The sequence below is a fragment of the Dama dama genome, chromosome 22 (genome assembly GCF_033118175.1).
Source record: "Dama dama isolate Ldn47 chromosome 22, ASM3311817v1, whole genome shotgun sequence".
NCBI classification, from domain to species: Eukaryota; Metazoa; Chordata; class Mammalia; order Artiodactyla; family Cervidae; genus Dama; species Dama dama.
This window is the reverse complement of record NC_083702.1, coordinates 30,501,783-30,645,961: the sequence shown is the minus strand read 5'-3', so window position 1 is coordinate 30,645,961 and position 144,179 is coordinate 30,501,783. Positions and strand designations below refer to the sequence as shown.

Sequence of the window (144,179 nt, the reverse complement as noted above, 5' to 3'; positions counted from 1 at the left end):
GCCTGGTGGGCTACAGTCCATGAGATCTCAGAGAGTCGGACATGACTGAGGGTTAACACTAGTGCTAATTGAATCACATTTAATTCTTTCCAAATCCTTAGCTTTAAACATTGCATTTTGTCCCAGTTAAGACAATTGTTTAAAAACTTCTTTCAAGGCTGGAAACACATTTTGTAACAAATCCTTGAGGCGTGATGATAAAACCTGCACAGTATCACAGTGTTTATAAGGAAACACAGAATTCCCCAGGGTAGGGATTTTCTCTTACCAACTCCAACTTTTATGCCTCTGCAGCAATATGGGGAAAATGGGCATCTAGAATAGTCATGATTTTAGCCACCAAGATGCAAGAGTACAACTTTGATGCCAAGAGGAAAAGTTCTCTTCCTCTTATTGTTAAGTTGGGTGGTTATATTGAGCTCTAATACTTTGAAATATAAGCAAGCAAGTGTGGGGAAAAAAGGGAAAAAAAGCATAGGAGAGAGGGATTTAGAAATGGATGAGAAGGAAAAAATGAGGGCAGGTAAGAAGTTTATGATAAAACCAGATAAGGACTGTGTGTGCTCAGTCGCTCAGTCTGACTCTTTGAGACCCCTTGGACTATAGCCCGCCAGTCTCCTCTGTCCATGGGATTCTCCAGGCAAGAATACTGGCGTGAGTGGGTTGCCATTTCCTTCTCCAGGATCTTCCCAATCCAGGATAGAGCCTGGGTCTCTTGCATCTCCTGCATTGCATCCACATAGATGAAGACCAAAGAAGAAGAGTTCCCAGTCTTTTGATAAATCATCCCTGTCTATGGGTTTTTCTAAAGCTAGTGTCATGTACTTGCACTGTACTTAAGGTGATTTGGAATTTTATGGGAGGGATTTCAGTGTGAATTCATTTGTATTGTCATTTAGAATTGCTAAGGTTGGTCTCTAATACTTTTCACTTGTGACCTATGAATTTTTTTTACCACTCACATACCAAACATTTTGTATTTGATCACACACTGTCCAGTTCTATTCCAATATGTTTTACTGAAGAGTTTTACCTTTCCCAAGAGAAATATAAGTTCCTTGGGATCTGGGTTCAAGTACCATCCACAGAACCTTATTCTTCTCTAGTGATATATATTTATTGTCTTTAGGGCAACTTATCTGTCCTGTTCACAGCTGGAATCCTATGCTTAACACAATGATTGGCATAGAGTAGGCTTTTGATACATATTTGTTGTTTTCATAAATGAAGGACTAAAGATAATTAAATTCATATATAATTTTTCAGTGGCTATTGCCTTAATGTGTGTAGGGAATTAGATTCAGGTTTTTAAAAATTAAGGCCAGTCTGGATATTGTTAAATGGATATGTTTCAGAAGATTTTAGTCAATTAATCCTGGGGATACTGTTATGATAGCATCTGACAACTTGAAGTAAATTTACTAGAATAAATATTGTCAGAGTGAAATAGTTTGGTTTTGGTACAAAATATTGCCCTGGTTTCAAGAAAGGAAATAGGCAAAATCTTTGACAATGCATTAGTAGAATTTAAAAGACTATGCCATCTTTTAATTTTACATGTAAAAGCATGTATCTATATACTGTGTATATATACTTAGACACACATATATCTGTATTTAATGTATATGTATATGTATAGATCACCACCTTTGTTTGGTCTTCTCCTAGACCTCACTTCTTAACTGGCAGCTGTAAGATTCCTTTCCAGATCAAAGAATTATTTGTTGTTTTTACTTAGGCTATTTCCATGATTAAAATTCCATGTCTCCCCAGGTTTCCTTGAATCAGCAGTGCCCCAGAAAGTGTTTCCCGTCTTGAGACTCCAGGGAAGTCTTGGAATCCAAAGAACTTGAAGAGGGAGCCAAACGAGATTTTTGAGTCTTTATAGGCTTGCTAAACCAGATACTTAGCACACAAATCAAAGTCCGTGTGTTCCGAAAAGCAGCATTTTCATGTAAGTCCAGGGAGCTCATTGTGGTTTTATTTATTTTGGCTAAAGAAGTGAAAAGTTTTGTTTTAACCATGTGATTATTATTTTACAAGGAGAACATAACAAATTATTTTAATCTTTAATCTCACTAAAGAGTAACTGAAATGATTTGATGTAACTTTTTCAATGGAAAACTAACAACTAAATCTTCTCTAAGGTCATTACTTTCTGGATCTGAATCAGAAGCTTCCTAGGTATTTTTGTTACACAATGGATTCTTAATTCTGTTACTCAGATTCACTGTTTTCTTCACAAGAATGATGCTTTATGACTGTCAGTAATTTAATAGATTTTTGTCTTCTTAAAAGACTAGAATTAAGAAATATCAAGATTTAGAACATAAATATCTTGGACTATTCAAAAGAACAACATGGGAGAAACTGAGGAAAGAATGGAAACTCATAGAATAAGATGTCTTTCCAAGTTGAAGGTATGGACTTGCTTTGTGTGGATATATGTATATGTACTGTATTTTCTTTTTAAACCTAGACCTTGTAAAGTTGTTTATATCTTCATGCACTAATCTGAGAGTAACATCATACTACCTGATATATTGATAATTTCTTGCTTTAATGAAATTGGTTTGTAACTGAGAGTGTGTCTAAATAGGATTATTGATTCAGGAAATTTAATCAGAATAGCTTTGAAGGATTTAAATGAGGATCTTAAACATTTTCAAGCACACATAATACAGTACGATTTACTTTCCTGGCTACTGCTGCTAAGTCACTTCAGTCGTGTCTGACTCTGTGAGACCCCATAGACGGCAGCTACCAGGCTCCGCCGTCCCTGGGATTCTCCAGGCAAGAATACTGGAGTGGGTTGCCATTTCCTTCTCCAATGCAAGAAAGTGAAAAGTGAAAGTGAAGTCACTCAATCGTGTTGGACTCGGAGTGACCCCATGGACTGCAGCCTACCAGGCTCCTCAGTCCATGGGATTTTCCAGGCAAGAGTACTGGAGTGGGGTGCCATTGCCTTCTCCGAACTTTCCTGGATCAAAGGCCTATTTAACGTTCACCCTTCTGGTGAGAGAAGTATGGAGCTCTCTCCTGGAAAATGGTACATTGGACAGAAAAGCTTTTTTAATCTCTATTCAGTGATGACTTCACAATGACCCACTAAAACAAATGCTTACTTCAAGCTTTGGCAACATACCAGTCATTCTCTATAAGAAAAATGCTCATTTTGCTAGCTGTTTTGGGTATTCTTAACTATTTCAGAGCAATCCTTTTTGCATAATCATAAAACCATTTTGCCTTCAAGCAAAATTTGAATTTATTTTAAACTAGAAGATCTGGATACTTGTCCTGATTCTACAGCTAGTGCCTGTAAGTGGTTATCAAACTATGACACTGCCACCAATTTTCTTCCTATTGAAAGTTTGTTTTCTCTTTATATGTGTGTAGGAAAAATCTACATATGTACAGGAAAGTTGAGAATCATGATATAGAGCTAGAAAACTACTTTTGCCTGAAATGCTACATTAATTATGTATTTTAAAAATCCCCTTAAATTTTTCCTTAATTCTGATGCCCATCTCCTAAAACCGAGGGTTTAAAAATAAAGCTTGAGGACCAGGCTTCCTAGATTTGTGCTGAGTTCAACTGCTGGTTTGCAATGTGCCCTTGGATAAGTTGCTTCACCTCTTTGTGGTCCAGTTTTCTCCTCTGAAAGAGATAATGGTAATTTACTCTTATCTCATAGAATTTTTTTTTCTTTTTACATGCTCTGAACAATGACTGGAATATTGTAAGCTTTCAATAAATACTAGTTATTATTAATAGCATTTGTGGATAAGAGTCAAGAATTATATATTAACAATTGGCTTTTAATTTTTTGTAATGTTGGAGTTTGGCAGGATTAGATATTGTTCTGAATGTGACAGCCACGTAGTGCAAGTACAAGTTTATCAGGTAAAAGACAGTTGTTTAATAAGTCGAGCATTTGTGGATAAAAGTCAAGAATTATATATTAACATTTGGCTTTTAATTTTTTGTAACGTTGGAGTTTGGCAGGATTAGATATTGATCTGAATGTGACAACCACGTATTGCAAGCACAAGTTTATCAGGTGAAAGACAGTTGCTTCATAAGTCGTCTGGGTTGCTCTGATTCTCTGACCTTAGAAATCTGCTCACTAAGCAAGCATTTTTCGAAAGTAATAAAGGACTCTCTTCAACAAGTTTGCTTCAAAGGCTGGGACATTATTGAAAGCTGATAGGACTAGCTTTATAAATATCAAGGTTATTTTGTACTAGACACGGGTAGGAATAGCCACTAGTTAGACAGCCTACCTAGATGTTTCAGGAAAAGGAAAGTGGGATCATGATTTATCGAGTTTCCTTCCTTAAAATGTTAAATAAAAGAAATTATTCTTTAAAATATGATTTGTACTGTGCTTGGTTGGCTTTGCTTGTTTTTAAATACAAAATCTGAATTATAAAATCATATGAAAGTATTTACAGTGTGCTCTGCAAAGATTTACAAGGAGATGCCAGACATGGTTTTTATAAATGGGATTTATTATAAAAGGATAAATAGCTAGAGATATAACTATGCTATCTAGTCAGTCATATGACAATATGCATTTTGACTTATATTGAACTTGATATTTAAATTTCCCAAGTCTTTTCCACATATATTTATATTCAGATTTCCCCAAATTAATTGGTGAGGTAACTTTTGGCTTAGATATAGTTAATCCTATTGAATTTCATCTATAGTCAGCTTACTTTCAGATCTGACTACTTTTTCAAGATGTTTTTGAATTCTGATTCTGTCATTTATTCAATAAATTGCACTGAGAACCTATTGTCTGTGAGACTGAAGATACAAAGGTAAATAATATAAGGCTCCTATCATTGAGATGCTCGCAGGATAGTGAAATAAGAGGTTATAGGCATCCAAACACATAAGTCAAGTGTACTGTGGGGAATTCCCTGGAAGTTAAGTGGTTAAGACTCTGGCTTCCATTGCAGGGGACTAAGATCTTTGTGCCGTGTGGCATGGCCAATAAAAAAATAAAGTCCCTTAAAAATAATAAAGTGCACTGTGCTGAGGGCTGTAATAGAGGCAGGAACACAGCAGAGTGGGAAGATAAGGAGGATACCTGGGAAGTAGAAAGACAAGGAAGACTACACAATAGAAATAATGGTATAGTGAATTTTAAATATTGAGCATACATTTATCAGATGCACAAAGTGAAGAAAACACTACAAGTGGAGGACCACCTGTAAAAGTCACTGAGATTTAAAGTAGCATGATGAATTAAAAGAACTATAAGTAGAATATTATGCTTGGGTTCAAGGGGCAGGAGATGATAGTGAGATAGAAATGAGGCTTTGTTTGCATGTAAAAAGTAGGGGTTTTTGTTAATTGGAATCCACTGAAAAGTTTTAGGAAGTGGAATCACATGCTAATTATGAATTTTATTCATTAATTGGATGAATAATTATCATGCTCCAAGTTAGTGGTGGTGGCAGGTAGAAGGGAGATTGGAAGTCGAAAAGAGTAGAGGAGACAAAAAAAAAATGATTGCAGTTGTCTAAGCTAAACTGTGTATCAATTTGAGAGATTTCAGCATCTGGGTGGCAGTTAAAGCTATAGAAATATGAGAATTACTAGAAAGAAGATATCAGGCGAAAACTAGAGGGTATGAGACAAATGCCTGAAGAAGTTGGCCAAAGAAGAGATGACTGAATACAGAGTCTAGCAGGTAGGCAGAGACATAAATATGCATTGGGAGAGGAAATTTTAGGAAGGAAAGAGAGATTGATGATGCTAAATGACTCTGAGACATCAAGTTAGCTGAGGACCGAGAAATGTCTGTTGGAATGGGAAATCAGGAAGTTGTTAATGACCTTTTACAGAGTAGCTTCAGGAGGAGCTAGATTGTAGTAGACTGAAGGGCGAGGGGAAGGTTTGTGTAGGCAATGAATCTAGACTGTTCTTCCAAACAGCTTGATAGTACCTGCACCAGGGCAGAAAGAAGATTTTTTAGGACAGAAATATCTTGCATATATTTCTAAGTTAGTAGAGAGGGAAGTAGTAAAGAGTATGAGGTTGAAAATAGAGGAGGGGGTTAGTAATTGATGAATTAGGATTTCAGCAATGGAAAGAATGGGTTCCAGAGCATGGGTGGAGAGATTTTCTTATATAAGGGGAGGGATCCATCCTTTTAAAAGTGGAAGGAAAATTAGAGTGGCAGGGAGAGGTAAATTTGAAGGTGAAGATGCTGAGACCATTTTCTGATCAAGAGGAGCACATGGCTGAGTTCGAGCCCTCCCTCTTGAAAGGAGTGTGTAAATTATGGGGTTGGTTCAAGATTGAGAACTTGGAGGGGTAAGGATTTTAGTGTATGAGTGTACTAGCTGGACAGTGAATTGAATGGTCTTTCAGGATGGAAGTGTCATCAGGAAATACTTTTAAGGAGGTCAAGGAAAAAGCCCCGTGGTATAAGATTGGAGACCACCATTCAGGTTGACATAAACCTATTTATCCATAATTTGTTGATTTTGAAGCAGTAATTAATCTACCTAACTTATGATTACCCAGTATACAATGCTCCTTTTTCAAATCCCTTTCTAAGATCTAAATCTTTTCCCTTCTGATTTAGTAAAACTATCAAAATGTTAACCTTTCATATTTAACCATTCTTGTTCCTACTGATCACAATGATTCTATCTGTTAAGTTGTCCTTGATTTTTGTTATGGATTATGTCAGCCTGACAGCTGTCTGAAGTTATACTAATACATAGGAAATGTGATTCAATATGTGGAATATTGTATTCATATTTGTTTATCTTAGAAAGTATCTGTTCAGTTTAGAAATATTTCTGTTATTGTTCATAATTAAAATATTGCTTTAAATAAATTAACTGGCAGTAAATAGCAAATACTGCTGTATACATTGCATATAGCTTTGCATAAAGGAGAACTTAAGCAAATTTGCTACAGAAATAATGCCTTTGTGTAATGTTACATTCTTTTAAAAAAATTAACATGCATGTATTCTTTTGTTCTACGATAGCATTTAATGCTGAAAATCTATTTAAATCATTTGCTATGTCTTATTTAGAATGATAACTTGTTTCTATGTATGTATAAGACATTTCCATAAAATAATGAGGCTACCAATGACCTACAAAATTCAATATATCACTAATCAATTAGTTCAACTTTGAATTTTTAAAGTGAGAACATAGCATAGAAAACAAGAAGAGTTCACTTTAAAAGGTTCTCTCAAACATAAGAGTTACTTGAACTGGAAACAACCAGTATTTTGGTAGAAGATATTTTATCAACAAGTGGCAAATATACAATTTAAAAATAAAATTTTCATGTTTTCTTGTACTTTTTTTCTTCCTAGATGTTTCTGTTGGCAATAACATGTGCATTTGTATCCAAAACACTATCCGGATCTTATATGAATACCATGCTCACACAAATAGAAAGACAATTCAACATCCCAACATCTCTAGTTGGATTTATTAATGGAAGTTTTGAGATTGGTAATGAATTGTTTTTGCATTGCTTCTTTGTATGTATTGTCTATGGAGCTAGTCTGAATTTTACTTTCCTTATTTTCTGCTTTACGTCATTCAATCTGACTGCATGTATTTTCTAAAGTGGCTTAAATAACCTGGCTCACTTTGGAATATATTTAGAAAGAATTCATTTAAATATTATCCCCAAATAACACTTAAACATTGCCACATATCCAATCACAGGGCTTTTTATTCTAATGGTTAAATTTTAAAAAATCTAACAGTCTTTTGGTCAGCTAGCATGAGCAGCAGAGTGTTTAGAGTACTAATATTTAATCTATCATTTAATGACATTTAGGGCTTTATCTTCATGTTTAGAAGATATCAAGGGGAAAAAGGGAATTCATTTTTTTTTTAAAGCAAATATTTTTCTTCTCCTGTTGTTTCTGGGAAGTTGACAATTCTCTTTTCTAAGTGGAAAGAAGAAACTGTTTTCGTGTCTCACTGACTTTATTTTAGAAACAGCCTGTAGGGAAGCATAAAGTCTATTCTTGGGCTCTGATATTTGTGGCTGATTGCGAAGATGTGAGGCCAGAGAGAAAGAATGAGGAAGGGAAAGATTTCTCCTGTGAACAAAGTGGCAGGGAACTACAAATGCTACTCCTGTAGTTTTAGAGTAGATTTTACTTCCTTTAAGAGGAAAGTTGCCTTTAATACTTTTAATCAGTATCTGACAGAAAAGTTAGAATTGGAGAGAGGCAAAACTGAAACCAGTGATGCTTGATCTTGTCTCCTAGTCTTCTGTCCAGTCAGACCTCATTCAGCATCACACATGTGACAGATCCTGGCCGCGGAGCCAGAAGTCACTCCTTCTATAGGCCCTTTGAAAACCCAGCTCACAGTCTAATGAAGGGCATAGATGCAAAATAATTTAATTGAATGCAGTAAGTTTGGTGACATAGGTATATGACAATTCCTATAGGAACACAGAGAAGGGACACAACCTCCCTTAAGGAAGATAGGCTCTTGACGTAAAGGTTTTCCAGATGAAGAAACAGGGTTGATAAGTTTGAAGAGAATTCCCGTAGAAGAAGAAGCATAAGGATGAAGCAGTATAGTAGCTCATGTGTGGAGCAACATTAAGCCCAATATTATCAACTGGCCAAGCTTCAGGTGGGAATTACTAGATTATAAATCTGGAGAAATGGGCAGGAGTGAGAAATAAGCTACTGGAGAGCTTTGTATGCTCACTACAAAACTTATCTTTTATCCTCTAGGTAACAGAGAGTCACTAAGAAATTGGCCAGGGTTATTAATATTTCTGTGTCAAGGACCTTTTTGGCAATCTGATGCCAAATGTTCTCAGAATAATGTTTTAATTGAATAAATTAAAAATTACAAGAGTACAAAGGAAGCCAATTATATTGAAATAAAATTATCAAAATATTAAAAGTAAAATATATTTGCATTTTTTACCAACACATTAGATAACAATATCTACACCAGTTTTGAAGTAATCATCAGTGTCAATAATATTTTGAGGCATCTGCATCAACTGTAATGTCATATGCAAATACCTGTAGCTTCTGTTGGTGATAGTTGGTGACAAAATTGTACATGCTTCCAATACTACTGTAGTTTGCATCTGCTTTCATTGTCAAAGGAAATACTAATGTTTAGTTAATTTAGTGAAAATAAAGATGCAATTTTATTTTTCTCACTCAAGTTCATGGAACACCTGATTTCTATTCATGGACTATTTCAGGGTTTATAGATTGTAGGTCAAGAACCTCTGTTGAAACACATTGTAAAACAGAGCCCTCCTTCATGGCAGGAGTTGTGTTTTAATCACTTATTATTTTGTGCACCTCTAGCACCAGTCCCAGTATTTGAGATATTTATTATACAATGAATGCTAGATAGTTAATGATTGGGTGAGGCTGTTAATTCAGACTTTGTTGATAATTATTGAAATATTCATTTCTCACATCAATTTTTTTTCTAGGAAATCTTTTGTTGATTATATTCGTGAGTTATTTTGGACCAAAACTGCATAGACCAATAATGATTGGTGTTGGATGTGTGGTTATGGGCCTAGGGTGTTTCTTACAATCACTACCTCACTTCCTCATGGGCCGGTAAGTATTGCAGCTTGCGACGATTTTTTAGGTGCAATTTTCAGCTGCAGGAAATAAGCTTGGATTTCCTTTCTAGGAATAATGCTTCCTAAAGGCACAGAGAACTGTCATAAGAACTGCAAGAAGAACTGTAGGTGCAGATTCTGTCCTACTTGCCTCTTCTATGCTCTTGGCTGTCTGACTTCCATTTAACATGTCAATTTATGAAACAGAGATTTGGGACAGAGTTGAGTCTGATGAAGATTCTTTTTTTAATTTTAATTTTTTAAAATTATCAAACTATGATAACACATTTATCGGAGACTTGGAAAATACAGAATGAGGTTACTATATATTACAATTATTTTTTTAAGTAGATAAATTGAGATTTTTGTTGGAGTTTCAATATCAAAGTCTCAAAAATTAATAGAATGAATATACAGAGAAGTAGAAGGATATAGTGAACCAATTCAACATAATTAAATTTATACAATTTTCACACAATCAGTTCAGTTCAGTCACTCAGTCGGGTCCGACTCTTTGCGACCCCATGAATCGCAGCATGCCAGGCCTTCCTGTCCATCACCAACTCCCAGAGTTTACTCAAACTCATGCCCATCAAGTCAGTGATGCCATCCAGCCATCTCATCCTCTGTCGTCCCCTTCTCCTCCTGCCCCCAATCCCTCCCAGCAGCAGGGTCTTTTCCAATGAGTCAACTCTTCGCATAAGGTGGCCAAAGTATTGGAGTTTCAGCTTCAACATCAGTCCTTCCAACGAACACCCAGGACTGATCTCCTTTAGTATGGGCTGGTTGGATCTCCTTGCAGTCCAAGGGACTCTCAAGAGTCTTCTCCAACACCACAGTTCAAAAGCATCAATTCTTCAGTGCTCAGCTTTCTTTGCAGTCCAACTCTCACATCCATACATGACCACTGGAAAAACCATAGCCTTGACTAGATGGACCTTTGTTGGCAAAGTAATGTCTCTGCTTTTTAAAATGCTGTCTAGGTTGGTCATAACTTTCTTTCCAAGGAGTAAGTGTCTTTTAATTTCAAGGCTGCAATCACCATCTGCAGTGATTTTGGAGCCCAGAAAAATAAAGTCTGACACTGTTTCCACACAATAGTAGGAAACAAATTCTATTCAAATTTCCATAGGCTGTAAACTGGGGGACACTGGAATGTAGCCAGAGACATCAAACAAGGTGCAAAAATTTCATGGCCTCAGATCACACAGTCTGTTCCCTTATTGTGGAATAATGTTAGAAATTGATGAAATTTCTTGGGACCTGGAAAAATTTTCGATTACTCCTTACCAGGGACAATTTTTTTTCCCAGTAATTTCTGTTTAATTATAAGTTATTCTGTATAGTTATAGTTTTTGTTTAATTATAGGTCACCAAGAGATAGACTAGTCTTCAGGTTGATTTTTTTTTTTTTTCAGGTTGATTTTTATTTTAACTTTTACCACATTAATGAGTACAAAGTTGCAAAAAGTAAAATTATTTTGAAAAAGTGTTGTCCTCCACTCCTTCAACATTGCTCATGTTACTGCTCCTCAGAGGTGGCCACTCCCACCTCGTTTTGCTCTTTTGCTCTTTGCGTCTATATTTCTAAGTAAATGTTTATCCTTTTAGTTTTTGATACTTTAGTGTTATGTAATAAACATATTGCCTTCCTACTGTAAAATCATAGTCACTATTCCTGTGACTATGTAAATATTTTTTATATTTCAGCTGAACCATGCTATTTTTCCTTTTTTATATCACTTTTAATTTTTCCTAGATTAAATAATTGCCTCATTTTATGTATATTAAAAAATATTAATTGATTTATTTTTGGTTGCATCAGGTCTTAGTTGCAGTGCATGGGTTCAGTAGTTGTGGCCCATGGGCTTAGTTGCCTTGCAGCATGTGGGATCTTAGTTCCCTGACCAGGGATTGAACCTGTGTCCCCTGCATTAGAAGGTGGAATCTTAACCACTGGACCAACAGGGAAATCCCCCTCATTCTATATTTGATTCGTTTTCATTTCCCTTGAATCATCACCAAATTCTCTACCAGTAGGGTGATGTCTTCTGAATATACTCAGACACATCAGAGGGTCTCATTTTTGCCTTTGAGCTGTGTCCCCTGTCACCATTGATTCTCCACCTGCAATCTGAACTAGGAACTCTCCATGTCTGCTGCATGGCTGCTTCCTTGAAATTTTCACTCACTATTCTCCTTGGGAACTTGTTTTGCTTCTTTCTTCCACTCAATTACTTACTTCCTGGGTATCATATCTCCCACTTTCCTTTTCATTCTTACTCTTTGTGGAAAACATTATCTAATAAGTTGCTGAGAAAGTGTAAGGGATGTAACAATTTTAAGACCTTGGACATCTGAAAGTATTCCTATTTTCCTTTCATACCTGGTTGACAGTTTACCTGGTATAAAATCCTGGTTTGAGCTTTTCTCCCTAGGGATGTTGAAAACATCATTTTCAATGTTTTTCTCGAGAATCCTGTACCATTTTAAACCCTGTGACCAGTTTCTTCTCTCTGGAGTTATTGGGATTTTCCTTTAAACTCCAGAGTTTGAATTCATGGTAATTGCCTTGGTATAAGTGTTTTTCCTTTATTGTTATAGGTGCCTTCAATCTGGACATATATAAAAATTATTTGCATTATTTCTTGGATAACATCCCCTCCCCCCACTTTCATTCCCCTATGGAATGGTGTGTGTGCTCGGTTGTGTCTGACTCTGCGACCCCACGGACTGCAGCCCACCAGGCTCCTCCGTCCATGGGATTTTCCAGGCAAAAATACAAGAGTAGATCACCATTTCCTTCTCCAGGGGATCTTCCTGACCCAGGGATTCCAACCCAGGTCTCCTGCCTGACAGGCAGATTCTTTACCAACTGAGGAATGGCGACCGACTCCAGTATTCTTGCAACACAGCTGAGCACACGTGCTCTGGAACTTCCACTCCTCCACTTCTCTTTATAAAACGTCCATTCATTCCTGAATATTGTTACACTCTGAGTTAACCTACAGTTTTCTCATCTTTTCTCTCCAATTTTCTATCTCTTTGTCTTCTCATTACTTTCAGGGGAGATTTCTTTTGTCTTCTAAACCTTTGAATGCATTTCTAACTTTTGTTCTCATATTTTAAAATTTCAAGGTATTGTGTGTTGTTCTTTGAAGGTATCTTTTTAAGAAACATCTTGCTCTTATTTTAAGCATGCAATGTCTTTTTCCATCTACATTTTCTTCATCTGTCTTCTTGTCTCTGTCTCCTTCAAGAGTACAGTTTTTTATTTGCTTTGTCTCTGTTCTTATGTTACAGGTCTCCATACACCTGGTGGTCCTTGGTTAGCTACTCATACTTAAGAAACAGGGATAACAACAACAAACTAACCGGAAGTTCTGTGTCCATGTGTACCACGTGGTGGTGGGAGGACTGCTTCACAGCACAGGGACTAGATGGTTCAGAGCTGGCTCAGAACTGCCCATAACCTGTCAGTTAATCTAGGCAGGGGTTCTCCGGTCTGCTGTCTGAGACATGGTGCAACTTGGCTACCAGCCAGGTGCGAGTGGGAGTCTCACTCTTCAGTACATAGATTCTTCTTTTACTTAATATCCCTAGTTTTTAGTGTGGCCTCTTATACGACTTAAGGACTAAATAATAACCACAAGCTATCCTCAAAGTGCCTGTTCGGACTGTCTGCAGTCAAAGGCCATTTTTTTGGGGCTGGTGGACAATGCCTATAAAGGTTTAACTGCTCTTTATACACATTTTAAATCAGTCCTCTGATTTTGGGGATCATATCCACTCCCACCTTGATCTGGTATCCTGCCTGAAATTTCTAAGGATGCGTGGCTCATGTTTGGTTGCTCCCCTGCAGGAACTTCCTCAGGCCTGTGCTTCTCATATTTTTTAGTTCAGTGACCACCCACTTATTGATTTTCCTATTTTCCAAATCTTATCTTCTTGTCAAAATTTCAAATTTTCTTTCTTCTTGTCAATCTTCCATTCTCTTTACCTTTGTGACATTACATTTCCTTTGCCATTTTATAATCCATCAGCTGTTATTTTGCTGAAGTTTTTGGGATGAACAGACTTGGGATGAATTATTTTGATGAGTTTCATGGATCAGATAAATGAAGATGATATGACATCTTCTCAGGCATTTCTGAAGGGATCAAGAGTTTTCAGGCAAAAAGTTTTTATCATCCTTTTATTTTCTGTCCTGTCCAAGACAACATCAAGTAATATTCAGCTATTATTTACATTTCTTTCTACCCTCTGCTAAAGGTGTTAGTTTTTTGTCAGAAGCTGGCATGTCTCATGGGATCATGGGTGTCGTGACAAAAGCCTTTGTCCACAGTTCACAGCCAAGCTCTGTGGCCATGACTGGACAATTGTTCTAAGGGGAAGGTATATTGACCTTTTTTATTATGTTCAATAGCATAGAAACTAGACTTATCAGTACTTCCTAGTATAAAATTCTTTAGCTTATTTGTTATTCAGAAGGGCAAGTCTATTTATATATTTATTTTGGCTTTTTCTTATCTAGTAGAAATATAGAAACTAATCCAGCAAAAAATTCTAACAAAGAGAGACTTAGCTGGAGATATTTTCTTCCATTATTGCAGCTTATCATTTACTTTCAGAGAAAAGGCATGGGGATCTTGACATATACACACTATGATATTTAAAATAGATAACTAATAAGAACTTGATGTATGGCACAGGGAAATCTACTCAATGCTCCATAAGGACTGATAAGGGAAAAGAATCTAAAAAAGACTGGATATATGTATCAGTCTCAGTTCAGTCACTCAGCAGTGTCCAACTCTCTGCTGCCCCATGAACCACAGCACGCCAGGCCTCCCTGTCCATCACCAACTCCTGGAGTCCACCCAAACCCATGTCCACTGAGTCGGTATGCCAACCAACCAACTCGTCCTCTGTTGTCCCCTTCTCCTACTGCCCTCAATCATTCCCATTGTCAGGGTATTTTCAAATGAGTCAGCTCTTCGCATTAGGTGGCCAAAGTATTGGAGTTTCAGCTTCAGCGTCAGTCCTTCCAATGAACACCCAGGACTGATTTCTTTAGGATGGACCGGTTGGATCTCCTTGCAGTCCAAGGGACTCTCAAGAGTCTTCTTCAACACCACAGTTCAAAAGCATCAATTCTTTGGCACTCAGCTTTCTTTATAGTCCAACTCTCACATCCATACATGACTACTGGAAAAATGATAGACTTGACTAGATGGATCTTTGTTGGCAAAGTAATGTCTCTGCTTTTTAACATGCTGTCTAGGTTGGTCATACCTTTTCTTCTAAGGAGTAAGTGTCTTTTAATTTCAAGGCTGCAATCACCATCTGCAGTGATTTGGGAGCCCAGAAAGATGAAGTCAGCCACTGTTTCCACTGTTTCCCCATCTATTTCCCATGAAGTGATGGGACTGGATACCATGGTCTTAAGTTTTCTGAATGTTGAGCTTTAAGCCAATGTTTTCACTCTCCTCTTACACTTTCATCAAGAGGCTCTTTAGTTCTTCTTCACTTTCTGCAATAAGGGTGGTGTCATCTGCATATCTGAGGTTAATGATATTTCTCCCAGCAATCTTGATTCCAGCTTGTGCTTCTTCCAGCCCAGCGTTTCTCATGATGTACTCTGCATATAAGTTAAATAAACACGGTGACAACATACAGCCTTGATGTACTCCTTTTCCTATTTGGAACCAGTCTGTTGTTCTATGTCCAGTTCTAACTGTTGCTTCCTGACCTGCATAGAGGTTTCTTAAGAGGCAGGTCAGATAGTCTGGCATTCCCATCTCTTGAGGAATTTTCCACAGTTTGTTGTGATCCACACATCCAAAGGCTTTGGCATAGTTAATAAAGCAGAAATAGATGATTTTTTGGAACTCTCTTGCTTTTTCGATGATCCAGCAGTTGTTGGCAATTTGATCTCTGGTTCCTCTGCCTTTTCTAAAACCACCTTGAACATCTGGAAGCTCACGGTTCACGTACTGTTGAATCCTGGCTTGGAGAATTTTAAGCATCGCTTTACTAGAGTGTAAGATGAGTGCAATTGTGTGGTAGTTTGAGCATTCTTTGGGATTGCCTTTCTTTGGGATTGGAATGAAAACTGACTTTTTCCAGTCCTGTGGCCACTGCTGAGTTTTCCAAATTTGCTGGCATATTGAGTGCAGCACTTTCACAGAATCATCTTTCAGGATTTGATAGTTCAACTGGAATTCCATCACTTCCACTAGCTTTGTTCATAGTGATGCTTCCTAAGGCCCACTTGACTTCATATTCCAGGCTGTCTATCTCGAGGTGAGTGATCACACCATCATGATTATCTGGGTCATGGGGATCTTTTTTGTACAGTTCTTCTGTGTATTCTTGCCACCTCTTCTTAATATCTTCTGCTTCTGTTAGGTCCATACCATTTCTGTCCTTTATTGAGCCCATCTTTGCCTGAAATATTCCCTTGGTATCTCTAATTTTCTTGGAGAGATTTCTAGTCTTTCCCATTATATTGTTTTCCTCTATTTCTTTGCATTGATCACTGAGGAAGGCTTTCTTATCTCTCCTTGCTATTCTTTGGAACTCTGCATTCAAATGGATATATCTTTCCTTTTCTCCTTTGCTTTTTGCTTCCCTTCTTTTCACAGCTATTTGTAAGACCTTCTCAGACAGCCATTTTGATTTTTTGCATTTCTTTTTCTTGGGGATGATCTTGATTCCTGTCTCCTGTACAATGTCATGAACCTCCACCCATAGTTCTCAGGCACTCTGTTTATCAGATCTAGTCCCTTAAATCTATTTCTCACTTCCACTGTATAATCATAAGGGGTTTGATTTAGGTCATACCTGAATGGTCTAGTGGTTTTCTCCACTTTCTTCAATTTCAGTCTGAATTTGGCAATAAGGAGTTCATGATCTGAGCCACAGTCAGCTCCTGGTCTTGTTTTTGCTGACTGTATAGAGCTTCTCCATCTTTGGCTGCAAAGAATATAATCAATCTGATTTTGGTGTCGACCATCTGGTGATGTCCATGTTTAGAGTCTTCTCTTGTGTTGGTGAAGAGGGTGTTTGCTATGACCAGTGCATTCTCTTGGCAGAACTCTACTAGCCTTTGCCCTGTTTCATTCTGTACTCCAAGGCCAAATTTGCCTGTTATTCCATGTGTTTCTTGACTTCCTACTTTTGCATTCCAGTCCCCTATAATGAAAAGGACATCCTTTTTGAGTGTTAGTTCTAGAAGGTCTTGTAGGTCTTCATAGAACTGTTCAACTTCAGCTTCTTCAGTGTCACTGGTCGGGGCATAGACTTGAATTACCGTGATATTGAATGGTTTGCCTTGGAAACGAACAGAGATCATTCTGTTGTTTATGAGATTGCATCCAAGTACTGCATTTCAGACTCTTTTGTTGGTTATGATGGCTACACCATTTCTTCTAAGGGATTCCTGCCCACAGTAGTAGATATATGTGTATGTGTGACTGATTCATCTTGCTGTACAACAGAAACTAACATAACATTATAAATCAACTATACTCCAAGAAAAATTAATTAAAAAATAATTTAGTTTTTGAGAAAGGGCCTAGGATTCTTGTGGTAATTTGCCTATGGTACATAAGATATACGTTCACGATCTATTAACCATTATGTGCTTATGAGAAGAGAAAATGTCATTACACTGCACTGTCACAGTGTTTGAATATCCAAAGGTCTTTCATTATGATGGGCAAATGTGTTGTTTTTCTTGGAACTTGGTGAATGCATGAAAAGATTATTGTTTGAATTCTCAGAAAGTGGGAATATGTATTTTATGAGCAAACCTTAGAGAAAACAACGTGGGAGACTTGTTTCATTATGTTGTTCCTCTCCCCCCACAAGCCTTTATTTTCCTAATTATACTTTGTAGAGTCTATTATTTTTCTTAGTTTTTGTTCCTTATCCCACAGTAATATTTCCAGGGAATGATCACCTAAAAAAATCACAAAAGGTTGATGTTAGGTAATCTAAAGTGTAGAGATGCAGATAATCAAAAGCTAACTGTGAGTGAATCGCACATTTACAAGAGTGGCAAGTTCTTTTTGACAACATCAATCCAGGATGACTAGGTGTCAAAGGTAAAAGGACACCTCATTTCCTGGGTTTGGATGTTGTCTCTTAAATGAAGCGTGAACATCTTCACAATGCTCACATTGTCCTCATCGACTCCATAACACAAGCATGTTTTGTGTTCATACAGATATGAATATGAATCTACAGTTTCAATTTCCGGCAATTTGTCCTCAAACAGTTTCTTGTGTATGGAAAATGGAACCCAGATTTTCAAACCAACAGAAGACCCATCAGGTTATAAATTTCATTACTTTGGTTAATTTGTAACTGAACACTTTCTATGGAGGGGCTTTGAATGAGTTATTGGATTTGGTTAAGTAAGGTAAATGAACAAAAAGTTATTTCCCTCCAGGATTTTTGAGAGGATCACAGAGAATAGGAATGGAGAACAGAGAATGTTAGTCCTCTTATATTTGCATATACTTACTAAGCCTGTCTTGTCTATTCTTTAAAATGGTTATTTAAAAAAAAGTCAGGGACTTCCCTGGTAATCTAGTGGCTAAGACTGCATTCCCAATGCAGGGGCCCTGGGTTCAATCCCTGGTCAGGGAGCTAGATCCCATATACCACAACTAAGGGTTCGCATGCTGCAACTAAAAAGATCCCACCTGCCACAACTAAGAACTGTTGCAGCCAAATAAATAAACAGATATTAAAAAAAAAAAAGTCAAATATACCCTCCCAAGGGCCGCTGTAGAGTTAATTCCATTGTGGAAAGCATCTTAGAAGGATAGGTTTATACTGACGATTTGGTCTATACAATTTTCTAAATAGGAAACAGAGGTAGAAAGAAAAATCTTAAGATTTGTGTTATATTATTGGCCACCTTATGCAAAGAACTGACTCACTGAAAAGGACCCTGATGCTGAGAAAGATTGAGGGAAGGAGGAGAAGGGGATGATAGAGGATGAGATGGTTGGATGGCATCACTGACTCAATGGACATGAGTTTGAGCAAACTCCAGGTGATAGTGAAGGGACAGGAAAGCCTGATGTGCTGCAGTCCATGGGGTCACAAAGAGTCAGACATGACTGAGCGACTGAATAACAAACAATTGATATTCTATAGCAAAGAGGTGACCCTACAGACTTGCCTCAGACCAGAACTTCTTTTCCTCTGATGGGGACATTTTCATGCTGGATTCATATTAGTGAAAGTTATGGTGGTCCCCTAGGTTGGAAATTTCACTACCAGCATGGAATAAGAGGGAAGCAAAATAGTTTATTTTTCTTTAAATTTTCATTGATGTATACTTGATTTAAAATGTTGTGTTAGTTTCAGATGTACAGCAGAGTGAATGTTATACATACACATATATCCATTCTTTTTTAGATTCTTTTCCCATATAGGCCATTATTAAGTATTGAGTAGAGTTTCCTGTGCTATTATCTAGTGGGTCCTTATTCAAGATAGTTCAAAGGAGTTTAAGAATAGCTGTCTCAGAAACTCTAAGCTAAAGGAACCCCCTGGGGAAACAAAGGGAAACAGTGACATCAGCAGTAGCCTGTGTTCCCCTTCAGCTGGTTTTTACCAAAGAATGATTCAGGTCCTATTTCCTATTTTTCTTCATGTGCTTTGTAGTAGATAAACAAAGCCTTCCCAATATGGTGTGCCTCCAGGAGAGTGTGTTGATTCCTCGATTCCTTGGTATATTCATTTTTGCCTCAGAGGAAACCTAGAGTTTGCTTAATACCTATAGACATAAACCTTTATGCTCGTCAAAGATAAAATATGAATACCAAGAAATGGAGATTATGATTTTCTGGACTGGACATGCCTGACAGATAGCCTCACAAGAAATTTCAAGATCCAGCTATGTTCAGGACCCTCACTTCTGCAGGTGGCACAGTTTACTAATCATTGGGAAAATGCAAATCAAAAACCACAATGAGATACCATCTTACACCTGCCAGAATAAAGTGAGTGAAGTCACTCAGTCGCGTCTGACTCTTTGTGACTCCATGGACTGTAGCCCACCAGACTTCTCCATCCATGGGGTTTTCCAGGCAAGAATACTGGAGTGTGTTGCCATTTCCTTCTCCAGGGGATCTTCCCTACCCAGGGGTCAAACCCAAGTCTCCTGCATTGAAGGCAGACGCTTTACCCTCTGAGCCACCAGGGAAGTCCCTACACCTGCCAGAATAGCTGTCCTCAAAAAGATGACAAGTAACAAATGTTGGTGATGATATGGAGAAAAGGGAACTCTTGTAGGCCCCTGATGGGAATGTAAATTTGTGTAGCCACTATGAAAAACAGTATGGAAGTCCCCCAGAAGATTAAAAATAGAGCTAACATATTGTTGTTCAGTTGCTATGTCGTGTTTGAGTCTTTGTGACCCCACGGACTACAGCCTGCCAGGCTCTTCTGTCCATGGGATTTCCCAGGCAAGAATACTGGAGTGGGTAGCAATTTCCTGAGGATTCAGCAATTCTACTCCTGTATATATATAAGAAAAATATTAATTCATAGAGATACAGGCATCTCAATGTTCACAGTTACATTATTTACAATAGCCGAGATATGGAAGCAAGCTAAGTATCCATCAACAGATGAATGAATAAAGAAGATGTGGTGTATGCACAATGGAATATGTTAGCCACAAAGAACAATGAAATTTTGCTATTTACAACAACATGGAGGGTATGCTTGGTGAAATAAGTCAGAAAAAGAGAAACACTGTCTGTTTTGACTTATATGTGGAATCTAAAAAATAAAACAAATGAATGAATATATCAAATCCAAAACAGGCTCATAAGTACAGAGAACAAACTAGTGATTACCAGTGGGGAGAAGGATAGGAGAGAGGAAAACAGGAGAAGGGAATTAAGAGATACAAATTACTAGGTATAAAATAAATCAGACAAAAGGATATATTGTACAACTCAGGGAAAGTAGCCAATATTTTATAGTAGCCTTATATAGAGTATAATCTATAAAAATATTGAATTACTATGTTGTACACCTGAAACTAATATACTATTATAAGTCACTGTACTTCAATTTTAAAAAAAAGTTATTTGGGGGTCAAGTACATAGTGGACTCTATATTACTACCCAGTTAAATATTTTTAGTTTCTATAAAATAATTATAACTGTAGAGAAGTTAAACTCTTAAATCTTATAAATACAGTAACAATTCTAGAAAGAGATACTTGTGTTTTTTCCTCTCCCCAAAGTTAGTATATAAATTGGGTAGCAGTTATAGCAGTTAGCTAAGTTTAGTAATTGCTAGTAAATTAAGTCTCTGGAGGGGAAAAAAAAGCTATGACTTTTAGTGTTTGTAAATTTCTGTGGTGTAAATACTCTCACCAAACTGTTGCTAAATACTGAATTGGGAAGAGATGTGTATACTCATGTCTCCTAACCCAGTGGGAACCAGCTCCAGGATACCACTTATTGTTGGCCATACCGAAGGATCTGTTAGAAAATGCAAAAAAGATGGCCCAATGAGTCTTTGCTGGCACAGTAAATTTTTTTCACTTTATGCAATATTGCTTTGAATTCAATATATATATTTTTAAATAACTTTTTGTTTTATATTGGAGTCAGAGAGATCGCCTGGAGAAGGAAATGAACCTGCTCCAGTACTCTTGCCTAGAAAATCCCATGGAAAGAAGAGCCTGGTGGGCTACAGTCCAGGGGGTCTCAGAGGATCGAACACAACTTAGCAACTAAACAGCAGCAATGAAAGAGTTGATTAATGGGCTTCCCTGGGGGTGGCTCAGTGCTAAAGAATCTGCCTGAAATGCAGGAGATATGAGTTTGATCCCTGGGTTGGGATGATCCCCTGGAGAAGGAAATGGCAACCCACTCCAGTATTCTTGCCTGGAGAATCCCGTGGACAGAGAAGCCTGGCTGGCTACAGTCCCTGGGGTCACAAAGAATCAGATATGATGCAGCAATGAAATGACAACAACAAAATAGCTGATTAACAGTGTTGAGATACTTTTAGGTGGACAGCAAAGGGACTCAGTCATACATGTACATGTGTCCATTTCCCCCAAACTCCTCTCCCATACAACTCTGGCATAGTAAACTGTTGGCAAGTGATGGGGTCACAGAAAAACTGTGACATGCTTACCAAAAACTCAGAGTTAAATATTGCTAATATTTCACTACTCAAACACTAATGTAATGCCTTTTTTCTTTTAATGCAGAGTGTGTGAAGGAAGTTAAATCATTAATGTGGGTGTATGTACTGGTTGGAAATATTATACGTGGAATTGGTGAAACTCCCATCATGCCTTTGGGTATTTCCTACATAGAAGATTTTGCCAAATCTGAAAACTCTCCTTTGTATATTGGTGAGTTGGAAAATCTACCTTAGCCTCTTCTCAGGACAGTAATTTCCTTGAGCATGGATATGAGTTATTTATTTAGATGCTTAGGCATTTCCAGAATGTTGAACAGAGTGCTTTGGCGCAATAGGCCATCAATTAAAGTTTGTTGAATAGAGCAATTATAAGCTATCTCCAAGTAAGCCACTTTGCTAAAACTGCTTTTTACTATTGAAAATACCAATAATCTAGTTCCCCTGGAATTCTATTTGCCTTCTCCATTTTCTTGGCACCACTATATACCCAATCTGTGAAGAAATTTAGCAATGTTTTCCCTAAAATGTCATTTATTCAAAATCTTTCTCACTATTTTCATTACTTCTATTTTTGTTCAGGTCTTTGTTAGCTTTGATATTGTTCACTTGATCTGTAGTAGTTAAAATCAGTTTCTTATAAAAATTTTTGCAGTATAATTTTTCTCAAATATATTAAATGTCTTCTCTCTCATGTTGATGAAGCATGCTCTTTATTAGATATGAGCCCTCCGCTTATTCCTAGCTCTGCCCTCAATTTATCTATTTAGTTTCTTATGTGGTTTCTCTTTATTACAATCTCTCTATGATATCACAACCTCTCTACAATATTTTTCATAAATATGTGTCTTCAGACCTTTGGTTATGTTTCCTGAAATTTCCTTTTCTAAATTCTATCAGTACTTCCCACAATAGGCAACTTAACATCCACCTTTGTATGTTGCCTTACAATCTTCTAAAGAGTCTTTATTTATTGTGCATAATTTGTTTATATTCCTTAGTTACTCCATCTGTTGTTAGTTGTAAAATCATAACTTTGAATACTGGGATATTTTGCTATTAATGTTGAAATAGCTTCTTAAAACCAGAGAAATCAAAGAGGGTGAGAGAAAGTAGGAACAGAGCTACATATAATGAGGAGTTAAAATATTTAGGAACCATTATTTGAAGCAACTTTGGGAGATTTTTGATGACTTATTGATTTTGCAATAATCTTTTTCAGTGTCTTTCTATTCAATCCTTTCAAATCCCTCTACATACTTATATTGGAAGAATACAAAATGCTCACCTGCAATAAATTAACAAATGTCTTGTTACAATATGTATTTCTTTCTTCAACAAATATTAGAGTATATAATACATAGAAACAACTGATAATCTCTAGATGTATTAAGATGAGTAAGACATTGTCCATGTAAAATTTAGTATATAAATAACTGCATGTGCTCAGTTGCTAAGTTGTGTCTAGCTCTTTGTGACCCTCTGGACTGTTGCCCACTGGTCTCCTCTGTCCACAAGATTTTCTAGGCAAGAATACTGGAGTGGGTTGCCATGCTCTCCTCAAGGGACTCTTCCTGACCCAGGGATTGAACCCTCATCTGCTGTGTCTCCTGCAGTTAGATTCTTTATCACTGAGCCACCTGGGAAACCAAATAACTACATAATTATAAATAAATGAAATTTGATAAATATGTATATAATTAAATTTGAAAAATTACATTGAACTTAGGGGAAAGTGAAATAAATATGGCCAGGTATAATTTAACTAGCTACATACCAAGAAAAAAATTTCCATGTGTGTCTCTGGAGTTTAGGAAAGAATATAAAAGCTAGACATAAAATTTGAGAATCATCTATACAGAGACAAAAATAAAATCAAGAGGGAGAAATAAGATTGTGATAGGATGACTCATGCTATATAGTGAAAGGTCCCAGGATAATACACTAAGCAACATTCTTATTTGTAGAGTAGAAGGAAGGAAGGAAGGAAGTAAAAGGAAGGAAGGAAGTAAAAGGAAGAAAATTTAAAAAAGGGGTAGTCATAAGGGAAAAAGTAGAACAATAGATGAATGTATAGATTTCTGAGTCTTAAGAAGAAGAGCGCCAAAAGAAAGCTGGCGAATGAGAAGATGTAGACCATAAAAAGGACACTAGGTAAGTGGCTGAGCAACTAACATAGATAAGTGGTAAAGAGATCACTGAGAGTGTTTTGAGTAGAAAGTGATAGCATTTGAGTAGAGTGAATGGTGAGGAAGTAGATGCAGAGTGTAATGACAGGAAAGAAATCAGTGTGAATTTGATATATTGCAGAAATCAGTGGATGAGGGAGATTGAACAGATGCACAAGAGAGAGTGTTTGGTTGAACAAGACATCAGAGAAGACAGACAGGGTTAGCATCAGGAAGTCAGGTGTGCACAGGGTGGACTAACCCATAGAACTATGGAGAAGGCATAGGCAATAAGTGAAGATCTATTTTGAAGTAAAGAGGAAGAAAGTTGAAGAAGCTCATGCCTTGATTTTTGATGGAAGCAGGGAAGGATCACTATAGACTCAGAATTATAGACAAGTCATGAGATAGCTGATGATAACAATCCAGATGGGTAAAAAGTCAAGTGAGGATGAAGGGGGATGTTGAGGATAAGAAAGGATATGACAGTAAGACGGAAGAGAAGTGTCATTAAAAGTGAGGATAGAACCAGAAAAAGTTCAAGTGTTCTAACTTGAGAGTATTCCCCAAATTGATCTACATATTCAGTGCGAATTTATAATTCGCACTGAAAATTATAATACCAGTTGCTTTTTATTTTTGGAGAAATGGACAAGCTGATCTTAAAATGCAAATGGAAATGCAAGGGGCACTGGGCAGCCAAAACATCCTTAAAAAATAACAATGGACTTCCCTGGTGGTCTAGTGGTTGGGAATTCATCTGCCAGTGCAGGGGACACAGATTTGATCTCTGGTCCAGGAAGATCCCACATGCCTGTGGCAACTAAACCCATGTACCACCGCTGCTGAGCCTGTGTGCCCTAGAGCCTGTGCTCTGCAACAAGAGTAGGCTCCATTCACCACAACTCGAGAAAAGCCCATGTAGCAACGAAGACCCAGCACAGTCAAAAATAAATGAATAAATAAAATAAAAAAAAAAAACCCACAAAACAACAGACTCACACTTCTGATTTCAAGATTTGCTACAAAATTATAATAATAACATTGTGATTCTGGCACAAGGGTAGATATATAGGTCAATAGAAGAGAAGTGCTAGTCTAGGAATCAACCCATACCTCTATGGTTAATTGACTTTAAGGTAGATGTTAAGATCATTCAATGAGAGAAGATTATTTTCAAAAAATGGTGAAAGGACAACTGGCTATCCAGGTCCCAAAGTATGAATTTGGATTCCTACCTGGTGCCATGTACAAAAATATAACTCAAGATAGATAAAAGACCTAAATGTAAGAGGTAAACTGATGAAACTCGTAGATGGAAACACAGGTGTAAATCATCATGACTTTGAATTAGACAACAGTTTTTAAATATGAAACCAAAAGCACAAGCAACAAGAGAAAAAAATAGATAATTAGACTTTATCAAAATTTAAAAGTTTGTGCATTTAAGGACATTATCAAGTTGTTGATTTGGGAATGAAATTTTTCTGAAAATATGCCACAAGAAATTTATCATAACCTGATATTGCTTTAAAATTCATTCAAAAATATGACTGTGGAAAACATCAAAAGGGTTTTGCTCTACATTGTGACTTTTTCAATAGCAAGATCTCAGCTGTAATCAAACTATCCACCCATGATACAGTATTGTATCCCAATATTGTCCCAATATGGGACACAGTAATGGTTTACTCACAAAACACAACGGAATTCGCCATAAAAGGCCATCACTTTAACCAACCTACAAGAGAAACAACCACAAGAGAAAATGGTTTTGAATCATAATATGGACAGTCTATAATCTAATCTTTGTCTTATCAACTTACCAGGTCAATTTGAGATTGTGGAATCTGATGCCATAGAATTTAAAGATTCGCATTTCCTTAGTTTCATTTCAAAATTATTATTAAGGAATGGAGTCATACAAACACTCTGATCATTTTAAGTAAGTTAGTCTTTCATAACTGAAAAGGGATATTTTCATCTTGGAGAAGGGAGTTTGCATACAGTATCCTCATCCTTCTGCAGCCAGTCACTTCTAACCACAAATCTTTACTTGTAACCTGGCATGAAAGAGAATTTGGAGGCATAGAGAAAGTGGCGTCAAATTATGAGATTCCTTTTTCAACATTTAAAGAAACAACTGTGCTACTTATTGTAAACCAAGTTTAAGTTTCCAACAGATTGACTACGTAAGGCAAAAATATCTAAGGTAAAAACAATTCAATCCTCAGACTCTTCATTGGATTAGACCTCTTTATGTGGGTGTAGTACTTTACCATAACTTTACGTTTACCTTCATTTTTAGGGTTAATCGAAACAGGAGCTATCATTGGTCCTTTGATTGGTCTTTCATTAGCGTCATTCTGTGCAAATGTTTATGTTGACAGTGAATCGGTGAACACAGGTAATTCCATAAAATCTATACAATGTCTATAATACACAAAGTATCATCAAGTATGTCATCACATTTAAATTTTGCTTACTTGACCTTCAGATAGAATCTCCACTTTTCAGGTGACCAAGTTGAGGTTGAGGAGTTTAAATAATTTTTCAAGTATTTCAAACCAGTGAACAGGAGAGCATGATAAAATGCTGATGTTCTAACACAGAATCCAATGCTCATTCTATCGCATGAGTCATATTTCTTTTTTTCAGGAGATTTAAGCACATAGGTTTGAATTTTTTAAAATCAAGCAATCATTTGTGGATAACAAAGTAGAAAGTGAAAGTGAAAGTCACTCAGTTGTGTCTGACTCTTTGCGACCCCATGGATTATACAGTCCACGGAATTCTCCAGGCCAGAATACTGGAGTGGGTAGCCTTTCCCTTCTTCAGGGGATCTTCCCAACCCAGAGATCAAACCCAGGTCTCCCGCATTGCAGGTGGACTCTTTACCAGCTGAGCCACAAGGGAAGCCCAAGTATACTGGGGTTGGTAATCTATCCCTTCTCCAGTGGATCTTAGTGACCCAGGAATCAAACCGGAATGCAGACAGATTCTTTACCAACTGAGCTATAAGGGAAGTCCCCTTATAGCTAATTAATATGTACATATTTGTATATATATATTTTGTGTGCTCAGTTGTGTCTGACTCTTTGCAACCCCGTGGACTGTAGCCCACTAGTCTTCTATCCATGGGATTTCCCAAGCAAGAATATTGGAGTGGGCTGCCATTTCCTACTCCAGGGAATTTTCCTGACCCAGGGATCAAACCCGAGTCTCTGGCATCTCCTGCATTGGCAGGGGAATTCTTTACCACCTGAGAAGCCCTTGTACCTATTTATTAATTCCTTACCTGGTAGGACAAATAGTCAAACTAGTTTACTGCTAGGCAATATTGTAATACCATATGTTTTCAGACAAGTTTTATCAGTGTCTGAATTTTATGCGAATTCTATACTTGGCTAGAACTTGACAGTTGTAATGGTAATAATTTTCTATAGCTTGTACAGGAAATGATGACTTAAGCTAATAAAAAAATGTGTATATCTCTTTACAGACGATCTGACCATAACTCCCACTGATACGCGTTGGGTTGGTGCATGGTGGATTGGCTTTTTGATTTGTGCAGGAGTGAATGTGCTCACTGCCATTCCTTTTTTCTTTTTGCCCAAAATGCTTCCAAAGGAAGGACTAGAGGATAATGCTGAGACCATTAAAAATGACAAAGAGAAACAAGCAGACATCAAGAAGGAAAGGGATGGAATCACTAAAGGCAAATATAAACATTTCAAGTCTATATAATTTCCTTTTATTTTTTATAATTGTGTCTGTATTTTAGTCTAACATGACAGTGTGCTAGGCTACATGAAGACAATTTGATGTTAACAGACAGCAGTCAATTTCTAGCTAGTCTGATTCTTCACATGCTACTACATGAAAATAAGCGATATTATTTAGAAGCTGAATTATCTCAGATCAGCATTTATATAAAATTTTATGTCAACCTGGGCATTCAAATAAGTAAGTAAATAAATCTGTCCCCATTTGCCTTAAAAAACTATTTTATATAGAGCATGCTGCTGCTGCTGCTGCTAAGTCGCTTCAGTCATGTCTGACTGTGCGACCCCGTAGACAGCAGCCCACCAGGCTCCCCCATCCCTGGGTTTCTCCAGGCAACAACACTGGAGTGGGTTGCCATTTCCTTTTCCAATGCATGAAAGTGAAAAGTGAAAGTGAAATCGCTCAGTCGTGTATGACTCTTAGCGACCCAATGGACTGCAGCCTATCCGGCTCCTCCGTCCATGAGATTTTCCAGGCAAGAGTACTGGAGTGGGTTTACCATTGCCTTCTCTGATAGAGAGCATAGATCTAATTAAAAAAGAAATTCAAACCAAGGATAAAATGATGAAAGATACATGCTAATCAAAATAAGTACTATATAGTTCTGAGATAAAAGTACTAGCTTATCTGTGAGCTTCTTGGAAACTAAGGCAGAAAAAGAAAAATGACAGGTCATGTAATTCTCTATATTTGATAGAGGAAAGGATAACAAGGACTTAACTCAGTATAAGAAATCTAGAAAATAAATAGAAACTACTGAGACTCATCTATTATAGCAGAATGTCAAACATGTGTAACTTAAGAAGCTTCAAAGAGCTCTGACACAAGCTTCTCCCCGGCCATGACTTTATTCATAAAGATGGATCCTACAACTAGATTCATTTCTTTCCTTCTCTTCCAGTTTATTTATTGATCCTTTGTTCTAGAATGGTTATTAGGCAGTTTATGAAGCAAACTAAGATAGTATATGATAAGCAAGGAAATCAAGATGAAGAACATGAAGATAGGAGAAGTAAAAAGAAACCATAAGTGACACTTTGACCCCAAATGCAGGCAGCATGACCCAGAATCTTTGCCAGGGCTAGGCCACAAATTTGACTCTGAGCTTTCTTAGTGCATACAAACAGGAAAATGTTTTGGTTAAAGCATTTACACATAAATAAAGAGTATCTTTATTATATACCAAATGATTTGCATGGTACATTCTTAGTCTATACCAAATGAATCAGGATCTCAGGCATGAGACCTATTTTAAGAGATTATTTGTGAATCATAAGCAGAACCACCAAAATTGTACTGCAGAAGCAGAGAACCTAGTACTCGAGAAAATTTTTATGTTGTGAATTTCCACATATGTCTTTATTTTAAATGCTCAGGAATGATAATATCAAATGTGAACTTCTCTATCAAATTAATTTCCTTCCTGACTTCAGAGAACAGAACAAGAGAACAAGTATCTCTCATGCTAGACGATATCTAGAGAAGAGAGGATAGTAGTAGAGGAAAAAAGAAGGATAAAAAAGGAAATGGTGTGAACTCGAACAATATTTTACTCATGTTACGCTTTTTCCTGAAGGCACAATAGTAACTTAGTGAAGGTAAATGTTCGTGTTCTGATCCCTGTCCAGTCAGCAGTCTCACTGACTTGCAGAAGCTACCAAAACAATGATACAACTTTACGTTTCAAAGGGTAAAAAGAATCAAAATCAATCATTTTGTAATGCACATTAGTGTGCATTACAAAACAGGAAAACAGAATTTAGAGGGGAGGTTGATATTTCAGAAAAAGTCAGTCATAAAATGCAAAGCCAAGTGAGTTTGACACCTTTGTCATTCTTTCCTTTCAGATTTTTTACCCTTCATGAAAAGTCTTTTATTCAACCCAATTTACATGCTTTTCATACTGATAAGTGTGCTGCAGTTCAACGCATTTGTCAGTATGATTTCCTTCATGCCTAAATATATGGAACAGCACTATGGAAAATCAACTTCAGAGGCAATCTTTCTCATGGGTATGTTTGTTCTTCTCTGTATTCGTAGCTCACTTTTTTTCCCCATGAAATGCTGAACAGTGTGATAATGAATCTAGGAAACTCCTCAATTGAAATCTGTTGGGATATTTTTGCCTCTGGTACTCTCCCTCTTCTGCTTCCAGGGAAATCGTGAGAGGGTAGGGATGGGGAGAAGGCAGAGAATCCTGATTTTCTTTTTCTCTTTGGGTCTTTCTCTGGGCTTCCCTGGTGGCTCAGAAGGTAAAGAATCTGCCCACAGTGCAGGAGATCTAGGTTCAGTCTCTAGGTTGAGAAGACCCCCTGGAAAAAGAAATAGCAACCCACTCCAGTATTCTTGCCTGGAGAATTCTGTGGACAGTGGAGCCTGGTGGGCTACAGTCCATGAGATCACAGAATTGGACATAACTGAGTGACTAACACACTTAGTTCTTTCTCTAGTCAGAATGCAAATTTGAAATGTTTGTAGAAATCTTGGGGAATGCACGTGTGATAAAATTTTCACATTGGTAATTTGTTCATGTAAAAAGTAAGACCGTTAACTCATCAGGAGTTGTATTTCACTTCCAGATTTTGCTTTTCTGGCTCCAATCCATTAATTCCATGGTTTCTCACTTAGCTCCTCAGCTCCTCTGATTTTATTTATTTATTTATGCATTTTTGGCTGTGCTGGATCTTTGTGGCTATGTCCTAGCTTTATTCTAGTTGTGGTGAGTAGGGGCTACTTTCTAGTTGAGGAGCAGGGGCTCTTGAGTGTGTGGGCTTCAGTTAGTTGAAAAGCATGTGGGCTCAGTAGTTGCAGCTCCCATGCTCTAGAGCACAAGCTATTTGTGGCACCAGAGTTAAGTTTCCCCATGGCATGTGGGATCCTCCAGGATATAACCCATGTCTCCTGCATCAGCAGGCATATTCTTTACCACTGAGCCACCAGGGAAGCCCCTCTTCTGGTATTTTGAGATATCTCTGCTGTGCATATATTCTGATTTTCCTGCTACCACACTAATCTCTGTGGACTTAAAAAATATTCACAACCTAAAAGCTGAATTATGGCTTATTCAGGAGAAATTTTTAGGACTTTTAGCCTGGGAAATAGCATCTCAAGTAACCCCCTGAGAGAACTGTTTCTAAGAGGTAAGGGAGTGAGGAGCTAGGTTATAAAGTTTTTCAACAAAGGGCAGGTAGTCAGAACATCAAAAGATTATTGCTAATTAAAGGAAACCAGATATGGCAAGTTAAGGAATTTAGCACTTTTCTATGTATGGAAAGATACAAGAGTCTGGGCTCACTGAAATCATTCTTTTGAAATGCATCTCAGCTATCCGGGGCCGGTTCTGGGTATTTTTAACATCCTGAGTTTCACATCCTCAGGGCTCACCACAGGGAGTGGCTGCAGTCTGATGGCTGCTAGATGTCACGTATTCTTTCTTTCCTGAGCTCCTTCAGGGCTCACCAGATCGCCATCTGTGGTGGCTGCAATTGCTGATGACTGTGCTGTCCTTTATTTACTGTTATGGCAGGAAGCAGTCTATTTCTCAACTCCATTGTTCTACTCCACCTTGAGTTTTTCCTGAGATCTTTTTACTGTTTTGAAAGGAGAATTTCCAGATTACATGTATCCACATCACCTAGAGTGTTAAAAGTCCATATACCTAGGACCCATCTCAAACATACTAAATTGGACTCTCTGGTATGGGACTCAAGAATGGATATTAAGCTCTTCCAAGAATGTGATTCAGTAGACAGACCTTGGTATTGTAGGGATGTAACCTAGGGCTGTCTTTCTCCCCCTTTTTTCTTTCCTTTATTAGGGGATTAGGGGAGGGAGAATGCTAGTCAGTAGCAGTAAGGCATGGAATGTAAAGACACTTGACAATTACAGGCTCAGCAAAATACCTTTAAAATACCTTGAGCTGAGCCAAATTCTTAACAATCAGAGTGGGAATAAACAGCTGTAGAATCATACAAATCATACTATTTATGATTTACTATTACTATTTATGATTTAACAATATACATTAAATACAAATCATTATATATATAATCCCACCCAAAGAACAGAAAGTAATAAATGGCTAGTTGACTTTGATTTGTCACTTCTACCTGCATCCTAAGAAAAGAGATATAGAACATAACCCTTTCAGACAAGAAATTTACATACTTCTTCTATTAATTAAATACATGATAATAATAACAGTCTTCCAATATTACTTTGATGTTGTGGGGCATTTAAAAATCTCCCTGTATGTAATATGTAACTAAGTGGGAATAAGTTTAAATTAAACTTCTTCACTATAAGTTGGACCTAAATGATTTTTTATGTAAGACATAGTAGATCAATGTGTTATAATATTTGTTCCTTCGCTATGTCACTTTGTATATAATATTCTAATTGCATTTATAGGTATTTATAACTTCCCTCCAATATGCATTGGATATATAGTTGGCGGTTTAATTATGAAGAAGTTCAAGATTACTGTCATACAAGCTGCCCACATAGGATGTTGGTTATCTTTTATTGAGTATCTTTTCTATTTTTTGTGTTTTTTCATGATCTGTGATAGTTCTTCAGTTGCTGGCATCACCATGTCTTATGAAGGGTATGTTGTTTTCTAAAGAATATTATACTCTTTCAACTGTTAATATTTTCTGCAATGACTATCCATGACCAGATTAGTTGCCTATTGGAGTTAATTTATGATCTTTCTCCATCTTATTAAAAAGGTTGGGAATATATCACAGAGTGATTGAGCTTATGGTTGTGTTTGTGTGTCTTTGTGATATCCTAGTAGACAGTAAAATGAAGATCATAGAAACTACCTATGGTTTTAGGTTGTATTAGGATGCGTTATGCATACATTTTATACAACCATAAATAGGTAAAATTAAGAGTTGACTCTCTCTCTCTCTCTATATATATATATATATAGTCTCAATCACCTTTATATCTTTCCTTGATGGGCTTAAATTTAGCTTAACTGAATCCTAACACATGTATAGCAATGCTTTTATACATTTATATATTTTATTTGAATATATGTATCTATATCATTGAATGGTTTTAGATTCACGTTTTGAAGGTTACCTGGGTTCACAGGAAGATTTTGCATATTGATGTGAATTTTTAAAATTCATTTATAGGACATATCTAGATAAAGGAGTAATTAAGATGAAATTAAGAGAATCATAAAATGGTTCCTTTAAAATGATCAAGGACTATATGATTAGAATCATGTCAAATACATAATATGAGTATTTATTAGATTACATCACACAAATGTAATCAGAGTATATCATGCAAAATGCCGGGATGGACGAAGCACAAGCTAGAATTAAGATTGGGAGAAATATCAATAACCTCAGATATGCAGATGACACCACCCTTATGGCAGAAAGTGAAGAAGAATTAAAGAGTCTCTTGATGAAAGTGAAAGAGGAGAGTGAAAAAGTTGGCTTAAAACTCAACTTTCAGAAAACTAAGATCATGGCATCCAGTCCCATCACTTCATGCCAAATAGATGGGGAAACAATGGACACAGTGACAGACTTTATTTTTGGGGGCTCCAAAATCACTGCAGATGGTGGGTGACTGCAGTCATGAAATTAAAAGATGTTTGTTCCTTGGAAGAAAAGCTATGACCAACTTAGCATATTGAAAAGCAGAGACATTACTTTGTCAACAAAGGTCTGTATAGTCAAAGCTATGGTTTTTCCAGTGGTCATGTATGGAAGTGAGAGATGGACTATAGAGAAAGCTGAATGCTGAAGAATTGATGCTTTTGAACTGTGGTGTTGGGGAAGACTCTTGAGAGTCCCTTGGACTGCAAGGAGATCCAACCAGTCCATTCTAAAGGAAATCAGTCCTGAATATTCATTGGAAGGGCTGATGCTGAAGCTGAAACTCTAATACTTTGGCCACCTGTAGTGAAGAACTGACTCAGTGGAAAAGACCCTGATGCTAGGAAAGATTGAAGGCAGGAGGAGAAGGGATGACAGAGGATGAGATGGTTGGATGGCATCACTGACTCAATGGACATGAGCTTGAGTAAACTCTGGGAGTTGGTGATGGACAGGGAGCTCTAATGTGCTGCAGTCCATGGCATCGCAGAGCCTTGGACACGACTGAGCGACTTAACTGAACTGAACTGAAAATCTTAAAGATTATCTCTATGTCCAATTATCCTGATTCCCAGAGCAAATGTATAAAAAGGCATAATCTAATCATGAGCCAGGACTTTAATTCAGTTTCTAGACTCCCATGCTAGGGTTCTTTTTTTTTTTTTTTTTATCATATTACATTAAGCACAAGAAAACTATTGTAATTAGACTTTTAGATCTCTTTTTAAATTGAAAGAAAGTGAAAGTCATTCAGTCGGGTCTGACTCTTTGTGACCACATGGACTATATAGTCCATGGAATTCTCCAGGCCAGAATACTGGAGTGGGTAGTTGTTCCCTTCTCCAGGGGGTCTTCACAACCTGGAGATTGAACCGAAGTCTCCCACATTGCAGATAGATTCTTTACCAGCTGAGTTACCAGGGAAGCCCAAGAACACTGGAGTGGGTAGCCTATTCCTTCTCCAGTGGGTCTTCCTGACCCAGGAATTGAACCGGGGTCTCCTGCATTGAAGGTGGATTCTTTACCAGCTGAGCTACCAGGGAAGCCCTCTTTTTAAATTGAAATATAGTTGATGTACAATGTGTTAGTTTCAGCTGTACAGTAAAGTGATTCAGTTACACACACACACACACACACACACACACATTCTTTTTCAGATTCTTTTCCATTATAGGTTATTACAAGATATTGAATATAGTTCCCTATGATATATAGTAGGTTCTTATTTATTTTACATAAACTATTTTTTATGCAATTCCATTTATTTTCATAGTGTATATCAGTTAACCCCAAACTTCTAGTTTTATCCCTTCTCTCCTTCCACTTTGGTAACCATAAATTTGTTTCCTATGTCTGTGAGTCTCTGTTTTTGTAAATAAGTTCATTTGTATCATTTTTTTTAGATTCCACATATAAGTTATATCATATAATGTTTGTCTTTCTCTGTGTCATGCCCTTTTCCCCCTGATTTTATTAAGACATAAATGACAAAAACCATCAGGTATAATCTGATGATTTGATACATTATATATTCTCAGGGTCAGACTCTGCAGATTCCCCCAGTGATCCGTCAGTGGGCTTTTTGGGAAGCTTCCCACAATCTGGGGGCACTGGGCTCTCTTTTCGCACCGGAGAAACCATAAGCGGAGGGGAGCTCTCTTGACGTGGTGCTGTGCTAACCTGAGGGAGGAGCCATCCAGTCAGAGTTTCACTGCTCCTGTTATCCTTCTGAGGTCACCATTCTTGGTCTCTGTGATTCAGGGGGTGCTTTGGTCTCACTGCTGGGTTCTGGGATTTTCACAGCAGTGTCTGTTTAAGGGTTGCTGCGAATTGGTCTTCTTGATCATCACTGAACAGCTTTTCTTACTAGAAGACTGTATTTGTTTACTCAAATAGTTACATTTCTGGAGCTAAATATATTATCTGCATTATAAATTGCACTTACAGATTTTGAGCCTTTGGGATCACTTTTATAAGGCAATAATCTCTCTTGTTATTTTGCCACCATATGGAGGTGGCTCCAGTGGTAAAGAACCCACCTGCCAATGCAGGAGATGTTAGAGACATGGGTTTGATCCCTGGAGGAGGGCATGGCAACCCGCTCCAGTATTCCTGCCTAGAGAATCCCAGGGACAGAGAGGAGCCTTGGGAGCTATATTCCATAGAGTCACACAGGTTCAAACGTGACTGAAGCAACTTAGCATGCATGCATGGACCAAACACAGGGATTTATTTATCTTCATTTTTGAGTTCTGATTAATACCTGGAAAAGTACTTTCTGTATAGTAGGTTTTGAGTTAATGCTTGTTTACTGGCTTTTATTTACTTGAAAGAAATCATTGAAAAAGTGGCTACAGTCACCAAAGCAAGGTATCTGTTAGGCCAGAGTTATAATATCCAGGCCATATATTGACAGTTGAAAGATTTCTGTTTCTGACATTTCTCCAAAGAAGACATACTGATGGATAATGAACACATGAAACATCACTCATTATTAGAGAAATGCAAATCAAAACCACAATGAGGTACCATTACACGCCAGTCAGGATGGCTGCTATCCAAAAGTCTACAAGCAATAAATGCTGGAGAGGGTGTGGAGAAAAGGGAACCCTCTTACACTGTTGGTGGGAATGCAAACTAGTACAGCCACTGTGGAGAACAGTGTGCAGATTTCTTAAAAAACTGGAAATAGAACTGCCATATGACCCAGCAATCCCACTTCTGGGCATACACACTGAGGAAACCAGATCTGAAAGAGACACGTGCACCCCAGTGTTCATCGCAGCACTGTTTATAATAGCTAGGACACGGAAACAACCTAGATGCCCATCAGCAGATGAATGGATAAGGAAGCTGTGGTACATATACACCATGGAATATTACTCAGCCATTAAAAAGAATTCATTTGAATCAGTCCTAATGAGATGGATAAAACTGGAGCCCATTATACAGAGTGAAGTAAGCCAGACAGATAAAGAACATTACAGCATACTAACACATATATATGGAATTTAGAAAGATGGTAACGATAACCCTATATGCAAAACAGAAAAAGAGACACAGAAGTACAGAACAGACTTTTGGACTCTGTGGGAGAAGGTGAGGGTGGGATGTTTCGAGAGAACAGCATGTATATTATCTATGGTGAAACAGATCACCAGCCCAGGTGGGATGCATGAGACAAGTGCTCGGGCCTGGTGCACTGGGAAGACCCAGAGGAATCGGGTGGAGAGGGAGGTGGGAGGGGGGATCGGGATGGGAATACATGTAACTCCATGGCTGATTCATGTCAATGTATGACAAAACCCACTGCAATGTTGTGAAGTAATTAGCCTCCAACTAATAAAAATAAATGAAAAAAAAAAAAAAGAGAGATTTCTGTTTCTATTTTGGGGAGCAGAAGAAATAGACTTGTGAATTGAGATGAAAAGAAAAAGCTTTAATATTCTTTCAATATCTATGGCATTATTTTAAATCATTTCAGAGTGCATCAAGATTTACATGTGGAAAATTTCCTTGCTGACTGCAACATGGATTGTAACTGTCCAACTACAGTGTGGGACCCTGTGTGTGGAGACAATGGCTTGTCATACATGTCAGCTTGTCTTGCTGGTTGTGAGATATCCTCTGGCACAGGAAGAAAAATGGTAAAATATCCTGTTGGCCTTTTTCTTTTTTTTTTTTTTTTAACATAACTTTTGTCTTATGCACTGCATTGGTACATTCCAGCTATGAACTTGGTCCATATTTGACAAAAGTAAAATTAGTCTTTCCTCAAAACCAAATTAGAAACTTTTGTGAAAAAAATGTTACTTTCTATAGTAAGTCTGCTACATACAAATGAGTTCCATTCTGAGAGCAGGTTTGTAAATCCAATTTGTTTGTAAATCCAACAAATTTAGCCTAGATACCCAAGTAACACAATCGGCTCTGTAATACTGTACTGTAATAGGTTTATAATACATTCACACAAATAATACAAAAAAACCAGACACACAAAATAAACATTTTTAATCTTATAGTACAATACCTTGAAAAGCACAGCAGTCCAGTACAAGAGCTGGCATTCAGGGGCTGGCAGTGAGCGAACAATCAAGAAGAGTTACTGATGGGAGGAGGGAGGCGGGGTGGGAGATGGTAGACTGAAGGACCGTCAGCGGTAGGAGACGGAGGGCAAGCTGCGACTTCACTCACACCTGATGCTGGGGGCACAGGCCCCTGTTTCTTGCTGGATTCAATGGAATCTACCCTCTTGAAAAACGGATCCAGTGACGTCTGGATAGTAGCACTTGTTTCCCATCATAGATGCCACAGTAACACTAGATTGTGCAATGTTCTACATTTGTGTTCCGTGCCTCAAAAACTAACAGTGCCTCCTCAAATAAAGAAAATGCCCTTGCCATTTTCGGGGTTGTGAATCTTTTCATTTCCTCAGTTACTTCTTCCTCTTGTCTCTGTCCCTCCTCTGGGCCTCCAGTTCTATCAGGTCTTTATTAGTAAGCTCCTTGCGTTGCACAGAAAGGAGTTCAATATTATAAGAACAAGTGACTTCTACCATCTGTAAACCTCACTCCACTCTCTCAATTATTTTCACTTTTGTTTCCATCGTTATTGCTTGATGCTTCTTAGCAGTACAAGCTACACCATCGCTGCTCTTACGCGTGTTTCCAGACATGCTGTGCTTGAAATAAAGATACTGCGCTATTGTACTCTGTACTGTGCTGTGTGGTATTGGGCTTCCCCTGTGGCTCAGCTGGTAAAGAATCCGCCTGCAATGTGTGAGACATAGGTTCGATTCCTGGGTTGGGAAGATCTCCTGGAGAAGGGAAAGGCTACCCACTCCAGTATTCTTGGGCTTCCCTTGTGGCTCAGCTGGTAAAGAATCCGCCCGCAATGCGTGAGACATGGGTTCGACTCCTGGGTTGGGAAGATCTCCTGGAGAAGGGAAAGGCTACCCACTCGAGTATTCTGGCCTGGAGAATTTCATGGACTGTATAGTCCATGGGGTTGACAAGAGTCGGACACAGTTGAATGACTTTCACTTTCACAGTAAAGGACACAAAAGCACAACCTCCTGTAGGTGATACACACACGAGACAGTGTAAGCCAGACACACAAACTAACTTACATGATCGGATGTGTGAATGCAGGCTGACATCTTTGAAAGTTCAAAACTTGAAGGTTCGTGTGTAGGGGACTTACTGTGTATGTTCACTTGGTTTACATTTTAACTTCCTAGATCTTATTTGAACGCTTTAGCATTCCTGAGCATTGATGTTTAGCTTCATAGCAATTGACATGATTACTCAACTTCATTTAAAACTATCTGGACTGAAAAATAATACTATCGACTGAGATAGAGTTGGCAGTTTTGATCTCAATTATCCAGTCAATTGTTTTGCTATTTTCCCCTTCTTTCTGTGTATATACACATGCGCTTTCTGTGTTTTTTTTACATCCTGACAGCTTTTTAAGAAGATGGAATTGGGCATGTTTTCTTGCTTAAAAAATGTCACTTAAAATCTTGGTTGGTGATCAAAATAAAATATAAATTTTGATTCTTATTAAAACCTGGGAACGTAAGAATTCAAAAAGGGTTGACTTTGTTCTGTTTGTGAAATAAACTTTATTTTAAACAAAGCTTTGTTTATTGGTAAGTATCTAAATATTTCAACTGGGCATTCTGAAGCAAATTTTATTTGTCTTATTTAGCGTATGTCAAAATAGTGTGTGTTTGTAAAAAGCATGACTTTAGGACAGCTGAGTTATTGCAAATTTACTTAACAAATTTCAAAAGAAGTACCATGTTTTGGAAACCACCCTTCTATGTTTTGTCACATGCTATAATCCTGAGACAGATCATAAAGGATATAAGAATAAAGGGAGGAAACAACGTCTATCTTGATCTAACTGGGAAAAGAAAATATTTAAGATTTGTGTTCAGGAGTTTCCTTCCTTACATAAGGTAATATATTATTTTTGACAGGTGTTCCAAAATTGTAGCTGCATACGAACACCAGGAAATTCATCTGCAGTTCTTGGGCTATGTGCCAAAGGAAAGGACTGTTCCATGATGCTACAGTACTTTTTAATCTTGTCCGTGTTCAGTAGTTTCCTATATTCTTTATCTGCCATACCTGGATATATGGTTCTCCTGAGGTACAAGAATTATTTTCTCTATTTGGGTTTATTTCTGGTTATTTAGTATGGAAGCCTTTTCTATGAAATTTCATTTGAAGTTCACAGTATCTAAGAACTTGGTGCTCTAATATATTATACCATTTATTAAGATTTTCCAAATAAGCATTGCTGAATTTTACAAAAATTTTTAAGTTAGCAACTTTAAATGTTCATCTGCTGGTATTTCCCTCCCTATCTTTCCTACCTTATTACTTAGAGTTAAATTAGCAAATGCTTATGGCTTACCAGAAAAAGAGACGCATTTATATTTTAGGGTAAACCATATGAAATGGTCATTTTCCTAGGTAAGAGTGGTTGCCTATAGTTCATTTCCTGTAGTTTGATTATATTAGGACAGTGGAATTAAAAGCTGTTGGAAGTCCCAGTTTTACCAGTTATTATCAGTAGGGCAAAGGCAGGTGAATTGATCTTTCTGAGCTCTTTTTTTTTTGTTTAATAAAAAAATGGATATAATAACAAATGCTCAACTGTTTTAAGAGGCTCTTGTGAGACACAAATGTTGAACGGCTTACTAAAGCTAGGAAATTGGAGAGCTAGATTGTAACCTTAAGTTTATCACACAAGCTTTTTCAATGACAGCATCTTCATGACTCATAAGCAATTTTAAACATAGCTAGTAAACAAAGTCCATAGTTTTCTTCATTTGAAGAAAAGTTAAATTAATTGTAATTCTCAGTTCATAGTTTATCCTAGGTGGGGTAAGGTTTTTCTCTTATTTTATTTTACTTTATTTTTTTTTTCATTCCATTTCCCACTTCCTATCACCATAGGCATCCACATTAATATGATAGACATAGAGTCTTAAATACATGCTTTCCTTTGTAAAATACTGTTTGTTGTGTATTGTGTTTTATATTCACAGAAACAGTACTGTGCTACAAATTTGTTTCGTTTCAAAATGCACATGCAAACATAAATTCACCAAATACTGCTATTATTTATCAGTTATTCTCATACCATCAGCTCATACCTCCTTATTGGGTTTCCCTCATAGCCCAGTTGGTAAAGAATCCGCCTGCGATGCAGGAGATCTTGGTTCAATTCCTGGGTTGGGAGGGTCCCCTGGAGAAGGGATAGGCTACACACTCTAGTATTCTTGAGCTTCCCTTATGGCCCAGCTGGTAAAAAATCCGCCTGCAATGCAGGAGATCTGGTTTTGATCCCTGGGTTGGGAAGATCCCTTGGAGAAGGGAAAGGCTACCCACTCCAGTATTCTGGCCTGGAGGTCTCCATGAACTAGAGTCTCAAAGAGTTGGACATGACTGAGCGACTTTCATTTTCACTTTCATAGCATCACTAATATTTAGAATTACTGAACTTTCTGACTTTTACTATTCCAGTGGGTATTAGATGGTAGCTCACTGATGTTTTAATATGTGATTTCCTAATTCAATGAGTTTAGGAGTTTCCTTAAACTTTTTTCTAGCTACTAGTACTTTTACTTCAAGACGCTTGTACATTATTTTTGTCCATTTTCATGATAATTCCTATACTTTTCTGGTAAATATACATGTTAATCTAATATGTTTACTTGATACAATTATCTTCTCCTGATCTCTCATCTTTTCTTCAAATTTTTTCATAGTTTTTTTTTTGTGTGAAAATCAATCCTAACTTTTGTTGTACTGAAATCTGACAATTTCCTTGCCTTAGAGTTTATGTATTGGGGAGTCACATTTCAAAAAGGTTTTATATTACTAATTTATCAAAATATTCCCCTAAATTTTATCCTACCAGTTATATAGCTTTTACCTAGTTCTTTAAATCATCATAAGTTTATCTTTATGTGTGGTGAAAGGGAGAGAGATATTCAATGTTATTTTTATCCAAACAATTGTTTTCCCAACATCACAGCACAAATAAGAAGTCCTATTTCCATTGATTCATGGTGCTATCTTTATCATATTTAAAGTTTTTATATAACACAGGATGTTTTCATGCTTACAGAGGTTTGTCTGCTCTCAAAGTAGTGACACTGTATAGTTCATATCTCATACTGTAGCTCTTCTTTATCCACTCATCACTTTCACCTTCATTCTTCCTTTTTTCCCCCCAAATTGGTTTCACTATTGATGCATGAATCTTTATACTTACATATGAATTTTGATTGTATGGATTATATATGTTAATTAAAGAAACTCAAATATTTGTGACCATGAAATATTTTTCCATTTATTTTAAATTTCCTGTATAGATACTACACATACACACATATATAAAATATATATATATATACACACACACACAAACACAGAAAATGTACCATGTACAACTATATATGTACCCATTTATATCCAAACACACAAATATGGGCTTATTTGTAATTTAATATGGTACTATTTTCTCTTATCTTTTCTAGTTGGTTATTGTTGGTTTAGAGAAATGCTGTTGATTTTTTAACATTTACTATTTATCCAGCAATTTTTCTTATCCTGATAACTTGCTGACTTTGTTAGGTTTTTTTATAGAAATATGTGCACGCAAGGAGAGTTTTATCTCTTTGCTTCTAAAGCTTATACATCTTAGATTTTTAAAATTTTCTTTTGACATCAACTTGGACCTCCCAAACTGTGTTAAACTGTAATGGTGATAATAAGTATTCTTGTTGTTTTCTACTTTTAATGGAAATCATATAAAATTTTTCCATTAAATATGATGTTTGCTATAGATTTCTAGTATATAATTTTCATCTAGTTTCTGAGTTTTTAATCACAGAATCAGTATCAAACTACTATTTTTCTTCTTCTAGGAAAAAATTTACAAATAATCTTCCAATTCAGTACTTTTAGTGTAGTGAAAAAAGTGATAGATTTTTCTATGTTGAACTGTTTGGACATCTAAGAAAAACCATAGTCAGTCATATTTAAATAATAATTTATTTAAAATTATTGTATATAAATATTATTTTCTATTCTGTTTGTTTGTTTTGGAATCATTCTAGGCCCACAAAATGAATTGATAAATTTTCTATTTTTCAATTTCTGGAACTACTTACATTAAATATCTATTTGTTGAAAGTTTTATGAACTCACTCATAAAACTACTTGTACTACTTGGTCAGTGAAACTTGGTTATTATTTTCATAAATATTTCATTATAACATTTCAATTTAATGTGTTTATTTACATTTTCCATTTACGCTTATATCAGATGTTACTATATAACTGTTTATAATATTCTTTGATCATTCTGATATTCTCTAATGTATCTGAAGGGCTTTCCATTTTTTCTGCATTTTGTTTATTGCATTTTCCTTTTTTTTTCTTGATCATTGTTGCCAGAGGTTGCTTTTAATTTCTTTTTTAAAGAATCAATTTTTAGTTTTTTTGCTCTTTATTTCATCTATTTCTGCTTTTTATTTTACTTATTTAAAATTTTTTTCTTTTGGGGCTTTTTTCTGTTGTTCTATATCTAACTATTTGAGTTTAACACTTACATAATTTGCTCATTTTGATTAATAGATATAAAATGATGCATTTTCTTCCAAGTACTGCTTTAGCTGCTGCTGCTGCTAAGTCGCTTCAGTCGTGTCCGACTCTGTGCGACCCCATGGACTGCAGCCCACCAGGCTCCTCCATCCATGGGATTTTCCAGGCAAGAGTATTGGAGTGGGGTGCCATTGCCTTCTCCATAGCTTTAGCTATACCTCAGCTAATTTTTTCTATGAAGTTTTATTTCTAACTGTTTTGTAACTTCTTAGCTATAAGGATTTCATGCTTTTGTGAGATCATAGGCGGTATGTTAGAGGTAGAGGAGAAAGAAAAACTCTTCAGTAAAATCTAAATACCATATTTTCTATATTAAATGGTAACCATAGGAGCAAGAGGGTCATGTGAGGTCTCCTGACTTTAACTACTTCCTTCTGAGTAAAATCATTGATGTTGCCTAAATAACCGGTGTTAGATAGTGAACTGGTCAACTGTATCTCACTCTATTGTGCTGAAGAGTTTTTTTAAGATAGTAAAACACTTATGCCAAGAAAATGTCCGTCAGTTCAGTTCAGTTCAGTTGCTCAGTCGTGTCCAACTCTTTGCGATGCCATGGACTGCAGCACGCCAGGCCTCCCTGTCCATTACCAACTCCTGGAGTTTACTCAAACTCATGTCCATTGAGTCAGTGATGCCATCCAACCATCTCATCCTCTGTCATCCCCTTCTCCTACCCCCTTCAAATTTCCCAGCACTAGGGTCTTTTCCAATGAGTCAGCTCTTCGATCAGCTACCAAAGTATTGGAGTTTCAGCTTCACCATCAGTCCTTCCAATGAACACTCAGGACTGATCTCCTTTAGGGTGGACTGGTTGGATCTCCATGCAGTCCAAGGGACTCTCAAGAGTCTTCTCCAACACCACAGTTCAAAAGCATCAATTCTTCAGTGCTCAGCTTTCTTTATAGTCCAACTCTCATGTCCATACATGACTACTGGGAAAACCATAGCTTTGACTAGACATAATTTGTTGGCAAAGTAATGTCTCTGCTTCTTAATATGCTGTCTAGGTTGGTCATAGCTTTTCTTGCAAGGAGCAAGTATCTTTGATTTCACAGCTGCAATCACCATCTGCAGTGATTTTGGAGCCCAAAAAAATAAAGTCAGCCACTGTTTCCACTGTTTCCCCATCTATTTCCCTAGAAGTGAAGGGACTGGATGCCATGATCTTAGTTTTCTGAATGTTGAGCTTTAAGCCAACTTTTTCACTCTCCTCTTATACTTTCATCAAGAGATTCTTTAGTTCTTCTTTGCTTTCTTCCATAAGGGTGGTGTCATCTGTGTATCTGAGGTTATTGATATTTGTCCCGGCAATCTTGATTCCAGCTTGTGTTTCATCCAGCCCAGCGTTTCTCATGATGTACTCTGCATAGAAGTTAAACAAGCAGGGTGACAGTGTACAGACTTGATGTACTTCTTTTCCTATTTGGAACCAGTCTGTTGTTCCATGTCCAGTTCTAACTGTTGCTTCCTGACCTGCATACAGATTTCTCAAGAGGCAGGTTGGGTGGTCTGGTATTCCCATCTTTTGAAAAATTTTCCACAGTTTGTTGTGATCCACACATTCAAAGACTTTGGCATAGTCAATAAAGCAGAGGTAGATGTTTTGGTAACTCTCTTGCTTTTTTGATGATCCAGCTGATTTTGGCAATTTGATCTCTGGTTCCTCTGCCTTTTCTAAAACCAGCTTGAACATCTGGAAGTTCACAGTTCACATAGTTGAAGTCTGGCTTGGAGAATTTTGAGCATTGTTAGCATTACTAGCGTGTGAGATGAGTGCAATTGTGCAGTAGTTTAAGCATTCTTTGGCATTGCCTTTCTTAGGGATTGGAATGAAAACTGATCTTTCCCAGTCCTGTGGCCACAGCTGAGTTTACCTAATTTGCTGGCATATTGAGTGCAGCACTTTCACAGCATCGTGTTTTAGGATTTGAAATAGCTCAATTGAAATTCCATCACTTCCACTAGCTCTGTTTGTACTGATGCTTCCTTAGGACCACTTGACTTCACATTCTAGGATGTCTGGCTCTAGGTGAGTGATCACAACATTGTGATTATCTGGGTCATGAAGATCTTTTTTGTATAGTTCTTCTTTGTATTCTTGCCACCTCTTCTCAATATCTTCTGCTTAGGTCCATACCATATCTGTCCTTTACTGAGCCCATCTTTGCATGAAATGTTCCCTTGGTATCTCTAATTTTCTTGGACAGATCTCTAGTCTTTCCCATTCTGTTGTTTTCCTCTATTTCTTTGCACTGATCACTGAGGAAGGCTTTCTTATCTCCCCGTGTTATTCTTTGGAACACTGTATTCAAATGGGTATAACTTTCCTTTTTTCCTTTGCCTTTGGCTTCTCTTCTTTTCACAGCTATTTATAAAGCCTCCTCAGAAAACCATTTTCCTTTTTTGCATTTCTTTTTTTGGAGATGGTCTTGATCTCTGTACATTTTTTGTACAATGGACATTTTCTCCTATACAATGTCACGAACCTCTGTCCATAGTTCATCAGGCACTGTATCAGATCTAATTCCTTGAATCTATTTGTCACTTCAACTGTATAATCATAAGGGATTTGATTTAGGTCATACCTGAACGGTCTATTGGTTTTCCCTACTTTCTTAAATTTAAGTCTGAATTTGGCAATAAGGAGCTCACGATCTGAGCCACAGTCAGCTCTGTCAACTATACATCATCTCTGCTTAGAAAGCAAATTTTAAAAATTACTATCTTTACCTAGTCTGCCAATTGGTGGAATCATATATCCTGCGTGCCCCTGACTCACCATACTTCAAAGTTCCCTAGTGTAAACATGTGGAGTCCACTAAAGCTCCAAAATATTTAGGTGCAGGAATTCCAATTAAATTAAAGGGAGAAATTAAATTTAAATTCCAGTTTAAATTAAAGGGAGAATTTCTCCCTACAATTAAAAGGGAGAAAGAGGAATCCATTAGCAAGGTAAGAAGATAATATGATAATTGGTAAGATAATTGGTAAAAACCAATAATATGATGTTTTGCTAAAAATATATTGTGTCCTTTTGTGTAAAAATTTGCTTACATTTTCTCAGCTTTGGTTAGTCAAAGAAGGGAAGGGAATACAGAGGAAAACTCTAAGTGAATTCATTGAGCAGATAGCCATGCTAATGCTAAAGTGAGTGGAGCATAGAAAATGCCAATGGAAATGATAGTCTTTATTTCTACATATAAGGGCTTCCCAGGTGGCGCAGTGGTAAAGAATCTGCCTGCCTGCAATGCAGGAGACCTGGATTTGATCCCTGAGTTGGTATTCTTACCTGGAGAATCCATGGACAGAGAAGCCTGGCAGGCTACAATCCAAGCGGTTCCAAAGACTTGAACATGACTGAGTGACTTACACACACACACACACACACACACACACACAATGTCTATGTAAGGAATTTCAGGCAATGGTGAAAAGGTGGGGGAATTTTTGGAAAGAACGGATGAATCTGTGCAGCTTTTAAATAGATACCAAAACACTTAAAATATGTTTGCTTTGGATTTGTAAAATCACTTTCCTTGGAAAACTTTTATTCTTGTTTTCTTTTCTGTTTACATTTACTTATGTAAATCCTTGGCTTTTCTGTATTTTGTTAATATGAGTAATTTAAATACACCTAACATTGCATTCTTCTTTGGTTTGAGGTTAAAGGTGTAACCATTAGAATCACAAACTACTTTGAGAAGAGGATGCTGGGGTAGAAATCAATTGATATTAAATGTTTTCTTCTCTGATAACTTTATGGTAGAAATGAGTGAGCAAAAAGTGATGGATAAAATGCCGAAGACCAGAGGTGGGGCTTCTGTGAAACTTATGAATGGAATAATTAGGCCTTGAATAGCCAAGACTTGAGTATGCAAGAAAATTTGCTAATGCTCAATGCGTTACTAGCATACAAACAGTTGTTTTAAGAAACTATGGTAGTTTTTAAATTTATGAATTCATTAATTTTTTAGGTGTGTCAAGCCTGAAGAGAAGTCTCTTGGCGTGGGATTACATGCATTCTGTACACGAATACTTGGTAAAAATAGTTATTTTTCCCAATATCACATTAGACCGCTGTTAAATACCAAGTAAATGAAGTCACTCCCTCAGAGTAACAATTTAGCAAATATCCCTTCTGCTTGTAAATAGCACTTTGTAATTAGTATGAGAATAAAGAACAAGAAGAAATGAAAAACTTCTTCCTTTTACTTGAAAAAGACCTACCTGACATTCTACTTTTCATCAATACACTTGAAAAGCAAAGAGGCAATGCTTTAAAACAAAGTGTGCTTGTGGTTCACCCAAAATATTGCAGAAAAAAGTATAAATAATCATCAATTCAGTGGTTTTCTCTACTGATAATTTTTTATTTTGCCTTTATCCATCTGATTACTTACCTTTTTTAATCTAGAAACTTGACTGTAAAAGTAACTTCTAGTTTCTAAAAGTAAAATTTAAAGCTGTATATTTATATTCTGTTAAACTGTTCTACAAATAGAGAAAATTTTAATACTTTCAAACAAAACAACATATCTTCTTACCTTGCTAATGGATTCTTCTTTCTTCCTTTTAATTGTAGCTGGAATTCCTGCACCTATATATTTTGGAGCTTTGGTGGACTCCACATGTTTACACTGGGGAACTTTGAAGTGTGGTGAGTCAGGGGCATGCAGGATATATGATTCCACCAGCTTCAGGTAAAGATAATAATTTAAAAAAATTGCTTTCTAAGCAGAGATGATGTATAAAATGGTACATGGTACCATGGTACATGTCTAACACTTTCTTTGTCAAGTGACTGGACTACTTTTGGTTTTATTTACGAAATAGGTACTGATACTATATCTCCATTTCTTATTTACATATTCATTTTATTTCCTCAATATTTTCAAAGCACTTGATAAATATAAGCACAGGTAGCTTTCAAAAAGGTTGTTCCTTAAATTCGTTGCAATCAGTGTATTATTGAAGACCATGTCTGTGCAGTAACTACCTATCTAAGTTATATTACTCTCAAGTATCCTCGTTTAATCCTACGTCATTCCAGCATTTTACTAGCTTAAATCCTTACTTCCTTTGGCCATCCACTTCTGATCTCTAAAATATTTTTTCTCCCTTGGTAAATTTCACTGACACAGTATTCTTCATGTTTCTTCAAGTCTTATTTTTTGTAAATATAGATCTGATTTTGAAGAAACTTCATGGAATATCAACCTGTTTTGAACAAAACTCTTCATTTTTCTCTTTATTTTCAGATTCTTTTCCATTTGGAGACCTGAATTTTGTTTAGATTTGTCTTAACTGCTCACTATGGGCAGTAAGAAAACTCTTTTAATTACTAAAAAATGATTTGGTATTGTTTAAAAGAGTCTAAGGTCTTCTCTTGATCAGTAAAAGGATATATACGTCAAGAACTGTGAAGAGAGCAGACAGAATGAGATTCATGTTTTCATCAGTTCCCTTTTCCTCAGTTATATTGACTATAAGGCAAACAGAATTTAAAGTAAAAAAAAATCACAGAGTTAAAAAAGGGTATTACTTAATATAAGAAATACTTTACCAAAAATATATAACAATCATGAACCCTTATAAATCTATTATAACTTCAAATATATAAAACAAAAATTCACAAAATTACAAGCAGAAATCTACAGAGTGGAAAATTGCAACACACTTTTACAACAAGTGAATATAAAATACAGGTGAAAAATTCATGAGGATATAGAAGATTTGAACCATCTGACTATGCTATATATATAGTGATTTTTTTTAACCCAACTATCAGCAAACATAGGAAAATAATAGAAATCTCATTGTAAGACAGATTTAAAAAAATCTTTTGCATATTATTGCTGTGATACTAAGGAGGGAATAAGACACAGATACACCCAAGAACTAGACTAAATGATCTGCTTCCTCTGTGATTATTTCTAGTATCACTATGAAAAAAACTAGGAAAGGCCTAAGAACCTGGGAAGCAGGAAAAGCAAAGGGAAAATGAGCAGATTTGGAGAAGTAAATACAGAGAGACAGAGCAAGCAAAGAAAACCAAAATAGACAAACAACAACAAAATACTCAAAAAAAGCTTGTAAACTAAAACATTAAAATACATGAATAAATCCAATAGTAAAAATGACAAGCACATAAATTACCAGTTGAAACATGACTTCATTCCAGATTAAATTTACTTTAATGTAAGAGTCTGACAAACTTTAAAATAAGATGTTTAACCAGCTCAATAGGATTAAAAATAAGTTGATAGCATAATACCCATTAAAATGAATAAGAAATAACAAAAAAAAATTCTAGCAGAAATAAGAATATGAATAACAACTCTTGGAAATATTAGAGATTAAATGGATAACACTGAAATAATAGGAATTCTAAATAGATAATAAATTTCAAGTCCACATAAGTTAAAATGAGAATTGGTGAACTGAAAGTGGTTATTGTAGAAATTATCTGGAATGAAAATTAATGATTTGAACTCATAAACAAAAAATAACCACCTTAGTAATTTTAAAGATCAATTAGCAATTAAAAGATATATCTCAGAAATTTTCAGAACAGAGAGCAGAAGAAATAGCAGAGATAAACTAATGAATTAATGGCTTAGAATTTCCTGGAATTTAATAGAGACATACATTTTCAGATCAAAAGTGCTCTTTACATGCCTAGTAGGATGAACTAAATAGACATATCAAAGTGAAACTACAAATGTTCAAATTAGCACAACCCAGAGAAATAAACATATGGCTTATAAAGAAATATGATTAGACCAATAGTGATAGATTATCAACAACCATAGATCCTAATATCTTTATGATCCTTATTGCCTTGGGTTTGAGTTGAAACAAAAAAGCAAACTAGAGAATAAGAAATGGGCAAATGTGACTGCTTATAAAACTAAAAACTTGTTTGTAATTAAAGACACTGTAGACAATGAAGACTGATAGAACATAAATCATGAGCATCAGGAACTCTCATACACTGCTGGTGGTGAATAAAAACTACTGAAAAGAACTTTTGGGAAATATTTACTAAGTTGCAGGCATCAAAAGATATCTACTTCCCTTGTGGCTCAGATGGTAAAAAGTCTGTCTACAATGTAAGAGACCTGCGTTCGATCCCTGGCTTAGGAAGATACCCTGGAGAAGGAAATGGCAACCCACTCCAGTACTCTTGCCGAGAAAATCCCATGGACGGAGGAGTCTGGTGCAGGTCGCAAAGAGTCGGACATGACTGAGCGACTTCACTTTCTTTCTTTCTACTAAGTTGCATCCTCTAAAATCCTTAGACATATTTTAGAGAAACTCTTGCTCACATGCACAAGGAGACATGTCAACCAAGGTTTATTGCAGTTTTATTAATATTAGAGAAAAATCTGAACAAAAGTGTCCAATAGGAAAATGGATAGTAAGCTGTGGTGTGTCTATTACCGAACTCAGGTTTGGTTGCTAGGAATTTGAGAGGCAGTGTTGGTAGAGAGGAAAGGTGCTTGAGTCAGAAAAGCTGCCAATCTTGGGAGAAGGTGAACTCATGTCCAGAGACCAACTCCAAGGATTCTGCTCAGTCATGACTGTTTTTAAAGGAAAAATATTGGGGGGAAGGATCTCATTGAATCATCGAGGCAGGAGGGTGGGTTCTGTGTTCTCCACTGAGTGCAGACTGGCTGACTCTCTTCAGGTGTTATCTTGCCTGAATGATCTTCCTGCAGGATTGCTGAAAGGGCTGTTGGGGGGCAGAGAGCTTATCATTTTTTAACTATTTACTTCTTCATTTGTACCTCTTTTTATCTAGGAAAAGAATCAACAGGTTAGGCAACACATGGTGTACATTCAAGAAAGCATAAGTCAGGAATTGGTTTCAATAGTTTAGTGATTTCTTTACTATAATTAGGTTTTTAAAGTTACAGGGGACAGAAATGGGTAACAGAAAAGGGGCAAAACAATTGCTTTTATGTTCATATGCGCAATGTAGTTAAATAGTTAAAAAGCAACAATGTAGAATTACATGTATAAGCCTCGTTTTAAAATGGTGGACTGATAGAAAAAAATTTCAGAATAAAAACATAACATTATGCCAATTATTTAAAATGTAAAATATATGCAATAATTGTATAAAGTATGAGTGGATACATGCATAATTTGTAAAGCTATAGAAATAAAGTAGGAACAAATTCCATAAAATTCAACATAGTGTTACATCTGGAGTGGGTTAGAATATAATAGGATCATAGGAATACACAGAGGAATTAAATGTATTAATATCTTTTAAATTGGTCTGAAACAAAAGTGGCAAAATTTAATCATTTAAAAAACCTGGGTGATGAGTATAAGTATGTTTAGCTCTTTTTTTCCTTCATTCTTAATATGTTTCCTAATAAGAGAAAATTTTAGGACTAGGAAAATAAATACAAGAAGCAGAACTTCATAAATAGACTATAGACTGTAGAAGTAACCAAAAAGCTGTGCTTTTGAAAAGATTAAAATATAATAATAGCAATCTGGAAAGGCAAATAAAGAGAAGAGGCACAAATAAGCACAATTAAAAATGAAAAACGTATAAATACAGATACTTAGGAATTTTAAACATTGTAATTTGGAAGCATATTAAATAGAGAGTTTTTTAGATAAATATGTATTACCAAATATTACTATAACTATATAGAAAACATGAATATTTTCATAGTCATTAAAAAATGTGAATGAGTCACAAATTCTCATCTTCCAAAGACATCTAGTCCAGAGGCTTTGAAGGCAAGTTTTACAAACCTTCAATGAACTGATGATCCCTGCTTTATACAAGTTATTCTTAGACATGGAAGAAGAGGGCAAATTTCCCTGTTCATTTTATAAAGCTAATGCAATCTTGATATTGACGTTAGACAAGTTCAGTACAAGGCAAAAAGTACAAGCTGATTTTAGTTATGCATGCAAAAAGTTAACAAATTGAATCTATTAATGTGTAAAAACTAACAAATAGAGTTTGTTCAAAATAATAATAATAGTCTTGGCTATTCTGCTAACTATATACAGAAAAATGATTTGGTGATATTTTACAAATCCAAAACTGAAACTTTGAGCAAACTCAGAAGAGAAAGCAGTTTCCTTAACCTGATGAAGATCATCTAAAGAAACACAGGAGTAAATATTACAATTAGTGGTGCTTCTTTGGAAGCATTCTTGCTAACATTGAAATAAAACTGCTATCACTGTCAGTATTAAATTTAAGTTGGAAAGTGTATTTAATGTAAAAAGATAAAATAAAAATAGTAACAAAAGATTAAAAAGAGGAAAATAAATTTTGATTTTCCTGGATAAAAAATTTCCCAAATCATTTTTAACAAAAGTTAGAATTCATCAGCTAGCGAATGAAAGCTCATGAGGTTCATTCCTAAGATTCATGAGATTTATTCGTAAGGCTGACATGCAAAACAATTAGCTGCTGTTGTCTTTATGGGGTAAAATATTAATAATTAAAAATATGCAAAGCTAGTTATTATTCACCACAGTATCTTCATAAGTTTTAATATGCTTTAATTTTTTTTTTTAAATAGATACATCTACCTTGGATTACCGGCAGCACTAAGAGGATCAAGCTATATTCCAGCCTTTTTGATCCTCTTTATTTTGAGGAAGTATCGACTACCTGAGGAAAATGCCTCTTCAGAAACTATGCTTGTGGCAAAGTTTACAGGGAAGGAAAATGAGGGCAAAGAAATGGATCAAAATGCCAAAGTTTTGAATGACGGTGAATTGAAAACAAAGCTATAATGCTCTTTTATATCATGCTTTCCAAAATTGGAGAACACAATACAACTTAATCATTTTTAAAATCAATAGAGGTACTGCAGATAACTTTTCCTTATTTTTAAGAACCTCAACGTTTTTTTTTTAACTCAAGGAGAAAAAATATTCATGATAGTATTTCTGAGGCAACAATGGCATTTGAGATTTTCCTCAGAGAGACATTTATAAACAAAACAGGACATTAGAACCAGCTTTATTTTTATGTTAATTGTTAAAACAACAATTTCTCTTTTAACTCATGCAAAATATTTCCCACATATCTTCCAAATGATTTTTTTAAATTTCCTATTATGAAAATCTACTTAATTCTATTGAAATCCTGCTTTGATATCGTGATTATTAGGAGACTGAAATTCCTGTCTTCGTGTGTGAATATCTAAGGATTTTGTTCAAATTTAAGTGAACAGAGTGAAAGAAATGAACAAAGTCAAAGACTTTAAGGGAAAGAAGCCTAGATATTTTTATTTTATTTTGGAATTTTTCTTAAACTCTTCCTATTTATTCCAGACATGATTCTTTTAAAATAGATCATTCACAATAAAGTACAGAAATGGTATGGACCTAACAGAAGCAGAAGATGTTAAGAAGAGGTGGCAAGGATACACAGAAGAACTATACAAAAAAGGTCTTCATGACCCAGATAATCATGATGGTGTGATCACCAACCTAGAGCCAGATATCCTGGAATGTGAAGTCAAGCAGGCCTTATGAAGCATCAGTACAAACAAAGCTAGTGGAGATGATGGAATTCCACTTGAGCTATTTCAAATCCTAAAAGATGGTGCTGTGAAAGTGCTGCACTCAATATGCCAGCAAATTTGGTAAACTCAGCAGTGGCCACAGGACTGGAAAAGATCAGTTTTCATTCCAGTCCCTAAGAAAGGCAATGTCAAAGAATGCTCAAATTACCACACAATTGCACTCATCTCACATGCTATCAAAGTAATGCTCAAAATTTTCCAAGCCAGGCTACGTGAGCCATGAACTTCCAGATGTTCAAGCTGGTTTTAGAAAAGGCAGAGGAACCAGAGATCAAATTGCCAAAATCCACTGATCATCAAAAAAGTAAGAGAGTTCCAGAAAAATATCTAGTCCTGCTTTATTGACTATACCAAAGCCTTTGATTGTGTGGACCACAACAAACTGTGGAAAATTTTTCAAGAGGTGGGAATACCAGACCACCTGACCTGCCACTTGAGAAATCTTTATGCAGGTCGGGAAGCAACAGTTAGAACTGGACATGGAACAACAGACTGGTTCCAAATAGTGAAAGGAATATGTCAAGGCTGTACATTGTCACCCTGCTTATTTAACTTATATGCATAGCATATCATGAGAAATGCTGGGTTGGATGAAGCACAAGCTGGAATCAAGTCTACAGGGAGAAATATCAATAACCTCCGATATGCAGATGACACCACCCTTATGGCAGAAAGCAAAGAAGAACTAAAAAACCTCTTGATGAAAGTGAAAGAGGAGAGTGAAAAAGTTGGCTTAAAGCTCAGCATTCATAAAACTAGGATCATGGCATCTGGTCCCATCACTTTATGGCAAATAGATGAGGAAGCAGACTTTATTTTCTTGGGCTCCATAATCACTGCAGATGGTGACTGCAGCCAAGAAATTAAAAGACACTTGTTCCTTGAAAGAAAAATTATGACCAACCTAGACAGCACGTTTAAAAGCAGAGACATTAATTTGCCAGCAAAGGTCCATCTAGTCAGGCTATGGTTTTTCCAGTAGTCATGTATGGATGTGAGAGTTGGACTACAAAGAGAGCTGAGTGCTGAAGAATTGATGTTTTTGAACTGAGGTGTAGGAGAAGACTCTTGAGAGTCCCTTGGACTGTAAGGAGATCCACCTAGTCCATCCTAAAGGAAATCAGTCCTGGGTGTTCATTGGAAGGACTGATGCTGAAGCTGAAACTCCAGTACTTTGGCCAGTTGATGCAAAGAACTGACTCATTTGAAAAGGCCCTGATCCTGGGAACGATTGAAGGGGGAGGAACAGGGGACAACAGAGGATAAGATGGTTGGATGGCATCACCGACTCAATGGATATGAGTTTGAGTAAACTCCAGGAGTTGGTGATGGACAGGAAAGCCTGGCATGTTGCAGTCCATGGGGTTGCAAAGAGTCAGACACGACTGAGTGACTGAACTGAACTGAACTGACTCACTAATATGCTATCACTTGCTTTCAGTTCATTCCCTCCTTTGTGATTCATCATATATTTTCTCATTTTGTCCAGAGTATTGACAAACTTAATCAAGTAATTAAAAACCATGTAGCAAAGATTGTTGAGGTTTTTTTTTTCTTCACCTATTCAAACTTGGCAACTAAACTTTGCAGACCAATACAATCCCCTGAAAATTGGTTGCATCATTTAAGAAGAAAACAACAGAGAGGACTGAGTAGAACAGGTTTGGGTGGAAGATTAAGTGTTAAATTCTGTGCTCGTGAAATTTGAGATTTCATCTCTGAGTGTATTAAAAAAGAACCATGATTCAAGACAGGAAGTGTTGGCACTGGAGAGAGGAGCTAAAATCATTGCAACTGAGGAGTTCCAACTCAGGGGAGGTGTGGCAACTGCGATGAGGGACCATTGGGTGTTAGGGTCAGGTGAAATGAAACTTGGAGCTGCTGTATTTGGCAAGGGAGGAAATGGGGAGAGTGGTCTGCAAAGTAAAAGAGGAGCAAGGACTCACGTTGTATCCAGAGAGTTGTGAGAAAAACAGCTACCATATGAGAAGCTTTTTGGGGAAGCAGCATCCTCAGGAGAAACTCAGATTTTGGTGAGGCTGAAGCTGTGAAAAAGAATGCTGGTTTATGAGTTTTAGAATATGAACAGTTTTGGAGATGAGGGACTCAGAATTCCAGGGAACACACTGAAAGTGGGAAGATTTCAAAATTTGAGTCTGAGAGAAAAAGTTGATAATTGGAAGTGTGGAAATTGGACAATGAAAATTAGAAGAAAGGGAATGAGGGAGCATCCGGAATTCTGGGAATTTTTAGGTAACTGACATAGAGAGATGAGTCCTGATGGATTTCAAGGCAGATGGTGTTGGCAAGACCATGAGTGTCAAAATCAGGCGGTGTCATGACTGGGTTCCCTCATGACTCCTTGTCATGGAGGCAAAATGAAGAAGCAGAATCTTGCTTGAGTACCTGTGGCTCTTTCTTGACTACTGTTGATGGGTTTAAAGAGATCAGGGAAAGCTGAGTCTTAACTCCATGCACAGTTCACCCACTTGAATACCCTAAATGGAGCAAAGTAGGTCAAGAGAGATATGATTTTGGACCCAGTGTCTTGGGCTCACCCTTATTCCTTGCTGGGAAAGATGGCATTTTGCTGTAGGGTTCTTTTTTGATGCTTCTCGAGTGTTGGAATGCTTTGTGACCACTTCTGACCTCTGTTGTTCAAGTTCATGAAGCCTGGGAAAGTCAGTTATTATTCTGGGCATTTGGCCTCTCTCAGGATTGGTTAGAAGTAAAAGTATAGCAGATGAAAGTAGAGGGGAGAAACAGCAGGAAATAGGTAATGGGAAGCCTAGAGTCATTCATGGTCTTATTTAATATTTTGAGGAGCCTAAGTTCTTAGAATAAGAAATGGTTTAATATATTATTTATAATTGTAAATATAACTAATATTTATGGGAACTTTACAAATAAGTACTTAGAAAAACCATGAAAATTGGGGAAAAGCATAAAGGGAAGGAGAGGAATTTTTCATATTTTATAGCACAGAGTTAAATGTGTTTTAATCATGATAAATTCAGATAAAATTGGCAAACACATCTTATCAGAATCACAGAGAAGTGGTTGCCTCTGCAGCATCAGACCCAGGAAGAGATGCAAAGAGCAATGTATTTGCCTTTCATTTTTGTCTCTTTTATATTCTGATTTTTTTCCCCTGTCATCCACTTCCCTGGTGGCTCAGACTGTAAAGCGTCTGTCTATAATGCAGGAGACCTAGGTTTGATCCCTGGGTTGGGAAGATTCCCTGGAGAAGGAAATTCAACCCACTCCAGTACTCTTGCCTAGAAAATCCCATGGACAAAGGAGCCTGGTGCAGGCTACTGTCCATGGGGTGGCAAAGAATCGGACACGACTGAGCAACTTCACTTTCCCTGTGAATGCAAAATACAATGAAAAAATAATGTTTCACAGAGAATACATCAGCAAAAACAATAATAAAAGAAGTAAGGCATTTTAGAGAAAGGGAAGAAACTGAGTCCTCCAATTGTGAGAGCTTCAAAGGTTCTCCAGTGGGTGTTTATTGAACAATTTTTTTTCTATACTTGGTTCTAGAGGTTTGTGTGTTGGTGCATGTATGTAAGGACATGGTAATAAACTAAGTTGTAGGCTGTAAAATTCAAGTTGGTGCCATTTTATTAGGTGAATACATATACACAGAAAACAATGACAGAATGATAAACAGCACAAAGTAATTTCAAACCCTATGAGTCACTAAGTAATGAGTGACTCATAAGATGAATCACTAAGTAATCAGAATTTTTTTTTTTTCCAAAAGCTTCCCATCCAGTCTTGAGGGTAATGCTGACTCTGGGTTGATAAAAGAAAGATTAACGCTGTGTCTTGATGCACAGAAGGGTAGAAACAAATGTAAGAACATCTCTTTTGCTGCTGGCTACAGTTACAGAGACTAAAAGCTTTGATCAATGAGATACTGGCAGAGGCATAGATGGGAAGGGATTTCTTTCCAAAATAAGAAGATAAAGCTTTCTGGGAAGACATTTTGCCCTTTTTCCTTCTTCCTTTGGGAAGTGAAGATGCTAGACTCAAGGAGTGGCAAGAAGCACTGGGACGAAAGATGATGAAACATGGTGTGGCAGGGAGACAGGAAGAGCCTGGCCATTAGCCGATACAGGGCTGAGTTTTATGGATTTTTAAGCTTACCAAATTTGAGAGAAAGGCCTATAAAAAAATTCAAAATGGGGACTTCCCTGTGACCCAGTGGCTAAGACTCCATTCTATCAATACAGGGGGCTCAGGTTTTATCCCTGATCAGGAAACTACATCCTGCAGTTAAGATCTGGTACAGTCAAATAAATAAATAAATATTTTTACTAAATTCAAGATGATGAATACAAAATAAAGTTAAAAGTGAATATTTATTTAGAATAAGAATCAAAAAAAGTCATAAATTCCATGTGCTATTCTTCAAGAAGATCATGATTTTTTTTTAAATCCCAATACAAACATTAGCATTAAATGGGAAATTTAATTTTAATAAAGGTTTCTTGCTGAGTCCCTTGGGCAGCAAGGAGATCAAACCAATCAGTGCTAAAGGAAATCAACCCTGAATAGGGTTGATTCAACCCTGGAAGGACTGATGCTGAAGTTCCAATACTTTGGCCACCTGATGTGAAGAGCTGACTCATTGGAAAAGACCCTGATGCTGGGAAAGATTTAAGGCAGGAGGAGAAGGGGACGACAGAGGATAAGATGGTTGGATAGCATCACTGACTCAATGGACATGAGTTTGCTCAAACTCTGGGAGATGGTGAAGAACAGGGAAGTCTGGTGTGCTGCAGTCCATGGGATCACAAAGGGTCAGACATAACTGAGCAATTGAACAACAACAACTTCTAAGGAAGAGAAGCTTTTCTCTTCCATGAGGATGAGCAACAAAAACTGTAGCTTGTGGTGCTGGTGAAAATTCCTGTGGCTGGGAAGGGCAACAGGAAGGAAAGCTCCACCACCCAGGGAAGGACAGGTCACCCCCAAGATCTTGATTCACCGAGCCTTCCTGTCTCCATAGCCATGTCCATGTGAGACAAGAGATAGGCTCCAGACTAAGAAGGTGGAATTGGTGCCATGTGGACAGATACTCCAAAACAGCAGGCCTGAGAGAGGATCTGAGTTCTGCTCAGATAAGACATCAAAGACATCATATTCCTCATTCTCAAAGTCAAGGAGACCTTCCTGACTACAAACATACAGAAAGGCTCCTTGGAAATCCAAAGAGAGGGGGCATCACCTCATAGTGATATCAACCTACTCATAGGCCTCTTCACTAGAATTCCTCTTGGCTAAGAAATGCACATGCATACATGGGAGGATCCTATTGTTGATTTCCTTTAGGATTGACTGGTTTGATCTCTTTGGTGTCCAAGGGACTCTCAAAAGTCTTCTCCAGCACCACAGTTCAAAACATCATTTCTTCAGTGCTCAGCTTTCTTTATAGTCCAATTCTCACTTTCATATATGACTACTGGAAAAACCATAGCTTTGACTATATGGACCCTGAGATCAAGCAAATACAGATTCAGAACCAAGCGAAGCAAGATGATTTGCTGAAGAAAAAACCCAGAAGAAATGCCCCATAAAAGGGATCCAAACTACCATGAGGACTTGACTCTCTCTGAGTCTGCCTGTGTGCCTGCTATCCACATGGACTCTTTTTCCTCCTAATAAACAAACACTTTACTTGTTTTACTACTTTCCATCTCTATGTGGAAATTCATTTCTATGGAGTTGATGGGCCAGGGGCCTTGTCTCTGGTCACTGGTGCCTGATGGTCTGCTGCTGCTGCTAAGTCACTTCAGTCGTGTCCAACTCTGTGCGACCTCATAGACGGCAGCCCACCAGGCTCCCCTGTCCCTGGGATTCTCCAGGCAAGAATACTGGAGTGGGTTGCCATTTCCTCCTCCACCCTGATGGTCTAGTGGTTAGGATTCAGTGCTCTCACTGACTTGGCCTGACCTCAGTCTCTGGCTGGGAACCAAAACCTTGCTTCAAGCTGCTGCAGACTGAAGCCACCCGAGATCACATCCATGGTAACAGGATCCAGTAAAAAGAAGAGTGGGGTATACTTGGGTGAGTGGCAAGAGACAGATTTTTCCTGGGTAGCATGGCAAAGAGAACCAAATCCACAAAGGTAATAGATCCTAAATAAAGTTTTCCTAGAGGAATCTGAAGCTCTTGGTGCACTGAGGGTAACCATGCGTGTGTGCACGCATGCTTGGTCACTCTGTGGTGTCCGACTCTTTTGCAACTCCATGTACTCTAGCCTGCCAGGCTCCTCTGTCCATGGAGTTTTCCAGGCAAGAATACTGGAGCTGGTTGCCATTTTTTACTCCAGGGGAATCTTCCTGACTCAGGGATCGAACCTGTGTCTCCTGCATTGGCAGGTGGATTCTTTACCACTGAGCCACCGGAGAAGCTCCTGACAGTAACCAGAGCAACAATACACCTCAAACCCAGCCTCACTCTTGATACAGAGCCCACACTAAAGGTCTAGTAGAAGGAAAGATGTGCTCATCTCCAAGTTTGAAAAATATTTACCTCCATGTCAACTGTCGGCTACTACATTTATAGCCTTCAACAAAAAAATTATAAGACACAAAAAGGTAATACAAAACACAGAATAGACAAGGCAATCATCAACCCCAAGCCCAGATATAAAACAGATTAGTCAAATTATTAGAATTATTAAAAAAATAACTTTAAAAAAGTGAATGTGACTCAAAAGGACATTTTTACAGAGGGTTTAAGTGTATAGCATCATTTATGGTAGGATCAGTCTTAAACATAATGGTGAATAGACAAAAGTTTTAGTGGTTATGATCTCACTTTTCTGTTACTTTTGCTCTTGCTTCCTGAATATCTTCATGTTTTCTACTTCCACTCCTTTAAAAAATATATTGCTTAAAAATGATTTAAATCTCTTGCCCACTGTGATTGGAGTCTCACTCTGGGTAAATATATGATCTCTTCCTACTGAACTAGAGATGAAGTCTTAATTGAAAGGGATAATGTTCCAAGGATAGAAGTTGAAACACCTCAAGTTTAACAGTGGAGATTGGTTGAGACTCAGAGGTGTATCTGTGGGGGTTTTTAGTGATAATTTTAAAATTTTATTGTTGACTTAAAAATGCACAATGTGAGAGTTGTAAGTTAAGTTTTATTTGGGGCAAAATGAGGACCATCACCCAGGAGACAGATTTTGGATAGGTCTGAGAAACTACTTCTAGGAGGCAGAGGGCAAGGTCAGTATATATGTGGTTTTGGTAAAGGGGGAATACATGCAATCAAGCCCATATTTTTTTGCAGAAGATTTCTTCTAGTCATGAGGAGTAGTCATCACCAGGAAGGATTTTAGCACTTTTCTAGGTATGAAGAGGTACAGGTACAAGAACTGGGTTCCTAAAATTGGCTCCTGAAAATATCTGACTATCTGAAGCTCTGTTCTGCCATTTTCCCCAGAGCACAGAGAGCCTCATTTCTGCTGTTCACCAAGAACTCCTCTCAGAGGGTGTTGAAAGTCAGCAGCTGCAGCAGCATATGATTTAATCCTTGTAGAGATAGATGGCAAGTGCCAATGGCAAGTGCCAATGTGTAGTTAACACCACTTTCCATCTATCTCTGAGGACATTCCCTTTACAAAACCTTGTAGTCTTATAAACTACAGGTTTAGAGTTGGTGTTGCTGAAACCACACTGCTTATCTAATCATCTCATCAGGTTGGTTCTTGGTTTCCGAGTGGTGAGCAAGCCTATTTAGGGTTTCCCTGGTGGTGCTAATGGTAAGGAACCTGCCTGTCAATGGGTTCGACCCTTGGGTCGGAAAGATCCCCTGGAAGAGGGTATGGCAATCCACTCCAGTATCCTTGCCTAGAGAACCCCGCAGACAGGGGAACCTGGTGGTCTACAGTCCGTAGGGTTGCAAAGAGTCAGACACCACTGAAGCGACTTAGCACAGTGCATACGTGCATCTTAGCGAAGGGGCACAAGAGGAAAGTGGCAATGGCCACTGCCAAATTTGTTGTGATTAATTCTCAATACTTTTTTCAGGGGGTACAGTCTCCAGAAAGATGAATATTGAAATTGAGACAAAGATTAGCATGGTCCCTGTGAATGAGATATATGAACATCTTTATTCTAATATTTATTACATTGTATATTATCATACATTTGTATTTTTAAGTCTTTAATAAATTTGCTAGAATACTGCTTCTGTTTTGTGTTTTAGTTTTTTAGCCGGAAGTCAAGTGGGATCTTAGCTCCCCAATCAGGGATTGAACTCACACCTCCCACCCTCTAGTTTGGAAGTTGAAGTCTTAACCACTTGACCAAGAGAATATATTATCATACATTTGTGTGCCTATTCTCCACCTCATTTGTGGGCTCCCAAAGGGCCGAGATTCTGTTTCATAAATGTTTTAAATCTCTTGTGCTTAGCATCAGATGGCAGTCAAAAATACTTTTTGGACATTAAAAAATTTACCTTTTCATTTAAAGATACTAAAGAAAGTCTTCAAAAAATCAGAAACCATCATTAATTATCCAATGACTTAATGCAGCTATTTTTGCATGTTGTTTTTAGTTCTTATTTATAACATTCATATTTCATGTGATTGGCACTTTTGGAGTTCATTTGCTCATTCATTCTTTCAAGAATAATTCTTTCAAGAATAATTGATAAAGCACCTATTTGTCAGACACCAACTAGATATTGGGGGCTTCCCTGGTGGCTCAGATGGTAAAGAGTCTGTCTGCAACTCAGGAGACCTGGGTTCGATCCCTGGGTGGTGAAGATCCCTTGCAGAAGGAAATGGCAACCCACTCCTGTGTGGGGTCGCAAAGAATTGGACATGACTGAGTGACTTTCACTTTCAACCAGATAGTGGGAATAAAATAAGTAGGTAAAGTAAGTTTCTACCCTCCTAGAGCTTGTGACTAGTGGGGTACACAGATAGTTATCAAATAACCATATTAAGTGTAAAATTACCATTTTGATAAATGCTATACTGCTACAAATATATTGAAAGTTTTTTTTTTTTTAAACCAATGAGGAAGTCAGAGACATAGAAGGAATATTGACTGAACTTAGATTTGAAAGCTGAGAAGCAGTTACATGGAGAAAAAGAGCATTTCAGGAAAAGACATCATAATCAAAGACCCCATTTCATGAAGGTGAAAGAGAGTGTGAAGACAGTGAAAACAAGGAGACCTCAGTCTGGATACTCAAGTCTTTCTTCAGAGCAGGAAGGCGTTCTACCAGCAAATCTCTGACTAATACTTCTTTCCCACCTCCATTTCTTCCTCGAAAATAGATTCCTTAGCTTGGTGCTTTGTTTGTCCTCTCAATCACTTACCTTTGTTTCACAAATGGCTTCTTTATCTTTTTATTCTACATTTTCACTGATGTTTAAAATATCTACTCTTCTTTAGATTCTATTCCCACATAGGTCATTACAGAATACTGAGAAGAGTTCCCTGTACTGTACAAGAGGTTCTCATTCGTTATGTATTTTATATAAGGTAGGTGTGTATTTGTCAATCCCAGTCTTCTTTGTCAATCCCAGTCTTCCATCCCTCACCCTCCCATGCCCCTTTCCCCTTGCTAATCATGTTTGTTTTCTATGTCTATGACTCTATTTCTGTCTTATAAAAAGGTTCATTTGTACTTTTTCTTTTTAGGATTCCACATATAAGTAGTATCATATGATATTTGTCTTTCTCTGTCTGATTTACTTCACTCAGTGCGATAATCTCTAGGTCCATCCATATTGCTGCAAATGGCATTATTTGTTTTTTTCTAAATGTATCTTCATCATGGATTTAGGTTTTGGGCCATTGACTTCTTTCAATTTTATCCAGTGTATGGTTTAAATAGAGTCTTGCATTATTTTGCTTCCTTAAAGACTTTTCTTATCATATTTTTATCTCTGTTGAATATTTCTCCTAATAAATGCAATTGAATTAAAGATTAATATTTATTCTGGATACTTGGATTCTGAAGTAGATCAAATAATCTGTTGTATATGTGTTAATGTTCCTTTCCTTCACTGTACATGTCACATATAAATATAAAATTATCTTTTAATTTATATAATTTTATAAAATTTTAGAATTTAATCTTGTTAATGTTCTTCTTCCCCTTTAAAGTGTAAGCTCCATGAGGTAGTATCCTTCTTTGTTTATTTTACAGTTATATTTCATTTTACCTATCAGTTTCTTGACATTCAATAATTGTTGAAATAAATATTCAAGATACTGCCTTTATTTTCATGCAATGTTTTAAAAAACAGCTCTGTAATTTTTTCTCTTTATTTTTTAATGAGAAAAGATTCCATTAGACCTGTCATATTACCTTGCCTGTGGGTGATTTTTCCAAATTTCTGCTTTTCTGATTAATGAATCTTTCTTAGGTCTACAGTTTGACAACACGTTAATATCTATAACTTCCAATGTAATTCTCAGATTCTAGCAAGCATTCATGTGGTGTGTCTTTGGAATACTCAGGGATATCATCTCCTATCATGTGGTTTGGTTTTTTGTGTCTCTTTATCAAGAGTTCTATGTAAACTTTTAAATAATTCTGTTTATTTATTTTTGGTTGTGCTGGCTCTTCATTGCTGCTAGGCTTCTCTCTCATTATGGAGAGTGGGGGCTGTTCTCTAGGTGCGGGGTGCAGGCTTCCCTTGTTACGGAGCGTGGGTTCTCGGGTGCACAGGCTTTGGTAGTTGTGGCAGGTGGGCTCAGTAGTTGCAGCTCCTGGGCCCTAGGGCACAGGCTTAATAGTGGTGCGGAGGCTTCGTTGCTCCACTGCATGTGAGATCTTCCTGGATCAAGGGTAGAACCTGTGTCTCCTGCATTAGCAGGCAGATTCTTTACCACTGAGCCACCAGGGAAGCCCTATGCGGATTTCTTTAAAGGGGAGGTCCAGGCTTGTACCACAAATGTTTAGAATCAGAATCTTGGGTGGGTGTATGATTGTGATTTCTTTAAAAACATGTTTCACAGGTGATTTTAAAGGCCTCTAATTTTTTTTTCTTTTAGCCTGTTGAGAATAAAAACTACATTTTTTAGCTTTCATTATAAAAAGCTGTCATCACTAGCAAATGCAATATTCAGATATTTGTTCTCATTTGCTCCATTTCTTGTCCAACTTGTGGAGGTGTGAAAGATAACTGTATGCGCTAAACACAAACACAAAGAGCCAGGCAATTTTGAGACAGTTGGTAAATGATTCAGTGCAGACTCCATTTCTTATAGAGAGCAGACAAAGTGAAGACACACCCTTAAATGGGCTTTGCTTTCTCAAGTTAATGTCAGTGTTTCTTAATCACTTCCATGGACCTGAAAAAAACTCAACACAGTCTGTAATACGCTCTCTGACAACCACAACTTGCAAATTTTCAGTTAGCTCTATTTCTTCAGTAGTATTTTAATAAGAGGTTGGAAGAATATGCATCAGGGGTTGTGTGATAGCCAAACACAATTTCAAATTATAAAATAATAAGGTCTGAGAAATATATGACTTAATTTATGAATGACAGATGTCATGATAGCGTAAGTCCTCCATTATAATAAACCTTAGGTTTGAATAACATGGTTCAAACTGGTTTATTTGTAAGGTATCAGGCTTTTCTCCATATTTAGACTACTAATTTCTCTCTTCCTTTTTCACCTATACCTATTTTCTAGTCACTAGTTTTATTGTACTACAATCATCTGAACAGATATTTTTCTTCTGTTACATATTAATTATAACTATCACCTTAAATTTGCATAGATCATGCATTCTAATCTTAACCACAAATGCATAGTCATATGTTAACAATGAATACTCCCATTTTTTTTCCCCCTTTGGTTTTGGCTCCATATAGTATAGACTGTGGAAATTGTCAGTGAAAAGACCAGGAACTACTCAAAAATAACATCCCACTCAATTAATACAATGTTATTTAAAAACACAGCAGCAGAAAAAGAAGTTTTTCTTCCCTAAATATGTGTTTCATGGTCCACTTTGGCATCATTAATTAATGGTCCTGAGTTTGCTTCATTCATGGCTTTTGTTTCATTTTCTGATGCCTTAATATCTTTCCCTTGGTATTTTTTCTTCATAGCAGAAATCAATACAACGAATAAAATAAGGGCTGGGAATTTTAAGCCTGTAGTCAAGCCAAAGAAAGTATGTCTGTGAAAAGAGAAAAAAGAATCCATGTATAAAACACTTTACATTGTTGCTCTCCAGTATGCAGAAGACCTTAAAAAATGATGCTTGAAATCTTATGTAGAAATACTGAAGTAGCGATTCCAATGACTCTTTTGATAGGAGCAGAAGAAACCTGTGATTATTTTTAAAGGAATGTTGACCCACAGAAGCCAAGGATGGTTCAAGATCTGCCCAAGTGCTATCCATAAAGTAAGGTGTGTTTGGAATGTTTAACTTTCTCAAAGACTGATTAGTTCATGTGTAATGAGAACAGATTATGAAGGAAATGAAGTGACTGTGAGATAATCAAATTGAATTCATTTAGATTGAACCAGGAGCCTATGTTTACTTTATAGGCTTATGGTCCACAAGATCCTTGTAGTCTACTGAAAATTTTTTACAACAACCACATAAAATTACCTAGCATGCATGATCTATTCCTGTGATTTTCAACTGGTCAAACATTAGAATCACCTGAGGGGATTTTAAAACCCTCATTCCCCAGGCCATACCCCCCAGACCAATTAAATAAAAATTGCTGAAGATGGGACACATAAATTAGAATTTTGAGGGGATTCCCTGGTGGTCCAGTGGTTGGGACTCTGTACTTTCACTGCTGAGGGTGTGGGTTCAATCCCTGTTTGAGGAGCTAAGATCCTGGCAAGCTGTGTGGTGCAGCCAGGGAAAAAAAAAAAAAAAGAAATGAGTATTTTTAAAAGTTCCTCAGGTGATTATAATGAGCAAGAAAAATTGATGACCTGGTAAGTTAGGAAGCTCTTGTCTCATAGTGTTGTTAACTAAATGTTGACAAACTTTATGCAAAAGATACTTTGAACAGTTATTAGGTTTAAATGAAGGTGAATAGAATCAATTTTTATAACTTTGAGCTATTTATAAAGTTTATTAAATGGTGGCTATAATTTTTAATACTGTTACTACACTGAAAATGATATCTCATTCTTTAGGAATAACAGAGTCAAAGAAAAAAAATAATGAAGTATATTTATGACAACTTACCCATATAACGAGGAATTATATATCCTGCAAGCCCCTTGCTTCCCATGGTTGTTGATGGACCACTTCATACAAGCTCTGTCAATCAGAGCCCCAAAATATATAGGAGCTGGAATTCCTCCTGTAACATCAGATGAGAAGATGTCAATGGAGGAGAATGTTTCAAACAAAACAGTGACATTCCACATTGATACATTTTGGATTCTGTAGAAGTTGAAAATTTTGGAGGACTCATCCATTGATTTGGTTTAACTCTACTTAAGAATCAAGATTACTGGGACTTTCCTGGTGTTCCAGTGGTTAGGACTTCGCCTTCCAATGCAAGGTGTGAGGGTTTGATTCCTAATCAGGGAGCTAAGATTTCACATGCATAAAAAAAAACTAAAAAAAGAAAAACAAACAAACAAAAAACTAAAGCATAAAGTAGGAGAGATATTGTAACAAATTCAATAAAGACTTACAAAAAAGCATAGTTATTTTTTTAAAAAAGATTCAAAATTATTAGGACTCTCCAAAGCCCAAATCACATACAATAGCAAAGGCATCTTTCATCTACCTTTACCATGCCAACACACATAGGGAAAAAACGAGATTACATGTCTTTACACTGTTCTTCTTATAATACCAATTAACTTAAGCCTGGTTGGCAAAAAGCAGAAAACTGTCAGTAAAACACAGAGGTTATGTTGGTCATATGTAATTTTTTTCTTAGACAAGGACAGCTGAAATAGAAGGAGTAGAGATATAACTTCACAGGGAAAGCAAAAAACTCTGCTCAAATGCAAAGACAGAAGCTGCAAAGACAGAAGATTTTCAACTTGATTTTTAAGCAAAATTTAAGGTGAATGCCAGGCTTTACTGGTGGATCAGTGGTAAAGAATGCACCTGCCAATGTAGGAGATGCAGTTTCAATCCCTGGGTCTAGAAGATCTCCTGGAGAAGGACATGGCAACCCACTCCCATATTCTTGCCTGGGAAGTCACATGGACAGAGAAGCCTGGCAGGCTACAGTCCATGGGATCACAAAAGGGTTGGATGTGACTTAGCAACTAAACAGCAAACAACAACAAGTCTCCTGGTTGTGCTTATTTCTTGCCTCAGGGCTCCACTCCCATCATCTCGGAGTCATTAGAGCCCACAATTCATGCATTTTCCCCTCTATTGATTGTGTTCATTTTTAATACCTCTTGAAGCAGCCTGGGCTATCCAAATTACAGGCTCTGGTGCTGAATTTTGTTTCTGTTAATGTTCTGATCATAATGATGTCGAGGTCTTCAGTGGTCTGTTACCTAACCGAGTTTTCACTTGTAGTGTATGGTCTTGCAGTTTTCGAGGCTTTTCAGGAACACTTTTGTTGTTTTATAGCGAAGTGCCCACTGCTCTTGTTGCTATTGTTTGGTCACTAAGTCATGTCTGACTCTTTGGCAACGCCATGGACTGTAGCCTGCCATGCTCCTCTGTCCATGGGATTTCCCAGGCAAGAGTGGGTTGCCATTTCCTTCTCCAGGGGATCTTTCCAACCCAGGGACTGAATCCATGTCTCCTGCTTGGCAGGCAGATTCTTTACCACTGAGCCACCTGTGAAGTCCATCTACCCTTGCTGCTATTTTAATAAACTCTGAGATTGACTCCTAGATCTAAGCAGTGGTAATGTGACCAAAAGTTTAGAGATATGCTGATTTTCAACTTCTATATTGTTACATAAAAATGATAGTGATTCATAGTTTACACTTTTGGAAATTCCATTTACTTATGAAGTGAAGTGAAGTGAATGTCACTCAGTTGTGTCTGACTCTTTGTGACCCCACGGACTATAGAGTCAATGGAATTTTCCAGGCCAGGATACTGAAGTGGGGAGTCTTTCCCTTCTCCAGGGGATCTTCCCAACCCAGGAATCAAACCCAGGTCCCCTGCATTGCAGGCGGATTCTATCAACTGAGCCACAAGGGAAGCACATTTACTTATAGTCAGTCTCAATTTGAGACTTAGAATGAGAAAACTCAGAATGTCAAGGAACATCTTTGTCTGAGACAAAGATACCTGATGAAAATTGGTACTGAGAAACCAGGATTAGGAATTCTCAGGTTTTCACAAATCAAAGCCACCCTTTGTAAAATGAAAAATCAATTCAATTCAGTCGCTCAGTCATGTCCGATTCTTTGTGATCCTATAGACTGCCGCACGCCAGGCCTCCCTGCCCATCACCAACTCCCAGAGTTTACTCAAACTAATGACCACTGAGTTGGTGATACCATCCAGTCATCTCATGCTCTGTCGTCCCCTCCTCCTCCTGCCTTCAATCTTTCCCAGCATCAGGGTCTTTTCCAATGAGGCAATTCTTTGCATCAGGTGGCCAAAGTATTGGAATTTCAGCTTCAACATCAGTCCCTCCAATGAATGTTCAGGACTGATCTCCTTTAGGATGGACTGGTTGGATCTCCTTGCAGTCCAGGGACTCTCAAGAGGCTTCTCCAGCACCACAGTTCAAAAGCATCAGTTCTTCGGCACTCAGCTTTCTTTATAGTCCAACTCTCACATTCATACATGACTACTGGAAAAACCATAGCCTTGACTAGATGGAAGTTTGTTGGCAAATTAATGTCTCTGCTTTTAAACATGCTGTCTAGGTTGGTCATAACTTTCCTTCCAAGGAGTAAGTGTCTTTTAATTTCATGGCTGCAGTCACCATCTGCAGTGATTTTGGAGCCCCCCAAAATAAAGTCTGTCACTGTTTCCACTGTTTCCTCATCTATTTGCCATGAAATGATGGGACCAGATGCCATGATCTTGGCTTTCTGAGTCTTGAGTTTTAAGCCAACTTTTTCACTCTCCTCTTTCACTTTCATCAAGAGGCTCTTTAGTTCTTCTTCACTTTCTGCCATAAGGATGGTGTCATCTGCATATTTGAGGTTATTGATATTTCTCTCTGCAGTCTTGATTCCAGCTTGTGGTTCATCTAGCCCAGCATTTCTCATGATGTACTCTGCATATAAGTTAAATAAGCAGGGTGACAGTGTACAGCCTTGACGTACTCCTTTCCCTATTCAGAACCAGTCTGTTGTTTCATGTCCAGTTCTAACAGTTGCTTCCTGACCTGCATACAGATTTTTCAAGAGGCAGGTAATGTGGTCTGGTATTCCCATCTCTTTAAGAAAAATATATGCCAACAATTTATTTTTCCGATTTAATAAAGTCACAGAATATTTCAGGGTCTGATGTACTCCCTGGAGTTGTTTTGCAGATATCATAACTGCTCCAAAAGGGAAAAGCAGAAACTTCAGAGTTGGTTTTGGGATATGAGTCTGCCTTCTCTCCAGATTGCTGGCTTTTTTGATTAAAGCAACTTTCCTTTCTATCAACACTTGCCTCTGGAGTTTTGACTGGAGTATTGACTTTTTAGCAGGCAGCAGCCAAACCTGAGTTCAGTTAACACCCATTCCCTTTTGCATTTTAAATTTCTAATAAAGTTTAGCAGCTTCTGCTTTAAAGAACTAGTCAGTGGGACTGTGAAAGTCTGCATTTGTTGTTTGGCATGATCTGTGGGCCTTTGGAGCTGTTTTGAACATTAAGCCCCTCAGTGTATAAGGACAGCTCTCCACTCTGCATATGGGAAGAAATATCCCTACATCTTAAGTTAAAAATCTTTGGAGACCACTGATTCTTGTTTTAGAAAGAATATAGTACAAGCGCAATGATGCCTTATTCTTACAGATTGATTTTACATAGAATTGACAATCAAATTTTCTTTTAGGTCATTTAGTTCTCCTTTATCTCATTATTTTTCATTTACCACAAAGATACAAATAATTTTTACTTATACCTTTAAAAAACTTTCTTACAATTAGAAATCAATTACATTTAGTCTTTGACATGAAAAATTGTATCTGGAATTTAGCATCTACATATTTATCATACCTAGTGTTCGAATAGTTAGTGAATGGAAACCCATGGCAAGTGATTTCAGTTCAGGTTCAACATTTCTGAAATAAGATAAAGGTAAAGAAACATTAAACATCCATACAATACCAAACTGAGTTAATATTAAAGCATTTTTCAATGTTATTCTTTATGACTGAATGAAAACCCTCAAGTGAAGCATTGACATTATTTAGTTATATTTTCAGTTGTTTTAGAAGGCAAACATCTGAATGACATTAATAGTTATTATTCCTTTACTTATTCAATGTGTTACAAGTTCAAGACAGTTTTACAAACATTTTCATGCTTTATCTTTAGGAAATCCTGAGATAGTGGTTGAAATAGAATTTATGATATCTATGAAAACAATAATTTCATGTAATCTATTTAGTTGACATAGGCCAAATGAGAAAGCAAATATGTTTATGTAGGTTTTTAGACTGAGTGGAATTCTTTTTTGTACCTTCTTTCTATCATTGCTGTTAACAGAAAAGTTAACTAATATGTTTCATAAACAACAAAATATAACCAGGAAGATAAAAAAAGTTATCTATATTCTAGTGTCTAGTATATTTAAATGTCATTTTAAAGGTAGTAAGTACATATTTATCCTTTCTTAAAAATTAACTCAGTCTTGCATTTAGAAAGTTCTTTCCACAATTCCATTTTTCTATGTTCAGTTAGCTAATGACATGACCATCTCTGATACAGTGAGGGACTAAGGGTCAAAAATTCTGTTTTTACCGAAATATTGATTTAACTGATACAAAGGCTTATTTTTTCTTGGTTTGAATGACTATATTTATTCAGAGATAAACTTTGTCCTTCAACAAACCTTTGCCAAGTTCCTCCTACGAGATTCTATGCTAGTCTTTGTTCTTGATAATAAAGAGATAAATCATAGTTTCATAGTAACTAGATGCCTTTGTTATTGGTTAGTCACTAAACAATGTGTCTGACACTTTGCAACTCCATTGACTGTAGCCCACCAGGCTTCTCTGACATGAGATTTCCCAGGCAAGAATACTGGAGTGGTAACCCATTTCCTTCCCCAGGGGATTTTCCAGACCCAGGGATTGAACCCATATCTCCTGCATTGGCAGGTGGGTTCTTTACCACTGAGCCATCAGTGAAGTCCAACTAGATGCCTTTGGTAAGTCATTTAGCCTCGCTTGGCCGTAGTTTCCTTATTTTCTTAGTAGACTTATCTTGTATGTTTTGAGGATCCAACATAGTGAGCTAGCCCTCCAATCCTCCATTTTCTTTACACAAAATTGTCTGTTAAGTCTTTTAGGAGTGCTACTGTTAAGTGAGATTCTCAAAAGTATCCAAGAAAGCTTATAAAAATAGACAATATAAAAATTAAATTAAGCACAGCATAATAAAAATTAAACACAGCAGAGTTATTTATTAAAAGAGAAAATGAATTGAAAGGGGTTTTCATCTGCTTTTTCAAAAGACAGGGACACTTCCAATTAGCTGAACTGAGGACTCACAACAATGTACCTGAGGGCAGTGAAGTCATGCTAGCATGCAGAGGATGTCATGCTACTCAAGGAGGTGGTTTCTTCCCTGGGGACATAGTCATGAGGGAACCAGCCGTGAGAGTTAACTAGTGCATTTAGCTGTCTCTCATGAATATCAGAATTTTTAAAAAGGGCTTTTGGAAAGAGAGAGAATGCAGTTTGGGCTGAGCTCTCTGTAACAAGTGCCTGAAGAGTTAATTTTCATTGCTGTTGATTTCGTAAAGGGTGCTTTTGGCATGCATGCCGGATACAATAGAGGCAAAATTGAGATATTTGTTATCAACTTGTATTTTTACCCAAGGAGTGGGATAGTGGGCAGGAGAATTGAGGGGACTTGGAGATTGAGATAGTATCTTCCTGCAAGGGGGCTTGAAATCTTAGACAGCTCAGTGGAAATGATAGATTTATGTGTTACAGTCACACACACACACACACACACACACACACACACACACTAATGATCACAGACACTCCTACATCCACATGCACACACACTCACAGACCCCCATGCTCACACTTACATGCATGATCTCATGCATACACACATAATTATCACGTAAAATATTGTTCACTGCAGTGTGAGTCCTACATCAATCTGTACGGGAACAGGTACTTTAGGTATTTTATTCACCATGAATTATTCTTCACCAAATGTGGTTTAAATATTTGCCTAATCAATGAAGAAAGGAATCAATTCTGCTCATATGTGTTTCTTTTCTCTATGAGGGTATTGGAGAGACTAGGTCAAAAGCCATTCTTTTGGCTAGGATTAAAAACTTTGGAATATCATAGACTGTTTATATTAGTTTGTCTGTCTGGTTCCCAAATTTTTTAAGAAGAAATGAATAGGTGATTCACTCTAAGAGGCATCTTAAAATGAAAATTAGAAGTTCTTTTAGAATCACAACAGGATTCTTCCACATTGAGGCAGTTGTCAATCAGTCTCTGTCTTAAAATTCTTATTAAGAGAAGAAATTTTGTAGTGGAGATCAAATTTTGTAGAGTTTGTAGTGGAAGAATCCAAGGCAAAATTATTAATAATTATGGCAGTGAAGTATCACAGTAATTCTAAATACACTCAGAAAATTTAAATGTTACAAAATCTGAATTTGGTTTCCAAATATATTATGGAAAAATATGTACATTATTAGGTTTGTTTATAGGCTAATATACATAAAACCCCTTTTAAAAAGATGTACTCACTTAAAAATCAGCATGATAGTTGAGGTGCTTCCCAGTGCAGCAGAAAAAAGGATAAGTATTTGTGCTACTGTGTAAATATAAAATTTTCTCTTACAGTCATCACTTTTCGGACATTCACCCAACTTCATCGAGTTATTTTTGCTCTGGAAACCATTTTCTTCCACACAACTACAGTTATGAAACACCTAAAAAATAGTTTTTGAAATATTACAGAATATATTTGCAAAATATGACTGGGCTATAAATATATTCCATTATATTTAAAGACATCTCACTCATTTAAGTTAAAATATTTACAGTTTTAAAGAAAACATTCTAACAATGTGAAAGGCATAATAGTTTTCTGGATTATTTTATTAACTTTTCAGTCATCCCTAAATTAAAAATTAGGAAACAGTAGAAAAAAGTAATGTCTAGAATTCTGTAAATAATTTTCTCATTAATATGAAATTTTAGAATATTTCTCTACTACTCACTTTTATTTTCTATAGCATACTTGCTCTCTTTAACAATTTCTATGATGTGGGACAACCCCTGGGTAGGAACTGTCTAGGGAATCCAGAAAATATAGTAGTTTTGGAGGGGCCAAACCCAGGACTAAGTCCACCCACTAGAATGGAGCAGAGTCCAGGCAAAAGGAACCCGGCAGAGATGCTAGAATTATGCTTTGGCCAGCAAACACACCATTCGATTGCATAATGACAGATTCTAGGATAAATAATGCCATTACCCAAAAGGTTCAGCACAGCAAAATACCCTAAAAGTTAGGGCTCAGCAGGAGAAAATTTAGGAACAAATGATTTTTAGAGACTTACTTTAGCAGGCAATTTATGTAGCTAGATGGCCTTAATAAATTCTTTTCTGAGTCTAAGCTAAATCAAAGTTTAAGGGAAGTTTGAACCCATTAATGCCAAAGACAAAATATTGAGGGAGGAACTGAGGAAGAATTTGAGTTGATACTTATTTGATGACCGAGTTTTACCTTTTTACTAAGTACAGTATGGAGAAGCTTTTTATATAGCAAGCCTATTGGTCAATAAAACCAAACTTAGGTACAAAGAACATTACTTTAAGTGATTAAGAAGGGATGACATATTACTAAGAATTTGGTAAAAGAACTCCCCAGTGGTCCCCAAATGATAAAATCATTGCTAGTTTTAAGATATTTCCATAGTAGACAGAGCTCTCTTTAGGATTCTAACATTATGTCGCTTCCAGTCCTTCACTCATGGACATGGTGGAACAATATATTAAAAGGGGAACTCTTAGTGAAAGGCACTATAGCCATAAATATGAGATATGGTTTTTAAAGTATAGTCTTTGGGGAATTTTTGTGCAAATTTATGTTTCAGCTTCAAAGAATCTAGATTATTCAAAGTTATTGGTGCCATTCATTAATGCAATTAGCATGACTATGAACAATAAAAATGATGGAAAAAGTTTGAAAAGCAAAGACAGAAGGATGTGGTAGAGAGCAATGATCATATTGGATGATATTGCTAACACTGGTGATAGGAAAAGGGCCCAGGAAATGAGATATTCAGTGGATTGGAAGTGGAATGGATAACACCATGGGTGATGCTCAGCTGTTGGAAGTTACCTAGAGGATTGGGAAGAACTCATAAATTGTATGGAAGGGGATATTTTTAGTGAAGAAGGCAGTGGCATTCCTACGGAAGATGTTAGCAATAGGTAAACAGAGTATTGTTACCTTGGATAGGAGAAGTGCCAGCTTTGGAAAAAAATCGAAATTAGAAGTCAAAAATTGGACAGTCAAGTGAGCAAGAAGCCTTAATCAATTTCTTGGGAAGTCAAAGGATATTGAGCTTAGAGATAAGCTCGCTAGAATCTATATGCAAGACCGCACATAAATGGCTGTTTATCTAGGTTGACAAGGGATTGGCTCAAGACTTCCGCTTAGCATCTGAAGAGTAGAGCATCTCCAACCTAATGGAAATCATATCCTTTAGTCAAATGATGTGCTTCCTAAAGATCTAAGTGTTCTTAAATTTCAAAAGGCCATAGTCTTATAAACACAAGAAGAAAAAGTGGGAGTAATCTTCTGAGAATTCAAGCCACTTTGTTTACATATTACAGCCATCACAATGACAAGCAATAATGGGAATCTTTTTCTATCTCTTTACTGGGGACCTTAGTTGTGAAAACATTTGATATGTCATTATCAAAGTTTAGTAAGTTATATCAAATCTGCAACTTTGATTAAGGAGAAGAAAGTAAAAACTAATACTCACAATAGACTTTTTGCTGCCACTTGAAGACGTACATCCTGCTAAACAAGGTGATATGTAAGTTATTCCATTGCTCCCACAGAGTGGTTCCCATTGACTTGGATCACAATTGCAGTCTGAGTTACAATAAGAAAGTGGTACATTTAGATGTGATGCCACTGGAGTATTTCTGGAAATATATGATAGACATGTATCAGAGAGAGAAGAAAAAGGGGAAGGAGGAAAAAAAGATGAGGAGGAGAAAAAGAGAAGGAAAGGGAAAGGAAGAGAGAGGAAGAGGTGAGGAGGAATAATGGAAAGTGCTGTCTTTAAATTAGAGAAATTTTGCTTTTGCTTTCCCAAAATGACAAAGTTTATTTTTGGTGCTTATTAACTTTTTCACCTTTTATGGCTACCCAGACACTATTTATTATGTAGAAAAAGTAAAACATAAAAAAGAGACCAAAGAGGGTAGGTCTTTACCAGGCTTTTAAAAATTACTAAAAAAATCACTTCCTTTTTCTGACAATAATTCTGTTCAGTAGGGTCATGGCATTAGGCTAAGGTTCTTCCCAGCTCACTGTAAAGTCCCATGAATCTGTGAATATTACTCAATTAGTTTGAATTTTAAAATCTATACTTTACAGAAGAAAATAATTCAACATGGACAAAGGAGAATACTTAAGAATCACTTTTTTAAAATCAAGAGCAATATAATCAATTGAGAGAGACTAGAAAAGCTTCATAAGGAACTACAACAAATTTTATAATAATTTACTGTAAAACATAGTTGTGCTTATGAAATATAATCTTATGGCTATATTTATAAAACAAACTATTTGCACAATTAACTTTCTGACTACAGATTTTTTTGAAAAATTCTTGTTTTTGGTAAAAATCTTAATAAATTATCTTTGAATGAGAAAATAATTTTCCAAAGAAAGAAAGAGGTAGACTCAGAAATTCTGTAATCAATAATTTTACTAAAAGCATCTAATGTCTAATCCTGCTTGGAGACATATAACAGATGGGGAGTAATTTAGCATAATGATTAATAACCTAGTCCAGACATTGCAATTAGATAGTCCTGTGTTCCCATTAGGTCTGCCACCTCCTAACAATGTGACTTCACTTTCTAAAATCAGTTTTGCCATTTCTAAGTCATAAATCCTCATAGAAATTTGTTTTGGAAAAGTATTAGTTTAACTGTTCTCAAACTTTCTGTTCTCAGCAGTATTTTCACTCTTGAAAAGTATTGAGGATCCTAAAGGTTTTTTCTTCAAGTGGGTTCTATTTAGTGATATATATGTACATCACATATATATACACTACTAGAGATTAACAGCAGTAAAAAATTAATACATGAGAATGCACAAGTGCACACATCTTTAGCCATCAGACTGATATTATTATCACATATCTTGTAGCCTTAGAAAATATCACTATACAAGCACTGGAAAGTCCAGCACTCTGTAATATCCTAAACGGGAAAAGAATTTTGAAAAGAATAAATACACATGTATGTGTGTCTGAATCACTTTGCTATACACCTGAAACTAACACAACTAACTAATACGTGATTGTTAATCACCTATACTCCAATATAAGATAAAAATTAAAACAGAAAACATCACTAGATACTCATGAGAAAATGAAAAAAGCAAACACTATCTTGTATTAGTATGAAAATAGTTTAGAATTTGTTGGCCTTCTGATAAAGTCTATAGGTTTCAGACCACATTCTGAGAAAAGTGAAAGTGAAGTCTCTCAGTCATCTCTGACTCTTTGCAGCCCCATGGACTGTAGCCTACCAGGCTCCTCCTTCCATGGGATTTTCCAGGCAAGAGTACTGGAGTGGGTTGCCATTTCCTTCTCCAGAGTATCTTCCTGACCCAGGGATCAAACCCAGGTCTCCCACATTGTAAGCAGGACGCTTTACTGTCTGAGCTACCACCTCTGCACTAAGTCACACTTTAAAAATGCACCCCAGTGACTAGCACTTCGTAAACGTTGCATATATACATTCTGTTAATAGTCATCACTAGACAATTAGTTTCATGAGGGCGCTGGTATATCCTGTAAATCTTCTTGACCTTTAAGGAGGCACTTAGTGCAATTTTACCGAATTAAAAATCACACAGAAGTCTAGCTGCCTTCTTTGACTAGATAGCACTGTTACTGAACTGTTTTCAGGGAATTGACTTTAGGTTAAAACCTATATGCTTGTGATGTGTGAAGTAGCACCATTCTGGAGTCACTGATTGGTTTCAAACAAGTCAAAGTTTCTCCAGGTCTCAACTAGAAAAGGAAGAAGATATAAGAGGGTTGGGTTGTGTAATCTCCAGGGTTCTTTCCCCCCTAAAGTTCAATGTTCTAGGTACTCTGTATTTTGATTTACCAGAGTGAATGATAATTGATAGGAATATTCAACAACAAAAAAGATGAGGACAGAGTGGGGAGATAATTCAAGATTAAGTTGGCAAGCCTCCAAGAATAAGATGATGTTAAGTGAATGTGGGAAGGTTCAAATGGACACCTTTTAAGATCCAGAGTTTAAAAGCTCAAAGCCAGCAATAAGCAGTGCTAAGAACCATGGTTACTAAACTGTGAACCAGGGATCTTTACTTGTTACTTGGTGTGAACTTTCCTAAACCAAAATTGTTGGTTATATTCAGGAGATGACAACAAATCTTCATAGGATCAGAAAGTACATTTGGTAGGGGCCAGAGGTTTGGGGTGGAGGGCATGGGGAGAGGCAATGGGGAATTAGCGTTTAATGGGGACAGAGTTTCAGTTTAGGAAGGTTAAAAATTCAGGAGATGGATTTTGGTGAGATTTGTACAGCAATATGAATGTACTTAGTAGGCACTGAACTGTACAGCTAAATATGGTTAAAATAGTGTGTTTTACACCATGTAATGTTTACCACAATAAACAAACAAAAAAAGCTGCAGAAAGAAGCGTGCCCTTGATTTGGGGTAGAGATCATAGTCCTGGTGGCTCAGATGGTAAAGAATCTACCTTCAAATCGGGAGACCCAGGTTTGATCCCTGGGTTGGGAAGATCCCTTGGAGAATGGAATGGCAACCCACTCCAGCATTCTTACCTGGAAAATTCCATGGACAGAGGAACCTGGTGGGCTAGAGTTCATGGGGTCACAAAGAATTGGACACAGCTAACACTTCCACTTTTCACTGTAGTACTAGGTATACTGCACAATGTATGATAATAATGAAAAGTAGAAGTTTTATAGGCCTAATATGCTATTATATGTAAAGAATATCAATTCTAGTGCTAATAAAGATAATACCAGAAAACATAATAGGTGTACAGAAAAGGAGAACTCAGCACAATGTAAGGGTTTTCTTATAAAGATAATTGTTAAACATCAAAATTAACTGCAGATAAAGATTGTTCAGTCACTTTTGGAAAATGTCATTTATGTTTCTCTCATAAGTCAGCCAAGACCATACTGGTTAGGACTAAGAGTTTTGGAGTCAAAACCTTAAGATTTGAGTCAGAATCATATAATCTGTGTCTCTCTCTAAGTTTTGCTCTTTTTATCTATAAAATAGTGACAAAAGTACCTATCATTCATTGTAAACACTCCATAAGTAATAACTATTACTATTACAGACTATATAGCTTTTCTTTTGTTTATCTATTTTTTAAAGAATTTTATTTTATATTGGAGTACAGTTGATTAACAATGATTGTTATAATTTTTCTTTAAGGAGGGAAAAAAAGGATCTTAGGAAATGAATCTTTTGAGATCTTAAGAAATGTTTTAAGAATTTATAAATTGACATTCCTCTCAGCTTAAAGTTTAGTAAAAATTGGTATCTGCCTTGCTTTTCTTACATTTTCTTACATTAAATAGCTTATATACTGTTCAATTGATATATTGATATATACAAACCCATCATAGGTCAGGGTTAGTCCAGCAACTGATTTGTTTTCACAGATTAGTGCAAAGTTTGATAGATGAAATAGGAAGGACATCAAATGGGCACAAAGTGCAAATTTGGCAATTCCAACCAAGGTAAATTTGAACTTTTTAACAATAAATCCTCCTGTAAACATTCCAGCTGCCAAAGATGGTATGGTTATGAATCCTAGAAGTAAGAGAAAAAAAAATGTAATTATGTAATTATATAAATATGGTTATCACAAATGTCTTCATGTGTGAAATGCTATCTATCAACCAAATTAATCCAATCTTACTACTTCTTAAACAGAAGACTGACAGTCTAGGATGGAGGTAGAGGACTAGTGTACCATGTGGAAGAGACAAAAATAATTTTTCCCTGCCAACACTAAAGGTTTAGCTTCCCAGTAGCAAAAGTCAGTGACTGAGAATATTTGTATATCTGAACATATTGTTTCTATAAGGTACTTTTTGTTCTCTCCCTGGAAAACTACAACGAAGTATCATCTTCCTGATTTTGAGACTTTTATCCTATCACCTAAATCCTATCTATTTCTTTAAACGAGGACATATTTCTTTAAAATGAGGATTCCCTATCCTTAAAAACTTACTATAAAATTTCTCAGTACTTTAGATTTGAATACTTAATTAATATCTCTTCTTTATTCATCTAAACACACATATGCCCTGAGGTAATAAACAGGCCTATATGTGATATCACTAATAACTGATTCCCCTTGTAACTTTCATTTCATAGTCCTGCATGATTTGTTAAAGATGAAGATTCTCTAACAAAAAAATTAGGCTGAGAACCTTGTTAGGAGTTAAAATTATAGTTTTAAGTTCTCCAAAATTACTGCAGATGGTGATTGCAGCCATGAAATTAAAAGACACTTACTCCTTGGAAGGAAAGTTACGACCAACCTAGAGAGCATATTAAAAAGCAGAGACATTACTTTGCCAACAAAGGTCCATCTAGTCAAAGCTATGGTTTTTCCAGTAGTCATGCATGAATGTGAGAGTTGGACTATAAAGAAAGCTGAGCACAGAAGAACTGATGCTTTGAACTGTGGTGTTGCAGAAGACTCTTGAGAGTCCCTTGGGCTGCAAGGAGATCCAACCAGCCCATCCTAAAGGAGATCAGTCCTGGGTGTTCATTGGAAGGACTGATGCTGAAGCTGAAACTCCAGTACTTTGGCCACCTCATGCGAAGAGCTGATTCATTTGAAAAGACCCTGATCCTGGGAAAGATTGACGGCAGGAGGAGAAGCGGACGACAGAGGATGAGATGGTTGGATGGCATCACCGACTCGATGGACATGAGTTTGGGTGAACTCCAGAAGTTGGTGATGGACAGGGAGGCCTGGCGTGCTGCGGTTCATGGGGTCGCAAAGAGTCGGACATGACTGAGCAACTGAACTGAACTGAAGTTCAATAAGAACATCATAAACAATTATTATTTTCTTGTTTACTTATGACCTGTTTATATACCTCTTTTCTTTCATTTATTTTTATTAGTTGGAGGCTAATTACTTCACAACATTGGAAGTAATGTTGTGAAGTTGTGAACCCACAACATTGGGTTTTGTCATACATTGACATGAATCGGCCATGGAGTTACATGTATATATACCTCTTGATAAATATAGCTTTAACTTATCAAATATTAAGTTTCTACAAAGAGCTGGGCTCTATACTGGGTATCTACTGCTCTTCAGAATCTTATATTGGAGGTGTTGCTCTTTTAGTCACTAAGTTGTGTCCTACTCTTACAGCCCCATGAACTATAGCTCACCAGGCTCCTCTGGGATTCTCCAAGCAAGAATATAGGAGTGGATTGCCATTTCCTTCTCCAGGGGACCTTCCTGACCCAGGGATTGAACCTGTGTCTTCTGCATTGGCAAGTAGATTCTTTACTGCTGAGCCACCAGCAAAGACTATACTGTGGGTAGGGAAAGAATAATATGAGGAAACCTTTCTTTCATAAACAAGCCTTCATGTATCTTTGGAAATAGATACTGTAGCTCCCCACCCCCCAAAAAACTCTCTAAAATATGATATTTTTGTTTTGAATCATGTAGATATCAACGATGTGTTTACATTGATTTTTCTTTTGGAAACAACAATGTCCTATTTTTATAAGTATTTGGGTCCTAATTCAAAGTTCATGAATGATGGGAGTATAATAGTCACATTATGAAAGGATTTGCCTCACAATCTCAGCACTAGATTGTAAGATCCAGTTATACAGATATCATAGCTACATGTATATTCATGTTCACATGTCACTTTTCCTTCAGGAATTCATCTCCTCCAAAATTATTCGAAGGCTTCGCTGGTGGCTCAGTGGTAAATCATCCACCTGCCAATGCAGGAGACAGAGGCTCAATCCCTGGCCCAGGAAAATTCCACATGCCATGAAACAACTATGCCCCTGGCCCACAACTATTGAACCTGTGCTCTAGAGCCCAGGAGCCACAGCTACTGAGCCTGTGAGCTGCAACTACTGAAGCCTGACTTCATAGAGCCTGTGCTCCACAACAAGAGAAGTCACCACGATGAGAAGCCCACACACTGCAATGAAGAGTAGCCCCTGCTCACCACAACTAGAGAAAGTCTTGCAACAATGACCCAGCACAGTCAATAAATAAAGGAATAATATCATAAAAAATAACATGAGATACAACTTCAAAGGCAGAACGATGGTAATATCACAAGATGGATGGACCTGATAAAATTTGAAAAAAAGCAAACTGTGTTTAATAAAACAGGAAATTGCCTTCACAACAAAATATCACTCGGAACTCCTTCACTTGGTAGTTTGTCATTTATAAAGCAAACATAAACAGTGGGTCTCACCAAGCAAAATGCTCGTCTCAGATGCTGACTTGCCATACTGCTGCTCTACGTATTTGAAAATGTAAGTAACAGAACCAATATGGCTGCTGGCTTGTAGCAGTGTCAAAAATAATGTTAAAACATACAGGGGATTGGTAAGGATGCTTTTCAAGGACTGGAAGAAACCTATAAAAACATCAAAAGAAAGAAAATATAATGCAGCTTGAAGATACATTGATATCTTAATGTGGTAAATATAATTTATATGACTTAAAATTCCATAAATATATAGAACAGAAAGTCAGAGTACTGTGCAATTCTACTGTCAGCAGTTTTCCTAAAATATATTACTTCCATTCTTTCCATATGCACATTCATATTTTTATGAATAAACTAAATAAAATGAAGTATTTATTTTGTTCATTTTATTCCCAAATGGGATCAAGCATACATGCTGTTTGTTATACCAACTTGCTTATTCGCTTCATATTTGGCTAATAGCACTCTACCATACAACTGCATACATGTTAGTTCATTTATTCATTTATTTAACAAATGTTTGGGTTTTGATTGGGTACCAGGTAATATGTTAGGCACTGAAGGAACAAAAGCTAATGAAATGTCTCTTTTATATTAGCATTTAATAGTATAATGATTATGTTAGTAACATAATTATTAAGGAGAAATTTATCTTAAAGATAGTATGAACCCAAAGCTCACAAAAATAGAATACTAAGGTTCAAAAATCATAAAGGTTAATTTAGTACCAGGACTCAAAACTGTTTTTTTCTGGTATATAGTTTGTACCACAAAATACTGCTTCAATAATTCTGGCAGTATTAGCAATCACCTTTATTAAACAGATATTGTGTCTCAAATGACATTATGACAGCAATAGGCAAAAACCCATGCCTACAGACAGGAGTGTAACAAATCCATAATTTCTGTACCTAGCAAGAATTATGTGATTTCAGTCTATGATTACCAGGTTAACCAGCTGCAATGGGAGTTAAAGTGAAAAGAACCACTTAGAAAAACAGTGGGAAGTATCAAAGTCTAGCAAGACCGAACCAGATATCGTTCTTGAGAGATGGATGGTGTGGATTTTGAAAGATCTTGTTCTGTAGAACTCTAAAGGTTTCCATTAAACATGGTCAGAATCAAACCTTCTACCAATGGTAATTAAGAAATAGCTTCATCTGCTTATAATAATAGAAAAAAGATTAGGGCAAAGGACATAGAACAGGAAAGAAGATGTACAGAAACGTATAGCAGGAATAAATAACATTTAAAATTATCAGGTCAAAATGCTAAACTTCGCTCTTTGGGATTCCCCAATCAGGAAGAACCATTGACTTGTGAGGCATTCTATGTGAGTTGTGATATTTGATCAAAAGAAATAAGACATATAGGTTCACCAAATCATTGAATTTTTGAGGTGACTGAGAACCTGGACATCATTTGTACTTCTACATAATCATGATCCATTATGTAACCTCAATGACTGGATCAATAAACAACTCATGTGACATTAAGCTGATTATCTCAGAAAGAAATTGTTCCATTTTTGGTCGATTCTCCATGTTTACAAATTGTTTCTTTAATGAACTGAAAGCTTTATTTCTTTCTAATCAATTAGTCTTATTTCTGTTCAAATTAGACATATACTTTTTCTGACTAAAACTTCTTAGTTATTTCACCTATTCCTAGTAGCACATATGAAGGACCTCTTTGCTATCTTATATTGGTCACTATCTTGCAAACACAGTTGATAATATAGATGATGGTGTTGGAGAAGACTCTTGAGAGTCCCTTGGACTGCAAGGAGATCCAACCAGTCCATCCTAAAGGAGATCAGTCCTGGGTGTTCATTGGAAGGACTGATGCTGAAGCTGAAACTCCAATACTTTGGCCACCTCATGCGAAGAGTTGACTCATTGGAAAAGACCCTGATGCTGGGAGGGATTGGGGGCAGGAGGATAAGGGGACAACAGAGGATGAGATGGCTGGATGGCATCACTGACTCGATGGACAAGTGTCTGAGTAAACTCCGGGAGTTTGTAATGGACAGGGAAGCCTGGCATGCTGCTATTCATGGGATCACAAAGAGTCGGACACGACTGAGCAACTGAACTGAACTGAATTGAACAATTTGTTCTAATTTTGTATTTTCATTATCCTCTCCATTCTTTTTGGGCTTACAGTCAACCATGTTCATTACAGGTTTAAATAATCAACTACTTTTAATGGATTTAATTTGCTGCAGTATGAAAATAGTATAAATTGGATGAAAATTCAATGGGATGTTATTTTTAGTGTGCATATTAATTTCAAAAACCTCTTCAGTGATGTGCTGGTAAATGTTTAACAACTGATTCTTGGGAGCGCAGTGCCTGATTTGGGTATTTCCCAGTTTTGGTAATAAGTGGTGGTAACTTCTCCTATTTGGCCAATTTCAAGTTACCAACATAGTTGAAAAATTAGATCTCTCATGAGCCCATACAAGTAACACCACTGCTTTCAGATTAGAGAGGTGGAGAGGAGAAAGTAACAATAAAAGGAGAAGGTGGAAGAACTGATGGGAGGGAGAACTTGGGCTACACCAACAGTCTCTAATGTCACTTCAGTTTTAAATTGAAAGGTTGCCAAGGGTTCAGGTGTTGCTCTGCTTTGACCCTCACTGCTCCACCATTGCTGTGTGATCTGAAAACTGCACTGTTAACATCTCATTGTTTTAACCATCTTGCTCTGACTGCTGCTGGATCAATCACAGATTAGTGCTCCTAAAGTGTTCTCTATTAGTCTTTGGCAGCTTATGTTGGAAAGGAAAGTCACTATCCTCTACTATGGGGGATTCTTATTCATATGACTGACTCCAGTACTCTTTACTACTAACCTTGTTTCTACTTCATTTTTGAATATTTAGGTAAGCAATTTTTTTCTATATAAGTGCCAAGAAGGCAATCTTACTCTAATTATCTAGAAAGAAACTTGATCTGATTTCCTTCTGCATACTCCATGTCTCCACCTAAGTATAATTAAGTTACCCAGTTTATAGGCACTCAGAATTCCTTATATAGGCGCTACATGGCTGTTGTCTATATACTTCTTGTTACAACCTCACTGTATTGTAAATACTTGAAAAACAGAGGCAATATTCTATTATCAGGGTGTAATATGATTCCTGGTACCATTTGTGAAGCGAAAGAAAGGAAGGAAGGGAGGGAAATAAAAAAGGGAAAGAAGGAAAAGAGAGAGAAAGGAAGGAAGCGAGACAGAAAGCAAGAAAAAGAGAGAGAGTCCTTTTAACTCATAATTTGTACTATATAATTTGGAAATGACTATATACTCTTTGGTTTACTAATAAAAGATAGTTTTTTAACCTTTAACTGGTTTCTCCCTGCTAAAGACCACAGCCTAATCCTCTTCTCTACAGAGCTGATATGTGTTCAGAAAATATTATGAAGTTTAGTAGGAATCTTAGAAGAATAATCCAACCAAATTTAGTTCAGAAGAACACTCACTTTAGATGATTTGCGTATGACATTATTTTGGAATAATCACCTCTCTCTTTCACTGGGATTAACAACTCCAAACCAACTATAAATGTGAAATACTTACCAGTTACAGTGTCAGTAACATTTTGCCCAGTCTTGGTCAAACTAGCCATTTGACTCTTTTCTTCATTTTGCATAGGCAAAGATATTGAGGATGCTGAAGCTTTTTTTTCTTTATTTGGTTTATCCAAAGTTTTGGGCAAGAAAAAGAATGGTATGGAAGAAATAATGGATATTAGTCCAGCCACAAGGAAGCCAAGCCACCAAGCACCAACCCAACGAGAGTCCTGGGGAGTTATTCTGACAGTGCCTAGAATAAAGAATTAGAAGAAGCTGGTCAAAAATCATTTTGAAGTGTAAGAATTTCTGGGAAATAATGGTAATAATTGCTGCTCTTCATAGATGAAGAAAGTAAATGATGTTTCATCCATTCTGAGACAATTTTTTTTTCACACATTTTCATTTTTGAAATAAGGGTGAGTCTAACATTTAATGACATCTTACAGTTGCTCTTGTCTAGGAATCCGTCATGACACTGTTGTCATTGACAGAGCCTGCGTGAACTTGGTGGTTTTTGTGTTGACATGCCTGAACAGCTGCCCTTATGGAATGATTAAAGCCTGAAAACTGTTTGAGGGCCAACTTTGGAATTCTCTGGTGGCTCAGTGGTAAAGAATCCAACTGCCAGTGCAGGAGACACAAGAGATGGCAGCTTCCATCCCTGGATTGGGAAGATCCCCTGGAGTAGAAAATGGCAACCCACTGCAATATTCCTACCTAGAAAATTTCATGGACACAGGAACTTGGCGGGCTGAAGTCTATGGGGTCACAGAGTTGGACATGACTGAGCATCACAACAATGGCAACATGGAAGGCATGAATCCTCACTGTCTGAAAACTTATATTGGCACCATCTTCTGAGGTCAAGAAATCGCCAGCAATGAGACTTACAGTAGTCTGCAAGAAATTCCCAGAGCTAATAGTAAGGTTTTCCCCCCAATAGAACCTGCATTTCCAACTCTTTGACAGCACAGAGGATGATAATGGTGAAGATATATACATACTGAAACTCCAAGTTCAAAATCTGAACTCAAAATTTTAGGGAAAATTTAACCATTTTATTTCAATAATATTTTCCCTTAAAGCTGTGTGAGTGATATGTATGTGCTATATTTGTGTGTGTTAGTCACTCAGTTGTGTCCGACTCTTTGCGATCCCATGGACTGTAGCCTGCCAGGCTGATCTGTCCATGGAATTTTTCAGCCAACAGTACTGCCGTGGGTTGCCTTCTCCAGGGGATCTTCCTGACTCGAGGATCAAACCCGGGTCTCTTGCATTGCAGGCAGATTCTTTACCTCTGAGCACCAGGGAAGCCCACGTGCTATATCTAAACAAGTATAAATGAAGTGTTTCAGTGAGTATAAGTAAACATTCTAATAAGGAAGTACCACACACACAAACACACCATAGAAATCCGAAGCACAAGAATGGTGTTGTTACTCTTTGATCTATAAGAAAAACTCTTTAACATGAGAAAACATTGATTTGATATAAAGAAGCAAAGTATTCATTCTATTTATTGAAGTGGTTTTAAACTATGCACAGATCTGAGTTTAAAATTGCTTTGCATGTTCATATTATTTCATAATCAGCAACTCTAGTAGACTTTAGAAATGATTGGTAAAATCAGAGACTCCATCTATATGCCAAGTACTTATTTACCATCTGTCAGAAATGTCATCTTGGTAATATTTTTTTGTGCTCTATCCCTGGTCTACACATAAGAACTAGAGATCATAACCTGTCTAGACACAGCCTTCTGAAGTGTTCTCCTTTGCTCACACACTATCATAAAAATTGGAAGATTCTACATGGAAGTCTGGATTTCTAGATTTTCTTAAAAACCAATCAGTAGATTTTGTCAATGCTGGATCCAGATTTCTGCATGAAAAGAATAGGTTGAGCCTGAGTAGTAAATGCATTTTCAAGTGTGTTCAGAGGGTAGTTCACCACCACCAGTTCTTACAAGTTTAACCATCATACTTAACACTCTTTATTCACTTGTTATCTCATTGGCTCCATTGGCATTGGAGCTTGCCAATGTGTACTTCATAATATGTTTACATCACACCCATGACTAACTAAGAGAAGATGTAATTAAGTCTTGACATTTAGTGGTGGAAATGGGATTACCATGTATCTAAAACACTATGAGTAGTACTTTCTGACTATAGAAAAGAGGTTACAAAACTATCGTTCCAAAGATTTTAATAATCATTTATTTCTAGGTTCCTGGTGGTAAAAGAAATGATGAACCTGGAAGTGAATGAATAGAAACATAGAATATGATTCACACATCCAAAATAGAAGACATAACATATTCCATCAGGTCCACATTTTAGCTTTATATTAAAATACTTGCAAGATTGTGGTTATCACTGGACTTCTGTGAAGTCTACTCTATGTAGACCTGGTGCAGTAGAAAATCTGATTTGCTTATTTCCAAATGCTAATTACTTATTATATGTCAATACAGACACTATATTGTTATGTTCTAAAAGAGATGGCATATCAGTGTACACATATTTGTGGCTCATTGTGATAAAGACCACAGTAAAGACATGCTCTTGGTGATTAACAGGGGTGTTTAACTTTTGGTGCCAGTAGAACATGGTGAAGTAAGACTTCTCTGAAGAGGAGCCACGTTTTTAGAAGAGACGTTAAACTATGCACATAGAGAGGGTTTTCTAAGAAATGCATGTAAGTGACATCAGAGGGCCTGCGGAGAGACCTGCAATTAGTTTGCAATTATTTTGGATGAAGTCATCTTAAGTTTCTTAAATTTTCTTATTTTGTGCTTATTTGTAAAAGCCTGATTTAGACAGCTATGTGTGTGCTCAGTTGTGTCAGACTCTGTGACCCCATGGATTGTAAACCCCCAGGCTCCTCTGTCTATGGAGTTTTCCAGGCAAGAGTACCAGAGTGGGTTGCTATTTCTTACTCCAAGGGATCTTCCTGACCTAAGGATTGAACCAGCACCTCTTACATCTCCTGCACTGACAGGCAGATTCCTTACCACTAGCACCACCTGATGTTGATAGGAGATGTATTTTATTTTTATTATAGATATTAACACATTTCTTGTTTGTAACTTTTGACAATTAGTCTGCAAAAAGCCACTGAAAGAATGAGTTCACTTATTTGGAAGGATGCTGTCATGTACTTCAAAAGCATTATCATGTTACCTTGTTCTGAGAGTACTTACTCAGATCCACGTATCCAATATCCACATACATTTTAGAAAACTGAGATACCAGTAAAAAGCCAATGATTGGACCAATCATTGTTACTGCAAGCAAATTACCTAAAAACATTATAAAACATTTTTATCAGATGCCAATAATACATGGTTTTTATTAAATTTTTTAAAGTAATACTACTCAATATATTTCCCCAAATAACTTTTCATTAAATAAAAGAATGAGTAGAGGAGCACTGTTATTTCAAGTTACGCCCAGGGAAAGTAACCATAAAACCTACTATTTTCTGTACATTACCTAAATACAAAGAAGAATGTCCTTCTTCAGCAAAATCATCGATGTAAGAAATCCCCAAGGGTCCAATAGGGGTTTCCCCAATTCCACGAAGCATATTACCCATTAGAACATATATCCACATATATGATCCAGAATCCTTTTCCCAACCTATGTAGACAAGAGAATGCTTTATTTTAAACATTAATCTTAGCATTCCTGTTAAAAACTCAACTAATGTAACCCTTTAATTATTCCATTTAAAGTGTTTTGTTCTTTTCTAATTATAAGAATGATTTATAGTCACATTACAGAATTTGACAATGTAGAGAAACACGAAGAAAACAAGTAAAATGATCTTAATCCCACCACACACAGAGAGCCACTTCTGATGTTTGTTTATATCTTTCACATTTTTAGTGAACACAAAAATATGCATAATATTCTTTATGTTCTTATAGCAGGATTTTAATGACTGCATCGTAGTGTGCTGAATGTTTCATTATTTCTTTAATCAGTCTCTTTCCTTGTTTGTTGTTTTTGGCTGCTGAGTCATGTCTGACTCTTTTGCGACCCCATGGACTGTAGCCCACTAAGGTTCTACTGTCATGGGATTTTCCAGGCAAGAGTAGTAGAGTGCCATGGGATGCCATGACTATAATGATAAATAAATCCTTCTGTATATTCCTGATTATTTCCTTTAAGATAAAGCAATAAAAGTAGAATTGCTGATTTAAGCAGATATGCATATTTTTGTCCTTTATCATCTTAAAAATTAACCTCCAAAAGAGAAATTTATACACTCTCTATAATACATAAAATGTGGCTTTTTCCTATACCTCATTTCTTTTTTTAATTTTTAATATTTTCCTATCTAATAGGTAGCAAAATTTTTAACTAGTACTTTAATAAAAATGATTTGCATTTTAGTAGGTAAACAATCTTCAATTTGTGTAGTAATTTGCATTTTTCATAAAGAGTAAAATTACATTTAAATATATTCATGCCACTTCCTCTTTTACATTAGTGGCATATTTTCTTTGCCAATTTCATATCAAAATATTCCTTTTTTCTTATTGCTTCTAGAAGCTCTTTATACATTAACAATGATTTTTGTCTTACATACACAAAATGAAAATGTTTTTCCTATTGTTTTTTAATAAACTTTGCTAATAGATAATATAATAGTTTGTTATAGATGTAATATAATTGTTACATTTTAGAATATTTATTTGTGATAGTAATATTCAATAGTGTGAATTCAATTCTTACCTTTTTCCACTACCTCCAGTGGTGTTCTATTGGCTAACAAAGTTTGGTTAATCAAACAAGTTGGAAAACTTGATGTTGAATTCTCTGATGGATTAAAAGTGGTATCTTTAGAATACCTGTAACTGTAAGAACATTACTATATTTGCTGAATTGTTTTACTTTTCCCAGAAATGCAGAGGAATTTTCCCCTTTAACTGTACCATTATCTTCTCCAAATTATCAGAATACTCTTTGTCAGTTTCCCAGCCTACATGTTAGGAGAAGTGATAGGTAAAAGTAAAAAAGAAGTGTTTGCTAAGAAATATCTGGTAATACTACCCAGGCAAGGTGGATTATCACATTGCTGTCATCCTAAGAATTCTTCTATTCTGGTCAATGTATGAAATATCTTGGTTTCAAGTTTAAAAAAATTGCTAAGTGCATTTATTCATCTCTTTGGATTATCTTCAAAGATGGTTACAATCTAAACTTTCAAAAGTAATTTACAATCATACTGATTCACCTGCATTTTCCATCAATAATTTACCTGAATTTCTTTCATGGACACACACACACACACACACACACACACACACACACACACTCACACGCACAGAGTCATATGCCTGACTCCTCAAAACTTAGTTTAAAAAGTTCTAGTCTATTTCAGTTTGACAAAGAAGAACTTAATTAGAACAACAGAGATGGACCCAGAATAGTACAAATGTTGTTATTTAAAAATACATGAATGACGGAAAGGTATTGTGCTTAGTAAAATAAGTCAGGCAGAGAAAGACAAAGACTGTATGTTTTCACTTATATGCGGAACCTAAATAAATAAAAAGAACATATATAACAAAACAGAAACAGACTCACAGATACAGAGAACAAGTTAAGGGTTATCAGTGGGAAGAGGATTGGGGGAAGAGAGAGAAAATAGGTTAAAGGGATTAGAGGCACAAACAACCAGGTACAAAAGAAATAAGATACTAAGATGTGATGTGCAGCACAGGGAATATAGCCAGCATTTTATAAATATAAATGGAGTATAATCTATAAAAATAATGAATCTCTATGTTATGCACCTGTTACTATTATAATTCATCCATTATACTTCAATAAACAATATAAATTAAAAATACTGAGGTGCCCTGTGAGTTCCAAGGGCAACCTACTGTATGCCAGGCATTCTGTGCAACTCCAAATCACTAGAAATAAAACACACAGCTTTTGTTATCAAAATACCTTACATCCTCTAAGATAAACATATATGATGAAAGATACAAAAAGGTTAATATGTCAGGTCCCGAGTTGTTGTAAAGGAAAGAGATGATCAACTTTGCTTGGATATTGAGAAGGGTGTGGATTAGAGAAAACTTCACAGTGAGGATTCCATAGGAGATGAATTTTGAAGATAGAAAGGAGTTTAACAGGTAGACAAAGAAGGAAAAGTACTCAAAGCTGTAGAAACACTATGAACAAAAGTATGACTTATAATGGCACATTTGAAAAACTCTAGACCTAGAGTGTGGTCCTCAATCATGGGAAGCCGTGTAAAATGAAACTGGGAAGATAGTCAAGGCCAAATCAATGAATTACCTGTATATGCAAATAAACCTAGATATTAATTCATAGGCAAGAGGCTTTCAATACTTTGACTATACCAACAGTGAGAAATATATTTTGCATCACAATCACAATACATACATGTCCCCCCCACACAAATGTATAAAACCAAAAAGAAAGTTTCACAGAATAACTGTGTTTTCTTCTATTCTGTTCTATCCTATTCTATCCTATCATATTAGAAAATTGTTGGTCTCAATAGTCTGAATTTATTTACTGATTGACAAGTTTTTCAGGATCTGAATTTTGAAAAATACTGCTCTAGGATATTGGGAGTTTTAAGTAGGAGTGAAATAATAATTGCTTTTAAAATGAACACCATAGGACTTCCTTGCTGGTCCAGTGGCTAAGACTCCAAGCTCTCAATGCAGGGGGCCGGGGTTTATCCCTGGTCAAGGAACTGGATCTCACATACTGCAACTAAAGATTCTGCATACTGCAATGAATATTAAATATATCAAGTGCTTGCAATAAGACCCATTACAACCAAATAAATAATTTTTTAAAATAAAAATTAAAAAAAGTAAAATGAATACTGCAGTATAGAATGTGAGTTACAATGAAGTTGAGATGGGATGCAGAAAGTCCAGGCCAGAGATGATGGGAAAGAAAAAAGGGACAACTTTGACATATAAGAGGTATAAAAAGCAAGATTTGGTGACCACTGGTCATGTGTACTGAAGCAAAGAGTAAGTCTAAGATGAGATTCTTGACTTTGGTTTATCTGTGGATAAATGAATCACTGCTGAAAGAGTGAATGTGAAAAATCTGAGTTGGTTTTGGCACAGAGATAAATTCAGTTCTGAATATATGGGTGGAAAATATTTGTAGGATGTTAGGCTGGAGATACCCTTGAGGTGGTTGATTATATAAACCTTGAGTATAAGATAAACTCACTGTACAGTGATAGTTGCATTTAATGCATGTACTTGACACAAATCATGTAGAGCGTAAAGTGAAGGAGATTGGTAAGGGAACTTAGGTAAGACTGACCTTATGGCGTCAGAAGCATAAGGAACGGGTGGGTATGATGGAGAAACCAAAAGGAGGAAATAAATCAAGAGGGAGTAAGATGATGGAAATAAGAAGGAACAGTAGTACCAGGAAGAAGAAAGACCTTATGAAAATCAAATATAGTAATTAACATAGTAACAAAAAAGCATGGCTTTTGGCATTGATAATGAGTAAGTAATTTATATCTTTAGCAGAAACTGCTCATTGGCTCTCAGTATCCACATTCTCCCCTTTCTGTGGTAACAGAATCTGGGAACTTTAGCTGGGAAATGGATGCCTGAAATCAAGTCTATTTTTTCCCCAAGAACTTTATATCTAGATGTGAGGTGTAACAAAGTTCTGGCTAGCTTGAAGCCAGTAGAAGTGTTATGCTTCTGAGGATATTTCTTAAGCCTCAGCCTGTGTGAGTTCTTTTTCTTCTTATTCTTCATCCCTTCTTCTGTCCTGTTGTAAGGAACAACATTGCCACAACTTAGACCATGATGGTCAAGGACAGTCAAGGCCTAGGTTGGCTACATTAACTTTTTATGTGAAAACTAAGCTCCTATCTTCTTTAAGCCATCACTATTTTTGGTTTTCTGCCATCAGTATCTGACTCTAATTAAAACTACACAGAAACTTAGGGAGAAGGTTCCGTGGAGGTGGTAGTGGGAAAACCCAAACTGCAGGGAGTTGAGTGGGGAAGTTGTGAGAAGCTTTTGGCAGGAAAGAGGTCTCTGCAAGAGGCCCTTTGTCTCTTCACTTTAGCAAAAGTATATCGTAACTAACTTTTAAATCAGGTACCCCATGTGCTACTCAATCTCCAGCCAAAGCACGCCTTTCAAACCTTTTGATCACAAGATATCTTACCTAACCTGTCTATTCCTTCCATAGATCAAAGAAGTAAAAATGAAGAATAAGTAATTAACAAATGACCAGATCTCTCTCCCAGTTTTCCCTTCAGTGAACAAGGTAGCGTCTAAAGAAAGATCACAAGAAGTTGACAAGCCTGCCCACAGTGGGGGATGGTAACGACTTTGACCCTCTTTCTCAATGATTAACAGATCCCTTCTCTTTTCCCTTCAAAAACTTTTATGGCTAAACAGAATCACGGGAATTGATTTTGGGGGCATAGGAATCCAACTTTTCCACAGATTGTTGGCATTCTGATTAAAAGCAAAATTTTCTTTCTACCAACAATTGCCTCTCAGGTATTGAATTTTGAGTGGTGAGCAGTTGGACCTGAGGTCAGTAAATAAAGTCTTATTAAACAGTATCAAAATCTTGTAGGCAAAGACATAAAATACATGTTTAGTAAAAAGTCACAAAAAGCTTATTTATTTTCTATGAAACTGCACCTGATTTATTGCTATTCCTGTTTCAATATCAATGAGAGCCACGGTAGATAAAACAATGAGTTAATTATTATTTAGAAAATATAATCCATTTCTATACATACTTAGTGGACATTCTTCTTAAGGGGAATACTTATTTAAAAATAAAAAACAAAATTCTATGATTAGTTTACAAGGAAATGATCATTGATAGCATAGAGCCACTTACTATCCCATGAAGAAATGCGGTAAGGCAGTCAAAATACTTCCAGTTCCCATAATAATGCAACCAATTCCAATTAGCTTCGGTCTGTGTAATTTGGCTCCAAAGTAACTCACAAATACAATCACAAGCAAATTTCCTACAAAAAGAACAAAATTACTTTTATATGATTCATTATAGCAAACAGTAACTGAGTCCACATTGTGTCCAAGAGAATAGAAAGCCCAGAATGGATACAAATAAAGCATAAGACATAGTATGTGCATGCTAAGTGGCTTTGGTCATGTCGGTCTGTGCGATCCTATGAACTGTAGCCCTCCAGGCTCCTTTCTCAATGGGATTCTCCAGGCAAGAATATTGGAGTGGGTTGCCATGCCCTCCTCCAGGGATCAAACCTGCATTTCTTAGGTCTCCTACATTGCCAGGAGAATTCTTTACTACTAGAACCATTTGGGAAGCCCATAAGATGTGCTCCAAGATCTGGTAATCTAATTAGGATAAAACTCACTTAGCTTAAGCCACTCACTATATAGTTCTGTGGTATTATTAATAAATAGACTTGACTTTAGATAAGAGTGAAAGGACTTGAATTACTTGGTGATATCAATGAAACAAAATTTTTGAAGAATTTGGAGTTGAGTCGGTTGTTTGGAATGGAGAAAAATGGACAAAATTACTTGAGGAAAGATATTTACTCGTGCATTTTTCATTCACTTTTAGCATTCTTTAAATTCCTATTAAGTACCTTCCATGGTCCTAGAAGCCAGAAGTATAAGAAAAAAATAAACACTGTATGGTATCCGGGCAGAGGAAAATGGGCAGAGGCGTTCAGCAACCAGTTCATAAAATAAGAGAAATAATTCAATTTCTCAATAATTCAATTGCTCAATAATTATACAAAATCTCACTAGTATTGGAGAAATCCAAATTAAAATGAAGAAAACAAAACAATATACTCAATGTTCTTAAAAAAAAATTTAACCCCCAATTCTATATCCTGTTAAACAGTCTGCCCATTTTCCTTTTCCCCCACTTTCTAATGATTTGAAGGGACTCAAAATTTATGTCTGTTTTATAGATTACATATATTTTTTTTACAAGCATGCTCTTTTTCTTTGGCCATGCCATTATCTATGTGGGATCCCAGTTCCTCAACTAGGGATCGAAATCTCTGCTCATTTATCTCTTTTGTCAGTGGTATGTATGTTCTTTTAGAGCACATACCATACAGTGTTTATTCTTTTCTTATACTTCTGGCGTCTAGGACCGTGAAAGATACTTAATAGAAATTTAAAGAAAGCTAAAATTGAATGAAAAATGCATTGAGTAAATATCTTTCCTCAAGTACTTTTGTCCTACAGCTATTTCCTATAGCTGTAGGAAAAACAGCTAAAGAAGTCAACATTCATAGATAGTACATTGTGTCCTAAGAACGCATTTAAACAGCTTTGAAACTGCAGGGGGACGTGTGTTTGTGAACCTGGAAATGGGGTATGATGGCTCAGATGGTAAAGAATCTGCCTGCAATGCAGGACACCTGGGTTTGATCCCTGGGTTGCAAAGATCCCCCTGGAGAAGGGAATGACTACCCACTCCAGTAATCTTGGAGAATTCCAGGGACAGAGGCGCCTAGTGGGCTACAGTCCATGGAGTCACAAAGAGTCAGACACAACTGACTAACTCTTTCACTTTTTTCAAACAGTAGAACCTAACAAACATTGCTTCAGAACTGTTCCTCTCTTCTTTAATCATCAGAATCATATTCCTCTCTCCAAATTTTTCTTGCACTAGTGCATCTTGAGAAAAGGAAGGTTAAAACCCTGCAAAATATTAGTTCACAGACAGTGAGCTTGTGTAAATCAGAGCTGCTTAACCTCTATGCATTTGACATTTTGGACTAGGTAATTCTTTGTTTTGATGCTGTCTTGGGCATTGTGGGATGTTTAGAGGCATTTCTGGCCTCCACCACTAGAAGCCAGTACCATTCCCTATTCCTCAGTGATGACAACCAAAACTGTCTCCAGATACTGCCAAATTGCCACGGCAGGGGAGTGGGGGTCCTTACCTCTGGTTAAGGATCAGTGGTGGAGAGCATATACGAACAGTTTTTACCTCTGCAATTCTGATTACTAAATAATCAAAATGCATATAAAACTTACCAATTTCAAAGCTTCCGTCAATTAGGCCAACAGTAGAAGATGATATGTCAAATCTCCTTTCTATTTGAGTGATGGAACTTTTCATAATGATTGCACCCAGTGACTTAGAAATAAAGCTGAGTGACAGGGCTGCCAAGAACATCTAACGAAAAGCAGGAAAGGGAAAAACGATTAATCATAAGATCACATAATGCTTATATATATACAGAATTAAAAAAGCTTCTCCTCTTTACCTAGTACTGTGTGTGTGTGCATGTGTGTGTTAAAAGCATACTCACTTTCTTCTATTTCAATTGGTACTTCTTAGTCCTTTTAACATTAACATCACTATATCCATAAAGCATCATTTTCTAACTTGATTACAGCATCAGATTATTAGAGTAGGACAAAGTTGAATTTTTCTTTAAGTTAATGTCATTGGTTTCTCAGTTCAGTTCAGTTGCTCAGTCATGTCCGACTCTTTGCGACTCCATGAACCGCAGCACTCCAGGCCTCCCTGTCTATCACCAACTGCCGGGGTCCACCCAAACCCATGTCCATTGTGTCGGTGATGCCATCCAGCCATCTCATCCTCTGTCGGCCCCTTCTCCTCCTGCCCTCAATCTTCCCCAATATCAGAGTCTTTTCCAATGAGTCAGCTTTTCGCAGAGGTGGCCAAAGTATTGGAGTTTCAGCTTCAACATCAGTCCTTCCAATGAACACCCAGGACTGATCTCCTTTAGGATGGACTGGTTGGATCTCCTTGCAGTCCAAGGGACTCTCAAGAGTCTTCTCCAACACCACAGTTCAAAAGCATCAATTCTTTGGCCCTCAGCTTTCTTTATAGTCCAACTGCCACATCCATAGATGACTACTGGAAAAACCATAGCCTTGACTAGATGGAACTTTGTTGGCAAAGTAATGTCTCTGATTTTAAACATGCTGTCTAGGCTGGTCATAACTTTCCTTCCAAGGAATAAGCATCTTTTAATTTCATGATGCAATCACCATCTGCAGTGGTTTTGGAGACCAGAAAAATAAAGTCAGCCACTGTTTCCACTGTTTCCCCATCTATTTCCCATGAAGTGATGGGACCGGATGCCATGATCTTAGTTTTCTGAATGTTGAGCTTTAAACCAACTTTTTCACTCTCCTCTTTCACTTTCATCAAGAGGCTCTTTAGTTCCTCTTCACTTTCTGCAATAAGGGTGGTGTCATCTGCATATCTGAGGTTATTGATATTTCTCCTGGCAATCTTGATTCCAGCTTGTGCTTCCTCCAGTCCAGCATTTCTCATGATGTACTCTGCATATAAGTTAAATAAGCAGGGTGACAATATACAGCCTTGACGTACTCCATTTCCTGTTTGGAACCAGTGTTTGGTTCCATGTCCAGTTCTAACTGTTGCTTCCCGACCTGCATACAGGTTTCTCAAGAGGCAGGTCAGGTGGTCTGGTATTCCCATCTCCTTCAGAGTTTTCCACAGTTTATTGTGATCTACACAATCAAAGGCTTTGGTATAGTCAATAAGGCAGAAATAGATGTTTTTCTGGAACTCTTTTGCTTTTTTGATGATCCAGTGGATGTTGGCAATTTGATCTCTGGTTCCTCTGCCTTTTCTAAAACCAGCTTGAACATCTGGAAGTTCATGGTTCACGTATTGCTGAAGCCTGGCTTGGAGAATTTTGAGCATTACTTTACTAATGTGTGAGATGAGTGCAATTGTGCGGTGTAGCTTGAGCATTCTTTGGGATTGGAATGAAAACTGACCTTTTCCAGTCCTGTGGCCACTGCTGAGTTTTCCAAATTTGCTGGCATGTTGAGTGCAGCACTTCCACAGCATCATCTTTCGGGATTTGAAATAGATCAACTGGAATTCCATCACCTCCATTAGCTTTGTTCGTAGTGATGCTTCCTAAGGTCCACTTGACTTCACATTCCAGGATTCTGGCTCTAAGTGAGTGATCACACCACTGTGCTTATCTGGGTCATGAAGATCTTTTTGGTATAGTTCTTCTGTGTATTCTTGCCACCTCTTCTTAATATCTTCTGTTTCTGTTAGGTCCATACCATTTCTGTCTTTTATTGAGCCCATCTTTGCATGAAATGTTCCTTTGGTATCTCTAATTTTCTTGAAGAGATCTCTAGTCTTTCCCATTCTATTATTTTCCTCTATTTCTTTGCATTGATCACTGAGGAAGGCTTTCTTATCTCCTTGCTATTTTTTGGAACTCTGCATTCAAATGGGAATATCTTTCCTTTTCTCCTTTGCTTTTCGCTTCTCTTCTTGTCAAAGCTACAAAGAAGGAAATTCTATTACATGCTACAACATGGCTGAGCCTCAAAGACATGCTAATCAAAGTAAGCCAGTCACAAAGGAAGAAATACTGTATGATTCCACTCGTGTGAAGTATTTAAAGTAGCCAAAATCGTAAAAGCAGAAAGTAAAAATATGGGTTCCCAAAACCAGGTGAAGACAACATAGAATATTAGTGGTTAGTAAGTATTTCAGTGTTGCAAGATGAGAAAGTCTAGAGATTTGTTGTAAACAACACGAATATACTTAACACCACTGAGCTGTACCTTTAAAAATTGGTTAAGACAATAAATTTAACATCATATGCTTTTAAAACTATGAAAAATGTATTTTCCCATTAAAAAAATGTGTGTAGGCTTCTGCTGAGAGAAGTAACATGTCCTCCTGGATAAGTTCAAACTGTCATTGTGGCTGACGGATAGAGGCATGTTACTACATAGGTTCACTTTTTCCCCCTGGAACTTCTCTTCACTTTTGTCATCCCCTGATATATGAAATTTTATACAGATGTAGAACTTCCTGGTGAGCATTTCCTCCTGCATTCCTCTCCCCTACCCTTTACTAATTTTAAAGTTCTGTTCTTTTTATAAATATGTATATAACTATATATAAGTAAATCTTATAGATAGGTATATATACATATACACACGTGTGTGTGTGTGTGTGTGTGTGTGTGTACAGCCATGGGTGAATTTTTTAATTTATTGAGTTTGTTGCCTCTTTTCAAGAGTGGTGGAGTAAATAAATTATCTGGTGATTCTTGCCTGCCTGCTTTCTTTTACATACGGAAGCTCCTTTTCCTTGTCTTTGAATATTTAGTCTTTGTGAAGCCTTTCTGGGATGGAGAGGCAGCAGGGTGGCTCATTGGTGAAGAATCAACCTGCAAATGCAAGAGACCCAGGTTTGATCCCTGGGTCAAAAAGATCTCCCAGAGAAAGAAATGGTAACCTGTTCCAGCATTGAATGGACAGAGAAGCGTGGCAGACTACAGTCCACAGGGTCGCAAAAGAGTCAGACATGTTGTAGTGACTAAAACAAGTTAATGGTTAATCTGCATGTGGGCCTTTCACTTCTCCATGGGTGTCACCAGCCACTAGGGACATTGTTCTGCTCCATATGCCCAGGCCTCCACCCACACTCACTTTTCCTGCCCAGGGTAGATGCCTCTGCAGTTTGCTGCTTGGACTAAGTTGGGGTGGGAGGGTAATTTGACAATCAGGTGAAATGTTAAACAAAGAAAGAGGCATTTTTTCTCTGACAGTGAGTGGAACACACCATACAGATGCCTGCTGCTTGTCTCTGGGACCTGTCTTGATCCCATGATCACTGGCTTTTGCCTTTGAAGCATCCCTGGAGTCATGTCCATGTTTTTCCAGCTTTCTTCTCCTGCACTTGTATTAGACTGTGATTTCTTTCTTTAGCCTAATTCTTTTTCCTTCTTAGTTTTTCGAAAACTGTTTCTGATTTACAGAACATATTTTTTCTTGTTTTCTAGCACATCCACAAGTTGCTTTTAATATCTTTTACATTTTTATTAAAATTGGTGGGGGTAGGACATGGCTTCAGCCTTATTATTCGCAGTGTGCTATATTGAACTGGAAGTCAAGTTCTACCTTTTCTTCTCTAATAAATAGAAAAAGATGTTATGAGGCTTTTAATTAAACTCAGATGCCTGACACATTATGAGTATATACTCCATAAATGGTTTTTGGTTGTTGAATAAATTGTTGCTCCCTGGTTATAAATATGGTATAGAGTTTACATGGAGTGAAACCTCTCATTTTTTAGATTTTCAGCTTTTAGGTGGAGATAATTACAATAAAATTGTTATGAAGACTAATTAAAATAATATACATAAAATTTTTGGCATGTAATAAGCATTGATAAATGTCTGATTTTATTATCACTGTGAGCTATCGTCACTCAGCTTTTGGCTGTCAATTCATTCAGTTAAAAATAGAACTCTGATCATTTAACCAAACACATGTTTTGTCAGGCACTATTTGAGCTGCTGCAGAATCAGTAATGAGCACACTGACAAAATGATTTATTGACTATTAAAGAAATACTGAGGCAAATTTTTATCTAAGTCCTGATCATCAAAGCTCTAATTGGTTCAATCAAAGAGGAGGGGCTTTCAGAAAATAACAGTACTTTATCTCATTAAAGCAGATACAAGTGTGACCAGAAGTAAAGCTTGTCTTATACAAGAGAAGCTTTCTAAAAGTTCTGAAAAATGTCCATATTTTCAATGTCCATATTTTTGTCCATATTTTTGCAATGTCCATATTTTTGCAATGTCCATATTTTCAATCTTAAAAAGAAGATTAACTCAAAACAAAAGAGAGATTCAATAAAATCAAAATTTGTAAATTGGTCTTACAAAGAAGAAAAGAGTAACAGATGCAAACACAAGGGCTACAATAAGATTCTTCATAAACTAGGATTTTAGAAGGATATGGAATGAGTTACTGTAGATAGATTTATAAATGTGCTTTCTTTTATTCCAACTGTAACCTGAGCTGTGAGCATTTTAGCCATGTTCCTAATGTGAGGCTGAAGTTCAGAGAAAGAATGGTATGGTGATTTTCTTAGAACATAATTAAGTAATAAAAAACCAATTTCTTCAATGAAAAATATTAAAAGACTGATGCCATAAGGATAGGGAATTCAAGATTGAGAGATTTCAGAACAGAGATACAAATATTCCCAATTTTCAAAAGCATTTTAAAATATCACAGGCAGAAAGACACAACGAGCCCTGAGATAAAAGGTAAAGTTGGTATTTACCTGCAATAGTGGCAGGTCAATTCTTTGTTTATTATGGCAAGAGCTCTAGAATTAAGGTCAGAAGGCAGTTCCAAGTTTCCACATTGCCTTGCGTACAGCCATAATCAACAACATAAACTCATTTGAACCTTAATTCACTTACTCAGCAAATATTAGTTGAGCAACTACAGTATGGCAGTTATCTCCACTAAGCCTTGGAGTTGGAAAAAGACACAGCGTAAGAAGGGAAGCAAAAACAATTAAGACATAATAAATGCCCCCAAAGAATGAATGTCTTCCTGGTCCAATGAACTAATAATGCCAGTATAATAATGTAATGAGTACTGTGGTTGCTACACATTTATAAATCTACGAGTATGCAGGACAGTGGTTAATTCTACCTGCAAAGGTCAAAGTTCCTATAGACGTGGTAACATTTGAACGAAGTCTTTAGGGAATAAAAGAAGCTTAGAACCCAAACAAGAAATAAACATTTTAAACAAAATAGGAAACTTACAGAAAGCTCAGAGTAGTGGAAGAACACAGATCTTTTGCAAAACAAAAAGAATATCTGTGGGTGAAATATAAGGATAGAGATATGCCAACTGCGGCGAGATCAATTGGCATTTTAAAATGTGACCTAAGGAAATTAAATTTTAGAGGGCTAATTCTGTAGTCATGAGGAAGATGAATTTATGGCAAAGACGTTAGTTAGGAAGCTGATTTCGGAAAGAAAGATGAGCAGAGATGGGAAGAGGGGAACAGAAGGTTATAGACATGGTTGGGAGAAGTTTAAGAGGAGAACCAATAAAATGTGGGAATAATGGAATATAAGTATTCTGATTTTGTTTAGTAGTTCACTTCATTTTATGTAGTAATACTATTATTTGGGATGAGAAAAAGAGAAGTCTTAGGGAAGACAATGACCATCTCCTCACAAAGCAAATCTGAGATGTCTAAAAGTAAACTACCTGATAGGCACAGGTAAGGCAGGTTTGGTGCTCAAGAGAGAGTTTTGTATGGAAGCAGTTTTGAGATTTACCAGTGGATAATTGTACAGTTAATCCATATTCAGTCTTGTTACATTAACAGCTTATTCCTACTCTACTGCACCCTAACTTTTCCATAACTCTCTCCTTTTTTTTTTTTCTTCAGTTAAAAACCAAGATTTGTTTACATTTCCATGAATCAAATCTCATTTTTTGCATTATTCTTCTTAAGTACCCTCAGCAGGCTGAGGGTGATTTTTAAACATTTAGTTCTCCAATGTAACTGAATAAGTTCCCACTGGACTGATCCTGTAAAGTCTTAGGGGAAAACAAAAAAACACCCCAAAACATGGGAGAGCAAAAACAGCTGTCAGAGTCTGGAGAGCAGTTGACACTTAAAAGGAGACACCTAAGGTTCTTTTTCTTAAGGCTTTAAGGTCAGCCCACGGTTAGCATTGTTCAGAAAAGTCAAAATTCTTTTAGAAAACTCACAGGACTTTTGACCTGAAGAATAAGAAAAAAGAGTTTAGATTAAAATTTAGGGGAGAGCGTTTGCTTTGGCAGCACATACACTAAATCTGGAACAATACAGAGAAGATAAGTATGGTTCCTGCACAAGGATGACATGCAGGTTTGTGAAGTGTTCCACATTTTTTATGATACTTCTTTAAAGTCTATGAAATATATTAAAGTGTGGGTAGACAAGAGGAAATTAACATTTTGCCTGCGATTTAAAAAAAGCCTGTAGGTCGTCGGTGTAATGTTCTGATCAAAATGTATATGCAGGGGCTTCCCTGGTGGCTCAGTGGTAAAAGAGTCTGCCTGCCAATGCAGGAGACACAGATTTGATCCACTCTCCAGGAGGATCCCACACGCTTTACAACAGCTAAGCCTGTGTGCCGTAACTACTGAGCCTGTGCTTTAGAGCTTAGGAGCCACAACTACTGAGCCCAAGTGCTGCAACTACTGAAGCCTCTGTGGCCAGAGCCCGTGCCACACAACAAGAGAAGCCACTGTAATGAGAAGCCCATGAACAGAACTAGAGAGGGGCCTCCACTCACTGCAACTAGAGAAAAACGCATGCAGCAATGAACAACCTGCATGTATACATACATTTTAGAAATGTTATGTATACACATATGATTGCAACTGTATTATCTTAACTCTCAATTTTTTATCTAAATATACCCTTGCATCAGAGGAGCCAAAGCACTTGGATCAGAAAATCTGCTTGTATTTTTGCAATAAATGTTGGTCTAATCTGAAAAATAAATTCAGGGGAGAATCTCATAAAGGAGAGATCCAGAGAATGGGGGCCTTAAATTTTGTATGCAAACTGTTCAGATAATTGACCTCTGAACAATTTAAGCTACCCCCAGCTAAGGATAAAGTAATTGAACTGAGATTTGAACTATTGCCTAAGAGATAGAGGTTGCAATTTCAGGTCAACAAACTTAATTGCCTTGTAACACAAACAAAAAATATCAACAAATTTTGGAAGAATATAACAATGTCCAAAATTACCAACACATGAAGAGCCAGGAAAATGTAGCCAATTCTCAAGAAAATTAACAATCAACCAGGTCCAACCCTTATATTATGTTAGTAACTAACACATATGTTACTATTGCTGGACAAGAATTTTAAAGCAACTAATCTAACTGGGCACTCTGATGTAGAGGAAAGTGTCTCAAAACGAAGGAATCGAAACGGAACATTTCACACACACACAAAAAAACTGAAAAGAAGCTATAAAAATGAGAAGAATGCACTATCCAAAATAATATGCATAATAAAGATGCTAATTTATACCACATCTTCTGAATAGATGTATGTGTACTCTCTTTGTAATCTGTGCTTCCCTATGACACAGATATTAGTATACATGCAAATTTTCTTAAACAGAAACTATAAACAGTCAATATATCCTTTGAAAAATGTTTGATAGCAGAGATAAAGATGAAGGTTTGCATCTGACACCCTACAGAACACTTAGTTTATCCTCATTCACTAGATATTTCTTTTTCCAATTAATGCAGGAAGGACATGAAAACAATTTGTTATTATCTGGAAGCTAATATTTGCTAGGATGTATTCCAGGTATTCTACAAGTATTATTTCTAATGCTCACAAAATCCTTGCCTGTCATGCATTTCTGTCTTCAGAATAAGAATAATAAAGTTTAGAGATGCAAAGTTATTTAACCAGAGGAGTACAGATAAAAATGTAGCAGAACTGTAGTTGAAATGCAAGTATTTCACACATGAAAAGCAAAACAGTTATTGGATCTGATATGCTCACACACTTTTCCTTCATCTCTTTATCATCCTAAATCACATCCTTGTTATCTCTCACTTGGCTTATTTTTTTTTTTTTTTCTTAATGATATAGATTCTGACAAGTATAAGGTGATATCTCATCATAGTTTTGATTTGCATTCCTCAAATCATTAATGATGTTGAACATCTTCCAATGTACCTTTCTGTCTCTATGTAGGTATGGCCTTTCAAAGGCCATCATATGTCTTCTTTGGAAAAATGTATTTCAGCTCCTCTGCCTATTTTTTTTTAAATGAGGTTGGTTTTGTTGTTGTTGTTGTTAAGCTCTGTGAGTTTTTTGATATATTTTGGATATTAACCCCTTATCTGACATAGGATTTGCAAATATCTTCTCTCATTTAGTAGATTGCCTTTTCTTTCTTTCTTTCTTTTTTGATGGTATCCTTTACTGTGCAGAAGACCTTTTGTTTGTTTATTTTTGCTTTTGCTTACCTTGCCTGAGGAGACATATCCGGAAAGTATTGCTGAGACCAATGCCAAAGAGTGCATTGCCTATCTTTTCTTCCAGTTTAATGATTTCAGTTCTTACATTTAATTCTGATCCATTTTGAGTTGCTTTTTAAAGCTGTCTGCTCCTGGACATCTGTTTTTGGGACTTTCTTGATTACTATTTTAATCTCTTCACTAATGATCAGTCTGTTCAGAATTTATATTTCTCCACAATTCAGTCATGGAAGGTTGTATGATTCTAAGAATTTGTCCATTTTCTTTCTAGATTGTCCAATTTGTTAACAAATAGCTGTTCATAACATTCTCTAATAATTCTTTTTATTCCTGGGGTATCTGTTATTATTTCTCCTCTTCAGTTCTGAGTTTATCAGTCTTCCCTCCTTTTTTCATAGTGAGTTGAGCTAAAGGTTTGTCAGTTTGTTTATCCTTTCAAAAACAAGCATTTAGATTCATTGATCTCTTTTATTGTCTTTTTTAGTCTGATTCATTTATTTCAGCTCTGATATTTATTATTTCATTCCTTCTACTGACCTTGGGCTTCATTTGTTCTTCATTTTCTAGTTCCTTTAAATGTGAGATTTTATATATATATAAAATTTGTTAAAGTAGACCTCTATTGCTAAAAAACTTCTCTCTTAATACAGCTTTTGCTGCTTCCCATGAATTTTAGTATGTTATATTTTTATTTTAATCTGTCTGATTTTTTTTCCTTTGAAGTATTCATTGAAGTTGTTCCGTAGCATATTGTTTACTCTCCAATATTTGTGATTTATCCAGCTTTGATTTATAGTTTCATGCTATTGTAATTGGGAAAAAATGTTTGATATGATTGCATTCTTCTTAAATTTAGTGTTTTGTGTCCCAACATGTGGTTCATCCTTGAGACTGTTCCATGTGCTCTTGATAAGAATGTGTATTCTGCTTCATTGTGATGGAATGTTCTAAACAAATCTGTCAAATTCTCTGGCCTAATATATCATTTAAGACTGCTGTTTCTTTGTTGGTGTTTTGTCTGGATGATGAATCCATTGATGTAAGCAGGGTGTTAAAGTCTCATTATTGTGTTGCTCTCAAATTCTCATTAAGTTATTTTATATTTGCTTTACATATTTTGTTGCTCCTATTGTTGCATATGTATTCATCACTATTATGTCTCCTTTATCATTGTATAATGCCTATCTTAGTGCCTTGTTATTTTATTTACCTTGAAATTCATGTTGTCTGATAGATATATGGCTACACTTGCTTTTTCTATATGCTATTTGCTTGAAGTATAATCTTTTTTTTTTTTTTTTTTGCTTTTCAGAAATATTTCCTTTATATAGAAACACAGTATTCATTTAGTAAGAAACTAACTTTTTACCCTCTTATTTGAACAAATCCTCTCCTCCCAAGGTTTTTGATTGAAAATACAACATGATAGCATGTTTTATTGTCATTATTGTTATTTTCCGTAGCATTTAATACCACATTTCCTTTTCCCACATAGAATATCACCCCATAGAAGTTTCCCAAAGGAGCCACAGCACATTCATGACAAAGACAGAAAACCGTTTTTCAATTTCTGCTTTCAGGCAGGATGATTCAACTCAAATAATGTCAAATTTAATCAACTATGAAACTGAAAAATGGAAACCAGCCCAAGTGAACACCATGGCCATGATCATGAACACTCCCAAGATGTGAGGGAAGAGAAGAGAAATGTCTGCCTCTTCTTCCCAAACTTCAATGTAATTTTATTTTTAAAAAAATAATAAAAAGGTATCCTCCTGCCTTCATAGTGTGAAATTTGGGTGTTTTCTCAGGACCACGTGTGGGCAAGTGGAAGGCATGTACTTGTACAATGGGGAACAGTAACCCCTCTGAGACCTCTTTGTACCTGGACAGGAGACTTTCTGATTTTCAAGCTTGGCTCATTGCAGAAGAAAGAAGGGTTACATCCCTCGTTGGGGGTGGGGTGCGGGGGGGGACACAGCCGCCTTCAGGGCACATGCCTGACTTCAAGTCCATACAGGTGTCCGTTCACGGTTGGTGATCTTGGCTCATCGAGTTTTCAGTATTCTGCAGACCTCCCTTCACACGGTCCCTCCCCGGAAGTCTTCTGAGTGTAGTTAATGTGTTTGAGAACAGTAATGTCACCAGTCAAAGGACTGGGGGCTTCCCAAGGCACAGCCATCTTGGGTGTATTCTGGAAGACAACTCATCTCAGCTTCCCCTTCTCACTTCAGGAGCACACACTCAGGTTCCCAATATTCAGATTTCAGGGGCTGGAGATCATGCCAGAGAAACAAAAACCCAGATGCCCAGAATGCACTGTCTCTGCAAGTTCTGGCACTTTCTCCACATACCTCCATGCCACTCAAATGTCCTATGAAATATTAAATCAACTGGGCATGGCTGATTTAATGGTACAAAAAGGCTTACAAAAATACTCCCTGCACGTAAAAAACAAACAAGAAAAAAAAAAAAATGCATGTAAACATCACCTCTAAGTCACTGGAGAACTCTGGAGTCTTTGTCCAATGATTTGCAGTCTTAAGTGTTCAGCATTTTTCTTTTTTTTTTTGGTGGAGGTATCAATCCATTTTTTTCTTATTAACAGAGTTCAGAGTCTGAGGCCGCCTTTGATTATGAGCTTGTGGTTTGATTGGCAGGAATAGAATGATCAGGAGACTGATGATGTGTAAGTAAAAGTACATAGACTTGTACAAGCTGATGGTGGGTTCCACGGCCAGCATAACGAAGGGGGCCACCGTGTAAGAGACGGCCAGCTGAGTGGCAGCCCAGGTGACTATGTCATAAGCAACCTTGAGGGCTTTTGAAGAAAGGAAGTAATGTCTGTAGTTTTTCCTCACCGTTCTGGCTGCTAGAGTGACAAGGATTCCAGTTAAGAAAGTGAAGTAGTACCCAGGGTAGACACCGTGCCATAATGCAGACAGGATGAAGGTCAGCACTGTGGGGTACCAGGGAACCCGCTCGTAGCACACACGCTTTAGCCAAGTAGCTGTCTGAATATTCCAGTTCTCTACGTACATTTTGAAACTTGTGGCAGTCTCAATTTTCCAGATGTTTAGGTTAGAAAGCAGATCCCAAGAGAAATTTCCATTCTTATCCACTCCGCTGAACCCAAAGCCAGCTGCATTATTCACTGCATCAGCTAATGTCCAGGCAAAGTAATACTTGGGCTTGGAGGCTTGCATGACAACGTATAAATAGCAGAGTCGGGTCAGAAAGTTTGCTTCATGAACAAACCAGTCGTCAGCCAGGGAGGTGACAGGGAAGGTCTTCGTCAGCGTCAGAAACAAAAGGAGAGATACCAAGGTCACGCACAGCTTGTGCATCACGGCTCCAGTGGGAGAAGGTTCTGGCAGACTGTGGAAGCCTTTTTCCTTCCAGTTGACTTCCAGCAACTTCATGTGTGTGTGTCTCCCCTCAATGAAGGCTATATAATCCTTGAAATTGTTACAAGGGCCCGCTATGATACTCATGAAGTTGAGAAGGTAGCTCACGTATTCCAAAAAGGAGGGTTTTGCTTTTACAGCAAGTCGATGTTGCTCGCTGGAAAGATCTGCAGCCCTTCGACCTAATCCATCATGAACTTGGAATGCCAAGGTTGTGATCTTCTGAGTAACAATCATCAGAGGCCCAGAAAAATCTGTAGTGAGAATTCCGTAGTGGAAGATGTAGATTCGACTGATGTGGCAGATTGTAAGGTAGCCCATCGCTACAAAAAAGGAGTATCTGGTCCAGCGGGATGCCCAGGAGCTCGCTGAGCGGGTGCAGACAGGTGGAGCCCGTCGTGCGGTAGGACAGGCTGGACCGCGGCTCCGCTGCCATCCTGCATCTTCGGGAGGAGCCGCCCCCAACCCCGGCCCCCGGCTCGGCGTCCTCCCGCCCGAGTGCGCGCGGGCGGCCGTCCCGAGGGCCGCGCGCGGCCGCCGGGCTCCCGGGGAGCGAGCTGCGAGCCGGAGGACAGGACGCGGCGCAGAGTCTCCGGGCGCAAAACTTCGAAGTATAATCTTTTATTCATTCACTTTGAGCCCATATTTGTCCTTAGAGCTGAGATAGGTCTCCTGGAAGGAGCATATAGTTGGGCTTTATTTTTAAATCTATCCAGACTGCCTTATCTGCCTCCTGAGAAATCTGTATGCAGGTCAAGAAGCAACAGTTAGAACTGGACATGGAACAATGGACTGCTTCCAAATAGGGAAAAGAGTACTTCTAGGCTGTATATTGTCACCCTGCTTATTTAACGTTTATGCAAAATGCATTAGGTAAAATGTCGAGCTGGATGAAGCACAATCTGGAATCAAGATTGCCAGGAGAAATATCAATAACCTCAGATATGCAGAAGACATCACCTTTATGGTAGAAAATGAAGAGAAACTGAAGAGCCTCTTGATGAAGGTGAAAGAGGAGAGTGAAAAAGCTGGCTTAAAACTAAAATCATGGCATCTGTTCCCATCACTTAATGGCAAATAGATGGGGAAACAATGGAAACAGTGACAGACTATGTTCTTGGGCTCCAAAATTACTACAGATGGTGACTGCAGCCATGAAATTAAAAGATGCTTGCTTCTTGGAAGAAAAGCTATGACCAACCTAGTCAGCATATTAAAAAGTAGAGACATTACTTTGCTGACAAAGATCCATTTATTCAGAGCTATGGTTTTTCCAGTAGTCATGTATGGATGTGAGAGTTGGACCATAATGAAGGCTGGACGCAGAAGAATTGATGCTTTTCAGCTGTGGTGTTGGAAAAGACTCTTGAGAGTCCCTTGGACTGCAAGCAGATCCAACCAGTTCAGCCTAAAGGAGATCAGTCCTGAATATTCATTGGAAGGAATGATGAAGAAGTTCCAATACTTTGGCCACTTGATGCAAAGAGCGGACTCAGTAGAAAAGACCCTGATGCTGGGAAAGATTGAAGGCAGGAGGAGAACAAATGACAGAGGATGAGTTTGCATCACTGACTCAATGGACATGAATTTGAGTGAACTCCAGGAGATGGTGAAGGACAGGAAAGCTTGGCATGCCACAGTCCTTGAGGTCACGAAGAGTCGGACATGATTGAGTGACTGAACAATTGACAACAAAGCCACCCTGTGTTTTTTTGCATTGGTGAATTCAATTCATTTACCTTTAGGGTGATAATAGATAAATGAGGCCTTAGTACTGTCTTTTTGTCTTTTGTTTTCTGATTTGTCTATATCTCCATTTTTTTCTTTTTGTGTTTATGTTTGTGTTAATCATTTTAGTTTGGTAGGTTTTTTTTTTTTAATCAGGTTTTTCTGCTTCCTCTTTTTTATGTTTTGTGTCTCTGCTCTAGATTTATGTTTCATGGTTACCATGAGGTTTGTATAAAATATCTCAAAGACAAAATAATCCTTTTTTGGCTGATAGCACCTTATCTTCATTTGCCTATATCAGTCCCATTCTTTTCAACTTTTATGTTTCTGCTATCTCAAATTATCCTTTTTTATGTTGTGAGTTTGTTACCAATTTAAGGAGGTACAGTCATTTGTATTACTTTTTTCTTTAACCTTTATTCTATAATGAAGTGTTTAAAATTCTATTCTGATATGTAGTTGCAATTTTTAGACTCTATTTATCACCTTCAGTTCAGTTCAGTCCAGTCACTCAGTCGTGTCCGACTCTTTGCAACCCAATGAATCGCAGCACGCCAGGCCTCCCTGTCCATTACCAACTCCCAGAGTTTACCCAAACTCATGCCCATTGAGTTGGTGATGCCATCCAGCCATCTCATGCTCTGTCATCCCCTTCTCCTCCTGCCCCCAATCCCTCCCAGCATCAGGGTCTTTTCCAGTGAGTCTCAGTTTTATGTACCTTTGACTTTTTGTTTTTGGTAAAAGACTTTTTGTTTCTGTTAAAAGAGTTTCAGTGTTTCTCATAAGGCAGGTCTAGTGTTGATGAAGTCCTTCCACCCTAGTTTGTCTTGGAAACTCTTAATTTCTCCTTCATATCTGAATGACAACTTTCTAGACGTTATCATTAGCTAGCTAAGATATTTTTGGCTGACAGTTTTTTTTCATTTTGAAAATGTCATTCCACTCTCTCCTGGCCTGTAATTTCTGTAATTTAGGAAACCGTCTTTCCTTTGTAGGTTACCCTCTATTCCTTCCTAATTGCCTTTAAAAGTCTTTTTGTCACTGACTTTTGATAGTTTTAATATAATGTGTCTTAGAGAACATCTTTTTGTGTTGAAGTAATTAGGTATCCTCTTAGGTTCATAGAGAATGAATATTCTTTGTTGCATTTCCTATTTCTGCCCCACATTTGGGGAGTTCTCAGCTGTTGTTTCTTTAAGTAAGCTCTGTTCCCTTTTCCCTCTCTTCTTCTGGGATACCCATTATGATAATATTTCCCTTCATAAAAGAGTCAGGTATTTCTCAAAGAATTTCCTCATTTTCTTATGTCTTAATTATCTCTCCTCCTTTATCTATATCATTTCTAGATTTCCACCTTTGAGCTTGCTAATTCTCTCTCATATTGTCTGCTCTATTTTTAGCGCCTACTAATGCATTCTTCATCTTGTTTATTGAGTTTTCCAGTTCCAGAATTGCCCTCTCTCTCTTTTTTTTTTTTTGTTAAGAATTTTGATCTTTTTTAGTAAAGTATCCCTTCTGTTCATTAATTTTATTCCTGAGCTTATTGAATTGCCTTTCTGAGTTTTCTTGTAACTCATTCAGTTTCTTCATGACATTTTGGATTCTCTATCAGTTAGATCACTATACTCTGTCACTTTCAGAAAATTGTCACCTTGTGACTCTGAGATCGTGGATGCCTTGCTGCTGTCAGTGTCACCACGGAGGTCACTGGAATGTCAGGATCTCCTTCAGCACAAAGACTTCTTGACCACAGAGAGAGGGAAAGCATAGACTGGAAGCTGGGTTTTCAAGTGCCTCTGCTGTGTTCAGAGTTATCAGATTCATGGGTGTACCTACTGTGGGTGGGAGGTGTGGCTCAGAGTTGTAGGCACTTCCCAGACTAGAGGAAATCATCACAGACCCTGTTGCTGTTACTGCCCAATTTCCTATGGATTGCTATGCCTGAGAGGCTGGAGCTATGTGCACTGCTTCCCCTGAGGCAATTAGATTCTCTGAGGCTGTTGGCTCAGCAGCCATAAATGGGGGTCTGGGGTCATAGGAACTGCCTCTGCTGTCCCCCAGTTCCACCTCTTCTATGTATTCCAGTCCACTCAACTTTGGATGTACAGATGCATGGATTCTCTGGCATCCTGGTGTGTTGTGCAGAGTCAACTTTGCTAGGCGGTGGATGTTCTACTGGTTGGAGATTTAAGGGGATGGAAAAAGGGAGACTCTCACTTTACCATGATTTTAATGTCACCCAATTAGTCTTGCTTTCAGAATATTTGTAATCTAAAATTGGGCTCCCCCAATGGCTCAGTGGTAAAGAATCTGGCTGCAATGTGGGAGACACAGGAGATGCAGGTTTGATCCCTGGGTCAGCAAACTCCCCTGGAGGAAGAAATGGCAACTCGCTCCAGTATTCTTCCCTAGAGAATTCCATGGACAAAGGAGTCTGGTGGGCTTCAGTCCAAGGGTTGTGAAGAGTCGGACATGACTGAACAAATGAGTACACACATAATCTCAAATCACTGTGCTATTTGTATTATTGAGACAAATTTATTGTTTTCTTCTAAGCTTTAAATTGTATAATTTCTGAGAAGAATTCCTAGCTGGAAAGCATTGTGAATGGCATTATTATTAGACCTTAGTTTCCATAAGGTTTAGTCTAATTTTTAAATGAATCTTGGACCTCAAGGAGATCAAACCAGTCCATCCTAAAGGAAATCAGTCCTGAATATTCACTGGAAGGACAGATGCTGAAGCTGAAGCTCCGATACTTTGGCCACTTGATGTGAAGAACTGACTCACTAGAAAAGACCCTGAGGCTGGGAAAGATTGAAGGCAGGAGGAGAAGCAGATGACAGAAGATGAGATGACTGGATGGCATCACTGATTCCATCGACATGAGTTTGAGCAAGTTTCAGGAGTTGGTAATGGACAGGAGAGCCTGGGGTGCTGCAGTCCATAGGGTCACAGAGTTGGATACAACTGAGCGACTGAACTGAACTGAACTGACCTGAAGTATTAATGATTAAATACGCTACTTCCAAACAAGATTGGAATGCAATTTATTGATATGTTTCAGAAAAATTAAGTTCTTGATATACTGTATCTCTTTTTTTTTTAACCCTGACTTTATTTCATATATGGACTTTATATCTTATAATTCCCCTCTTCTTTCTTCTAATATCCCCTACCCACTACTTTGTTTCTCTTAGCAAAGGTAGAAAATTATTCATGGATTACCTGGTATGCATGTGATGCAAGAAAAAAGAATGTATTTTGCAATCAGATCTAGATCCAGTTGTCTTGTTTTTAATTTCCTAACCCAACAAAGATGAAAAAAATTACACAGTTCACTGAACTTCAGTTTCCTAATCCATTAAAAGATAATACAAAATAGTTATGTTATTTATTTTATAGGGTCATTGTAAGGTTCAAAGGAAATTATGTTCATGAGCTCATGGATGTGTTTGTGAAAGTTTGTCAATGCACCAAATGTATGTAATTTGCAAAGTCATTATAGATTTATCCTCTTTTTTCTTTTTATTAACATGACTTGTTTTTAAAGCTTTGCTCCATTCACACTCTGCAAATATATATATTTTTCTTTGCACTAGTGGAAGAAGAGTGTTAAATGTCAAAGCCTTTCCTACCACCCTCTGTAAGACATATCATAACCAAGTTAGAATCATTTGTATTATAGAGTTAAAAATATTAAAAAGAAAAAATATTATAAAGTGCTTATCTAATACCTGGGCTTCCCTCATAGCTCAGTTGGTAAAGAATCCACCTGCAATGCAGGAGACCCAAGTTTGATTTCTGGGTTGGGAAGATCTGCTGGAGAAGGGATAAGCTACCCCCTCCAGTATTCTTGGGCTTCCCTTGTGGCTCATCTGGTAAAGAATCTGCCTGCAATGTGGGAGACTGGGTTGGGAAGATCCCCTGGAGAAGGGAAAGGCCAGTATTCTGGCCTGGAGAATTCCATGGACTGTATAGTCCATGTGGTCGCAAAGAGTTAGGCACAACTGAGTGACTTTCACTTCACTATCTAATACCCAGCCCAAAGATTTAATTTTTATTAAATATTAACCTTATGTTTTAAAAAATATTTTGATGTGTTTTAATGTGTTTGATGTCTTTGATTTTGATCTCTTTGATTGAATTTTGCTTTATGTAATTTTAATACATTGGGAAAATCACTTAAAATTTTTTTGATATTTGATATATTTCTTCTTTTTTCCATTATGTACTAATTACAGGCAATTGTATTGCCTTAAATATCACTTTGGAAAATTATCTTGTGGCTAATTCCTTTTTTTTTTAAACAGATTTTATCATTTTAAATTTCTTTTTATCTGTGCATTTGATTTGATTAATTTCTGCCAAATTCTATATATTCATTGTCATAATCCAGAGCTTTTGGTAATATACTGGTTGTTGCCTATGCAATTAGTTTTAGTGCCTACCAATTGTAAAAAGCTTTATGAAAATTTGAACTTCTTTTGGCATAAGCTATTTCCTTAATTATTTAAATACATATGAATGCTGGGAGGAAAAAATGATAAATAAATAATTTAAGAATATCTATGTAATGTGCCACACTAAGGCACTGTATGAAAAATTATGGATGGAGGTTTGTGACATTGTACAGGAGGCAGGGATCAAGACCATCCCCAAGGGAAAAAAAATGCAAAAAGGCAAAGTGGTTATCTGAGGAGGCCTTACAAATAGCTGAGAAAAGAAGAGAAGCAAGAGGCAAAGGAGATAAGGAAAGATATACTCATTTGAATACAGGGTTCCAAAGAAGAGCAAGGAGAGATAAGAAAGCCTTCCTCAGTGATCAATGCAAAGAAATAGAGGAAAACAATAGAATGGGAAAGACTAGAGATCTCCTAAAAAAATTAGAGATACCAAGGGAACATTTCATGCAAAAATGGGCACAATAAAGGACAGAAATTTTTTGTACCTAATAGAAGCAGAAGATATTAAGAAGAGGTGGCAAGAATACACAGAAGAACTATACCAAAAAGATCTTCATGATCCAGATAACCACAATGGTGTGATCACTCATCTAGAGCCAGACATCCTGGAATGCAAAACCAAGTGGGTCTTAGGAAGTATCACTACAAACAAAGCTAGTGGAAGTGATAGGATTCCAGTTGAGCTATTTCAAATCCTAAGAGATGATGCTGTGAAAGTGATGCACTCAATATGCCAGCAAATTTGGAAAACTCAGTGGTGGCCACAGGACTGGGAAAGCTCAGTTTTCATTCCATTCTCAAAAAAGTCAATGCCAAAGAATGTTCAAACTACCACACAATTGCACTCATCTCACACGCTATCAAAGTAATGTTCAAAATTCTCCAAGCCAGACTGTGAACTTCCAGATGTTCAAGCTGGATTTAGAAAAGGCAGAGGAACCAGAGATCAAATTACCAACATCTCTTGGTTCATCAAAAAAGCTAGAGAGTTCCAGAAAAGCATTTACTTCTGCTTTATTGACTACCCCAAAGTCTTTGTGTGGATGACACCAAACAGTGGAAAATTCTTCAAGAGATGGGAGTACAAGACCACCATACCTGCCTCCTGAGAAACCTGTATGCAGGTCAGGAAGCAACAGTTAGAATTGGACATGGAACAACAGACTGGTTCCAAATAGGGAAAGGAGTACATCAAGGCTATATATTGTCACCCTGACTATTTAACTTATATGAAGAGTATATCATGCAAAATGCTAGGCTGGATTAAGCACCAGCTGGAATCAAGATTGCTGGGAGAAATATCAATAACCTCAGATATGCAGATGACACCATCCTTATGGCAGAAAGTGAAGAAGAACTAAATAGCCTGTTGATGAAAGTGAAAGAGGAGAGTGAAAAAGTTGGCTTAAAACTCAAAATTCAGAAAACTGAGATCACAGCATCTGGTCCCATCACTTCATTCCAAATAGATGCAGAAACAATAGAAACAATGACAGACTTTACTTTCTTGGGCTCCAAAACCACTGCAGATGGTGACTGCAGCCATGAAATTAAAAGACACTTGCTCCTTGGAAGAAAAGCTATGACCAACACAGACAACATATTAAAAAGCAGAGACATTATTTTGCTGACAAAGGTCTGTGTAGTCAAGGCTATGGTTTTTCCAGTGGTCATGTATGGATGTGAGAGTTGGACTATAAAGAAAGCTGAGCACCAAAGAACTGATGCTTTTGAACTGTGGTGCTGGAGAAGACTCTTGAGAGTCCCTTAGACTGCTAGGAGATCCAACCAGTCAATCCTAAAGGAAACCAGTCCTGAATATTCATTGGAAGAACTGATGCTGAAGCTGAAACTTCAATACTTTGGCCATCCGATGTGAAGAACTGACACCTTGGAAAAGACCGTGATTCTGGGTAAGATTGAAGGCAGAAGGAGAGGGGTACGACAGAGGATGAGATGGTTGAATGGCATCACCAAATTGATGGACATGAGTTTGTGCAAGCTTGAGATTTGGTGATGGAGAGGGAAGCCTGGTGTGCTGCAGTCCATGGGGTCACGAAGAGTTGGACACGACTGAGTGACTGAACTGAACTGAAGGCACAGTATAATTAAAATAAAATGAAAGACAGAGAACTTTTTACAATCAAGAGAAGAGAAACTTGTCATAGAAAGAGGAACCCCAGAAGACTAAGAGCAAGTTTTTCAGCATAAACCTTATAAGTCATGAGAAGTGGAATGATATGTTAAAAGAACTCAGAAAAAAGCAAAACAAACCATACCATCCAAGAATACTATATTGAACAAAAGAAACCTTTCAGATGAAAGAGAGGTAAAGACTCTCCCAGACAAACCAAAGCTGAAGGAGATCATCAACACCAGACTTCCCTTATAAGAATCACTAAAGGGAGTTCTTCAAGTTGAAATTAAAGAATACTGGACAGCAACATGATAGCAGAAGAAAGCACGAAACTTGTTAGTGAGGTAGACATAGAAACAAATACAAAATACTGTATTACTATAATAGTAGTGGGCAAATCAGTTTTGATTCTAGTGTAAAAATTTAATGACAACAATATTTTAAAAAATTATAAAAATATTTTAAAAGATAGTATATGTAGATGTAAACTGTGACAATAATAATGTAAAGTATAAGAAAGGGGAGAATTTAATATGTAGAGCTTTTCTGCTATCAAATTTGTTGTTATCAGCTTTATAACTGTTATAAGTATAGATATGGAGTCACAAAAGGCCCCAATCTGCCAAAGCAGTCCTGAGGAAAAAAGATCAAAGCTGGATGTGTCACTCTACCAGATTTTAGACAATGGTACAAAGATACAGTAACCAAAACAACCTGGTGCTACCACAAAAAACAGATACACACATCAACAGAACAGAATAGAGCCTAGGAAAAAACCTCGCATATCTATGGTCAATTAATCTACAATAAAGGATATGAGAATATACAATGGAAAAAAGACAAATCTCTCAACAAGTGGTGTTGGAAAAAAATGAACAGTTACATGTAAGACAATGAAATGAGTACATTTCCTCACACTAAATGTGTGTGTATGCAATGGAATATTACTCAGCCATTAAAAACAATTCATTGAATCAGTTCTAATGAGATGGATGAAACTGGAGCCCATTATACAGAGTGAAGTAAGCCAGAAAGATAAACACCAATACAGTATGCTAATGCATATATATGGAATTTAAAAAGATGGTAACGATAACCCTATATGCAAAACAGAAAAAGAGACACAGATGTACAGAACAGACTTTGGGACTCTGTGGGAGAAGGCGAGGGTGGGATGTCCTGACAGAATAGCATTGAAACAAGTATACTATCAAGGGTGAAACAGATCACCAGCCCAGGTTGGATGCATGAGACAAGTGCTCAGGGCTGGTGCACTGGGAAGACCCAGAGGGATGGGATGGGGAGGGAGATGGGAGGGGAGATCGGAATGGGGAACACATGTAAATCCATGGCTGATTCATGTCAATGTATGGCAAAAACCACTACAATATTGTAAAGTAATTAGCCTCCAACTAATAAAAATAAATTAAAAAAAAATGTGTGTGTATGTATGTATATGTATATATATACACAACTCAATATGGATATATATATATACATATATATATATATATATACACACACACACACACACACACAACTCAATATGGAATAAAAAGCTGAATGTAAGACCTGAAACCATAAGACATCTAGCAGAGAACATAGGCAGAACACTGTTTAATATAAATTGCAACAATAATTTTTTTGGATTTGTCTCTTAAGCTAAAAAATTTCAAGCAAAAATAAACAAAGGAGATATAATTAAATCTAAAAGTCTTTGCACATCAAAGGAAGCCATGGATAAAAAGAAAAGATAGTCTATAAGATTTGAAAATCATATGACTGGCGAGGTATTAATACCCAAAATACATAAATAGCCTATACAACTCAATATTTTTTAAAAAAATAATTAAATAATTGGCAGAAGATCTGAATAAACATTGTCCAAAGAAGACATACAAATGGCCAACAGACACATGAACAGATACTCAACATCAATAACAGATAAATGCACATCAAAACAACAAGTGTAAGATATAACCTCACACTTGTCAGAATGGCTATCATCAAAACAACTACAAATAATAAGTGTTGGTGATGATGTGGAGAAAAGAGAGCACTTGTACGCTGTTGATGGGAATGTAAATTGGTGCAGACACTTACAGTATAGAGATTCCTCAAAAAACTAAAAATGCAACTAATATATGATCCAACAATTCCACTCCTGAGTATATATCTGGAAAAATCAAAGACACTAATTTAAAATGATATATGCACCCCAATGTTTATAGTAGGGCTATTACTCAACCATAAAGAAGAATGAAAATCTCCCATTTATAGCGATGTGAATGGACCTAGAAAATATGATTTGATAAAAACAAATACTGTATGATATCACTTACATGTGCTATTACTCAACCATAAAGAAGAATGAAAATCTCCCATTTATAGCGATGTGAATGGACCTAGAAAATATGATTTGATAAAAACAAATACTGTATGATATCACTTACATGTGGAATCTAAAAATTAATACAAACAAAGGCTTTTTCTGTATAGCAAAACAGAAAGAGACACAGATATAGAAAAAGAACTAGTGGTTTCCAGTAGTGAAGGGGAAAAGAGGAAGGACACAATTAGGTGTATGAAATTAAGAGATACAAACTGCTAAAATAGACAAGCATTAAGTCTTCCCTGATGGCTCAGATGATAAAGAATCTGCCTGCAATTTAGGAGACCTGGTTCAATCCCTGGGTCGGGAAGATCCCCTGGAGATGGGAATGGCTACCCACTCCAATATTCTTTCCTGGAGATTTCCATGGACAGAGGAACCTGGTGGGCTATGGTCCATGGGATTGGGGATTGCAAAAAGTCAGACATGACTGAGTGACTAACAATTTCACTTTCAAGGATATAAGATATAGCACAGGGATTTACAACCGTTATCTTGTAATAAGTTCTAGTGTAGTATAGTCTGTCAAAATACTGAGTCTCTATGCTATATACCTGAAACTAATATAATATTGTGAGTCAACTGCACTTCAATTAAAAAACTAAAATTTAAAAAGAAGCAAGACTCAACTATCCCCTATGTATAAGACTCTCACTTTCTTACTTTAGAACTAAAGACACACAAAGACTGAAAGTGAAGTGACAGGAAAAGATATTCCACGAAGTAGGTAGCCAAGAGTGGTTGTATTTACTTCAGAAAAAATAGATTTTAAGTAAAAATGTCACAAGAGACAAAAGAAGACATTAATATTAAAAATAAAAGAGTCAACTGACCAGGAAGATTTAATAAATATCTCTATCTTTCTATCCCCAACATCAGAGTACCTAAATATATAAACACTGAATGGAGAAATAAACAGCAATACAATAATAGTAGAAATTTGAATACCTCATTTTAAATAGTAAATATAATTAATAAAGAAATGGATAACTTGAACAACATTTAGACCAAATTGACCTAAAAGACATACACAAAACATTCCACCCAACACTAGCAAAATACATATTACTTTCAAGTGTACACATATCTTTGCATTTTCGCCACAAAATAAATTTTAACAAATCTAGGAAGATTGATCTCATCCTGAGTATCTTTTCTATCCACAATGGAATGAAACTAGAAATGAATAGCAGGGTAAAAACTGGAGAATTCACAAATATGTGAAAACTTACAACACCCTCTTGAACAACAGTAGATCAAAGAATGCTAAAAAGAATTTAGAAAATACCTCAAGACAAGCAAAACTGAAATTACAACATACCAAAACATATGGGATGTACACATACAGTACTAAGGAGGAATTTCATACTGATTAGTGCCTATAAATAAAATGAAGAAAGATCTCAAATCAGCCATCCAGCTTTACATTTCAGTGAGCTGGAGGGACGTGGTGTCATTCTCACACACACGACAAGGTGATGACAACCTGGCCATGCACGTACGATTGCCTGCATGGTCCCATGCAGCATGTTTGGAGAGCAGTTTTGAGTTAGCAAGATGGCCTTGTGTACAAAGTAGGTTGATTGCTGTCCAATAATAAAGCTCAGAGAAGCAATAAAAATAATGGTTCAGTTCAGTTCAGTTCAGTCGCTCAGTCATGTCTGACTCTTTGCGACCCCATGAATCGCAGCACGCCGGGCCTCCCTGTCCATCACCAAGTCCTGGAGTTTACTCAGACTCATACCTATCGAGTCGGTGATGCCATCCAGCCATCTCATCCTCTGTCGTCCCCTTCTCCTCCTGCCCCCAATTCCTCCCAGCATCAGGGTCTTTTCCAATGAGTCAACTCTCCGCATGACATGGCCAAAGTACTGGAGTTTCAGCTTCTAGCTACTAATAGTACTACACACCAGATGTTCTACTGTTGTACTTCTATTAGTGGATTTATTTCTTAGCATAATTCTGTCAGTCAGATGCTATTATTTCCCTTTCACAGATGAAAAATCTTAGATACAGAGAGGGTAAATGACTTCCTCTAGGAAAAAAATATATTTACAGGTTTTGGAGATTAGGACCTGGGCCTCTTTGCATGCCATTACTCTGCCTAACTATGAATATGTTAGGTAACATGGTAAGGGGATATTAAGTTGGCAAATGGAGTTAAGGTTGCTAACCAGATGACCTTGAAGAGATTGTCATATGTTCTCTTCGTTAACTCAGTGTAATCCCAAGCATCCTTTAAGCATGGATGAGAGAGTAGAAAATTCAACACCAATGTGATGCAATGTAACAAATATTTGATTGACCATCACTAGCTTTGAATATAGAAGAAAGCTATTAAAGTTTCTAGAAACTGGAAAAGACAAGGAAATTAACTTTCCTCTAGAGTCTACAGGAAGGAACACAACCCTATCAACACCTTGGGTTTAGCCCAATGAGAACTATTTCAGACTTCTTGACTTCAGAATTGTATGATTATTACACAGCTGTAATAAATTTGTGTCATTTTATTCCATTAAGGACATAGATATGCACACACACCTATACATAGGTGTGCATTTGCATGTCAGTGTCAAGTGGTGAAAAATGCTGTGAAAAAAAAATCAGTTTGGTTGAAGAGTTATGGATAGGAAATGTTATCCGTATATATGGGTGATATATATATATATACATATCATTGTTTATATGGGGTGGTCAGGGATGAGATAATGTTTAAACAGAGATTTGAGTGAGATGAAAGTGCAAGATATGGGAGTATAACATTTCAGATGAAGAAACAGTAAGTACAAGTTTCTCCAAGTCAGAAGTGCACTTTGCATCTTGGGAAATAGCAATAGGACAGAGGCAATGACCCAGAGGAAGACTGTGGGATAGGGATTCTGTTGGTGGATACAAATGGGATAGTTATCTTAATGATTTCTGGAAAAGGAATAGGAATGAAGGTAGACTGAGACAACTTTTACTTTTGCCCTGTTATTTATATTTCTTTGAAGATGATGCATTACTTTTAAGCTTTTAAAGAATTTTCATTATGACACAGCAGTGCAAGAAATCTGAAGTACAGAAACAGGTATAAAGATGAACAGCGTACGGGCAGGGTTTTCATAGCCTACTTGGTTCTGCTCAAAAATTGAGGGAAAGGAGTAAGAAAGAATCAAACCATGCTGTTGTTTGTTATTCAAGATTATTTGCTATCTATTTGCACTTTTACACATTCTACATGCTGAGTCTATATACACACCTCAGAAACAACATGTGCATTTGTATGTGTGTGGGCACATATGTTTGCTTGAAGCTGAATTATTTGGTGTGAAGGGGAATATTTGGAAGTATAGAATGACAAAGATTATTTAAAAATCCATTTATAAATCCATGCTTACCAGAACATCTTGAGGGTACTAATATTATGGAAACTCATAGATACTTTAGCAACATGGAGTACAATTGAGATCATGGGATTTCAGACTGCCTGAGTTCAGACCTTGAATCCAGCACTTACCAGCTTAGGGACCTAGAGAATGTCATTCAACCTCTTAAAAAAGAATTTTTTTTTCCCATCTGAAAAGGGATATAATAGCACATGGCTGACTGAATTGTGATAATTAATACACCCACTAATAGAACTAAAACAGGCTTCCCTGGTGGCTGCATGATAACAAATCCACCTGCAATGCAGGAGATGCTGGTTCCATCCCTGGGTTGCGAAGATCCCCTGGAGGAGGGCGTGGTGACCCACTCCAGTATTCTTGACTGGAGAGTTCCATGGACAGAGGAGCCTGGCAGCCTACAGTCTGTAGGGTCACAAAGAGTCAGATAACAACTGAAGCACCTGAGCACACAGACACGCAGAACTGAAACACTAGGACAGAACTTCCCTGGTGGTACAGTGGAGAAGAATCTTGCCAGTGCAGGGCACATGGGTTCAGTCCCTGGTCTGGGAATGTTCCACATGCCGTGGAGCAACTAAGCCCATGCACAACTACTGAGGCCCATACACCTAGAGCCGTCCTCTGCAACAAGGGAAGCCACCACATTGAGAAGCTCCATCTGCCATAACCAGAGAAAGCCTGCACAGCCAGTGTTCAGTTCAGTTCAGTCGCTCAGTTGTGTCTGACTCTTTGCGACCCCAAGGACCTCAGCACATCAGGCTTCCCTATCCGTCACCAATTCCCGGAGTTACTCAAATTCATGTCCATTGAGTTGGTGATGCCATCCAACCATCTCATCCTCTGTCTTTCCCTTCTCCCACCATCAATCTTTCCCAGCTTTCCCATTTTTCCCTATCTTTCCCATCAACTCGTTTCCAATGAGTCAATTCTTCGCATTAGGTGGCCAAAGTACTGGAGTTTCAGCTTCAGCATCAGTCCTCCCAATGAATATTCAGATTGATTTCCTTTAGGATGGACTGGTTGGATTATTACACCTCCAATGTAACCAATAAAAAACAAAAAATAAAATACTAGAATAGTGTCTTGCATAACAGTAAGGGCTCAATATACTATTTTTGTGATTGCTTCTCTGGTCTTTATTATTGGACTGCAATTAACATGCTTTATACACACTGATGACTTGCTAACTTGAAGCTTTTCTACAAATATGCCGCAAGAGACTACACAGGCAACTTTATTTGCTTTAGGTGGTTTGTTGTCATCTTGAATACATGTGCAAATGAAATCACTATAACTGTCCATGTTTAAAAGCAAGATAATCCAGCACATCATACTACCCCTCGACAATACAATTGTTCCAAATGCATTAGCCAGTAGCTTCTCCTGGTGACTGCTTCTTGGCTTAAATATTACTTAAATATTTCATCAGAATAGACTTTACCAGTAATCTCTAAAAAACAAACAGACCTCATGTTCCCTGGACAAAGTTAAAAAATACCTTATATAACATGATTGCAATTGAGTTTAATCTCTGGTCTTTATTCAACTAGATAAAGCTATAACTTTGAAGAAAACATTTTAAATAATGATTAGGCTCCTCTCTCATGGGATTCTCCAGACAGGAATACTGGAGGGGGTTGCCATGCTCTCCTCCAGGGGATCTTCCTGACCCAGGGATCAAACCCGCATCTCTTATGTCTCCTACATTGGCAGGCAGGTTCTGTATTACCACTAGCACCTCCTGGGAAGCCCTATGGGGGTTTAAAGGCTTTATTACCATATGTAAAATAGATAGCCAAGGGGAATTTGCTGGATGGCTCAGGAAATTCAAACAGGGACTCTGTATCATCCTAGAGGGGTGGGATGGGGAGGGGGATGGGAGGGAGGTTCAAAAGGGAGGGGATACATGTATACCTATGGCTGATTCATGTTGAGGTTTGACAGAAAACAACAGAATTCTGTAAAGCAATTATCCTTCAATAAAAAATAAATTAAAAAATGGCTTTGATTCAAGAGTTTTCCATTTACAATCTAGATGACTTCATGCAAACTTCTCCATTTCCCTTTGTCTTAGTTTCCTTATTACTGTGCTCAAGGATTGCTTTTCCCTGTCTGCGAAAATCCCAATACAGTCTATATCATTCAGTGTTTCACTGTTTTGTGACAAAAGCAAGATACAGGATTATCACCTTTATCCATTGCATACAGAAAAATTAACTGACCATCTCAAGTCATCAACTAGGCTTTTGGGCCAGGTCTTTTAGTTATTACAGATCTCTTTTCCATCAGACTATATTATTTAAATTAATAGAGCAAAATTTCTATTTTTTTAATTAAATAGGTCAAGACCACAAAGTGATTCACAAGACTGATAAATCTTCTCTGTCAATAGGTCACATATAAGATTTTTTAAAAAATATATTATCCATTATACAAAGACTACTTTTATTCAAATCATATTTTTTATAAGTACCTTTTGTTCCATCAGGAATGAAGAGAGGATACCAAAATCTTTCTAAATTTTCAACATTAATAAATTCTAAGCCAGAAATATCACCAAATAAATATTTTTTCTGATTTAAAGACTGATGTATACCAAGATAAGTATCATTCTATATTTTAAGGTATGCTTCTTTCAAAAACTCTAATTTGAAATATAATGTTCTTTAAAAAGACTGGCTGCCTTTTCTTGAAATAAAAATTCTCCCTTTACTTATTTTGGTTTGAAAATACAAAACTCATTCCACCTTGAATCCATTGCAGCAGTTTCTAGTTTTCTTTTTCTCAGAAGGTTGTGCCTCTGCTGTCTTATCCGAATGATGATTTTGGTCCATCATTGAATTGCATATATCATGTGAATGTTTTCAATTGTTGTTGATATTTAGTTCAAAATGATCACCTTTTGAAAGAGAAAAAGTATGTTTTATTTCACATTAACAATTCAGAAATTAGAAAAACGTCATGGTCAACATCCATCAATCAATAATTCCACAAATATTCATGTAGGATTTATTATGTCTTGATGAGGCAGAAATTGCTAGACAGTCTAAGACTCTGAGACCTTGGTTCTTTTTTAATTTCATTTTTTTCCTCTTCCCAAGTAAGCATCTCACTCTTTGTTCCAATTACCAGGCATTCAGAGGAATGCCTCCTTGGTCTGGAGGGTCATAAAACATTCAGACCAAGGATAAGACAATCATTACCTGCTGTCCAATTTATCAAGTGGGGGATCCCCCCAAAACTCCAAGAAGACCATTAGCTCTTAAACATACCTTTCGTTACTAAATAATGGTCTGGGGTCTTGAGAAACGGTTGAGGGATGGCATCACAATGTCTGGAGAAACTGAGAAATGTGCGATCCAAAAAAGCCATAAAAATGACAAACTGGACTTTGCGACACTCAAACTGATTGGTCAAAAACGATGTATATTAAAGTCACAAGCCAACCAAAGATATACAGTTTGATACTAGTAAAGATACAAAACTGCTGTAATCCCTGCCTTCTGGGGGCTCTTCACCCCCTCTCAGTGTCTATGCTGTGAGCTTTGTATCTCTATCCTTTAAAATAAACTTTGCCTGTGTGAGTGTTTGCAAGTTTGCAGATTTCATTCTTTGGCTCCATGAACAGAACTTGGGGTCATGTTTCACTGAGCACTGAAATGCAAAATGAACGGGAAGCACAAATACACGCACACACACACACACACACAAATTTCTAGTTTTAGTGAGATTATAATTTAGGAAGATAAGTTTATAGAGGGAAACTTGAGTCAACAAATAAGGTAAAATAGAGTCATACGCTAGATTAGATTCAATAAATTATTAAAAATATCTATTAGAAATAAAATGTGGGGACTTTCCTGATGGTACAGTGGATAGGAATCCACCTGCCAGTGCAGAGGACATGGGATTGATCCTGGTCCAGGAAGATTCCACGTGCCATAGAGGAATTAAACTCACACCACAACTATTGAGCCTGTGCTCTAGAGCCCTCGAGCAGCAACTACTGAGCTAGGAAGAGTAGTCCCTACTTGCCACAACTAGAGAAAATCTGTTCACAGCACAGCCAAATAAATATTTTTTTAAAAGAGAAAGAAAATTTTCTTACATTTTCTGCATATCTACATTACAAAATCTAGGAAGACAAATGTATGTTTAATTCATCTTTGCATACTCAGTCGTGTCTGACCCTTCGAGACCCTATAGACTGTAGCCCACCAGGCTCCTCTGTCCATGGAATTGTCTGTGAAGAATACTGGAGTGGGTTGCCAATTTCTTCTCCGGGGAATCTTCCCAATCTGGGGATCACATCTCTTGCCTCTCCTGCACTGGCAGGCAGATTCTTTACCTCTGAGCCACCTGAGAAGCTCTTAATTCATCTTCATGTCTTTACAAAGTGTCAAACACTGCCTTCCACATAGTAGATAGTCAAAATGAGCAGAAAAAACAATGTAATGAATTATAATTAGAATGGCCTAAAAAGGTTTCATAGAGAAAATACTTCTGGAACCAGGCTCAAAAAGCAGGTAGAGTTTGGACTTGTTAAAAAGAGCTTAGTGTACTCTAAGTAAGTACCTCTCAGAGAGTCTATGGTCATGCCTAACATCACCATAACTGCAATTCCACTTTATTTTAATTAGTTAAACAGATCATTCCTTTTCCTTGTATCTCTACTACTTTCCCAGACAGACTCCTTGTCCTCACCTCTCTCCTACATATTGGGGAAAATATCCAGATAAAAAAGTTGGAAAAGTAAGCACTTTTACCTTATTTCTGGAAAAAGATTAAATTGTAATAAATCACTACAAATTAATTAAAAGAGTGGAATATCAATTCAGAGTTGACTCTAAACACCATGACATTTTAGCCTGACCTGTACTGGTGGTACTGAGGGGGGAGAAAAAGGGAAAACAGCACTCACTAACTTCTTAGATCTTTTAAAGGTCTGTAAATAACTTAGTAATTTTAATTAAATAACTTTAACTATAATTATCAGGCTAGCCATCTTCCTGAATTGGAGAAGGGAACTGATATTTTTGAGTCCATAGTTTGTGCCGGGAACTGGGCTGAGCAGAATTTTTTCTCATTGAATCAGACATAAAATTAACTTGAAAACCTATTTCCTCCCCTTGAGTCAAACTTGAGTTGAAACAAGTAACATCAAGGTGGGTAAGTAGCTTTGAAACACATCCCATTTCTCAGTGTTTACCAGCTAACTCTTCAACCCACATTATCCAGTTGGAATCAAAGAAATCAAGAGCAAGTTTAATAATTCTGTATAGTCAGTGATAATAATTGCCTTGTGGCATGTTTTGAGAAGATAATCAGAGGTTCATATTTTCAGACTTGAAGTTCCACTTGGATAGAGAGTAATAGAAATGGGACTTCAGACTTTATTGTTAAATCATCAATGTCTGATTTTCTGTCTTTTATTTTCAAAAACATAAGCCTAAGGCTCAGCTACCTCTAGAAGATAGGTTTGAAGGACTTAGAATATAAGCATGTAGAAGACACACAGCATAAAATGTGTAATATTTATCATGTCCATCAAAACAATTTTTATCCTTGATATTTGTTGAAGTTTCTCAAATAAGAGAAACAATGAAGTTTGAGAATTTCAAAGGTTCTTTCTTACCTGGACTTAGGATCCCACAGCAACAGCCACAGGTCTATCCCTTTATCTGTTGTCAGAGTCTCTTGCTAAATAGATAGCTGTTATTTGTTTTTTTTTTTTTTTAGTCCAATGATGATTAACTATCTTATTAGGTCATTGTCCTTGGCAAATAGAAGAAAATTTACTATTTATTATAAGAATCTCCATTGCACACATATTTAAAAAATTTATAATGTCTCAGAAATTACAAATTATTTGTATATAAATGTTTTAAAAAATTAAGCTTTATTTCTGAGAATAAGTTATATTTGCTTACTCAGTTTGCATATTTTTCTTTAAAAATACAAATACAACAGATTATACAAAGTATTAAAACTCTTCCATATAAAGAAGACTACAAGGCAATTTTTAAAACTTGTCTATAGATTGCTTGAATAGTCAAAGGATCAAATACACTGTTTTTGCTTGATTCTATTTGTTGTGAATGTTGCTCAGTCATGTCTGACTATCTGCAACCTCATGGACTGTAGTCTGCCAGGCTCCTTTGTCCATGGAATTCTCCAGGCAAGACTATTGGAGTGGGTTGCCATTCCCTTCTCCAGCATATCTTCCTGACCCATGAATCAAACTCAGGTTTCCTTTATTGCAGGCGGATTCTTTACCAACTGGGCCACCAGGAATCCCCCTTTTGTTTGATACTTGGGTGCAATTCTAACATGTGTCTGGATACCAGATGTCCCATGTGGAATAGTAAAAGTGCCAATTTATTATAAGATAGATTTTCTAAATGACAAAATTTTTTAAAGACGATGGAAGTCAAGACTACTTTGCATGATAGATTTCTTATATCAATGTCTGCAGAAAGATAGATCACACGATTTCTATTAACTTGGTTTTTAGAGAAGGGGAGAGCTTGATCCTGTTGAAAGTTTTCTTGAGGAGGTATGCAGTTTCATCTTCTCATTCTTTCATTAACTCACTCAAACATTTTTGAATCCTTATTATACCTCTTTGACCCAGTCACTGGACTCTGTTCCGGAGGTGAACAGAAGTTAAGTAAAAGTGAAAGTGTTAGTCACTCAGCTGTGTCCAACTCTTTGAGACCTCATGTACTGTAGCCTGCCAGGATCCTCTGTCCATGGAATTTCTTAGGCAAGAATACTGGAGTGGGTAGCCATCCCCTTTTCCAGGGGATCTTCCTGATCCAAGGATCAAACCCAGGTCTCCTTCACACATACTGATGTAAGTGTCAACTTGAAAAATTGTCACAACCTAAAAGTTGAGTGTTATGTTTATTTGGTGGGAATTTTTAGGACTTTAAGCATGAGACGGTGACTGTAGCCATGAAATTAAAAGACACTTGCTCCTCGGAAGAAAAGCGATGACAAACCTAGATAGCATGTTAAAAAGCAGAAACATCACTTTGCCGACAGAAGTCCATATAGTCAAAGCTATTATTTTTCTAGTAGTCATGTACGAATGTGAGAGCTGGACCATAAAGAAGGTTGAGTGATGAAGAACTGATGCTTCCAAACTGTGGTGCTGGAGAAGACTCTCGAGAGTTCCTTGGACAGCAAAGACATCAAACCAGTCAACCCTGAATATTCATTGGAAGGACTGATGCTGAAGCTGAAGCTCCAATATTTGGCCACCTGATACAGATAGCAGACTCATTTGAAAGGACCCTGATGCTGGGAAAGACTGAGGGCAAGAGGAGAAAGGGCGACAGAGGATGAGATGGTTGCATGGCTTCACCGACTCAATGGACATGAGTTTGAGCAAACTCTGGGAGACAGTGAAGGTCAGAGAAGCCTGGAGTGCTACAGTTCACGGTGTCACAGAGAGTCGGGCATGACTTAGCTTCTGAACAACAACAAGCCCAGGAGACAGCATCTCAGGTTACCCTGAGAGAACTGCTCTGAGGAGGCAGGAGGAGGAATCAGGTTATAGATACGTTTGCAAGAAAGGGCAGGTAGTCTGAACATCAAAAGATTATTGTTAATAAAGGAAAAACAGATATCTCAAGGAATTTAGCGCTTTTCTGTGTATGGGAAGGTAGAAGAGTTTGGGCTCATTGAAATCATTCCTTTCATATGCATCTCAGCTATCTAGGCCAGTATCTGGTGTTTTCCACCCCTCCCCCAGCTCCTCATTGCTCACCTTAGGGAGTGACTAATGGCCGCTTGATAGCAGGTATTGTTCTTCCTGGGCACCCTCAGGGCTCAGAAATTCACATTTGGAGTCCCAGAATCATGGATGGCTGTGAAACCCTTATTTGTTTATAGGACAGAAATACTCTTGTTTATTTCTTTTTTTTTTTTTTCCATTTATTTTTATTAGTTGGAGGCTAATTACTTTACAGTATTGTAGTGGTTTTTGCTGTACATTGACATGAATCAGCCATGGAGTTACATGTATTCCCCATCCCGATCCCCCCTCCCCCCTCCCTCCCCATCCCATCCCTCTGGGTCATCCCAGTGTACCAGCCCTGAGCACTTGTCTCATGCATCCAACCTGGACTGGTGATCTGTTTCACGCTTGATAATATACATGTTTTGATACTGTTCTCTCAGATCATCCCTCCCTCGCCTTCTCCCATAGAGTCCCAAAGTCTGTTCTGTACATCTGTGTCTCTTTTTCTGTCTTGCATATAGGGTTATCGTTACCATCTTTCTAAATTCCATAAATATGTGTTAGTATACTGTATTGGTCTTTATCTTTCTGGCTTACTTCACTCTGTATAATGGGCTCCAGTTTCATCCATCTCATTAGAACTGATTCAAATGTATTCTTTTTAATGGCTGAGTAATATTCCATGGTGTATATGTACCATAGCTTTCTTACCAATTGGTCTGCTGATGGGCATCTAGGTTGCTTCCATGTCCTGGCTATTATAAACAGTGCTGCGATGAACATTGGGGTGCACGTGTCTCTTTCAGTTCTGGTTTCCTCGGTGTGTATGCCCAGCAGTGGGATTGCTGGGTCGTATGGCAGTTCTATTTCCAGTATTTTAAGGAGTCTCCACACTGTTCTCCATAGTGGCTGTACTAGTTTGCATTCCCACCAACAGTGTAAGAAGGTTCCCTTTTCTCCACACCCTCTCCAGCATTTATTATTTGTAGACTTTTGGATAGCAGTCATTTTGACTGGTGTGTAATGGGACTCTGATTTCTCATAAGTAAGATTCAAACCTTTCTTCTCTCACATGAATAAATAATGTATATTATATATGTTTTATACATGTATGTTATTTATTATGCAGCATACTTAATATCATATATGTATGGAGATATGTGCATGTACATATATATAGCTATTATATAGAGATAGCAATGTGAATGGATATGTATGTACATAGATATGCACATACACATGTGAATATATATATGCACATACTTATACTGTAATGTGAAGATGTGTAGGTGAAAATATTGTTATCCCTTATCTCTTCTGCAGGACAATCCTTGATACAACTGCAACAATATTTATTTAAGCCCTGTATCGCAGTTATTTGATCGATTAGTTCTATCCTGGCTTATTCTTGGAACTGATGGAACCACAGAAAGAACAAGAAAGTGCGGAGGGGAAAGGTTTAGGAAATCTCTAATTTCTCAATTAAAGGTAACTGAGAAAAGAAGATCTGGGGCTGGGAAGATTAGGGTTCAGCCTCCCAAATATTCCTCAGCAGAGTCAGCACCTATAGCAGTTGGGGTCCCACACCAGGAGATTCTGATTCAGTTGACCAAAGATTATGATTTCCTAATAAGCACTCGAGTGACCTTTTGTGTGACACCCGATTTTGAAAACCACTGTAGCAGAGCTGGAGGACGTTTTGAATTGATTTTGTGTGCTTCCCTTTCATTCAGAGCTGGGATACAGTTTAGGTGTTCCTATGCTAATAATGTTCTCTCTAAATTTCTATTCTACTCTAGTTGCACCACCTTGTTTTGAGACAACCGTAGAAAGAATGACGGTAAACTAGTTAACTAGACCCTTTCTAATCTAATCTAATCTCTGGTGAAATTCTGGAGTGTTTCCAGAGATCAAAGAACGTTTGCTCTTTTTCTTGCGTGACTGTTTAAGCACTTAGACCATTCTCCTTGTGTGACTTGTGGCAGAATAAAAGTGGTCAGAGGAAAGACATTGCAACAGTTCTTTCAAGATCAATACTATGCTAACCTCCATAGGTCAATAGAATTGCAAAATTTCCTAAAAATAACCTTATTGATATTTACTGCAGACATAATCACCCCAGTTCTGATGATATGTTATAGTCTTTGAAATCTGATAGACTTTGATGCCAATGTGTCTCTGCCACTTGCTAGCAGTATGAACTCAAGTAGGTTATCTAAACTTTTCTGAGCATTAATATCCGCATCTATAAAGTAGGAAGACAATACTTGGATTAAGGATTAAATAAGATACATAAAGTGCTTTGCACAGTACTTGACAAATTATTGATTCAATACTTAATAAGATTCATTGTATGACATTAGTGTATTATAAATATTTAAAGCAATTACTTCTTATGAAATGAATAAAAATAAAATCTCTAAGACACACCCACAGCAGGTTTTTTTTTTTTTTCCAGAAGCTTTTTATTTCCAGAGTGCTCAGATGTGTCCACAGGCATTATTGAGTGGGGAGCCTTCAGGCTCAAAGCCAACCTGCAGTTGCCTACTCCAAACTTCTCTTGGCAATGGTCAAGAGACCGTTCTGTAACACAACATTATAAATCAATTATACCCCAATAAAAGTAAATTTTAAAAAAGAGGTGGGGACTTCCTTGGCAGTCCAGTGGCTAAGGCTCTGCTCTCCCGATGCAGGGGGCATAGGTTTGATTCCTTGTCAGGGAACTAGGATCACACATGCTGCCCCAAATCCCGAAAGGTTTTTCAGCATGACCAAAAAAAAAAAAAAAAAAAAAAAAGGGAAAATAGTGGAAAAATTATCTTGGAAAAAAGTGGGAAGCACTAGGAGGTTGCAGACTCCTGGAAAGAACTCACATCTTTCTACCCACCAAAGCTCTGGCATCATCATGATTGATCTTACTGTGGCCATCATCTCTCTTATGTTGATCACCACCACAAGAAGCAAGGGATTCTCTGATCATGCTTGTCAGCGCCATTCTAATTCCCACGTGACTCTGCACACACCTGTATTTGTCCCTCATCTCCTATCTCTCTCTCAGTTCTGAACTGAGATCCTTCCCTATGAGATTTTTTTGGAACTCATGAGTAATCCCAAGTATAATTCCCTTTACCTTCAGCCTCTTTCCTGACACATTTTGCCTCACATTCTTGCTCTCACTTAAACTTGGCCTTTCCCTGAAGACACTGCCTCTCTGGCTGCTGTGATCAATGCTGGATGCATTGTTCTCCATTTTACACCACATCGGAAACACTGGTTTCCAATTTGCTGCTTCCCCCTTTTTTTTTTTTTTTAAGGATTTTTTGGATGTGGACTATTTTAAAATTCTTTATTGAATTTGTTACAATATTGCCTTTGTTTTATGTTTTCATTTTTTGGTAGGGCTGTGAGGCATGTGGGATCTTAGCTTCCCAATGAGGGATTGAACCTGTACCCCCTGTATTTGAAGGTGAAGTCTTAACCACTGGACTTCAAGGAAAGGCCCTCCTTTCTGCTTTTAAACCTTCCCCTTTCTGAACCCATCGTTATGAATCTCATATTTAAAGACCATCACTTCTTCATTATGGAATCATCTACCAGTCCTTGAGTCGTTCCTACTTCTGCCATGAGTTTCAGCTGTTGGTTCCAAGCCAATTTCTCAAAGTATCCCTGCTGTCATAACTATTGGTAATGTCAATGGTCATGAAGAGAATCCTTCTAATCCTTCCACTTCTTAGTTTTTCAGCTTTCTCTTCTCCAATGGTCTTTCTTCTATCCACTCCAATGGACATATCTTAGACTTTGTCACATCAAAACTGCAACTTCTCCCTACTGCCAGCTACAAGGATTGGATCTCCACTATCTATGTTGCCAGCTCGCAAACTGTAGCACTCTAGATGCAACAGTGCTTTCTAATGACCAGGATCTATCTGACTATTGATGGATTCTACCAGAGATTTCACTGTGCTTTATTTCATGTTGCCATTTCCCTCCATATCTGGGTTAAATTTAATGGTCACGGTTATCCCTTTCATCCATATATCTTCAAGTTATTTATGACCTTGGTATCATTTTAATTGCTTGACAAAACTACAGCCTGGATTAACTACAACTCTCAGATGACTCTGTCCATCCGTGTTGCTGAACATGACTAAAGGAAAATTCTCAACCATGTTGGCTTTAAATTTATGATCATGAAGTTCAAGGTGGGGGTCTTTCTTGGGCTTAGGTATCATGCTGCATTTTCCCAATCCACATTTTGCCTTCTCAGTAACTATTTTGCACTTTCGTCTCTTTCTCCTCAAAACACTAACACATCCTTTCCTATCTCCACCTTCAAATGATGATGATTTCACTAACAAAAGTGAAGAACAACTTGGGAGCTGGTGATGGACAGGGAAGCCTGGCATGCTGCAGTCCATGAGGTTGCAAAGAGTCGGACATAACTGAGCGACTGAATTGATTGAATGAAGAACAAAATTTCCCAAATCTCCTTTCAATGCATCTATTAACCTGTAGCATCAGTACCACATATTCTGTCTTGATGAACTGTCTATGCTCTAGCTAAGACCAACCTCCACTTGTCCACTTGGGCTTCCTCTGGTGTTTTCAAGGATACCAATTTTTCCTTTCTAAAGAATTGTTGCCTTCAGCATATATACATGCCATCACTTTTTCATCTTCAAAAATCCCTCTTTTGATCCCATTCCCCTTCCAGGTATCACTTTATTTTTGTGCCATTTTTACATTAAAAAAAAATCTTCTCAAAAAGCTATCTATAATTACTGTCTTCTATTCCTTCCCTCACATTCTCCCTTGAGTATACTTCCATCAAGTTTTTACACCCAATTCTTCACTCAATTATTCTTGCCTAATTTATTAATTACCTAAATGCTACATGTAATGGTCTTCAGCTGACTAGACCTATTAGCAGCAATTTTTCCAGAGTTGATTATTTCCTTCTCCTGAAAATACTTTTCAGGATACTATCTTTGGTGATTTTCCTCTTAACTTACTGCTGCTGCTGCTGCTGCTAAGTCACTTCAGTCGTGTCTGACTCTGTGCGACCCCATAGATGGCAGCCCACCAAGGCTCCCCCGTCCCTGGGATTCTCCAGGCAAGAACACTGGAGTGGGTTGCCATTTCCTTCTCCAATGCATGAAAGTGAAAAGTGAAAGTGAAGTTGCTTAGTCGTGTCCGACTCTTAGTGACCCCATGGACTGCAGCCTACCAGGCTCCTCCATCCATGGGATTTTCCAGGCAAGAGTACTGGAGTGGGGTGCCATTGCCTTCTCCATCTTAACTTACTAGCTACTCCAATTCTACATCATTTACTGACTCCTTTATATACTTTGGCTTCTTAAAGTATTTCAGGGGACCTCCCTGGTAATCAAGTGGTTAAGACTTTGCTTTCCAATGCAGGGGGGAGCAGGTTCAATTCCTGGTCAGAGATCTAAGATTCCACATGCCTTGGGGCCAAAAAAACCAAAACATAAAAAAAGCAGTATTGTACCAAATTCAATAAAGACCTTAAAAACTGTCCACATCAAAAAATCTTTAAAAAAACAATTGAAGTGCCTCAGGATTTGACTGTTCTATTTTAATGCTCTCATTTTTCTCATGTCTTTAATGCTATCTATGTGTTGCTAATTACCAAATTTTTATCTCTGATCAAGACTTCACTTCTGAGCTGTAGATTTTTCCTTTGCCTGCTCACCATCCCCTTTTAGCTGTCATAGACATCTCACACTTAGCATTTTCCAAGTTGTTCTCATCATTTCCCATTCCCAAACCTCATCGCCTGTACTATTCCCAATTCCAGGTGGCTCAGTGGTAAAGAATCTACCTGCCAATGCAGGAGACACAAGTTCAATCCCTGGGTCAGGAAGATTCCCCTGAAGAAGGAAATGGAAACTCACTCCAGTATGCTTCTCTGGAGACTCCCATGGGCAAAGGAGGCTGGTGGGCTACAGTCCATAGCATCACTGAGTGAGTGAGCATGCACTCATCTTTCTAGTTGCACACACACACATACTGGAATCATTCTTGACTCCTCTCTGACACCATATCGGGCTCTAATATAAAAATATATCCTGAATCTCGCTGTTTTTTTTTTTTTTTTTTTTTTTTACCACCAGCAGTTATCACTTTGGTCCTGAATTACTGCAAGACCCTTTAACTTGTATTAAAAGTTACCTTCTTTACACTCACCCTCCTCCCCCCCTCTTTCCCAACCTCACTTCCCGGTGTAAACTTTAATAGAGCAGCCTGAACCCTCATGTCAAAACAGGTCGTCTTTTGACACTGCTCTCCTGAAATCCTGCAATGGCTTCCTACCTTACTCAGCATAAAAATCCAAAACTAGCCTCAAGGCTGTGTAAGATAGAGATCCTATAGCCAGGATCTTTGTACTTGCTGTTGCTTTTGTCTAGAATGTTCTTCTCCAGATATTTGCCTCATCATCTTTCATCATCATCATCATATTTCAATACCCATCTGAATGATACTTTCTCAGTGAAGTGTTCTCTGAAAATTATTTTAAATATTATCTCCTCTGACCTCAGTATAGCTCCTCACTAATTTATTTTTCTCTTATAATTCATCGTATTATGAATTTTAGTCTTTAGAGGTCTTCAGTCTAGGGTATATATTCTCTTGGAGAAATGAGAAGGCTTTCCAAAGGTTATGCAAGCATAGATAATGTTTTAGAGAAAAATAAACAGCTTTATTGAAGAATATTGGATACACAGTATACTGTTTGCTCAGTCACTCAGTTGTGTCGACTCTTTGTGATCCCGTGGACTGTAGTCCACCAGGCTCCTCTGTCCATGAAAATTTCCAGGCAAAAATACTGGAATGGGTTGCCATTTCTTCCCCCAGGGGATCTTCCAACCCAGAATCGAACCTGAGTCTGTTTTGTCTCCTGCATTGGCAGGTGGCTTCTTTATGATTGCACCACCCGGGAAGCCCACATAGTACACTATACATATGCAAATATAATTTAATATTTTGACATATGCTTTCAATGATGAGACCAAAATAAGGAACATTAAGTCACTCCCAGAAATTTTCTTCTACCTCCTCTAGTATTCCCCAACCTAGACCAAGCCACTGATGCTCTTCCAGCTATACAGATTAATTTATATTTTATAGAACTTTATACTAAGGTAATCAAATTGTATGTACTGCTTTTTGTCTGACTTCTTTCATTCAGCATAATTATTGTGAAATTCAACCATGTTATGTATATCAATAGTTTCATTTCTTTCAATGCTAATTAGTATTCTAATATATGGATATGTCACAATTTGTCTACTCACCTGGTTATAAAAATTTGAGTTTTCAGTTTTTGGCCAGTACAAATGAAAGTCTTATGAATATTCATTTACTTGTATTTGTGTGTACATATGCTTTCATTTCTCCTAAAAATTACCTAGCTATGGAATCCCTGGCTTATATGGGAGATTTGTGCTTAAGTTTTTAAGAAATTGTTAAACTGCTTTCTAACACAGTTGTGTCATTTTACATTCCCATCAGCAGTGTATAAGAATTACAGTTCCTCCACATCCTCACTCATGTCGGTATGAACAGGTTTTTTAATTTTAGTCCTTTAGTAGATGTGTAGTGGTATCTAATAGTGGTTTTAATGTACAATTCCCTAATATTAAATGATGCTGAACATCTATCTTATCATGTATTTATTTCCTGTCCATATCCCTAAATATATTTTCACTTTTTCTTTTACTTTTGTCTTGTGAAATGTCTGCTCAAATCTTTCACTCAGTTTTGACTGGAATGTTTTTTCTATTATTGAATTATAAGAGTTCTTTACATGTTTTCAAAGAAGGCCTTTCTTGAATAATTGTTTGCAAAGACTTTCAAGAACAAAAATTTAAAATTTGATAGAGTCCAATTTATTTTTTCTTTTCAGTTTGTGTTCTACATGAGAACAATTTACCAAAATCAAGGCCAATGAAATTGTCTTATTCTGTTCTAGAGATTTTATATTTTTAGTATTACATCTATGTCTGTGTTCCATTTTGCATTAATTTTAGTACAAGGTGTGAGGCAATGGTCAAGATTAATTAATTTGTCTATTATTATCTAATTTATTTAGCATTGTTTGTTAAAAAGATTATTTTTCCCCTGTTGACTTAGAATATTTGTAAAATATCAGTTAAATAAGAATGTGTCGGTCTAGATCCAGACTCTTTATTCTATTCTACTAATTAATATGTCTATCTACACAGCAATAACATAGTATCTTATTTATTATAGCTTCATAATAAGTCCTGAAATGAAATAGTTTAAGTCTTCACACTTTGTTCTTCTTCAACAATGTTGTGGCTATTCTAGGTCCTTGGCATTTCCATATAAATTTTTTAATCTGCTTGTCAACTTCTGAAAAAAAATCTCTGCTGGAATTTTGGGATTGCATTTGCACTAAAGATCAGTTTTGGTATAAATGGTATCTTAGCAATATTGAGTCATACAATTCATGAACATGGTACATCTTTCCTTTGTTTAAATCTTGTTTAATTTCAGCTCAGATTGTTAGTTTTCAGTGTATTGGCCTGTCACATGTTTTGTCAAATTTGTTAAGCATTTCATATTTTATACTATTATTGTTTTATTTTAATTTCAATTTCTGACTCTTCAGTACCAGTATATAGAAATAAAATTGATTTCTGTATATTGGACTTGTATCCTGCAACCCTACACAACTCATTTTTTAGTTCTAGTGGATTTTTTTCAAAGTACGTTTCTTAGGATTTTAAATATAGGTTACCATGGTCTGTGCAAATAAAGACAATTGTACTTCGTTTTTCCTTTCCAATTTGGATCCCTTTCCTCCTCTTCCTTAGTGTACTGACCAGGACTTCAATCCCCTCTCTAGGCTACTCTGTCACCAAGGAAAAGTGGTGAGAGCAAGCATCCTTGCTTTATTCTCAATATTAGGGGATAGAGTTTTTCATAGTTAAGTATGATTCTACCTGTAGGTTTTTGTAGATGTTGGTTAAAAAAAGTTTCCTCTTTCTATTTTTTCTGAGTTAAATCATTAATAAATGGCTTAACATTCAAAGTCAATCAAGGTAATTCACTGCAGCAGTAGGCTAAAGAGACAAAAAATCTCTTAAACATATATTATTTCAAAAGATGCAGAAAAAGCATTTGATGAAATTCTTCATTCATGTATGATAAAAAAAACTTAGCAAATTATGACTAGAATTTTCTTAAGATAACAGAGAGCATCTACCAGAATACCTATCTACTTCATTACTTTTTTATTGGTACTGATGGATAGGGAGAAAATGGGAGATCCAACAAATTGGAGGTCCAATGAATAAGGAGAAAAGGTACCTGAGGGAATTTGAGGGAATGAGATGAAGGTAAAATGTGGAAATCTAAATATATCATTTTAGAGCATTTCCAGATGATGACAGATATTAGAAAATGGTTACAGGATGGGTTTACTGAAGTGGAATAGAGGTGTGCATTTTCTCACTGATCAAAAAGGCATAGAAATTCTACTCAAAACAACAGAGATATCATTTCACCTATCATATTGGCAAAAATCTAAAAGATCAAATACAACCAATATTGATGAAGATGTGGGAAAGCAGGTATTTGCCCACATTCCAGCTGAAGTGCAAATCATGTACGGCCCTTTTGGAAAGCAAACTGTCAGTATTTATTAAAATTTTAAATGTTTAGAAAAAAAAGAAATTCTACTCAAGGCTGTGTTGTGCCTTCAAGGCAGCGCTGAACAAATTTCCTTATGTGATGATGAAAATGTTCATAAGTGGATTCTCAAATGCAGCAGCATTAGCTACACATGGCTATTTAGCACTCCAAAGATGACTAGTGAGAACAAGGAACTAAATTTTTAGTTTTATTTAATTCAGATTTAAGTCGCCACATATATCTAGTAGCTACTTTACTGGATAGCATAATTTCAGGGTATCAATCTGTACTCTTTTGGAGCAGAGGAAGAATGACCTTTTCCTGAGAATGTCACAAAATCTCACTTAAAACATTACCTTTAACTTAATTCTTTGCAAGGATTGAAATGCCAAATCATAAGGCTATTAAGAAACAGAGAAGATAGGCAATACTCTATTACTTCTATTTGCATGTATGATTTCCCTCTCTCTCCTCTTTTCTCTCCTTTTCATATCCTGCTATCTCTCAAGATTAAGGATCAAGCACAGTATCAGATATTGCAATCATTCAATACATGACAGCTATTATGATAGCCTTTTTCTGTTTATAAACAATATTATAATGAACATCTTTAATGTAAGTATTTGAATATGTCTATGATTATTTCTATAGGGTACAATTTTAGCATCAAAATTACTGATTCAGAGAGTGTAAGCTTTTAAAAACTCACTTTTCAAATTGCTTTCCAGATAGATTCCATCAATAGTGGACCCTCCATATATATTACACCTCTCATTTCAGTCATACATGCTTTCAGTCTTACAGTATAGCTGCAAAATGGAAACACTGTTTTTTCATTTTGCATTTTTTGATCATGGACCATATTTATGCTAATTCCATAGGATATTATGATCAAGTCCTTTAACATATTTTATATGACACAGATATTACTTCCTATGTCTCTTTAGTTTACTTTGGCTTAAACTCAAAAAAACATTTTTTCATCCTCAAATGGCAAAGTGTCCTCTTGAACTCCACTGGTATAGCATTTGGTTCACTGTAATAGAAATCCTAGTCATAAAATAAACATCTTTTTTTTCTGGAAATTCTAACTTTCCTAGATAATTCTCAGTTTGTTTGCTCTCCTGCGATATATTATAAAAAGGATCAGTCACAATTTCCAACATTGTTTCTGCAACGACAGGATTCTCCTATTCTCAGCTCCTGCTAATCAAGAGTCCCCTGAAATTCCAGTTATGACCTGACTTTCTTGAATCATCTTGTCCATTTTCCTCAGGCCTCTCTAAGTATGTCGTGTTCCATGGACTTCCTTGTGGCTTCCAACGTCCTCTCGGATGTCTGTAGCCATCTAACAATATTCATAACACAACACACTGAATTATTTAATCAATCACTCCAGAAGCTAGTACTAGAAACAGCTGGTAGGTTTTGGAGTAAGAAGCGCTAGGTAGATAGGAGCTGACACAGTTACAAGTCAGAAGCAAATACAAAGATCCAAACGGAAATTACCTGTGCAGTACTGATGATTGTGAAATTCTCCCGCCAGTAGGTGGAAGCAGACTCCTGTCTGTAAAAAGTGATCCTATAAACAACGCGTATATCTGAGCCGTTGTTTACCACTTTGCAGTAAAAGCAGCTTTCCTTCTCCAAGAATCTGCCCTTTCTTGGGTAATATTTATGCAGTCAGTAATCCTTATTCAAAGGGGATTAGGAGCCTTCATGAATTTAACCCATGCCTAGAATATTATATTTTTCCATGCAAGCTCAGGTTAGGTAAAGCAAACATAACAAAAGAGTAAAATCTCATCTGTTGTTGTTGTTTAGCTGCTCAATCGTGTCCGACTGTTTAGCAACCCCACAGATTTTCTGTTTATGGGATTTCCCAGGCAATAACACTGGAGTGGGTTGCCATTTCCATCTCCAAGGGATCTTCCTGACCCAGAGGTCCTGCACTGGCAGGCGAATTCTTTATCACTGAGCCACCTGGGAAGCCCCACACATCATCTGAGTAGGTTTTAAATGCTAAAATATTGATCATGGGACATCCTAAATAAATTCTGTTCTTACCTCATTTTCCTAAAAAGACAGTACTACTTGGTTTAGGCTTAGGAAGGGAGGATTGGACTCAAAAGGGCAAATCCACAGAAAAGGAAGTAAGTGTGAGGGCAAACATGATTTAGTAATGGGGCTAATGTGACCTGAGCTCCATGAGGGCAAGGATATATCTACAATGTCGGCTTCAAAGGCTAACAAGTTCCAAATACCTAGTGGATATGCATGAAATATTTGTTAGTAAAGTGGTGAATGACTACAGAGAAGTTTGTATGATGTCTCTTCTTAGGATTTGATATCCCAGCAGTATCCCTTGTAAAATGTATGTAATGCATGAAAGAACATTGAAGGCCATCAGAGAATGATGATGTGTGAGGCTGAAGGATAGTCCTGAAAGATGTCTATACCCTAATCCCTCGCTCCTATGAGTATTAACTTACATGACAAAAGATGTTTTTTTAGTGTAATTAAGGATCTTAACATGAGGAAGGCATCCTGGATAATTCAGGTGGGTCCTACATGTAGTCAAAAGTGTCCGTTAAGAGGCAGATAGGGCTTCCCTGGTCCTTGGGTGGTTAAGAATCCACCCGCCAATTCAGGGCACAGGGGTTCGAGCCCTAGTCCGGGAAGATTCCCCATGCAATGGGGTAAGTAAGCCTGTGCACCACAACTACTGAAGCCCCCAGGTCCTATGTCCATGGTCTGTAATAAGAGAAGCCACGTGCATCACAACTAGAGAGTAGCCCCTGCTTGCCACAAGTAGAGAAAGCCCTTTCACAGCAATGAAGACTCCATCAGCCAAAAACAAATCAATCAATAAATAAAATTAAGGAAAAAATAAGAGGCAGGTAGAGGAAATTTGAACATGGAGGAAGAGGCCATGTGTCAAGGAATCCAAGAGACCACTACAACTTGAAGAGGCAGGAAACAGACGCTATCTTCTCAGAAATTCCAGAAGAAACCAGCCCAACTGACACTTTGACATCAGCACAGTAAAACTGATTTCAGACTTGTGACTCCAGAGCTGTAGGGGAAAATGTTTGAGTGTGTTAAGGCACTAAGTTTGTGATACTTTGTATTGTAATAATGGGAAATAATATTGGTGGTAACTGCCTTTTTCATCCCTCACTGCTTCTTCTCTGCGGGC

General features: G+C 37.1%; 2 protein-coding genes, 1 non-coding gene and 1 pseudogene across 5 annotated transcripts; 2 read left to right on the top strand and 2 right to left on the bottom strand.

Annotated features, from left to right (window-relative positions):
- The first annotated feature begins 1,833 nt into the window (after window positions 1-1,833).
- On the top strand, window positions 1,834-52,861 carry SLCO1A2 (solute carrier organic anion transporter family member 1A2). Of its 3 annotated transcripts, XM_061124133.1 has the most exons (15): window positions 1,834-1,954; window positions 2,299-2,420; window positions 7,358-7,499; window positions 9,481-9,613; window positions 17,852-17,958; window positions 21,882-22,028; window positions 26,291-26,389; window positions 27,485-27,700; window positions 29,616-29,780; window positions 32,179-32,374; window positions 36,877-37,039; window positions 39,379-39,551; window positions 47,056-47,120; window positions 47,664-47,781; window positions 52,645-52,861. In XM_061124133.1, the coding sequence occupies exons 2-15, from the start codon at window positions 2,361-2,363 to the stop codon at window positions 52,859-52,861; spliced, it is 2,001 nt and encodes a 666-aa protein (XP_060980116.1). In that variant the 5' UTR covers window positions 1,834-1,954; window positions 2,299-2,360. The 3 variants fall into 3 exon arrangements, with proteins under 3 accessions (XP_060980116.1, XP_060980118.1, XP_060980117.1); XM_061124135.1 differs by lacking the exons at window positions 1,834-1,954; window positions 2,299-2,420; window positions 9,481-9,613; window positions 17,852-17,958; XM_061124134.1 differs by lacking the exons at window positions 1,834-1,954; window positions 2,299-2,420; window positions 47,056-47,120; window positions 47,664-47,781.
- Window positions 52,862-65,651: 12,790 nt separating this feature from the next.
- On the bottom strand, window positions 65,652-126,389 carry LOC133043304 (solute carrier organic anion transporter family member 1B3-like). Its single transcript, XM_061124132.1, has 14 exons — window positions 126,300-126,389; window positions 97,197-97,338; window positions 95,044-95,176; window positions 90,883-91,004; window positions 89,635-89,781; window positions 89,343-89,441; window positions 86,142-86,387; window positions 82,542-82,706; window positions 79,674-79,869; window positions 75,779-75,944; window positions 73,527-73,711; window positions 70,795-70,859; window positions 66,883-67,000; window positions 65,652-65,847 (listed from the first exon to the last, which is right to left on the bottom strand). The coding sequence occupies exons 1-14, from the start codon at window positions 126,387-126,389 to the stop codon at window positions 65,652-65,654; spliced, it is 2,070 nt and encodes a 689-aa protein (XP_060980115.1).
- Window positions 103,803-103,905, top strand: LOC133044071 (U6 spliceosomal RNA). Its single transcript, XR_009689823.1, has one exon. It is a non-coding gene; the product is annotated as a U6 spliceosomal RNA (small nuclear RNA).
- LOC133043825 (lysophospholipid acyltransferase 1-like) lies at window positions 107,436-109,939 on the bottom strand (annotated as a pseudogene).
- Window positions 126,390-144,179: the final 17,790 nt, after the last annotated feature.

Bases quoted from the DNA above. Each gene is read 5' to 3' on its own strand.
- LOC133043304 (XM_061124132.1), bottom strand. From the start codon at position 126,389: ATGATGGACCAAAATCATCATTCGGATAAGACAGCAGAGGCACAACCT. The intron at 82,707-86,141 runs GTAAGTATTTCA...ATGTTTTTATAG, and splicing joins TGTTACTGACACTGTAACTG to GTTTCTTCCAGTCCTTGAAA. The intron at 73,712-75,778 runs GTGAGTATTAGT...ACTATTTTTTAG, and splicing joins GTGGCAGCAAAAAGTCTATT to GTGTTTCATAACTGTAGTTG.
- SLCO1A2 (XM_061124133.1), top strand. From the start codon at position 2,361: ATGGGAGAAACTGAGGAAAGAATGGAAACTCATAGAATAAGATGTCTT. The intron at 9,614-17,851 runs GTAAGTATTGCA...GTGTTCATACAG, and splicing joins CCTCACTTCCTCATGGGCCG to ATATGAATATGAATCTACAG. The intron at 26,390-27,484 runs GTAATTCCATAA...ATCTCTTTACAG, and splicing joins CAGTGAATCGGTGAACACAG to ACGATCTGACCATAACTCCC.